Raw genomic sequence first — 141715 nt, forward strand, 5'->3', positions numbered from 1 at the left:
CGCCTGGTCCTCCGGTACCATCAGGGGCTGGAGCTCCTCCTGTCACGCCCGCTGTCTACAGGCGGCGTCTTGTCCCCCGCCCCGGAGACCGGCTGGTGAGTTGCCCCCGGATCCCTCGTCCATTCCTCCCGAGTACCACGACCTCATGGAGGTATTCAGTAAGACCAGGGCTCAGTCCCTTCCACCTCACCGCCCCTATGACTGCGCCATCGACCTCCGCCAAGGGGCTCCCCTTCCCGGCAGCCGCCTCTACAGTCTGACTGTCCCGGAGAAGAAGGCGATGGATCTCTACATCTCTGAGTCATTGGAAGCAGGACTCATTCGGCCTTCCTCCTCCCCGGTGGCGGCCGGGTTCTTCTTTGTTGGTAAGAAGGATGGGGACCTGCGACCCTGCATCGACTATCGTCAGCTCAACGAGATCACCATCAAGAACAAATACCCCCTACCTCTCATGAGCTCCACCTTCGAGCCACTGACCCAGGCCTCGTTCTTCACCAAGCTGGATCTCCGAAGTGCCTATCATCTTGTCCGTATCCGTGAGGGCGATGAATGGAAGACCGCCTTCAAGACCCCCAGGGGCCACTATGAGTACCTTGTGATGCCGTTCGGCCTCACCAACGCCCCGGCGGTATTCCAGGCACTCATGAACGATGTCCTCCGTGACATGCTGGAGGTGTTCGTGGTGGTGTACCTGGACGACATTCTTATCTTTTCCAGGACCCTCGAGGAACACATCCTGCATGTCCGCCGGGTGCTGGAGCGCCTCCTCCACAATCGGCTCTTCGTCAAGGCGGAGAAGTGCCGTTTCCACTCCAACTCCGTCGACTACCTGGGCTTCATCGTGGAGAAGGGCTTGACCCGAGCGGATCCTCGCAAGATCCAGGCTGTGGAGGATTGGCCGGAACCCACCACTCGGAAGGAGTTACAGAGTTTCCTCGGGTTCGCAAACTTCTACCGAAGGTTCATCCGGAACTACAGCCAAGTGGCGGAGCCTCTTACCAAGCTGACCTCCCCCGCTCTGCCGTTCGACTGGTCCCCAGCGGCATGCGCTGCGTTCCGCTCCCTCAAGAGAAGGTTCACTTCCGCTCCTATCCTGCTCCACCCTGACCCCAAGAGACAGTTCATCGTGGAGGTGGACGCCTCGGATTCTGGCCTGGGCGCTGTCCTATCCCAGCGTTCTCCTTCCGACCAGAAGGTACATCCTTGCGCCTTCTACTCGCGTCGCTTCCTCCCCGCCGAGAGGAACTACGACACCGGCAATCGGGAGCTACTGGCGGTCGTGGCTGCTCTGGAGGAGTGGCGTCATTGGCTAGAGGGTGCCGAGGAGCCTTTTACCATCTGGACGGACCACAAGAACCTAACGTTCATCCGCGCTTCCAGGCGCCTCAACGGTCGGCAGGCGAGATGGGCCAGTTTCCTCAGTCGGTTCGACTTCTCGCTGACCTTCCGCCCCGGTTCCCGCAACACGAAGGCCGACTCCCTGTCCCGGATGCACTCCAAGGGGGCTCCACCCTCTGAGGACCCATCTCCCATCATCCCGGAGGCCCGAGTGGTTGGAGCCATCACCTTGGGCATCGAGGGTGTGGTGAGGCGTGCCCTACGCTTCCAACGTGCTCCAAGCAACGTCCCTAGGAGCCGTCTCTTCGTCCCTGACTCTGTCCGGTCCCAGGTACTGCTGTGGGGCCATACCAGCCGGTTCGCCTGCCACCCAGGCGTCCATCGCACGTTCTCCTTCCTGGCTCGTCGTTTCTGGTGGCCCACCATGCGGAACGACGTCAAGGAGTTCGTATTGGCCTGCGCGGTCTGTCCCCGCAGCAAGGCCTCTCACCAGGCACCCTCCGGGCTCTTGCAGCCACTTCCCGTTCCAAGCCGTCCGTGGTCACATGTGGCGCTCGACTTCGTCACTGGTCTACCCTCCTCCCAGGGGAACACCTGCCTTCTGACCGTGGTGGATCGATTCAGCAAGGGGGTCCACCTCATGGCCCTCTCCAAGCTTCCCTCAGCAGCCGAGACGGCGGACCTCCTGACGCACCACGTGTTCCGCCTTCACGGTTTTCCCCAGGACATCGTCTCTGACCGGGGGCCCCAGTTCACCTCCCAGGTATGGCGGGCTTTCTGCAAGGGATTGGGGGCAACGGTCAGTCTCTCCTCTGGCTACCATCCCCAGACAAACGGGCAGACGGAAAGGATGAACCAGAGCGTGGAGTCTGCTCTTCGGTGTGTGGCAGCCGAGAGGCCGGCATCCTGGAGTCGTTTCCTTCCCTGGGTTGAATACTCGATCAACTCAATGGTCAGTTCCGCCACCGGCCTCTCCCCTTTTGAGGCCTCCCTGGGCTACCAGCCCCCTCTTTTTCCCGCACTGGAGACGGAAGTGGCAGTTCCCTCCGTGCAGGTCCACCTCGACCGCTGCCGTCGCGTTTGGGAGATCACCAGGACCGCGCTGCTCCGGACATCTGAGCGCGCCTGTCGTGGTGCCGACCGGCGCCGGGTTCCCGCGCCGACTTACCGCCCTGGGCAGAGGGTGTGGCTCTCCGCGAAGGACCTCCCGCTACGGTCCTCGGCCAAGAAGCTCAACCCTCGCTTCGTCGGTCCTTTCGAGGTCCTGAAGGTACTCAGTCCGGCGGCCCTGCGCCTGAAGCTTCCTGCATCCATGCATATCCACCCCGTGTTCCATGTCTCCCGGGTTAAGCCCGTCTCCCTCAGTCCCCTTATGCCTCCAGCTCCTGATCCACCGCCTCCTGTGCTAGTGGATGGTCACCCCCAGTGGCAGGTCCGCCGGTTGATGGGCGTTCGTCGGCGGGGCCGGGGGTTCCAATACCTGGTGGACTGGGAGGGTTACGGCCCTGAGGAGCGTAGCTGGGTCTCCCGGCAGCTCATCGTGGATCCCGGCTTGATCACCGACTTCCATCGGGCCCATCCTGACGAGCCGGGTCGGCCTGGTCGCCGGGTGGCTCCCGTGGAGGGGGGGGTACTGTGAGGTTTCTGTCCTTGCTTTCTCACTCGTTCTGTTCCTTTAACCACCCTCGCTTTGTTTTCATTCATTTTTTCTGTCAAGTATTTCAATTCCCTCGTTCACACGTTTCTCCCCGTTGACGTCATCTGAGACGTCGCTGATTGGTTCTCTCACTTCCCCACGCTTGTCAATCACATTCCCCAGCTGTCACTGCTTTTCAATCAATCGATCCCTCATTATTTATACCCCGTTTTCCCCACCCTAAGTTGTTGGATCGTCTTGATTTGTCGCTGGATGTTTTTCCCCGTTGCTGCTGTTTCACTGTGCTGTTCTCCAGGAATTCCTAGAAGCTTTCGCTTGGATACCTGCTCCGTGGCGCGCGCTCGCCTCCTCTGTTGTTCCTGTTCCTTTTACGCAGCTCGTCTGGGTGAGTTTTTCTAGATTGACTGTCTTGACCTATTTCCGATTTTCGTGTGTAACCTTTACACTGAAGTCTACCACCTTTTTGTCAAACAGTCACTCACCCAGCCATTATCGAGTTTGCTCTTTCCATTATGTAATAATATTTTTGGGATCTTCCACCTCCCTCTGTGTGTTTGCTCACGCCGAAGATATTATTTCACATTTGGACAGTGTTTGGATTTTTGCTCACTGTGTGTTTACACGAAGATATTATTTCACATTTGGACAGTGTTTGGATTTTTGCTCACTGTGTGTTTACATGAAGATATTCACTTGGGCTGTTTTTGGAATATTGCACATCACTGTGTTGTTAACACGAAGAATATAACACCCTGTCCTCCTGCTCGTTTCAAGTCTGCTCTGTCACTGACTCGTTCCCTCTCTCCCTCTCTCGGTCTTGCACAACATCTGAGAGATCCGCCGTGAGAATTCTGCAGAGCGGTACAGAGGTCTGCCCCTGCTTCCCAAGACTACCCCTCCGGGAGAAGCTGCAGAGCAGCAGAACTTTGCCCCTTGTTCATTGTACCTGTTCTTGTTGACCTGCTTTCCCTGTTTCACTTATTCTTATTACCAAATAAACAAGCCCTCGTATTTGGCAACTCTGAATCCTACTCTCTTGTGTCGTTAGCGTTTGGGGTCGGTGTCAAACCACAACATTTATAATACTATTCTGAGTAGATAATTCATCTGTATCGCAACAGAGTCATGGATCTGGTCGGGGCAGGTATCATTATGTCGGGAAAATCCTTATGAAATAAACAAAAGTGAATTAAAGAATTTAAAAACAAAGTTTAGCATATTAAATTGTTTTATAAGCTTTCTGAGTAGATAATTCATCTGTATCGCAACAGAGTCACGGATCTGGTCGGGGCAGGTATCATTATGTCGGGAAAATCTTTATGAAATAAACAAAAGTGAATTAAGGAATTTAAAACGAAGTTTAGCATATTAAATCGTTTTATAAGCTTATAGCTTCTTTCGTGCTGATTTGAGAGGGTCCAGCTGCAGAGCCGGAGAGCAACTCTCAGGGCCAAGATAGCACTTATACTATTTTGAGAGAGACAGCAGAGAGACAGACAGCAGAGAGACAGACAGACAGACAGACACTGTTCCACAGTGTGTGTGTGTGTGTGTGTGTGTGTGTGTGTGTGTGTGTGTGTGTGTGTGTGTGTGTGTGTGTGTGTGTGTGTGTGCGTGTGTGTGTGACTACTAGTCTAATAGTAGAGACTCAGCCCCCCCCCCCCTCTGGACCACCTCCTAGTAGAGACTTCTCTAGGAAGAAGACGAAGATGAGGATTAAGGCGAGACACTGCAGGTGAATAGGCAAATATACCTTTTTTGTTGATTTTGAGATTCTGTTATATTTTGCTTCCTAAACATGTCTTCTATGAAACTAGTGACAATAAAACGTCAATAACACACATTTAGTTGTTCATTTTACTTCATTTTGCCTTATTGCATCCATAAATGTCCACATATTTAATGGGGAAGTGCCTCATTTGCATATATCAACATACATTTCAGAAAACTTGTCTCTACTAGGAGGTGGTCCAGAGGGGGGGGGGGTCTCTACTGGGAGGTGGTCCAGAGGGGGGGGGGGTCTCTACTATACCAGTGGTATACTAGTGGTCACACACACACACTGTGGAACAGTGTCTATCTGTCTGTCTGTCTGTCTGTCTCTCTGCTGTCTGTCTCTCCGGCTCTGCAGCTGGACCTTGATCAAATAAGCACGGAAAAGCTTTTAAGCTCGTAGCTCCAATTTGGGTCCCAAATTGCGGTACAAATGAAGGAGGTGTCTCGGGTAGTGGACTCTAGTTAATATTATGTTCTCTCTGCAATTAGACTGCCCCTCATTCATCCCTATCTGATGCTATCTCTGAAAACAGTTCCTGCGAGCGCAGTCAGTGCACCCCATAACGCTATATATATAAACCTGCATTCATTCGGAGAGAAAGACCTATTCCACATGCTATTTAGGGTTTGACAATAATTACACTAATATCGCTATTTCACAATGAACTATAATGAATTACGGGGGTCATACAGAACACGGCCAGTGTCTTTATTTCCGCGTTGGAACGAATGCATGTACTGAGGAGCGATTGTGCGTAGTAACGATATTCTACCACTGGGCGTCAGCTAAGTGTGCTCAGAGCTGTGCGTAGACATAAGCACAAAGTCAAGTTCAAGTTGAAATTGATGAATCCCACTCTTTGCTTAGAAATGATCGTACGCACAGGTTAAGCACAAATCTGTGCGTAAGACACGTTGATGAATGAGGGCCCTGGCTTTTTGCATTATGGTTTTCTGATTATACACACATATTTGATTATGAAATTCAAAGTCAATATCACGACAAAGGCACACAGGTCTCTGGAGGGAAAAAAACTAAAACCTTACATATATTTTCGACAGTTTCAACGTCGACAACATAAACATTCTAAAATGGACCATTCGATTTTTTTCCATGTTGATATTGGCAAACACTGCAACAGGAAGTAAACATTGCTGTTCCATAGCAACACAATGCCACTGAAACAGTCTCATAGAATACATTATTGCACATGTGCTGATGTTCTTTATTGAGTCCATTGGTCTGTCTGTGTTTGCCAAGACATAGTACATTCAATTCAACATTCAATTATAATTATAGATATTGGTGTGCCAACGCATCACAATAAATATCACACCAATTGGCGAGATGTGTCCATACTGCTCTAATTATGACCAGTATGCCCCTTTACTAAACACAGATATTTTACATTAACCCTGGCCACTTTCCTGAGCACAACCTGCTTACGTATGGTGTAGCCTTGACTTCTTGTTTTACTGTGATGTAGTCAATATGGTGCAGTCTTGACTTCTTGTTTTAATGTGGTGTACTTCTTGTTTTAATGTGGTGTAGTCAATATGGTGCAGCCTTGACTTCTTGTTTTAATGTGGTGGAGTCAATATGGTGCAGCCTTGACTTCTTGGTGGAGTCAATATGGTGCAGCCTTGACTTCTTGTTTTAATGTGGTGTTTCTTGTTTTAATGTGGTGTATCAATATGGTGGAGCCTTGACTTCTTGTTTTAATGTGGTGGAGTCAATATGGTGCAGCCTTGACTTCTTGTTTTAATGTGGTGTTTCTTGTTTTAATGTGGTGTATCAATATGGTGGAGCCTTGACTTCTTGTTTTAATGTGGTGTAGTCAATATGGTGCAGCCTTGACTTCTTGTTTTAATGTGGTGTAGTCAATATGGTGCAGCCTTGACTTCTTGTTTTAATTTGGTGGAGTCAATATGGTGCAGCCTTGACTTCTTGTTTTAATGTGGTGTTTCTTGTTTTAATGTGGTGTATCAATATGGTGGAGCCTTGACTTCTTGTTTTAATGTGGTGGAGTCAATATGGTGCAGCCTTGACTTCTTCTTTTAATGTGGTGTATCAATATGGTGGAGCCTTGACTTCTTGTTTTAATGTGGTGTAGTCAATATGGTGCAGCCTTGACTTCTTCTTTTAATGTGGTGTATCAATATGGTGGAGCCTTGACTTCTTGTTTTAATTTGGTGGAGTCAATATGGTGCAGCCTTGACTTCTTGTTTTAATGTGGTGTTCTTGTTTTAATGTGGTGTATCAATATGGTGGAGCCTTGACTTCTTGTTTTAATGTGGTGTAGTCAATATGGTGCAGCCTTGACTTCTTGTTTTAATGTGGTGGAGTCAATATGGTGGAGCCTTGACTTCTTGTTTTAATGTGGTGTAGTCAATATGGTGCAGCCTTGACTTCTTGTTTTACTGTGGTGTATCAATATGGTGCAGCCTTGACTTCTTGTTTTAATTTGGTGGAGTCAATATGGTGCAGCCTTGACTTCTTGTTTTAATGTGGTGTTTCTTGTTTTAATGTGGTGTATCAATATGGTGGAGCCTTGACTTCTTGTTTTAATGTGGTGTAGTCAATATGGTGCAGCCTTGACTTCTTGTTTTAATGTGGTGTATCAATATGGTGGAGCCTTGACTTCTTGTTTTAATGTGGTGTAGTCAATATGTTGCAGCCTTGACTTCTTGTTTTACTGTGGTGTAGTCAATATGGTGCAGCCTTGAATCTTGTCCTCCGCTTATATTCTGAATGGAGAAAAACACAAATCATGAATTTTAACTTGGCATAAAAAAGTTTATCTATTACTTGCTTTAACCATTTAAAGATAGAGGTACACTACAGAGAGAGACTATAAAATCTGAAAGTTTAATTTATGTACATACCCTTTCCAATAGAGCTTCAATCAAAATGAGACGGTGGTCAATGTACATCTATTTGATTGCCTTGTTACAGTACTTTATGGGCCATGATATACAATGTATAACATAAGATAATATATATTCCTATTCCTTTATTGATCCCCTTGGGGAAATTCAGGCATCATGGCAGCATGGGGGGAGGGGAGGTACAGTAACTGTACTTTACTGACCATGTTGTACAAAGTATAACATATAATATAACTAGTGATGGGACTCGATTAAAAGATTTTATCGAATTAATTCGAGATTTTATAGTTAATTAATCTAAATTAATCACATTTTAATCGCATATCAATATTTGATGTGAAAAGCTAAATTGTTCAATTCAAATGAATTTAGGTATATGAGTGAATCAATGAATATACATTATACATACGTTTAAGCAGCAAAATCCTGTATTAGCTACTACACAGACCAACAGATCAATGCAATTTTTAACAAAGTGCAGCAATTTTAGGAATACTATATATAGCGCAAAGGACCTTTTGTAAACTCAAGCACTTTCGAGGTAAAAGTAAAACGCAGTACTTTCAAGTACATTCCAGAACAGTTGAACATTGAAAAAAAAACTCTTGATTGATCTCAATTTCTCTTATTAAATTTTTTTTATGAACAAACCAGACTAAGAAAAAAAGTAATTTGCGATTTATTATACTTTATACTTATAGCACATGCATGAGTCTGGTCTCCTTTGAAAGGTAACATTCTTACACAATAAAGAAAAATCATGCGATTAAATGCATCAATGGTTTTAACTTTTAATTCTTTCTGTAGTTAATTAATCGAAATGAATGCGATAAAGTCCCAGCCCTAAATATAACTGTATATGAAACTAAACTGGCCATGTTGTACAAAGTATAACATATAATATAACTGTACTTTACTGGCCATGTTGTACAAAGTATAACATATAATATAACTGTACTTTACTGGCCATGTTGTACAAAGTATAACATATAATATAACTGTACTTTACTGGCCATGTTGTATAAAGTATAACATATAATATAACTGTACTTTACTGGCTATGTTGTATAAAGTATATAATATAATATAACTGTACTTTACTGACCATGTTGTACAAAGTATAACATATACCATATATACCATATACCAAAATGCCAGCGCAGTCATGAGCAGTCGCATTACTGAGAGCTCTCGCCAAAGAACCAAAACAACAAGGTTTTGTGCACATTTTCTCCTCCTGCTAATATGGATTATGGACTCATACCTCAATTCATCAATGAATCAACATCAAACAGAAGTGGAGAGAAGTGAAAACGGATTAAACGAGACCCACAGTGACTTCTACCTTCTCAATGGCTCGGAAAATAAACACCTAGACGTTGGAACGGCGGCTATACACACGTTACTAACAGCGAGCCCGGTACGTAAAAACGTACCCCCGACTGGCAGATTGGACCGTAGGACCATGATCATCCTGGTTCTGCTACTTTCGGGAGACATTCAATTAAACCCAGGCCCGGTTTTGACCAGAACTCAGGCTAGAAGACTTGGTCAGCACAAGAAGCGATGGAGGTTCCCATCGCGTCCAACAACATCAACAACTCAACCTGTGGCTACATCCACAGCGCGGACGGCGACTCTCCCCCAATGACGCCGCAGCAGACGTGAGGCAGAGACGAGAGGAGGTGAACCGAGGGTCGCAACCATGACGACCAACTCGACGCGGGATTCAAACATCTCGACGCCCGATAGCCGGCTAGCCAGCAGAGCTAACAGGGAAATCATCCAGGAACAAAGGAACGAGTCCTTTGTTGTACCAGCACGGCGCGGGACCCGACCCCCCCCCCCCCTCCCCCCTTCCCACCCACGACAACAAAGCCCCCCCCCCCATCTCACAGACGAAGAAAGTTACCTGGAACTCGACGACATCAATACCACAGCAAATAAAAACGGACTACACATTTTTCACCTGAATGTAAACAGCATAAAACATAAGCTGGATGAAATAAGAAACCTGTTTATGAGCGGTAAGGTAGACATAATATGCTTTACTGAAACTAAACTTGACTCATCTGTAACAGACCCTGAAATAGAGTTGGAGAACTATACTATAGTCCGTAATGACAGAAACAAGTATGGAGGTGGTGTTTGTATGTACATTCATAAGGACACCAAATTCATTAACCGTACTGACCTTCATCATGAGACAATTGAAACCGTATGGGTGGAAATTCTATTTGAAAGGGCGAAATCTGTTCTAGTCGGCACAATCTACAGACCGCCAGATCAAACAGGCTTTTATGATACTCTGGATGTGTGCTTAGCTGGAGCTGAGGATGCTGAAAAGATTCTTATTGGGGATTGGAACATGGATATGCAACAAAAAGATGCACCTGTCTTCAAATCCTTCAATAGGTTTTGTGATCTGCACGGCCTCAGCCAGCTAATCACCCAACCCACAAGGGTATGTGAATCAACTCAGACTACCATTGACCTCATCCTGACCTCTGACAAGTGGTCAAAATGCAGCGGCCCGCCTGATCTCAAACCTACCGAAGTCGGCCCATGTCACCCCACTTCTTAGGGACCTGCACTGGCTCCCCATTGCTGCACGTATCCGCTTCAAGGCCCTCGACCTAGCATACCGTGCGGCAAAGGGAACCGCTCCCGCCTACCTCCGGTCAATGGTCTCTAACTACACACCCTCAAGACCCCTACGCTCTGCATCTTCTGGCCGCCTCAGATCTACTCCTATCCAAGCTCCCGGAGGGTCATCAAAGAGAAGCCGCCTATTCTCAGTCCTTGCCCCACAATGGTGGAATGAACTACCCATCCCAGTTAGGACAGCCGAATCCCGTCCAATCTTTCGCCGTCGACTAAAGACTCACTTCTTCAACCATTATCTGAAATGATATATAAAAAAAAAAAAAAAAAAAAAATCTAACCCAGACTAACCTTAATGTCATGCACTTGTCCTAATAAACTAACCTACACTGTAACACGCAACACTTTGATGAACATTGTTACTCAGCTGATAGAGTTATACCCTTCTTGCTGTCTTGTCGCACAGAACTTGTAAGTCGCTTTGGATAAAAGCGTCAGCTAAATGACTAAATGTAAATGTAAATGTAAGTCCAAGATCTCCAATAAAGGGGTTATAGCATGCGGGTTAAGTGATCATTATATGATATTCTGTACCCGCAAAAAGCTAAAGCAAAAGGTGGCTGTCACAAAACAGTCACATCTAGAGACCTCAAAACCTACTCTAGCGAGGCCTTTAACCTCGAACTGGAGAGTCTGGACTGGTCAGATGAACTCAATGGTACACCGGTTGAAGAAACCTGGCTTGGCTTCAAAACCAAATTTTCATCAATACTAAACAACATGGCCCCCCTAAGAACCACCAGGGTAAAAAATCGCGCTGAGCCATGGATGCACACTGAAATACTGACCGCTATGAAAGCCAGAGACAAAAAATGCTCTGAGTTTCGTAAAAGTCAGTCAAAGCTTACCAAAAGCACGAGCAGTGAACTCCAAGACCACGTGACTGAACTCAAACTAGAAAGAAACAGACTAAGAAATGACGTAAACTCCATGATCAAAACTGCAAAAAAAAATTTCATCAATGACAATGACCGAGGAAAACAAAAATAAACCATGTGAACTTTGGAAATTACTCAACAATCAACTAGGCTGCAGTAAAAAACTTAAAACCAGGTTCTCAAACATAAACATAAAGACGGACAACACGCTCATCACAGACAAGCTGGATGTAGCCAATTACTTAAACACTTTCTTCACAAACATAGCCACAACACTGGTAAACAAACTACCCTCCCACTCAGGGCAGTATGGGGTAGAACACATAGTAGCATACTACAAGAACCTAGGCGTCCACAAAGACGACTTCAAACTGGAAATGGTAACTACAGATGAGGTACTCAAAAAACTGAGCGCCCTCCAACCGAACAAGGCCACTGGCCATGACAACATCCCCTCCAAATTCCTCAGAGACTCAGCAGCAGCCATCACCCCAGTCATCACACACATAATAAACCTCTCCATAAAACAGGCACACGTCCCCAAGGACTTCAAAATTGCGAGAGTAACACCCCTGCACAAAAAGGGCAGCAAATTAGACCCGGGCAACTACCGCCCTGTTTCTATTCTTACATCCATCTCGAAAATCATGGAAAAAATAGTATACGAACAGATCGAAAAGTACCTTGCGGAAAAAAATCTAATCTACGAATTCCAATCTGGCTTCAGAACATCCCACTCCACTGACACATGCCTTCTCTATTTGAACGACCACATCAAACAAGAGGTGGACGCGGGCAAATACTGCGGCATGGTCATGCTGGACCTACAAAAGGCCTTCGACACTGTCAATCACACCATTCTGATTGACAAGCTAAAAGCAATTGGTTTTGATAGTCTATCAGTGAGCTGGATACAATCCTACCTGGAGGGGAGAGAACAGATGGTGGAGGTAAACGGTACCCTATCCCCCCCCCCTCACAGTGAGCTGTGGTGTTCCACAAGGAAGCATACTAGGACCGCTACTATTCCTAATTTATGCAAATGACATTAGGGATGGGAATCGAAAACCTAATTGGCCGATGCCTGGAACCTTGTGGCTCCCGTGACTTTCGATTCCCTTATCGCTGCCTACAGTTGCGCAATGTTAGCGTTAGCATGTAGCCATGGCAGACTATTTGATTCCTTAAGGGCTCGAAATTGCCTGGGTTTTGGTAATATGCTCCCGAAATGCTCCCGCTGTTTGGCTACTTCTATGTGCAGTGAAAACTACTTGAATGCTTTAGAACCTAGTCATTGATTTAGATCAGGGTGAGCTAAAATTTGCCGCGGAGCTAACGTGAGCTAACGCTATTTAATCAAGCTCACAAAGAGAGATAAACAGCTGACAGCGGATAGTACAGGTACAAATACAATAAAACAGCAGGTGGGGGCTGTTGTGTAAACCTTGTACTCTTTAGTTTACATATAATGAGAGACGGAATGTTTGTTTACAAGTCTGTAAGCCATGAAGTACAGTGGTGCAACATACAAATGTGTCCGTGTAGCAACACAAGCCAATACATTTTAGGACAGGGGCCCGGGGAGCTCTCTCTCTCTCTCTCTCTCTCTCTGTGTGTGTGTGTGTGTGTGTGTGTGTGTGTGTGTGTGTGTGTGTGTGTGTGTGTGTGTGTGTGTGTGTGTGTGTGTGTGTGTGTGTGTGTGTGTGTGTGTGAGAGAGAGTGTGAGTGAGAGACAGAAGTCAGAGGAATAACGACCTGTTATTCAATAGATTAAATTAGTTTAAGAATAAAAAAATAAATACATTTTAAGAGAATCTCAAATACATTATTTTATTTAAGTGTAGGCTATAGTTAATGTTTTATTTTTTACAGTTTTTGTATTTTTCTGACATGGGGGCTCAACAATAAATGACAATCAGAAATGTCAAGTTGCATGTTGTTATTCTAACCAGCTTAGACCCCTACGTTCTGCATCTTCTGGCCGCCTCAGACCTACTCCTATCCGAACTCCGGGAGGGTCATCAAAGAGAAGTCGCCTATTCTCAGTCCTTGCCCCACAATGGTGGAATGAACTACCCACCCCAGTTAGGACAGCCGAATCACGTCCAATCTTTCGCCGTCGACTAAAGACGCACTTCTTCAACCATTATCTGAATAAAAAAAAATATATCTAACCCTAACTAACCGTACTGTCATGCACTTGTCCTAATAAACTAACCTACACTGTAGCACTCAACACTTTGATGAACATTGTTGCTCAGCTGATAGAGTTGTGCCCTTCCTGATGGCTTGTCGTACAGAACTTGTAAGTTGCTTTGGATAAAAGCGTCAGCTAAATGACTAAATGTAGTTCTGTTGCATTTCCAATTTAATTATTTAAATTATAAATTGATCAGGTATCGATAAGGGAATCGATAAAGAATCGAATCGATAAGCAGAATCGATAATGGAATCGTATCGATAAAATCCTATCAATTCCCATCCCTAAATGACATGTCGTCAGCTTGTGACTGCAACTTGTTCCTGTTTGCGGACGACTCAGCCCTGCTGGTCTCTGACAAGAACAAGTTACAGGTTGAAAAATCCCTCAGCTCGGAACTAGGCAAAATCTGCATATGGCTCGCCGACAACAAACTATCATTACACATGGGCAAAACAGAGACCATTCTCTTCGGTTCAAATAACAAACTCAGCAAGACCGACGGCTTCTCGGTTACAGTGGGTGACAATATTGTCACAAGGAAAGATGAAATTACCTACCTGGGTTCCATCCTAGAGGCTAATCTTTCCTGTGACAAAATGGCATCCAATGTAATAAAAAAAAGTCAACCAACGAACTCGATTCTTGTACCGGATCTCCTCTCTGGTAAACAAGAATACCCTGAAGACTCTAGCAGGAGCACTCATTCAAGGGTACTACGACTATGCTTGCACCTCATGGTACCAAAGCACCTCAAAGGCACTAAAAAACAAATTACAAACATCTCAAAACAAGCTAGTCAGACTACTGCTTGACCTGACTCCTAGAACCCACCTCACCCCTGCCCACTTTGACAACCTAGGATGGCTTAGAGTAGACGACAGAGTACAGCAACTTGCAATGGGCCTGGTCTACAAGATACACTACGCGACCAAGGTACCCATGTACATGTCAAAATACTTCCCAAAGGTCAGTGAATACCACGATCACAACACCAGAGGGAGCTCCACAAATCATGTTAAACCCAGATTCGGCTCAAACAAGGGTCTAAACACGTTTTGCAATTATGCCACATCAATGTGGAACGCCCTACCCAAAGCTGTAAAGGAATGTGAATCACTACCCACTTTCAAAAACACTCTCAAAAAACACCTACGGGAGACTGCAATTCGAAACTGGCCCCTACAAATGTCCTAACCCAGTTGTACAGTAAATTACTTTGTCAGTATTCCAATGTACAGTGTACAGTGCCCCCCCCCTACCCAACCCCTCCCCCCCCCCCCCACCTCCAATGTACAGTGCCCACCCACCCACCCAACCCCACCCCACCCACCCAACCTCCTCCAATGTACAGTTTCTACGTCAAATGTATATACACTCTTTTTCTGGACACTTTTGTATCACAAACAGTACTGTATTTGCAAATCTGTCATAAATGTATAGATGTAGCAGTACTGTCTATCTGTATGTCATGTATGTCATATATGTTATGATGAATTGAAAATGGGGGACCCTGATGTAAACAAGACGAAAGTCTTTCTCTGGTCTGCATCCCCTTAACAATTGTATGTATTGAGCTGTACTGTACTGTACCCATTCTGCAATCTGTTAATAAACTTTTCAATCAATCAATCAATCAAACCTGTACTTTACTGGCCATGTTATACAAAGTATAACATATAACTGTACTTTACTGGTCATGTTATGTTACATTTTTCTCCCATCCCAATTTCGTATCATCCAATTCAACCCTCCCCTGTCTCGAACGCTGTTTCTTGCCTCCCACAAGTCGGCTGCAATGTGGACTAAGTCATACATAGCATGAGTCCCCTCCGATACTCGAGGTAACAGCAGTCGCATATTTACACCTGCGCGACGCGATCTTTCAGCGTCAGGGGTCTGCGCTTTGGAGGGGCACCGCCCCCATCGCTTCCTGATTCTACTGGGCAGGCGCACCAACCGACCTGTAGGAGTCGCTGTCCACAACGCCCGATCCCCACCCATCAGTTTCCCACCCCCCTAATACTGCCAATGTGTATTAGTACGGACGACCAGCTAAACTGAAAGCAATGTGGAGCGCTGGGCTCGAACAGGTGAACCCAGCGTCTCCAGTATTCATGGTGAGCGCATTGCCCACTGCACCACGTAGTCGCCCACTGGTCATGTTATACAAAGTATAACATAATATAAAGTTACTTTACTGGTCATGTTGTACAAAGTATAACGTATAATATAGCAGTACATTACAGGCCATGTTATACAAAGTATAACATAATATAACTACTTTACTGGCCATGTTGTACAAAGTATAACATATAATATAACAGTACTGTGTGGGGTGTTTTGGGGGGTGTTAAAGTTGGAGGTTCTATGTAGAATTGCAAGTAACTGTCTAACTGCATATATAACGGTTTCCACTAGAGGGCGCTCTAGGCGGAGCCACTCATGATACCACCAGGTGGCGAGTATTTAAAGAGATGTCTCCTCCCCCTCTACCTCTTTTCCAGAACTCTAGTACTGCTGCTGTTTAACATGTGAATGAATAAACCACGCCAAAGGCTAAAGATAGAAACCATGCCTCTTGACCACATTATTGTCGCCCCATAGCCAGATTCTGGCAACAGGGGGACTGACTGTTCCGGGGGGGGGGGGGGGGGGGGGGGGGGGGGAAGTAGACCAGGAGAGAAAGTAGACCAGGAACAGCAACGGGGAAAAAAGCAGGCAAATGCAGTTGTATTCCAGAACGACCCGACAACGATAGAAGGAAGGTCCAGGTATATAAAGCCCTCTGGGGCGCTAATCACAAACTATGACAGCTGCGTGATGAAAGTGGCAATCGCTCAAAAAGCGTGTGGCGGGGAATGCACCAATCAGCACCCTACCTCAGGAGAGCGTGTGGCGGGGAACGAACCAAACCTCACAGTACCCCCCCCTCCACGGGAGCCACCCGGCGACCAGCTGCAATTTATGCATTGTTTTTTTATTCTGTCAATCTGTGCTGTTTTCATGCCTATGTTCATTTTATACTAGTTATTAATATGTATTGTTATATTGTAGAAATGTGTGCATTGAAATGTCTGTAAAGTCTCGACGACATTGAAAATGAGGGTGACCTCAATTGTCTTTTCGAGTATAAATAAAGGTTGATGACTTTACTGGCCATGTTGTACAAAGTATAACATAACAGTACTTGACTGGCCAGTGCAGTGGCCCTGGAGCAGTTGGGGACACCATCATGCACGGGCAGGTTGGCAGACATGGAGGCTAAAAATGTAGACCGCTATTCCTCCCAGTATGCATCCGATGAAGATTCCCAGACAAATATAACCACCAAGACTGCATTCTCTTTCCTGGAGTGGAGGCTCATTTGGATCTGACAATGGAAAACAAAGATATAATCAACAACAACAACTTTCTGTTTCGTATTTTTATTGTTAAAAGAACACAACAACATTATGGAGTCGGACAAGAAGATTGATACCAATTTACTCTCTGTGTGTGTTCAGTAGAAAGCTATCCAGCTGCAAGCTAGCCTAGCTTAGCACAAATGAATGAGTATCAGGTCCAACACACAGTTAAAGTCACCACCAATTATATATTGACCTGGGTAAGGAGAGAAAGAGGTTTTGATAAAAAAAAATAAGTGGGATTGTCACTATTGGGCGCATAAATACTTACCAAGTTTATCTGGATAGATACTATGGTGCCACTAAGTATAATATACTGTACCTGCCTGTTGGATCTATATATTTGTTTCTCATTTGAAAGGGTATTGATTTGTGGATTAATACAGTGACTCCCCTGGCATGAGAAGCAACGAATGCAGAATAAACCTGACCTGGCCACCTTTTTTCAATTCTGTTGATGTCTTTTTGTAACATGTTTGTTTAATTCTACTCAGTACCTGTTTAGGTTTGACCAGTTTGTTCAATCTTATTATTTGTTTAATTTGTTGTGAATTAGTATAGCATGGCCAAAGAGACATTAAAGTAAAAACCAACCCCTCCTAAAAGAAACGAATGCACTTCCCCAAACGAAGCACATGTATTCCCCAAAGTATTATTATTTTTTTAATCCTCTTTTTCTCCGCCTGATTTTACAATTTTTTCTCCCCATCCCAATTTAGTCGTTATGCCAATTCCCCCCTCCCCTACCTGGTTGTTGTGCGCATGTTCCTCCTACTGGTCGGTACAAGGGAACCCTGAAGTCCACCACATGCTTCCTCCGACACATGTGGAGACAGCCAGTGGCTCTTTTTTCACCTGGCAGCGAGGACTCTCATTGGTGAAGCGTAACGCGTGGGAGATCACGCTGCCTTCACCATGTCCTGCCTTTCGCTGAGCAGGCGCCAAGACCTGACCTGTAGGCGTCGCTGTCCACAATGCCAGATTACCACCCACGACTTCCCTCCCCCTAACTCAGCCAAACGAGTTAGTATGACGACCGGCCCAAGCCGCAGGGCAATGCTGACTCTGGGAGTCGAGACCGCAGCCTCTTGCATTGGTGACGAGCGCAATCTCCGCTACGCCACCCGACCGCCGTGTATTCCCCAAACTAAGCACATGTTTCCCCCAACATAGTAAGTGACTTTGGCTGTAGAGTAGTCCATCCTCCTTCTGAGGAGCTACGTCAATTGGACACTGACTCATTGCATTATAGGCATCTAACTTATTGACTTATAGACCTTCTTCCTTTCCCCCCTCTTATACAGAGTAACACGGGTCTCTAAGGTTGCTACCTTACATACTCTGAGTATCTTATTTAGCACTTCACTTAGTCCTTGCATTTAAGCATCCTCTTCTCACCCAACAGGTCTGTTTCACAGATCTCCACCATCAGTGGTATTCATAATAGAAAAGAAAACAAGTGGCCCCCCTTCGGACGGGGTGTCCCCCAGGGCCCGGTCCTTGGACCCCTCCTCTTCTCCCTCTACACCAAATCTCTGGGTAACATTATCACGTCTCGTATCAGTGCTATGCTGATGATACCCAACTCTTCCTCTCCTCTCCTCCCTCAGATATCCACGTCTCTGAGTGAATCTCTGACTGTCTGGCCTACATCTCCACCTGGATGATGACCAACCACCTCAAACTGAACCTAAGCTAAACAGAATTGCTCCACCTGCTGGCCAAATCCTCCCTGCTGACCGACCTTTCCATCACAGTGGAAAATATAGTGGCCTCGTCCCCGACCGCCAAGAACGTTGGTGTTGTCCTTGAAGACCGGCTGAACTTCTACGCTCACATCGCCGCAACGACCAGAACCTGCAGATTCCTCCTGAGCAACGTCAGAAGGATCCGCCCCTTCCTGACAAACGAAGCCACCCAACTCCTCGTCCAATCAACAGTCATGTCTCGCCTCAAATACTGCAATGCACTGCTTTCTGGTCTACCGACCACCACCACCAAGCCTCTTCAACTCATTCAGAACGCCTGATCTCTAACCTACTGTACCAAAGTCAGCCCATGTTACCTCACTTCTTAGGGACCTGCACTGGCTCCCCATCGCCACACGAATCCGCTTCAAGTCGAAGGGAACGGCTCCCGCCTACCTCCGGTCAATGGTCTCTAACTGTACACACCCTCAAGACCCCTCCGCTCTACATCCTCTGGCCACCTCAGACCCACTCCTATCCAAGCTCCGGGAGGGTCATCAAAGAGAAGCCGCCTATTCTCGGTCCTTGCTCCACAATGGTCGAACAAACTTCCCACCACAGTTAGGACAGCCGAAACCCGACCAATATTTCGCTGTTGACTAAAGACACACTTCTTCAATCATTATCTGAAATGAAAAAAACTCTTCCTAATATACTAACATACACTCGACACTGTCGGACTCAAGTTTGAACACTTTGATGAACATTGTTACAGCTGATAGAGTTGTGCCCTTCCTTCTGACTTGTCGTACAAAACTTGTAAGTCGCTTCAGTGCAAGGGTTCGTAATGCGTGTCATGACGTTATACTGTATCCTATCATAAATAATGTCACATCATCACCACTTTTGCTTACCTGCTGTCTGCACTGTTTACATAACAATGCAACACCAACTATGACTGCTTTACGCTACCCAGCTGCCCATTGTCACTTTTACTTTGTCTTTTTTTCTTTTTTTGTAACTTTTATTAATAGCATTTTCAGCTTTTTTCTGGCCACACAGGACCGATAGAGGGAGAACGGGAGGATCAGGTAGGGAAGCATGCGGCAAATGGTCGCCGGGACTGGGAAACAAACCCTGGACGACCGCTTCGCGATTCAGCGCGCTATGTGGTGTGCTACTGGAGCACCCCGTCATTTTAACTTTTACACATAAAACACACTAATGCGTCTAGTGCTCCTCCTGCTAAGCCGAGCTGTTGTGTCATCCACCACATTTCATTGGACCTTGTGTTAAACATAAACACGTGTTACATATTGCTGCTGGCGGGACAAAACCTCATAACTCCAAAAACCCAACTTTTCAGCAGATGAAAAAAACGAACACAGATTTGAGGGAGAATAGAGTTACGAGGTTTAGACAGATGATTGGTTTAATGCTTTCCCATTGTGTAGACTTTGTAAAACCACACACACATGGAGGATGATCAACTGAGTTGATAAAAAAAGGAGGTTTTGTCCCGCCAGCAGCGATATGTATGTTACATGTTACACTGGCATCGGATAGCGGTCTAAAATAGAATATCGGTATCTGAGAATCTCCCTGAAACTAAAATCTAAAATAGAATATCGGTATCTGAGAATCTCCCTGAAACTAAAATCTAAAATAGAATATCAGCATCTGAGAATCTCCCTGAAACTAAAATCTAAAATAGAATATCAGCATCTGAGAATCTCCCTGAAACTAAAATCTAAAATAGAATATCAGCATCTGAGAATCTCCCTGAAACTAAAATCTAAAATAGAATATCAGTAGCTCAGAATTTCCCTGAAACAAAGATCTGATACCAAGAGAAACGTGTAACATACCAGAAATCAAAGCAAAGTGAGAAAATCCTATTATATGACAATAATCTTTGTCCCACGACTCCAAAATGATGGTCCGAGTCTATATTGTTCATTAAAAGTTATGGATCGGATCGATACCCAGAGCCTAGGTATTGGTACCGGGACTAAAACAGGTTGGATCAGTGTGTCCCTACACTGGGGTGACAGTGGCTCAGGAGGTAGAGCAGTCGTCCTGTAATCCGGAGGTTCCCGGTTCGATACCCGCTCCCCCCGGGCAGCTTGTCGAAGCTTGCACAATTGCTCCTGATGTGCAGGTTGGCAACTTGCATGGTTGCCTCTGCCATCGGTGTGTGAATGTGTGAGTGAATGGGTAAAGTGTGAGGAACAAATTGTAAAGCGCTTTAGGTAAAAGCGCTATATAAATACAGCCATTTACACAATGTCAGGCTCTCGTGGAAGCTTACCATTACAACTTGTTGTTACAGCACTTGAGACGCTCACTACCCCCTCGTGTCTGGCAGAGCAGGTGAAGTTGACCTCCCGGTCGGGACTGAAGGAGGTCAAGAGAAGCGATGTGTTGCTGTAGGGGCTGCTGGTATCGACTGTGTACAAAATGTGATGTGACGGCTGAGCCTGCCAGCTGAACTGAGCATCCTCCGTCGGAGAAGAGCACTTCAGGGCAACGACACAGCTGCCGTCTTTCACCATACTGAAGAATGTAAGGATGCTGATCTTCCCCAGGGGCCCTGGACAAGAGAATGTATATACTGTGGATTAGATGATGATCTCTGGACAAGAGAATGTATACTGTGGATTAGATGATGATCTCTGGACAAGAGAATATACTGTGGATTAGATGATGATCTCTGGACAAGAGAATATACTGTGGATTAGATGATGATCTCTGGACAAGAGAATATACTGTGGATTAGAATGATGATGATCTTGCAAAAAGATTGATCTGATACACATATCTTTAAAGTGGCAATCCTTAAAGGGGCCCTTCACCAAAAACAATGCTGATTTATTTTGCACATAATCTCACACACATCCAAAAACTCTACTATTGAGAGTACATTTCTTTTGAATATGGCCACCAATTATGTCATTGGAAACATGGAATCCTTGTTAATTACAGCTCCATGAAATGATATAGATGAATACCAATACCTTGTCTTACAGGGACTACTACCTTATTATTTCATTGAGCTGTAATTAACACAACACAAGGGGTCAATGTCCCAGATGGCATCACTGGTGGCCATATTCAAATTAATTGAATCGCAATAACTGTCAAACTAAATTGATGTGTGCAAAACTGTTTAGTTTTTGGATGAGTGTGAGATTATGTGCAAAATAAATCAGCATTATATTTTGGTGATATGCCCCTTTAAGATCCTAATTTTTGTTTATTTGGCAACATCTAGTGGTGATACGTGATGCCACCATCAAGTCATTGTTGGTGTAGTTTTGCACTACTGCTTTCTTTCCATCTTGAAAATGAATGCCAACTATTGAGTTAATCTTCTATTTGTTCCAAACAAACTGCTGTTGCTGCTGGTGACGTAAAACACATCACTTCCTGTGTGCCGGATGATTTAAGCGGGAATGACACCAGTGTTTAGAACAGGAATGTCCTACCAGACACCAGTGGGTCTCATTCACCAATGGACTTAGGACAAAAGATCTGAAAAATGTTGGTCTTAACGCCACATAAGAATTTTTCTGGACGATTTTGGGATCCACCAACGGTCCCTTCTCCTGGATGCGGTCCTAAATAAGAGCAGGATTTAGGAGCATCGCCTGGGCCATGGAGCCACGAGCACTGGGTGCACATGTGGCACCAGTGGCACCACTGGTGAACAGGGGGGCACCGCTGGGGTATGGGGGGGGGGGGGGGGGGGGGGGGTGAGCAGCATTGGGGAACGGGGGGGGGGGGGAAGCAGCACTGGGGAACGGGGGGGCAACACTGGGGAACGGGGGGCCGCACTGGTGGACGGTCGGGCTGAGGGGGACAGCTCTCCATCAGATAAAGTATCTGTGAATAAATTGGGGTGATTCATTTGTGGGGGTTGCGATCATGCAATGCTTGGCGCACTGCAATTGCACATGTTTCAATTGGATATTATACAGGTGCATCTCAATAAGTTAGAATGGCGAGGGAAAGGTCATTTATGTCAGTAATTCTATTCAAGAAGTGAAGATCAGGCGGCTGAGTGGCGCAGTGGGCAAGGCGCTCGCCACTAACGCAGAAGATGCTGGTATCGAGCCCAGCTCTCGCGTTGCTACCGGCTTGGCCGGCCGTCATACTAACACAATTGGCAGTGTTAGAGGGTGGGAAAGCTGGTGGGTGGGGATTGGACGTTGTGGACAGCGACTCCTACAGGTCGGTTTGGTGACGCCGGTACGGCGGAAACAGGAAGTATCGGGGGCAGCGTGAGCCTCCCACGCGTTACTCCTCGCCACTGAGAGTTCGAGCTGTTGCGGTGAAAAGATGCGACAGGCTGCCTCTTGTGTACCGGAGGGGACACGTGATGCAAGGCTTCTATCCTCACTACAGCCGACCAGTGGGAGGCATAGTCTAACAACATTCGAGACAGGGGAGGGGAGAATTGGAAATACGAAATTGGGATGGGAGAAAAAAATTGAAAATAAGGAGAAAAAGTGGATAAAAAAATAATAATAAGTGAAGATCATTATTATATAGATTCACAGAGTGAAATATTGCAAGCCTTTATTTCATTAAATTTTGATGATTATGGCTTCCATGAAAATTCAGTATCTGAGAAAGTTGGATTACATAAGACCAATACAAAATATGTAGAAATGTCGGCCTACTGACAACGATATGCACTCAATACTTGGTCGGGCTGATTTGCATGAACCAATGCGGCGTGGCATGGAGGCAACCAATATTTCCTCAATGTTCTAGTTTATTGAGATGCACCTGTACATTGTGGGAGAGACGCTTACCATCCGTTTCAGTATCGGCAACCAACAGGGGAGACATGCTGGGTGTTGGGACCGCAGCTGCTGAGAATAGTAGACGGTGCCCCAGGCCCGCCTCCAGGCCCGTGACCGCCGTGGTGCCCATGATGGCCTGGACACGCTGGTCCACCTCAGACAGCCCCGGGCCTGCTGTTCCTCCTCCAGTGGCCAGCATGCCTCTCCTGTGCCTCGCGATCAATTTTTTTGACTCTGATTTGAGGTCTACCAATTTTTTTTCTTTTATTTAACTGTGCGCCCCTCTCCTGACACCGCGTTAACCTCCCCGTTACCGCGTCCCATGCCTCCTTCTTCTGAGTAGCCCTGTACCCCGTGCTGACGCTACTAAATAGGATCGTTTTCCTCCTTTCCACTCCCAGCTGGAGTACCTTCAACTCCGCATTATGATAGTTCGTTCTGCGTTTTCCTACAGGTGCGCCTCTGACTCTCTTCGCTCTCATAATTTTTGGGATTTCATTTGCACACGGCTCTGTTGGCTGGCTTTATAAGGAGCTGCCGGGGCGTGTCTGTATGCAAATTAAGTAAACGGGAACGCGCGCTCAAGTTTGTCAATGAGTGATGTATCTCATTCTGGGCATCGCAGCTGGGATCGTTTTGGCGAGTTAAGACAGCTTCTCCACGGGGCTTCCGGTTCTGTTCCACAGTGCATGGCTGGCTGATTTTTCGGAGCTCGGCAACCAAGCCACATTAACCCTGAATACGTTTTATTTTTTATACCATTTTATTTTCTAGAAGTTAGAATTATGTCTAAACATACGCAGAGCAAGTTGGGAACCCTGAACGACGTGGATAAGGATCTCATCAGATCGATATTCCGTGAGGAAACGGACGCTATCTTGGCTAAGCTAGCTGGCAGGGTGGATGCACTACAGGAAGAGGTGACTGCAATAGACGCACGATTAACCATGGTGGAGGGAGGTATGTCCGCGGTCGTGGAGGTAGCTGAGACCAACATCGCGGGAATATTATACTTGGAGGACAGGCTACGTGACTGTGAGATGAAGTCGGCGGAACTGGAGGACCGTGGTAGGAGATGTAATGTGAGAATATACGGACTGCCTGATGAAATGGAGGAGGACGAACCGATAAAGTACCTTGAGGAAATGATTCCAAAATGGTTCCCAAAGCTAGCTCGCCCTGAGATCGAAAGAGCACATAGTATCTTCAGACCCGCTACCCAGTTGAAGGGTGAACGTGCAAACCCTCGCACATTCATTTTCTGCTGCCTGAGATTCCAGACGAGACAGCATATATTGAGAGAGGCCAGACTGAAACCTCCGGTAGTGAACGGCCGTACATTGAGATTCGCCGCTGACTTTAGCGACTACACAGCTAAACGTCGTAGAGCATTCGCAGGCGCCATGGATCTGGCAAGAGAGCGAGCGGTGGAGGTGTATCTGCTATTCCCAAACAACGCTGAAGGTGAAGACGGGACGGGGAGAGGTATCGTGCAACCGACTATTCATGTCACCAGCCGAGGCGGAGGACTTCATTCGAAAAAGCAACACAGTCACTCCGACTGAGAGGAACAGACCGGCCACGGTGGAGCATACGCCGAGCGACGGGCAAGGAGGGGCTGGAGCGGGTACCTGAGGCTGGCTTCACGCGTGGCCTGCTAGCATGCTGGCTATCCAAGCTAGCGGCCCTGTAGGAGTGGAGCTGGTTCCACACGTGGGCGGCTAGCATACAAGCTAACCAAGCTAACGACTCCACTGCACGTGTGCTATTACACCGGCTAGCTAGCCGGGCCAACACTATGGTAAACACGTTCGACCGTGGCTTTCTCAATCGTCAGGACGGTAATACTTGACTTCTCTATACGGTACTGTCCCAATCACGAACATGATTACTGACTAATTGAATGTAATTCAGATGCCCTATACTCTTATCAGTTTTTTCTTTATTATTTATCTCTTGCCTTTTTTTATCATCTAACACTTGAACTATCCATTGAACGGTGCAAGGTTTGTTACGTATGTTTATTGTCTTTACTCGGCTCTAACCGAGCGGGATCAAGATCACAATTTTCACTCAGACAGACTGAATGTGCTTATGATCCGTCCAACCGAGGGGGTTGATCCCCTTTGCAACAAACTGTATGTGGGTGGCAGGTCGAGGCTACCCTACCGCTGCCGACAATGTTGTGCATTTAACTCTCTTTCTTATCACAGCAGAATACAAGACTGTCACCGACGCTGCACCACCTCAACGTTGGCAGCACGGTAATGATCGGGGTTTGTTTCCACAATGGTATTATTTCGACATGTGTTAAGAGTACCTCACTTTAATCAAGTTCAGTTCGGACAAACTATGTTTCATTTGCCTTTATCGTATGCATAATGTTCTATGCACTGAGCTCTATATAGATATAGATTGATACTCTCTGTTGAGTATCACAGAACAAGACAACACTACTACTTTCATGGCTCTAGACCTAGTCACCTACTGGCTATGAAGATACGGGCCAGCGATCAATTTGCGGATATCCCTGCCATTAAGAACCAACAGGGGGAGATAACCACCAACCCCAACAAAATCAACGATACTCTGCGGGTCGAGGCACTAAAGAGGCGTGGTGCTTTGGTTCGCGGGGGGGGGCCGGACTGGGGGTGGAGGGGGCTCGGTAAGCACTTTTTATAGTATATATTTTATTTTATTTTATTATACTTTTACTTTGTGACAACTTTATTGTCTAATCATTGTTGTGTTGTTTATGTTCTTGGATGTCTTTTATGTACTATTGTTATTATTGTGTTGTGAGTTGTGTTGTTTCATGTTTGAAAATTGAAAATAAAAAAAGATTTGGTCAAAAAAAAAAGACAGCTTCTCCACGCATTGGTGTAATTGTCGTCGACTTTCTCTTATGACCTTCCAAGGTGGTTGTCGTAAGAGAAATCTTATGACAATGTTGGTGAATGAGGTCCATTGTTTAGAACAGCCAAGAACAGAGAATGTAAAAGTATCCATGAACTGGTTATAGGTATCAGTTGGCATATAGTATATAGTACAACATTTTGAGATTATTACTTTAAAGATACAACCCAGAATGTATTTGACCATGTAAAGCAGTGGTGCCCAACCAGTCGATCGCGATCAACAGGTAGATCACGGGCTGATTTCAAGTAGATCTCGATTAATAAAATTAGATTATAATTTTTTTTCTTTTTTTTTTTCTTTTTTGCTAAATCAACTCTGCCTCTCCTTGTTAACTACAACAAGCAACGCTGTTTGTTATTTAAGATGAGGTCCGACTCGGCACTGACAGATTTGTGTTCATTATGCTGCTTTTATAAAGCCTCAAATGACGGCTTACAATATACAATTTTGGCTGGTAGCTCTCGGCTAGGTGGTAAATTAAAAAGTAGATCTTGGTTCAAAAAAGGTTGGGCACCCCTGATGTAAAGCTTGGGTATATTTGCATAATGTCCTTAAATTTGCCATGTACATGGAAAACAAGGTTTTGTAACTCTTTTAGTCTCTCAACAAAAAATGTATACGGTTTTGTCACTTTTTTTGTCTATATTAACTCAAATGTATAAGGTTTTGTAACTCTTTAGTCTAAATTAACAAAAATGTATACGGTTTTGTAACTCTTTTAGTCTACCTTAACTAAAATGAATAAGGTTTTGTAACTCTTTTAGTCTACCTTAACGTACGGTTATGAATATAACCATAGTTATATGAGTATAGTGATGCTGTTACAACCCCTAACATCACAGGGTCAAGAGCAAAAGCCCAACCCTGTGGCAAGGCCGTAGCAGCGGAGCGCGAAGGAGGACCCAGACCCAGGAAGGGACTGGACCCCCCCGGAAAAGGGGGCCTGGAGAGGCCAACGACGCCACAGCATCGAGACCCCACCAGGCGGTCACTAGTGACACCACCCCCCACATCGCCAGCGTATTCGGACAGGGCCCATCCAAGAGCAGGCCCTTCCCCCCTACAGCACGCCGCCCCGAAGCACTCAATAGGCTACACCCACAGCGGGACCAGGCAGCACACCGGCGAGACAACCCCCAAAAGAGGTCGATCCCTCAATCCAGGCAACAGGCCACTCGACCTGAGCCTGGAGCACTGAGGACTAGACAGGCACCAAAGGGGTCTGCTGAAAATAGCACCCCGGCGGAAGGGGCGTATGCTGGCATGCTGTGCACCATGTCGCAGCCTCCACAAAAAAAACCTCGACTCTCTAGAGGGGCCGAGGCAGAGAAGGCTGACATGATTGGCAGACATCATGAAAGGTGCGGGGGCACACTCACAGGTAGACAGGGCCAAACCCGGCCTACCCCGAGAGTTGACTCCGCTACCAACACACCAGGGAACCAACCACCCCCTTGGTTCTAACATGAGGCGGTTGTTCCTATAACCCCCCAAGAAAAAACTCCAAAACACAACTGCGGGTATACACTGGCTATACCGCAGTACAAGTGTTTCAGTTTTCAAGAAGGGGTTAACCCAGGCCAACAGGTAGACGAAAACAATTTTGAACCCGGGCCCGGCGGACCGGGACGTACACAGGGATGCCAGAGGAGTTCTACAAGAACCACCTCAACAGCCCCCTCCCAGCCCCGCCTAAGCAGGAGAAGAGAGGGGCGAAAAAGAATGGAGAAGGACCAGGCTCCTTCAGCACGGCGCAAGGTACAACACAACATGGACCAAGCAACAGTGAGGGATAACACGTAGTAACATAACCACGAACATCTCCATAACGTCAAACCCGGCATTTTTTCCCCCAAAAAAAGCACAAGTCCCTCAGGGTACCAGAACAGCAGATCTGAGCCCCGGCGGACAACGGGTTAACTGACCTGGTCCGGCACGACCAGAATCAGTCCCGTGCCCTAATCACGCCGCCATCCCCAGTCCCAGGAGGGGGGTAGGTACTCTGAGGAGGCTCCCTCACTGAGAGGGAGGCTCTGAACTCACAGAGGAGGCTCTGAAACTCTCTGAGGAGGAGGCTCTGAAACTCCCTGAGGAGGAGGCTCTGACCCAATATACACACTACTAGTAGGGAGCAGAGCAGAAGAACAAATCGTCTCTACTGCATTGCATCACCCACCAAGCTCAATACACATACAACAGAGCAGAACTTCTTTTTAAGTTCTACTCACCTTGACAATCTGAGGAGGAGGCTCTGAAACTCTGAGGAGGCTCCCTCACTGAGAGGGAGGTTCTGAAACTCACCGAGGAGGCTCTGAAACTCCCTGAGGAGGAGGCTCTGAAACTCCCTGTAACAGAGGTCCACAACATGGAGCCTGAAAAGAACTCACGAAAGTCTCACAACCAATAGAAACGCGCCCAGTGACGTACTCTATGGCGGGGGGACTTCCGTGGCCCACCGCCCAATATGGCGTGGGACCAGGAAACTCCCCCCCCCCCCCCTACCCTGTGACGCGCTGATCCAGCAACGTGACAGGAAGCCCGAAGGACAGGAGGCCCAACCCCCTGACCAATCAGAAAAAGGGGAGGGAGGTTTTACCAGTTCACCCCCTCATGACCCCTCACCCCTGATACGATGCAATGACAAAGCAGAGCCATGACACCAGTCATAGCGTGCTACATGAAGCGTTAACAGCTTCACATAGACTCATGTGCGAACCTGCCACCTGAATTTTTACACCTTTTCCTAAAGGAAGAAAAACACAGACCAAGAGAGGGCCCCTTTAAGGGCCCTGGTACAAGAGCTTACACATGTAACTTCTGTAGGCCAACACCTAACCCAGTTGTGGATCTTAACGACACACACAACCCTCCATCACAACAAAAAAGGCAAAAGTACACTCTCAACGCCGTTTTTCATAACGAGAGAAGACACAAGTCCTCGATTAAGTACTGGCCACAGGCCTTGCTAAGTCCACATGACAGCGACCAAACAATTTTCAGAAAAAAATTGCCTCTCTAAGCAGGAGCACAACCCCAGCAGAAGCTGAGGGGTTACACCGTATCCCCACAAACATAGTGAAACAATATATTGTAAACAAAATCATGTTTGAGGGGAGGGGAGGCCCAGGGGAAAACCGGGGGAAAAAACCACCCCTCACCACCTTACCCCTGATACGACTTGTTTGAACAGGTACAGCCCTGTTTATATGTGAAATTCGCCACCTGTTTATTGTCATCACAAGCTGAGAGAGGGACTCACCCCTCGATCACACAATTCACACACAACACATGTCGCATCCCCAAATGTAGTGAAGCAACATACAACATACATACATCGTTATTACAAAACATTCAGAAGAGAAGGAAGGAAGGAAGAGGGGGGAAGTGTCCAATGGACCCTTACCTGCACCAATGAACGCAGGCTGAGAGGACCGCAACACTGGTCTCCACATTGACGAAGGTCCTCGCTGGCGGGGCAAAAGAAGCTAAGGCCGGAGCGAGGCTCCACGAGACGCCCCCCTCCAACAGCCGATCATGGTGCAGGGCCGACTACATCCTCTGTCAAAGATGACGTCGTAGTCAGAGTGTTATGGCCTGCTATTCTCACGGCTAATGTTCAACGGTGTAGCATACGCTAACAGCTAACTCCAGGCTAACTGGTAGCATCAGGCTAACGTTCCCAGCCGAGCGAGCGTACAGAGCTAGCGTCGTAGCTAACAGCTAACTGGCTAACAGGTAGCATAACCCAGCTAGGACGCAAGCTAAGCAGCTATCACCAAAACTGTACAACAAGAGAACACAATATAAGCCAACACTTCAGACAGCCGCCGTCTGTCCCTCTCCTCATCCGAAGAGAGAAGAGGAAAAGAAGTCAACACAGTCTTCAGAACGGTGATTAACAGACACAGCGGTGCCGGCACAATTCCCTCATGGGCTGCAGCCAACTTGAGCGTGGAGGAATTCTTATAACGAAACACCAAACCCACTTCCCTTGCGCTGGGTAACTTTCATCTTGAAAGGTGGGGCCTTGCACGGTGACAGAGAGTATCCGTTTGTCCAGAGATCCGGGGGTTTGAACCGCAGATTCGGATACGGTTCCAGGCAATAGAGCTCCCGATGAGGAGCTCATGTAGCGTGGGCGTCAAACCAGAACCCTCTCCACGCCGCTAAGAGGCAGCAAAAAAGGGTACCAGCCTGGAGCCGGCTTTCGTAAGTCGTGTAGCCATTCCCCCCATAGCAACACAACTGGCGCTCGCATATCAAAAACCATCACCCACCCGGAGAGGCAGCTAGCCCTCACAACTGCCGAGCGCCTCTCAAGCAAAGTCCAACTGCAGAGCGGAGGTAATACCTGTCCAACTGCAGAGCTAGAGGAATGCAGGTGGGGATTAGGCCAGCGACGCGAGCCCCTAATACGAAAATGCCGGTGGAGGTCAGAATGATCATCATCTTCTAGACACCCCGGTGGCGAAGACATTATCGCTGTATTTCCTCGAAAATAGTGAGAGAGAAAATAAAGATATAATGTCAACGCAGCTCCTTCATCGTAGCTCCTCTTCAACATTTCACTAGTCTCAAAGTGGTGTATACAGACACTTGCCGTGGTGAAAACAAGGAAGGGACTGTTAGTATGGCCACACCCCTGCTTATGTAGAGGAGCGGATGGGAAGATTTATTCAGTGCTAATACTGATATGGAAGAGTATTACAGTATGACGCAGAGCGGAGCTATACGATATATGACTAAAATGAATAAGGTTTTGTAACTCTTTTAGTCTACCTTAACTAAAATGAATAAGGTTTTGTAACTCTTTTAGTCTACCTTAACTAAAATGAATAAGGTTTTGTAACTCTTTTAGTCTACCTTAACTCAAATGAATAAGGTTTTGTAACTCTTTTAGTCTACCTTAACTAAAATTAATAAGGTTTTGTAACTCTTAACTAAAATGAACAAAGGCAGTAGTTGAGCAGTTGAGTAATAACAAGGTAATAATAAATGGGTCATAAACGAGGAGGTGGCTGATTCCGTGTTGGCCGAACTGAACGTTTCCACACTTGGCACCAATGTGCGTTCACACGCTACACAGTGACGTGGTGACCCTTCCTTCTTTCATAGTTTCCTTGGTTCAGAGCTCCTAAGGGTAGGGGGAAGTAGGAAAAGTAATGAGTATTAGAAATGCATTGTAGGTTGACAATGAGACAAAATTAAATGACACTGGCCTTATCATTTAACCCTTTCACTATAAAGGGTTAACACTTTCACTACCACACTACAAAGAGTTAACCTTTTCACTACCACACTACAGAGAGTGCTGAAGGAAATTGCTGGTTTCAATTACGTATGACAGGCATGTATGTAAAGTACATTGTAAAGAGACATTGCTATGGTGACGGGATGGTCACACGGCAAAGAGAGTTAGAGAGTATTGCGAGAGAGAGAGACATTTAAGCTGGGAGTTCTTCCGGTTTGAGTCAGACGAGAGTGTTGACAGCGAGACAGCAGAGATAGCTCCAGCCTCCTTTGAGGCTGGAGGGTGGGGGAGGGGAGCCACGAGGACATAGCTAGAGGCTAACGGAACAGGCGTCGGCTAACGGATAGGCCGCAGGACCAGGGAGGAAAGCCACGAGGACAGAGATAGCTTCGGCTAATAGAACAGGCTTCGGCTAGCGGATAGGCCGCATCACCATCACGCGGGTATCGAGAGATGAATCTATTAATCTAGGTTCATTAGATAATCAAAGACTTTTCATTTTGTACGAGATGCTATGTTTATGAAAATAAACATCCTGTTAAGAAAAGAGATCACATTTTCAGCCCTAATTCTTCTGTTACGGATGCATCAGACGGGGTGAGACAGTGTGACAGCCAGTAAGATTGCCATCAACAACAAATAACAAACACAGCACAGAGACATCACAGAATGGCAGATGGCGGGTAGATAAAGCTGATAACACTGATATCTATCAGTGCACATCATTCAACAGTAATGAGACAAAGTACCACCACTGTAAATATGCCAGGGTTAGCTGGGTTGCTGCTAGTTTTCAACTGCAGTCCCTAGGCAAGATGTTAAATGCCAGGTAAAAACGGAATAGAGAGAGACATTTTAGAAATGTTAAGAGCATAATTATAACTGTTCTGAAGGTCCAGATTAACACTGAAAGTCTGCGTTTATTATTTGTATAACTATATATTGTTTATATATATAAGATATATATCTTTACGTCATCTGTTTGCCTAACAGTATTCTCCATTCGCTTATGGTAGGTCCCATTCTTAACGCCGTAGGCGCCAGGGCACGCGCCCCCCTAGACATGTTTTCAGAACATGTTCAGACATGCCCGGACAAGCCCAGAGCGATTGATTCTGTACAGGTGAATAGGCGGAGTCCACAGGGAACTAATATAGAGTATGTTGTGTAGACGATGTGCAGCAGCAGCATAACAGGAAAACTAACAGAGCGAGAGTGAAGACGTCTGGTGCAGTTGTACACAGACCGATAGCAGTGTATCGTTATAGAGAGCTAATGGCTAATTAGATACCACTATAATATTGTCGAGCCATTATTGGCACAGTATAGTGACTTGTGTAAGCGAAGTAACGTGGAGAGACTTATAGTTAAACCCAGCGACGTTTGGATATAACTACTCATTGGAGACCGTCTGCGGGTTAGCTTCACGTACAAACGAAGCTAACTAGCTACCATCTATGCCAACAGGCTTTTGGATTAATAGCTATTAACCCTGCCATCGGGCGCTAGGAATACAAGGACCGGTTCCGTACGAGACCCCTTCTCCCAGCGACGACAGGATTATCCGACCAGTCTACAGTTTCTCTGGAGCAGGAGCTCTAGAGAGAACCAACCGTCTCCAGCCACCATCTTGCTTTTCCCTGTATCGCCTCGCTTCGTCTCACTCCCTTCAGAGCTCCACCGGTCGAGTATCCGTAGTCTAGGAACTATTCGTTACCGTTGACTTTGTTGCACTGACATTCTAGTATTAAAGGAGAACCGTAATAAATAATATGTATGTTTGCTATTGACATTAAATGATGCTTGTTCAACTTGTATCCCTGTCCCCGCGCAGATAATGGAGTGTCAGCCATTTTAAGTAACTGTACTGTCTGGCTCAATTTATATTCTTTTAGTAGTGGTTTAATCTAACATATCTCAATACAGTCAGGGTTGTGTAGCCCCTTAGCTACAATAACAGTATTTGAATATAACAGCATAGTTAAAAGGGGTTATGGCTATTCAATACACAATTTGCTATTGGCAAAGTGGGTAAATTACAGAATAGGATGGGAGAATACATTATGTAGGCATGCAAACAGGCAGACAGACATACATTAAGTAACACACACTACTAATTAACTACTAACACACACAAGGTAACACACAGACTAACAGCCACATAGAGATCAAGGCTTGAGAGGCTGGAGGTGGCAGGGCTAGTTGTTATGGCCACATGCCTGGTTATCTAATAAATGACCTGTATGTAGGGCGGCCGGGTAGCCTGTAGCTGTTCCGCAACCGTTGCTATTTCCGGCGTAGGCCTGATTGGCCCCGACAGGCACGTGACCCGCCGCGGCCACGCCCCGCGGCAGCCTCAGGACGCCCGCAGCATTAGGAAGGAGTTCGCGGCGCCTTTCACATCGCAGTCATCAGTCATAATAATCGCGCCGCAGTCGGCAGTCATGCAATCATTTATCATTTAACATTTGAAAGGCATACATTGTTGTATGAAATAAAATAGTATAGAGACATATGTACAGCGTCGCGCCGCAGTCGGCAGTCATGCAATCATTTATCATTTAACATTTGAAAGTTTCAAGTTTCAAGTTTCAAGTTTCTTTAATAGTTGTCATACAGAAGTACAGAATACTTTTGTACAAAATGCTTCTTACTGTTGCGCTCCAGAGACTGTGCATGACAAGATAAGTATGAAATAAAAACATAGTAAAAATTAGAAGTAAAAAAAGAGGTCACAGTGTTCAGTTTAGACATATGTACAATGTTCGTAGACGTAGTTACCATACAATATACAATACTGTGCAGTGTACTAATATACAATACTATATAGTGCAAGGCATAAATGGACGAGGTGCAGTTTAGGTACAATTCACAGTAGATGTACGAGTTGTAGTGCAAATCCTTTATCAATAATATAAAGTGTAAGTGTGTTTGTGTGATCTAAAGTGTGGAGAGTGGGTGCTGCAGTGTGTTGGTTTGAGTGAGTGTGTGCGTGTGGGTGTGTGTGCTGTGTGCATTTGATGGTTGTTGCATAGTGATACATTGTTGTATGAAATAAAATAGTATAGAGACATATGTACAGCGTCGCGCCGCAGTCGGCAGTCATGCAATCATTTAACATTTGAAAGGCATACATTGTTGTATGAAATAAAATAGCGGGGAGAATATGCTCACGTGAGCGGCATCGCTGAGCTCTGGTGACGGTCTTATTGGGGCTTATGCCGAGAACAGCAGTAACACAACATTGCAACTGTTGTGTTACTGCTTTCTGACCGAATTAGTCATTCATTTGTAGCTATAAAGACATATTCATAATCCAACATATGTGTAAAGAAACAACATATTCCGATTGGAAGGACTCCCAGCTCCTTCCTGCTCGCGTCTCACAGGGCTGAGCTGTGCACGGCTTTAGTCTCACTCGAGTGAGGAGGAGCGGAACTTCGGAAGACCGCTGGTTCTCCAACATACAGCGGTGTGCTCTTCAGAATGTACCGGGAAAAACGTTTACTGTACCCCGCAAACATAATAAGCATATAAGCAGTGCTTACTAACGTTATTAGTTACGTTATTTCTGACCGAATTAGTCATTCATTTGTCTACCACAGTCTCTAACAGTGTAACAGTAAGAAGCATTTTGGATAAAAGTATTCTGTACTTCTGTATGACAACAATGTATGCCTTTCAAATGTTAAATGATTAAATGATACACAGCGAAATCTACGCTCTCGCCTCTCATCCTGCTTTCGCCAACGGCAGCGATGTGAAAGGCGAAGCGAACTCCAGCAGTAGCACGCTTGCCGCTGGGGCTGCCGCGGGGCGTGGCCGCGGCGGGTCACGTGCCTGTCGGGGCCAATCAGGCCTACCCCGGAAATAGCAACGGTTGCGGAACAGCTACAGGCGGCCGGGTAGTGCAGCGGACTAAGCGTCTGTCTACCACCACAGAGACAGTGGGCTCGAATCCAGCTGTGGTGCTTCCGGGTTGGCCGACCGTCCATACTAACACAATTGGCAGTGTTAGAGGGTGGGAAACCCGGCGAGGGTGGATCGGGGTCGGGGCGCCTGCACAGCAAGGGAAGGATCTAAGAGAGGTAGTGTGACCTTCCACACGTTACACTCTCCCAGTGAGAGTCCGCGCTGCCAGGTGAAAAGAAGCGGTGGGCTGGGTACACATGTGTCGGAGGAAGCATGTGATAGTCTCCGCCCTCCCGGACCGACGGTAGGGGGTAGAGTGCGCAGCGACCAGGAAGGGGATCAGGAATTGGCATAACGACTAACATTGGGATGGGAGAAAAACGGAAAAAGGAGGAGGAGAAAGATGACCTGTATGTATGGATATTGAGGATGTGTGGTGGTCTGATATTGCGGATGTGTGGTGGTCTGGAGTTCCAAGATGTCACAGCTCTGATGGAGAGAAGGCCGACTCACTGAAGGAGCTTTTCCTCAGCTCTGATGGAGAAGGCCGACTCACTGAAGGAGCTTTTCCTCAGCTCTGATGGAGGAGGCCGACTCACTGAAGGAGCTTTTCCTCAGCTCTGATGGAGAAGGCCGACTCACTGAAGGAGCTTTTCCTCAGCTCTGATGGAGAAGGCCGACTCACTGAAGGAGCTTTTCCTCAGCTCTGATGGAGGAGGCCGACTCACTGAAGGAGCTTTTCCTCAGCTCTGATGGAGAAGGCCGACTCACTGAAGGAGCTTTTCCTCAGCTCTGATGGAGAAGGCCGACTCACTGAAGGAGCTTTTCCTCAGCTCTGATGGAGAAGGCCGACTCACTGAAGGAGCTTTTCCTCAGCTCTGATGGAGGAGGCCGACTCACTGAAGGAGCTTTTCCTCAGCTCTGATGGAGAAGGCCGACTCACTGAAGGAGCTTTTCCTCAGCTCTGATGGAGAAGGCCGACTCACTGAAGGAGCTTTTCCTCAGCTCTGATGGAGGAGGCCGACTCACTGAAGGAGCTTTTCCTCAGCTCTGATGGAGAAGGCCGACTCACTGAAGGAGCTTTTCCTCAGCTCTGATGGAGAAGGCCGACTCACTGAAGGAGCTTTTCCTCAGCTCTGATGGAGAAGGCCGACTCACTGAAGGAGCTTTTCCTCAGCTCTGATGGAGGAGGCCGACTCACTGAAGGAGCTTTTCCTCAGCTCTGATGGAGGAGGCCGACTCACTGAAGGAGCTTTTCCTCAGCTCTGATGGAGAAGGCCGACTCACTGAAGGAGCTTTTCCTCACCGGGACGATAAAGTCTCCCTCAACTACGGTTCTGGTGAATCTGTTGCTCTGTGTGGAAAATATCAGCGAGTGGTGGTGGGGCCAGACCATGGTTGGTTTTAAACACCAGGCTGTCATCATTAAGCTTTACAATGTTGCTCCAGCTTAAAAGGTTATGCTTATCTAGGCGGTTACAGTGGTGGTGGTTTAGAAGGTTATGTTTATCTAGGACGTTACAGTGGTGGTGTTTTAGAAGGTTATGTTTATCTAGGACGTTACAGTGGTGGTGGCGAATTGGCTTTCTTGTCCAGAACCTTCAGAGCCTGTTTGTAAACTGGGTGGATTGGTTTCAGGTTTGTATCATAGGTCTGAGTCCAGCTGGTGATGCAGTATGTAAGATGGGACATTATAATGACATTGAAGAATCATTTTGCAGCTTCGTTGTTCAAACAGTTTCTAATGTATTTGAAGTTTTCCAGGTTGTGTTTAACTGTTTGTGTGACCTAATTATAAGTATAGTTACTCTTACTTCTGACTGTAAGTTTGACCTTGTTGTATGTTGACACCGTGCCCTCTTCTTTCTTTCTGAGGTGCACAGTGTACTCCATGGTATCCTCTGCGGTCAAATGGCTGATCATTAGGTCACCTGAGAATACAGTATATATAAACATGTTAAAGGGGCAGTTTACCAAAAACTCACAAAAAAAAACAATATATGTCCCCCCCCTTACCCAGAGTGATATACAGTATATATATATATATATATCCATTCAGATTGTTTCAGGTTTGGAGATATCTACTGTAGAGGTGTCTGCCATGACAATGAACAGGCCTAGTTGTGGACAGTATATGTAAGGAAGGAGATTAATAATGGTAAACTTAACTATGACAGTTGTGAATCTACAGTATGTCTACCGAAGGATTTAGTAAAGACAATTCACGGCAAAGATGTCAAGACCCCATTTTACTTGTACTTCTCTCTCTGTACGTTCAATGATTTTAATTCGCCAAACGTTACACTATAAAAACAAACCGGACTAGTTGATGATGAATATTTCACTTCATTAGCTGAAATATTCAAAAACGTATTATAGTTTTTTTATCCACTTTTTCTCCCCATTTTCTATTTTTCTCCCATCCCAATTTCGTGTATCCAATTCTTCCCTCCCCTGTCTTGATCGTTGCTAGACTATGGCTCCCACAGGTCGGTTGTAGTGAGGACAGAAGCCTTGCATCACGTGTCCCCTCCGGTACACGAGGAGGCAGCCTGTCGCATCTTTTCGCCGCAGCAGCTCGAACTCTCAGTGGCGAGGAGTAACGCGTGGGAGGCTCACGCTGCCCCCGTCACTTCCTGTTTCCGTTGCACCGGCGTCACCAAACCGACCTGTAGGAGTCGCTGTCCACAACGTCAAATCCCCACCCACCAGCTTTCCCACCCTCTAACACTTGCCAATTGTGTTTAGTATGAACGACCGGCCAGCCGGTAGCAACGCCGAGAGCTGGGCTCGAACCCAGCGTCTCCTGCGTTAGAGGCGAGCGCCTTGCCCACTGCGCCAATCAGCCGCCCTTCAAAAAATTCTTTATCTCTCTCTCTGGATTAGGCTAATTATCTTTAACAATCCTGATGCAGAAAAACCCTACTTTATTCAAAAGGAAGATAATGATAATGATATATCACTATGTATATATATTATATATATATATATATATGTTACGTTCTGGACACCGACTGTGGTCGGTGACCACCCACATTCCTGGCATTTGTCACTGGGCTTGTCACCTGTCATTTCCCTGTCAATTAGTGCTGTCACTTAGGGGTGGTTCCTGATTGGCTGTCACGGGGGTGTGTGTGGAATGTTGGTATTTGGTGTCTATGTAACCTACCTGTCTTCTGCTTGTTCATTGTCAGGTCTTCACTAATTGCGTTCGGGGATAACGCGGACGGTTCTACTCTGGACCTCCAATAAGCTCCTATTTACCTTATTCCTACCTGTGCTATTTAGCACTTGTCTCTCTTAGAATTTACTCTGTGTTCTTACTATTAAAGTCGAACCTGTTCAAGAGTAAACACTCTCCGTCTCTGTGATTGCCTTCACCCATTGGAATTCACCTACCTCCATTCTGACAGAAGACCTGACCATCAGAATTCCATGGAGGCCATCATGGAGATGCTCCAGGCGCAGGGAGCAGCCCAGACACGGATGGAGGAACATCAACAGCTGGTCGGCGCCGAGTTAGTCCGACTCAACGGGATCGTCGGCTCATCCCAAGCGGTGGCGCAGTCGGCGTTGGCCACAGCCCGACAAGCCCAAGAAGGAGTGGCTGGTGTTCAGTCGGCGACGGGAGAAGCAACAATCCACGCAGAGGAGAGTCGGGGGGTGTTCGGGGTCCAGGAACGGTCCCACGAGCCACGACTGCAGGCGCCCGCTCGCTATGACGGATCACCGGATGGTTGTCGGGAGTTCATCACCCAGTGTCTACTCGTTTTCCGGCTGCAACCACGATCATTTCCATCGGAGAAAGCACAGGTAGCGTATATTATCACACTGCTCACCGGTCAAGCTCTCTCCTGGGCTACGGCGGAATTAGAGGCGGGGGCGATAATCTGCGACAGTCTGGCCGCCTTTACCCGGGAGTTGAGAAGAGTATTCGATACTTCCCGGGTACTCTCGATCTTCGAGGCTGGTGGTCGTCTTCTCGACTGCCGGCAGGGCCTCCGCACGGTCGCAGCTTACGCTATCAATTTTCGGATCTTGGCTCGGGAGACAGCTTGGGCGGAGAACGTCTGCGTGGTTCTGTTCGTCAGGGGACTCTCAGCGCGGATGCGAGATGCGCTCTCCGCGCGTGAGATCCCCGAGCAGCTGGAAGTGCTGATCAACACCACCATCAAGATGGACAATCGGCACCAGGAGAGGGAGAAGGAGCGTGTCAACAACACCCAGGTATGTTTTCCTTCTTCTCCTGGTGTTGATACTTCCATGCATTATACGAGTGGGCCACTGGGTGATGAATCCATGCAGCTTGGAGCGCTGTCGCTCTCGGACGACGAGAGGCAGCGCTTCATCAAAGAGCGACGCTGCTTCCGGTGCGGTCGCACCGGTCACCGCTTCGGCAGCTGTCGGGTCCAGGCTGTATCGGCTCGGCGCCAGTCGGGAATAGAAGGTGCGCCGTCAGGCTTCGAGAAAGCGCCAGCAGGTGGGCTCATTCCTGCCAAAACCACTGATTCTCGTACATTTTTTGAGGTGGCGATCAACTGTGGGGGTGACATTAGGGGAACTAAGGCTCTCATTGACTCAGGGGCGGCGGGCAATTTTATTCACGTGGGATTGGTGAAGGAGTGGGGAACCCCAGTGGAGGATTTAGGGGTTCCCTTACCAGTTTATGCCCTGGACGGTCGGCCTCTGGGCAGTGGGAGCGTCACCCAGCGCACGGTTCCTTTACACATCCGGGTGGCGGGTGGGGAGTGGGAATGGGTTACATTTTTTGTCATCTTTTCCCCCTATTCTGTCATGGTGTTGGGTCATCCCTGGTTGTCGTCATGTGTTCATATCATTAATTGGAGCACGGGCGAACTCTCAACGGCGGCCGACGTCAAGTCGATCGTCAGCGGGAGTTTGCCCAAACCCTTGTCTCCCCCCCCCTCTTCTCTTTTGTCTCCTCCCTCTCTCTCCAGGATAGTGGGGAGCGTGGCAGATTCTGATCTACCCTCTAATCCCGATTTGATAGGGGTGCCTGAGATCTATTGGGACCTGGCGGACGTTTTTAGCAAGACGCGTGCTAAAGCACTTCCGCCTCATAGATCATACGACTGTCCCATTAATCTTCTACCCGGTACCTCCCCGCCTCGCGGGCGAATGTTCTCTCTCTCACGCCCCGAAACCTTGGCCATGAACACCTACATAGAGGAGGCATTGCTTGCGGGGCACATACGCCCGTCCACTTCCCCTGCCGGCGCTGGCTTCTTCTTTGTTGATAAAAAAGATGGGGATCAGCGCCCATGCATTGATTATAGGGGATTGAATGACGTTTCCATCAAGAACCGATATCCTTTACCTCTCATGGACACGGCCTTTGAGTGCTTACAGGGGGCACAGGTCTTTTCTAAACTTGACTTACGTAATGCATACAATCTGGTCAGGATTAGAGAGGGAGACGAGTGGAAGACTGCATTTAACACACCCAATGGGCACTATGAGTATTTGGTCATGCCCTTTGGTTTGGCTAATGCTCCGGCAGTCTTCCAAGCCCTGGTTAACGACGTGCTGCGAGACTTGATTGGGGTGTCGGTGTTTGTCTACTTAGATGATATCCTGATTTTTTCTCGCGATATGGTGCAACACCAAATGCACGTTCGGGAGGTGCTAGACCGTCTCCTCAAGCATCAACTATTCGTTAAGGCTGAGAAGTGTGTGTTTCACACGGACACCGTGTCCTTCCTGGGCTTTGTGTTGACGAAGGGCGATCTGCGCATGGATCCAGCCAAGGTGAGTGCAGTTTTGGACTGGCCACGACCTTCGTCGCTCAAGGGGTTACAACGTTTTTTGGGCTTTGCAAATTTTTACAGGCGCTTTATTCGCAACTTTAGCGCCTTAGCCAATCCTTTAACAGCTCTCACTAAGGCCTCTCTCCCTGGCTTTGAATGGTCGCCTAGGGCTGAGTCGGCCTTCTGCGATCTTAAACGTCATTTTACATCCGCTCCTGTATTGATCCGCCATGACGCAGAGGTTCCGTTCATTGTGGAGGTGGATGCCTCTGACGTCGCGGTGGGGGGGGTGCTCTCTCAGAAATGCTTAAAGGATGGGAAAGTGCACCCGTGTGCTTTTTTTTCTCGCCGTCTGTCACCAGCCGAGCGTGGGTAATCGGGAGTTATTGGCGATCAAATTGGCACTGGAGGAGTGGAGACATTGGTTAGAGGGGGCGGCACATCCTTTCATTATTTGGACTGATCATAAGAACTTGGCTTACATCCAAGGGGCTAAACGCCTTAACGCTCGCCAGGCCAGGTGGACGTTGTTCTTCACACGATTTCGATATACCATCTCCTATAGACCCGGCTCCAAGAATATCAAACCTGACGCTTTGTCGCGCCAGTTTGATCTTCCTGGTCGGGAGGAGCAGCCCCATCCCATTATTCCACCGGCCTTGATTTTGGCACCCGTATCTTGGGGCATAGAGAGGGTGGTAAGGTCGGCGCTAACGCGGGAGCCCGATCCAGGTGGGGGTCCTCCGGGACGGTCGTATGTTCCCAAGGTGGCGCGCTCACGCTTGCTACAGTGGGCACATGCGTCATCCCTCACCAGCCACCCAGGGGCAACCAGGACCCTGGAATTTATCCGTAGGAGGTTCTGGTGGCCGACAGTGGAGGGGGATACGCGTTCCTTTGTGGCGGCCTGTCCGGTGTGCGCACGTAGTAAGACCTCTCGATGGGCACCGGCGGGTCTCCTCCGACCACTTCCTATTCCTAAACGACCCTGGTCACACATATCTCTGGACTTTATTTCTGGTCTTCCCCTTTCGGACGGGTTGACCACCATTTTGGTGGTGGTGGATCGGTTCTCTAAGGCGGCTCACTTTGTCCCTCTCCCCAAGCTTCCAATCGGCCCGGGAGACTGCTGATTTAGTTATACAGCATGTCTTTCGGGTCCACGGGCTTCCAGTGGATATCGTGTCGGACCGGGGTCCTCAGTTCGCCTCCAGGTTCTGGAAGGCGTTTGCCGCCGGCCTCGGCGCCTCTGTCAGTCTGTCGTCTGGGTTCCATCCGCAGTCGAACGGGCAGACGGAGCGGGTCAACCAGGATTTGGAGGGGGTCTTGAGATGTTACGTTGCCGGTAGAACCCTCCAGGTTCTGGAAGGCGTTTGCCGCCGGCCTCTGCGCCTCTGTCAGTCTGTCGTCTGGGTTCCATCCGCAGTCGAACGGGCAGACGGAGCGGGTCAACCAGGATTTGGAGGGGGTCTTGAGATGTTACGTTGCCGGTAGTCCGTAGTAGGAGGTTGGCTTGGGCTGAGTATGCGCATAATACCCTTCTCTCCTCTTCTACCGGTATGTCTCCCTATCAGTGCCAGTATGGTTTTCAACTTCCTCTGTTTCCCGAGCAGGAGCAGGAGGCGGAGGTGCCCTCGGCCCAGGCACATGTGGCTCGCTGTCGCAGGACGTGGAAACAGGTTCGGAAGGCGCTACAGAAGGTTTCGGTTAGTACCCAACGGCAGGCTAACCGTAAGCGTCGTCCGGCTCCAGTTTACCGTCCGGGGCAGCGGGTTTGGCTTTCCACCCGGGATCTCCCTCTCCGGGTGGAATCCAAGAAGCTGGCTCCTCGCTTTATAGGACCATTTAAAGTGATTCATCGGGTTAATCCAGTGGCTTACAAGCTACGACTTCCGAGCTCTATGAGGGTTCATCCGACGTTTCATGTGTCCCTGTTGAAGCCATTCCTCTCATCGCACTTGGCCCCGCCACTGCCTGTGGTTCCTCCGCCCCGGTTTATTGGCGGTCAACCCATTTACACGGTGCGGAGGATACTGGGTTGTAGGCGGAGGGGTAGGGGGTTTCAGTTCTTGGTGGATTGGGAGGGGTACGGGATAGAAGAGCGTTCTTGGGTGCCTCAAAGGGATATTTTAGATCCCAGCCTGATCGTTGATTTCCGGCGGCTGAATCCCGAGGCTCCTAGGTGAACGTCTGGTGCCGTTCGTCGGGGGAGGGTACTGTTACGTTCTGGACACCGACTGTGGTCGGTGACCACCCACATTCCTGGCATTTGTCACTGGGCTTGTCACCTGTCATTTCCCTGTCAATTAGTGCTGTCACTTAGGGGTGGTTCCTGATTGGCTGTCACGGGGGTGTGTGTGGAATGTTGGTATTTGGTGTCTATGTAACCTACCTGTCTTCTGCTTGTTCATTGTCAGGTCTTCACTAATTGCGTTCGGGGATAACGCGGACGGTTCTACTCTGGACCTCCAATAAGCTCCTATTTACCTTATTCCTACCTGTGCTATTTAGCACTTGTCTCTCTTAGAATTTACTCTGTGTTCTTACTATTAAAGTCGAACCTGTTCAAGAGTAAACACTCTCCGTCTCTGTGATTGCCTTCACCCATTGGAATTCACCTACCTCCATTCTGACATATATATATATAATAATAATAATAATAATAATACATGTTCTGAATTTAGCTTGAGACATTCTCAGTGACACAAGAGTATTAGCAGAGTTTATAAGAAAGGGGAAGGTTTTTTTTAAGTCATGGGTTAAATAGAAAGTTCTGGGATGAGAGGAGATGGGGAAGTTGGTGACTACTGCAATTTTTTTGTCCGGAACAATGTTAACTTGTCTTCTCTAGTGATTGGTTGATTGATTTAAAACTTTATTAACAGATTACAGAATGGGTACAATTACAGTACAGCTCAATACAAACAATTGCTAAGAGGATGAAGACCAGAAAAAGACTTTCGTCTTGTTTACATAAGGGTCCTCCATTTTCAATTTTCAAACATTTATGACATACAAATATACGGTACTGTGTAAGAAAGAGAACATCATAAAAATAATTTAAATCCGAAGGGGAAGAAACTGTACATTAGAGGGGGTTGGGTATGGTGGGGGAGTGGGGGGGGATTTTGACATTTACAGGGGCCAGTTTCTAATAGCAGACATGTTGTCCAATTGTGTCTTTTCGCTATTGTGCAGCAGCTGTATCTTCGCTTCAAGTATACAAATTGATTTGGCGCCGGAAACAGTCGAGAGCGAGTCCGTGCGCCGGCGCCACGCTGATTCTATTGCAATTGGTGGATTATGATAATTGGTGTTATGAATAATTAACAAACTTTTATAATGATGGCAAAACACAAACTGGTACAAACCACAATTACATTTATTTAATCATAATTTTGTTAATTAGTCTCGTAAAAATGTAAATAAATACTCATAATCTTTTCTTTTTTTTTATCAGAGCTGATAGCAGAGCTGGGCTGGCCAATCAAGGAAAAAACCTGCCCCCCTCTAAAATCGCCTATGGACCCAGTGGTGGGGCAGTAAGGAGGAATTGAGTTTAAATAAAGTAAAATGTTTTATTTTTTTACATGAACATCTTTGCCGTGCATTGCCATTACTAAATCCTTTGGTAGACATAGATTCATAACTGTCATAGCTATAGTTTACCATTGTTAATCTCCTTCCTTACATACTGTAAAAATGGCAAACTCCAAACACCTAGCTTCCCATTCAAAAGTTACGTTTTCACTCTTCATTTTTCAGAATCTGAATCGTGGTCAACTTACTGAAAGGCAAATTTGATGCATTATTCATGATTGACTGGATTTCTTGGATTTGGCCCACTAGAAAAAAGAGTCTGGGTTTTTTAGGAGGGGTGTGGGGTAAATATTTTAATCATCAAAACACGTCAGCCAGAGAATGATCACGGAATTGAGGATCTGGACCCAACTAATTATGGCTATGCGTTACTTCAGTTACAAAATACAGTGACACTACTGTTCACAACAAGGTCTATGGGTTATTGTGTCATGAAGAGATGTTTTTGTTTAGTTGTTTTTCTGCACTTTGAGTACCACAGAAGGTCCGTTGACCTCCACTGTATTGGGCTGAAGGTAGTCTCGCATTGGGCAGACCTATCTCCACACTACGTTTTAGCGCTGGCGAGTGACGAGTCTATAACCGATACCTCCAAACCTGTGCAAATCACACCAAAACTCTCTGGGTGGATAGATACCACTCTGGGTAATAAGGGGGAAACATTATTTGTGTGTGTTATGGGTGCGTGCACTGCTCCTCCAGCAGTATTTGCATTGATAAAAAACAGAAGACGAATAAATCAATCTGATAACTTTCTTTCCCTGTAGATTACAGCATGATGAAATAATCAGACTTTTGTCATATATTGTAAAATAAAATCTGATTACAGGTGGAAATTGAGCAGCAGATTATTTTTAATTATTATTTATTGTATTATTAAAATTATTTTTTATATATTTTTTTTACATTACCTGAGGTGGTGTTGAGACTCAGTCTCCCTGTGTACCTCCAAAAGTGATCAGTGTTTTTTCTCCCGTTAAAGTAGGTGGCGATCCAGGTGGTGTTGGTTAATATGGACCACTCAATCCAGGAGATGTTCCAGGAGGAGTCTGCTCCTAAGGTGACTGACTCCCCGAGGTAACCAGACACCTGCTTGACGGGCTCAGCTGCCACGGCTGTAAGATACCAAGACAATGAGGACAACAACAACAACAAGGAAACATTCAAGAACTGACACTTTGATAGAGAGGGGGGTTATAATCTGAGGGGAGAACTTAATTTAAAAGTCCTTAGTGTACGCACTACCAAGAGAAGACACTGCATTTCCAAATGTTGAGTGAAACTGTGGAACAGTCTGAATGTGGTGCTAAAGCAATGTCCAAACATGAGACAATTCAAACTGATGTATAAGGAAATGATTTTCACGAGGTAGAGGGATGAGGAAGGGATTTGACATTCACGGGTGTTTACATTTTTATTTTATTTCTTTCATGTTTTACTTATATAATTGTTTTGCATATATATTATATATATTTGTTTTGTAATGTTTTAAATTAGTACACTCATTTGAGTAGTGGAAAAGGGGTAGGATTAAATAAGTGTATACGTCTTCTTCCTACTCCTTTTCGAACATGTAAATTGAGTTATGTTTTGTTTTAGTTTACTATAAAAATAAATCCATTTCATAGAGATCAATGATTTGTTTAGATTTTTTTCTTCTTTTTTTATCCACTTTTTCTCCTTATTTTCTATTTTTCTCCCATCCCAATTTCGCCTCGCCAATTCTCCCTTCAATTCTCCCCTCCCCTGTCTCAAACGTTGCTAGACTATGCCTCCCACTGGTCGACTGCAGTGAGGACCAAGCCTTGCATCACGTGTCCCCTCCGGTACATGAGGAGGCAGCTGTCGCATTTTTTCACTTGAACAGCGCGATCTCTCAGTGGCGAGGAGTAACGCGTGGGAGGCTCACGCTGCCCCCAATACTTCCTGATTCTGCTGTACAGGCGCACCAACCGACCTGTAGGAGTCGCTGTCCACAACGTCCAATCCCCACCCACCGGCTTTCCCACCCCTAACACTGCCAATTGTGTTAGTATGACGACCGGCCAAGCCGGTAGCAACGCAGAGAGCTGGGCTCAATACCAGCATCTCCTGCGTTAGTGGCGAGCGCCTTGCCCACTGCGCCACTCAGCCACCCTTGTTTTGATTTTATATTGTTTGTATTTACATGTTCGAAATAAAGATTTCAAATAAAATAAAAAGTATTAAAAAAACAACAACACTTATTATATTGTGTATTTCAGTTAGCCTATATTACAATTAGCCTATATTCGGTTAACAGTTCTAGTTTAGACAATACCAAGCTTCAAAATCCTGAGACATGATGTCCAAATGTCTCAGGTTTGTGACTATGACACTATGAGACATGATTTCTATCACATGGTGTCTGTCCACTGCCACTTCCCATATATCTTTTTCTTGAGACATGAAGTTGTTTTTTCCAGTTCTCTCCGTGCAGTGAAGGTATTTGTGGCCATCAGCATCAGAGAGGTGCTCCATGGGGGGCCCCTGTCTTGTCTGCCGCTGTGTGTACCAGCTACCCAACCCAGCATCATCAACCACCACCACAATGGTCTACCTCTGACGGGATGCAGATGGTATTTTCACGTTTGTGTATAAATGAAGGAAAGGAAAGGAGCTAAACGTTGCAACAATTACCATACAGTACAATCATACATTTTAAGGCGGCAATCAATCTATTTTCTTTATTTTTGTATTAAATATATTATATACTTTCAATCACTACAAACACTTTATTTCAACCACTACAAACGCTTTAATCACTTTATTTCAACCACTACAAACACTTTAATCACTTTATTTGAACAGTAAGAAGCATTTTGTATGAAAGTATTCTGTACTTCTGTATGACAACTATTAAAGAACTTGAACTTGAACTTATTTCTATAACTAATTTAATACCTTCCCTCCTGGGTTAATCACAACCAGGAAATCCTTTTGGCTCTTCAGTTTTGCCATGTGAATCTCACTGAGCTATTTCAAGGAACCTCAACCCTTTGACAAAGTTAAAACTAGCTTTAAAACAGTAACTTAAATTGAACTTGAAGAGAAATCCTACCTTGGAGGATGAAAATAACAAGAATTGGACGTATCATTGTTGCTGGCTGCCGGTCTCTAGCGATATGGCTCGAACTAAATTATATACAGCACACATCTTAACCACTTCCCCTCTCGCTGACAGTTCTGATGTATTTTATGTGTCATCCTTAGTCCTTACCAGGTAAACAAAGTACTTGAGTAATTGTACTTCGTTACAATACTTAAGTACTGTTTTGGGGGATTTGTACTTTACTCGAGTATTATTAGGTTTGTATACTTGTACTTTTACTCAATTACATTTCAGAGAACATACTTACTCCTTACATTTCAAATACATTTAAATGTCCAACTATTTTAATTCGTATAATTATTTGTTTCTCTGGTCGAACTAACGTTAACGGTATTAATCCTGCGGCCGCACTTTATTTAAAAACAGCCAATCAAATCCTCATCAATGGAAAATTAACCCGCCCATACCCATGCTGATTGGTCCTTGTGCAAGACTAGAAAGCGGGGATCTTTGATTAAACACCTGCTATCAGAAAAATAGACAGTCAGAGTGACAAGCTACAGAAGATGGCCACAAACGATAGTACGAGTGATGAAGAGGACGAAACGGAACATCTCATTGACCCGGAATAAAAAAAGGTTTTTACTTTAACTTTTTAGTTTAAGTACATTTAAAAGTAGAAACTTTTTGACTTTTACTCAAGTGTGTTTTTAGCCAGATACTGACTTTTACTTGAGTACGATTTTGAGACGGTACCCATACTTTCAATTTCTGGGTACTTTTTACACCCATGATCCTTACTGACGGCCAGAGGTCATACCTATAATAATAATAATAATAATAATAATAATAATAATAATACATTTTATTTGGTCAGGCTTACAGGGCATAAAAACTAAACAAGAGAGTCAAAGTTTAAAAATAGTGATCTTGGCAAGTCAAAGTTAAAAACAAAACAAAAACAGGAAGCATAAAACTATCATCATAAAAAAGACGCACGATTTTTTATTTTTTTTTATTGGTCACATAGTCAAATATATATAATTCAAGCAGTAGTCATTGACTGCTATTCATTGGACGATCCAGTTTTGGGGCGACAGTGACTCGGGAGGTAGAGCAGTCGCCTGGTAATCCAGAGGTTCCCGGTTCGATTCCCCCTCCTCCCGGGCAGCGTATCGAAGTGTCCTTGAGCAAGACACTTAACCCCTAATTGCTCCCGATGAGCAGGTTGACACCTTGCATGCATGGTTGCCTCCGCCGTCAGTGAGTGAATGTGTGAGTGAATGGGTAAAGTGTGAGGAACAAATTGTAAAGCGCTTTCGATAAAATAGATATATAAATGCAGCCATTTACCATTTTGACTCCACATATGAATAAAAACGAGGCCTTCTGATTGGTCGGAGTGCCACCTTGGCCCAATACTGCCACCCCACTGGTCATCACAGTAAGATATTTCAGTGAATGGATGATTCATACAGTATTTAGTTAGAAAATACCATTGTATTATTATAATTTCTAATAATTGATCCATTGATGCAGTAGAAGGATCAGTATGCGTGTGAGGGGGGGGGTTATTCTTTTCATTCTGTGTACATTTTCCCAAAAACAATTGTTTATTTCCAATGAGGGGTAAACTTTATTCTAATGTATATAAGGAGGAGTGGGGTAAGGTGAGCCAGTGGGTTCGTGTATCAAGGGAAATGTACACAATTTCTGTCATTTGATTTAGGACAGATTTAAAACCCATCCTTTACTCAGGCGTTGATGGAGGGAAGCACATAGAGAAAGTGTTGCACATTGTTGTTAAATAAAAAGAAAATGTATTATATATTCATTATAAAATTGTCAAAAGCCCTGGGGTAAGTTGAACCAGTGGTTCAACGTAGGAGGACAAGAGGATCTTTAAATATGAGTTAAAGAAGAAGCGTGCTGATCATATTAAACAGCTGGTGTAGTGTGTGATGAAGAAGCTTGCTGATCATATTAAACAGCTGGTGTAGTGTGTAGTGAAGAAGCTTGCTGATCATGTTAAACAGCTGGTGTAGTGTGTGATGAAGAAGCTTGCTGATCATATTAAACAGCTGGTGTAGTGTGTAGTGAAGAAGCTTGCTGATCATGTTAAACAGCTGGTGTAGTGTGTAGTGAAGAAGCGTGCTGATCACATTAAACAGCTGGTGTAGTGTGTAGTGAAGAAGCTTGCTGATCACATTAAACAGCTGGTGTAGTGAAGAAGCTTGCTGATCATATTAAACAGCTGGTGTAGTGAAGAAGCTTGCTGATCATATTAAACAGCTGGTGTAGTGTGTAGTGAAGAAGCTTGCTGATCACATTAAACAGCTGTGTAGTGTGTAGTGAAGAAGCTTGCTGATCATATTAAACAGCTGGTGTAGTGAAGAAGCTTGCTGATCATATTAAACAGCTGGTGTAGTGAAGAAGCTTGCTGATCATATTAAACAGCTGGTGTAGTGAAGAAGCGTGCTGATCACATTAAACAGCTGGTGTAGTGTGTAGTGAAGAAGCTTGCTGATCATGTTAAACAGCTGGTGTAGTGTGTAGTGAAGAAGCTTGCTGATCATATTAAACAGCTGGTGTAGTGTGTAGTGAAGGAGCTTGCTGATCATATTAAACAGCTGGTGTAGTGTGTGATGAAGAAGCTTGCTGATCATATTAAACAGCTGGTGTAGTGTGTAGTGAAGAAGCTTGCTGATCATATTAAACAGCTGGTGTAGTGTGTAGTGAAGAAGCTTGCTGATCATATTAAACAGCTGGTGGAGTGTGTAGTGAAGAAGCTTGCTGATCATATTAAACAGCTGGTGTAGTGTGTAGTGAAGAAGCTTGCTGATCATATTAAACAGCTGGTGTAGTGTGTAGTGAAGGAGCTTGCTGATCATATTAAACAGCTGGTGTAGTGTGTAGTGAAGGAGCTTGCTGATCATATTAAACAGCTGGTGGAGTGTGTAGTGAAGAAGCTTGCTGATCATATTAAACAGCTGGTGTAGTGTGTAGTGAAGAAGCTTGCTGATCATATTAAACAGCTGGTGTAGTGTGTAGTGAAGAAGCTTGCTGATCATATTAAACAGCTGGTGTAGTGAAGAAGCTTGCTGATCATATTAAACAGCTGGTGGAGTGTGTAGTGAAGAAGCTTGCTGATCACATTAAACAGCTGGTGTAGTGTGTAGTGAAGAAGCTTGCTGATCATATTAAACAGCTGGTGGAGTGTGTAGTGAAGAAGCTTGCTGATCATATTAAACAGCTGGTGTAGTGTGTAGTGAAGAAGCTTGCTGATCATATTAAACAGCTGGTGTAGTGTGTAGTGAAGAAGCTTGCTGATCATATTAAACAGCTGGTGGAGTGTGTAGTGAAGGAGCTTGCTGATCATATTAAACAGCTGGTGGAGTGTGTAGTGTGTAGTGAAGACGGCACGGCAGCGCCTCTACTTCCTTAGGCATCTAAGGAAGTTCAAAGTGAGTCAGAATATCTTAAAGAACTTCTACTTGTGCACAATAAGAGAGCATGCCGACTGGTAACATCACCTCCTGGTTTGGGAATAGCACATATTGTTAAAAGTAAATTTAATGACAATTTAAATGCCAATAAGACTGTAAGAGAACGTGCTGCTCAGTTGTATTTGATAAAAGAATAGACCCATCTTTTATTATGTCCAGATTTAATAAAGGTCAGTTTACACACGTGTTGCTCAACTGACTAAAACCAACTGACCCCTAGCCTGGATCAACTGACCCCTAGCCTGAATCAACTGACCCCTAGCGTGGGGCAACTGACCCCTAGCCTGAAGCAACTGACCCCTACCCTGGATCAACTGACCCCTACCCTGGATCAACTGACCCCTAGCCTGAATCAACTGACCCCTAGCCTGAAGCAACTGACCCCTAGCCTGAATCAACTGACCCCTAGCCTGAAGCAACTGACCCCTAGCCTGAAGCAACTGACCCCTAGCCTGAAGCAACTGACCCCTAGCCTGGGGCAACTGACCCCTACCCTGGATCAACTGACCCCTACCCTGGGGCAACTGACCCCTACCCTGGGGCAACTGACCTTTAGCCCCTTTAATGCAGATACATTCTTATCATTTTAATTTGTAGTAAACACAGGGATTAAAGCAAAAAAATATCATATCATCAAAAGTCATATTCTTATTTTAACCTCCACTATATATTTTTTATTTAATAGCGTTAGCGTTTTAAGGGAACTAGATCATTTTGAACACCTTTTCTATTGCCAGTTTGTTTTTACGTAATATCAATGCTGTTTTCAATTCATTAAATGAAACTGATTGCAAGGGTTGACTGACTTTGTCATACAAATAAACAAATCTACACTGTAACTTTTCAGTATTGTGTATAGTTCAAATTCAGTATAGTCTATAGTTCAAATTCAGTATTATTGTATAGTTCAAATGATGTATTGTCTATAGTTCAAATGATGTATTGTGTATAGTTCAAATTTCAGGCTCCAGACTAACTCTTTCATTTAGGTACTCCAGCACATAATTTAGGTGCACCCAAAAAATGTCACTGCACATTTTGCCACTGCAATAATACATTTTAAGCGTTACCTTTACCATTACCTTTTTTGTCAGTTCCCATACACATTAGTAATTTCTTAACATGTTATGTAAATGATTGTAAAAAATAACATTGTATTACAGTTAGCTCACAAAGTCCAATCCTTCACTTTTTTATGTCTATTTTAACACATTCAGCTCAGCTCCAGTTAGAGCTGTCCCCAAGCCTGTTTTTGGGATTCGAACATTCACCAGGGTTTTTCGAACGGACGTTTGAACCATCGTTTTTAATCATGCAAACAATTTGCTCCTAAATAGGGAGGTGTAGTCTGACGTCACTTTGTGTACAGTCTCCTAATGTACAGTCTCCTCCCCATCATATGTATATATTCTCTGTTAGGATCTATGGGTAACAGTACTGTACATTTGCTAGGGCTGACCCCTATTAGTGGAATAGTCGACTAATCGATCAAAAGGAGCTGTAGTCGACTGCCAACCTCTTAGCCAAATGCAAAAAATAAAATATTAAATTTTTTATTTATTTTTTTTATCATTCTTTCCAAAAGAAAAGAGGCATAGAAGCGTGGCTAATGCTAATGCCACGCATACCAGAGGCTAACTGCCTAAGAAAACAGGCACAGAGGCACTGAAAGAGGATTTCACCCATCTAATGAACACACTAGACTAGACAAATATCAAGATGTATCCATCAGTGGACCAATTGCATGCTTTTGCAGAGGACAAGAAGCCTTCAGTCGACTCCTTCAGACATTAAGCACCCCCACAGCCCAAATGGAATGATACAAAATATATATATAAAAAAAAAGTTCCATTTCTTTCTATATATATTTTTTTTCATAGTCGACTCAAATTGACGGAAATCAGTCTCAAGACGGAACGCTTTAATGCCTAAACATCCTGAAATATGGGTAGATGTAACCTCCGTCTCATTGTTCCTTGCCTTGTGTCATCTTTTTTTAAAACTTTGACCAGTCAGCTGGTTCTTTTTGCGTTTATCGCTTTTTCTCTGGTCAAGTGTGACCGACAGAAACAGGTTGAATGGGGGTACAGGTGGGGGGAAAGACACTCTGAGAAAGTACGGCTTGTCCGGGAGTCGAACTCGCTACCCCAGATCCGTGACGCGCACGGTTGTCCCCGACGCCGAAATAGCGTTCGAGGTACGCGGTGAGCTACTGGAGCTCCCCGCCTTGTGTCATCTTACCCCACTCTCCCCTATATATATATATTTATTGACACCTAAGTTTTGGTTGTTTAGTTGGCAAATTTCACTCAAATTCAGTAGAGCTTCTGTCTTGACTGCAACAAGTCTTTAAATAATAAGAAACATTTGATCACAAGAAAAGAAAAGGAAAGAAAGATTGAATCAGAATAACTTCATCGTGAGACTTGTGGTAATGACTCGTGGTAGAGCGGGCATAACAAGGTGTTTTACATTAATTTGAAGTGTTGGAATGCGGTTCTGAGTAACGATGTCTTCACACACACGGGTCTGTGGGGGTGTCTCACTTCCTCTTTCAGTCTTATATCCTTCCACCCGCAGACCCGTTTCCATGGCAACTAAACCGCAATATACTGAACTAATTGTGACTGAGAAGAGACTCATCGTAGCTGCAGATAAGTTGATTTATTAAAAAAAACTTTTTTTTTCTTTTTTTAAACCAAGTCAGTTCTGAAATGAACAAATATAAAAACATTGTGACAGCGATCTATTTTAGTTTACAGGACAATTTAGTTTAGTACAAGAAAACATGGTAGAAAATGCAGTTGTAATCAATCCAAATGCCGTAAAAATCAATAATTAAAAAGAAAACTATACATGCATGCATGCAGTGGGATTTACATTGAATTGATTTTAATGAACATCTTACATGAAGATCACTTCAAATATGTTGTAGAAAAGATGCAAACATACGGTACGGTAGGTACAAGTGAACACACTCTCTCACACACACACACACACACACACACACACACACACACACGTTACACTTGCTTGCAAAAGCATACAAAATATTTTGAAAAAAACATATATTTACATACAACAAGGCTACAGTAGTTCTTAAGCTGCCATCAAGAAGCACATTGGCTGTACAACTGAGAATTGATCCAAAGATGCCAGCAAGTCCTATTGACATCCGAGATTTGGACAAGTGAAGATATCCAACGCCAGTGTTTAAATAGTTTAAAGAGCCGACATACCCGTCGTCTTCTCTTGTGCCACATTCAGATAAAGACGCGGGCTAACAGGCTTCCAGCGGTGTTGCTTTGTGTTTCTTGGTGAAGTCGTGTTTAGTACAGTAGTGTTTTCCAGGATCCGCAATTTATCGATCCCAAGCTCCGCCCCCACGCTGTTGCTACCTTCAGTCAAACCAGACTGGAAGAATGAAATCAAAAAGTGACCACATTGATTTTCCAGGCTAAACCACACATCTGGACAACTAGATCGACGTGGCTATATTGTACAGCACCATCTCTCCCCACTGTATATAGTTAGGGACTCGCCAGCCATATAAAGTTGGGGAAGTCAACTGCGCCCCTTTGGTTAGCACCGTTGCCCCACAGCAAAAAGGTCCTGGGTTCAACCCCCAGCATGTTCTACGTGTGTTTGCGCAGGTTTCTTCCAGGTACTCTGGTTTCCTGCCGTTGCCCTTGACCAAGGTAATGGCATTACAACCAGAGTTGGTCCCTTGACCAAGGTACTGGCATTACAACTGGAGTTGGTCCCTTGACCAAGGTACTGGCATTACAACCGGAGTTGGTCCCTTGACCAAGGTAATGGCATTACAACCAGAGTTGGTCCCTTGACCAAGGTACTGGCATTACAACCAGAGTTGGTCCCTTGACCAAGGTACTGGCATTACAACTGGAGTTGGTCCCTTGACCAAGGTACTGACATTACAACCAGAGTTGGTCCCTTGACCAAGGTAATGGCATTACAACTGGAGTTGGTCCCTTGACCAAGGTACTGGCATTACAACCAGAGTTGGTCCCTTGACCAAGGTAATGGCATTACAACTGGAGTTGGTCCCTTGACCAAGGTAATGGCATTACAACTGGAGTTGGTCCCTTGACCAAGGTAATGGCATTACAACTGGAGTTGGTCCCTTGACCAAGGTAATGGCATTACAACCAGAGTTGGTCCCTTGACCAAGGTACTGACATTACAACTGGAGTTGGTCCCTTGACCAAGGTACTGGCATTACAACCAGAGTTGGTCCCTTGACCAAGGTACTGGCATTACAACTGGAGTTGGTCCCTTGACCAAGGTAATGGCATTACAACCAGAGTTGGTCCCTTGACCAAGGTACTGGCATTACAACCAGAGTTGGTCCCTTGACCAAGGTACTGGCATTACAACTGGAGTTGGTCCCTTGACCAAGGTACTGACATTACAACCAGAGTTGGTCCCTTGACCAAGGTAATGGCATTACAACTGGAGTTGGTCCCTTGACCAAGGTAATGGCATTACAACTGGAGTTGGTCCCTTGACCAAGGTAATGGCATTACAACTGGAGTTGGTCCCTTGACCAAGGTAATGGCATTACAACCAGAGTTGGTCCCTTGACCAAGGTACTGACATTACAACTGGAGTTGGTCCCTTGACCAAGGTACTGGCATTACAACCAGAGTTGGTCCCTTGACCAAGGTACTGGCATTACAACTGGAGTTGGTCCCCTGACCATGGTAATGGCATTACAACTGGAGTTGGTCCCTTGACCAAGGTAATGGCATTACAACCAGAGTTGGTCCCTTGACCAAGGTACTGGCATTACAACTGGAGTTGGTCCCCTGACCAAGGTACTGGCATTACAACTGGAGTTGGTCCCCTGACCAATAGTTAGGATGGGAAATTACTTCCTCTTCCTTTTCTGTTGCCTTTTATGAGGATATTTTGTATTTTATGGACTAACCTTTCACATATACTGTATGTGATACAAGGGCCAAAATATACTCACCAGTGTTTACATAAAAAATTCAAAGGCCATGACCACCTCTACTCTGAGCACTGCAACGGCACCCAGGGATTGGATGCCGCGACTCCACTCAAGGTCGTAGCCAATGGCGGCATTTTTCAAACGGTGATCTCTACAGTACCATCAGGGCGACGGTGGCTCGGGAGGTAGATCAGTTGTCTGGTAATCCGGAGGTTCCCGGTTCGATTAAAGCAATGTATAAAATGCGCCGTTTACAAACGATGAGAAGAACAGAAAACACAGCATTTTTAGGCCAACTTCGGTCATTGGTCATGTGACTTGCGACGCTCATTCATGCTAGGTGTCGGGGCGCGTGTCCACTGACTAGCTGGCCGTATAGCCCTGGTAGAATAACAGTGGGCTCTTTAGTGATAGTGTTTGTATTCATCTGATGGTGAGTTTTAGGGAAAGGATAAGCAGCATGGTCAGGGTTATCTGGCGTTTGATTTTGCACATTCCTCAGGCGCATCTCTTAACCACCTGCTCCACAACAGGACGTTGCTGATGGGATTGATGTTCATGTTTGGTAACAATGGTAACGGCACAATGGTAATGGTTGCCAGGGTGCGATTGTCTGGAACACAGGCTGGAGCTTGGGATCAGACTTGTAGGTCATCCTATAGAAGTTATGATGTCAATTGTCCATATTTTTGTGTGCATTATGTGCAGTCCACCATACAGTGTTGGAAATGGAATGTCTATCTTTATACTCCAAAACTATCCATTGTCCAAATAATTGACGACGATTGAAATCACACCTCAAAATAAGCCAGTAAGCGTGTTCATCATTCTTCCAACCGCCCGTGCTGTGAAACACCAGGGATTCCATCGTAGCAAGCGGTTGGCTGCAAGAAATCCGATATCCACCCCCACTCACTTGATGGATTCCTTGTGAATAGCTTTTTTACAGCAAACAGAAAGTTAGCTCATACAGGGCAGTGATGTCAAATTAACCTAGCAAGAAAGAAGGGAACCAAAACCGTAAGTCTCTCAAGCTCTTGGGTATCAGGCGCCATATCTCTTGGCATATCGTTGTTTGTTTTTGTACGGTTGGCGTTTTGCACGGTTATATTGAACATTGCTTCTGCACACTCAGGTGTCTTGAGCAAAAGGCCACTTAAAACGACAGCACGCGTGCACAACATGTCATTTGGAGGTAGGCTATAATTCTGTTTGAATGAGCCACGTTTCTATCGTGGCTAAATTCCTCTTTCAGTAACACTTGGAAAACGGTAGCCGAGACCTTTTTTGCGATAGGCCACTCCCATTGCCACACCCCCTTTTAGCCAATTGGCATGAACAAACACACACAAACACACTTGACCTTCATGCCAAATCTCAGCCTCCTAGGGCAAAACCTGTGGCCGCCTTTTGTGGACCAACCGACAACAGTGACCTATAGTGCTGCTGGTCAGAGCAAAAAAAGAATAAAAAAAAGACATTTGAATGATGAATGAATTAGCAAAAAGGACAACTAATGTGTTTCAGTGTAACATAGCCACTTATCAATCTCCACATTTAACAGTGTTACGCTACACGGGCAAAGTCACGATTAGTCTGTCGCCGTGACAACTGGGACTAGCCAGCGGTGCTGGAGGAGAGTCGGAACCAGATAACTGACCCGTCTCAAACCCTGCCCCTCTTTTCTCCATCCTTTAAATCGCAACCACCGCCGCCTCCCTGTTCCCGAAAAGCGCGGGCGGGGTTTGAGATGGGTCGAACCGGCGGCAGGCTACTACCTCCTGTTCCCCCCCGAAACCAAATAAGAAGAGGAACGGGAGCCATTTTGTTCAACTTTGACAAAAGCTGACCCGCTATAAACCTAGTCTCCGCCGGTCGTTGTCACTCCTCTTGTTCCCTGCACCATTCCGTCCACCGTTAGTTGGTTTTCTTTCCCGCTCCTTTCTCCTGTTCCCCTCCATAACCTCAATCTCTCCTCCCGTCCTACGTCCGTCTCCGTCTACACGGAGGTCTCGGACTGGAGCCTCATGACGAACTTGTGGCTCTTGGGGTCGACGTACTCCTCCCCCAGGCGCAGGAAGGGGAGGGGCATCACCGTGACGACCAGGGAGAAGTCGGTGCGCCGCAGGGAGAAGACGAGGCCCTGGCGCAGCGCTGAGGTCACTGGCTCCTCGCTCACCAGCGTCCACTGGCGCCCCCTGCTGTTGTCCTTCTGGTACTGCAGGGTGGGGCCCGGGCTGAGATAGCGCTCAAGGAAAGCCTAGGAGATGCGCAGACACACACACACACACACGAACAGAGAGAGAGAGAGAGAGGGTGGTTAGTCTCATATAGCACTAAGTAAACATGCTGTCTTGATGGGACTCAAATTAAATCCCTTTACATATTATACTATATCTGTACATATCCCGTACCTACTCCACATTATATGCGAAAATTTTATACGCTACGTAATATGTGTAAATGTGCGCTCGCCGCCATGTGCCTAAAGTCAAGACTCGACAGTACTGAACCGGAAAAAAATGTCATATGATTTAAAGCGATGGTTCGAAGGTCCGTTCGAAAAACCCTGCCGAAGTTCGAATCCTAAAAACAGGCTTCGTGGGACAGCTCTACTGGCCAGTATGACCACGACCAGGCATGAAGTGCTCATGAGACGGGGTTGCACGGCATACAAAACTTCTTTGAGCAGGAGCACGTGCACGCGCGTGCACACAAGAATGCGTTCCACTCGACTCTGCGCCAAGTACCCACCTGGCTACTTTGCATAACAATAGCTCAGGTCGTCAGGTGTGTTCAAATACTACAGTTGGACCATTCAACACAAAACCTGTGAATGAAACGTGTTACATTCCATTCCTAGAGGCAATTAGGCATAGTCTTTATTCGCGAGGGAACATTTATGCGCACGTGTGGGAGCACGTGCACGCGTGTGCCGTCATTAGAACACAGTGCAACCAGCTATGAAATCACCACTGCACCACGACTACGACCATACTGTCTTTATACTGTACAGTCTGTAATACAATACATCTGAATATATTTTATACCTGGTTTAATCACATGTACATTGTATATTACTATTGCACTTCACTGCTACATTTGCACACTGGTTGGAGGCCAAACCTCTTTTCGTTGTACTGTACTTGTGCTGTATGATGACAATACATTTTAATCTAATCTAATCATTACTTTTCATCATTCCTGCAGTTCCATTGCAAGATGTATATATTTTTAAGTTGAATCAATTTAAATTTAAGAAAAAGAAATGGACTGCATTAATATAGCGTTTTAATCCAAAGCATTTTTACAAATTATGCCTCACATTCACTCAACACACTGTTGGCGATGGAATGGAACCGGGTCCCAGGAAGTCTATTATAAGCTAGACTAGACTCGATAGTCCTGACTAACTATAAAGCCGTCATAGAGAGCGGGAAGAAGTCTCTGACCTAAAACATCACCCACTCTTTACTGGAACATTTCCTTTTCTTCTCGTTTTTCTATTCCGTCTTTCTTCCTCCCCTCTCCACCGGAGAACCTCACCATTCCTCCTGCTAGTTACGCCTACACCTTACGCCTACACCTATACCTACACCTTACTCCTACACCTTAAGGCCTCTACATGCTACAGCAACTGCAACACAACATCGACAACGCAACAGTGTTGCAGACACTCTGCCTTTATGCTTCTGCAACATCGACGTGCAGCCTATGGAACATTGTACCCCGGATGTAGCTAGGTTCCCTAGATAGATGAAACTTCCCTTCTCAACCAACCCATTGATAGCAAGCAGAAAAAGAAGCATCATTTATACTTCCAGTCGGGGGGTTTCAAAATAAAAGAGCGACGTCTAAAAGCACCGGAAATACGTTTATTTTGTACATTATCTAACGTTAAAACGAACCTAAACTAATCTAAAGTTAGTTTAGGTTCGTGTTAACGTTAACGTTCTGTGTTTGTTGGTTTTAACGTTAGCTGTTGTATTAAATTAATTGATTGCTGTTTAACTTGTCCGTGTCCAGTCCTTTCGATTAGCCCCACCATTCATTGTAAACAATGATGCATGTAATTATATTAACACTTTGATCGCCATGGTTAAATTCATAATTTACCATCCCTCGCCATCTCTATTTGTCTATGGAGAAGTTCCCCTTCTTTGCAGGGCTATAACTTTTTAAATTGTATTGCTAAATTGACATTATTATGGCCCATTCAATGTCCTATTTCTATTGTTCAGGGTGTATCAACGTTATACTTTTTCATTCACATATTCATACTAAAATACGGTCTAAAGTATAAGTATGTTTTTATCGTTTTCTGCAGCTTTCTCCAGAACTTGATTTATAGCCCCAAATGCACTATATTGATGATGAAATACAGTTTGATAGCGATCGGTGCCAGATAAAAAATTTCAACTGGAGGTGGTTCTATAAGTTACTACTTATCATCTGATGTTGACCGGATGGGCGGGGGGTCGTTTATAATTCCGTGGGCAACGTTAGATGATTCATCTAGTGTGGGTCATATGATCATCAGAGCAGTTTATATCTAACGCGGTAATAATAAACGCTAAAACTTACCCCAGTCTCCTCGGGCCGTTGGGCGATCAGCTTGGAGTAGACAGTTTTCCATTATGGGATGTTGATCTAGATCAGGGGTGGCCAACCTTTTTTGAACCAAGATCTACTTTTTTATTTACCACCTAGCCCGAGAGCTACCAGCCAAAATTGTATATTGTAAGCCGTCATTTGAGGCTTTATAAAAGCAGCATAATGAACACAAATCTGTCAGTGCCGAGTCCGACCTCATCTTAAATAACAAACAGCATTGCTTGTTGTAGTTAACAAGGAGAGGAAGAGTTGATTTAGCAAAAAAAAAAATATATATATATTTTTTTATAATCAAATTTTATTAATCAAGATCTACTTAAAATCAGCCCGCGATCTACCTGTCGATCGCGATCGACTGGTTGGGCACCACTGATCTAGATGAACCATTTCCAGGTTGTATAATACTATATACGTCCAAATAACGTTGTTTATTGAGTTAGGGCGAGCGATTGATTATCCAGTGTGTTGAGATGGAGTCCTGCTAACGATCGCAAGTGCCCGGACGAAATATGGATGAGCACTTCCTGTTTGGCGAGTCACTTCCTGTTGGGCGATCTGCCGATCGGCCACCAGATGGCGCTCTTGAACCGTTAGAGAGTTGAGTGGAACTCAGCAGTATATCTCAGGTCCCCGGAGGAGAAATATGATTTCGATCACAGATTTTTGAAATATTGATATCAAAGACGAGTTACGGCGTCTTCGGCAGAATGAGCATGGCGAGGAAAGACGTCCTACGGCGTTTTTGGCGACCATAGTGTTAACGTTACTGTGTTGTTGTAGCTATGTTAACACATTGAGTGCCAGCGACGACATATCTCGTTTTATCAGCCCCCCCGGCGAGTGCTGACGACGATTTCTTGTTTTATTTTTTTATTAGCGATCTGAATTCATATTTCATCAACGAGTCTCCCGTTGGTACAGCAGCTCCTCCAGGAGCTCAGATTGGAAAAAAGCGCCCCCTATCGTCTATCCCTGTGTAACTGCAGGTCAGTCGATTAGACTGACCTGGGATCTGTAAATTTTTAGAGGTGGAGCCTTCTGCTGGAAAGGCCGTCTGATGAACATGGAAGTGATCGCGGGACGCAAAGCAGCCTCGAATATATATTTACAGCAGCCAATACTCAATCAATCAACGCGATTGATATTTGGAATGGCGATCAGGAATTGGAATAATCTTTTGGGAGCACATCTGATCTAAGGTAAGGAGTCTATGTTACCAGTCTTAGGATAATCAGAGCTGTTTTCACGGAGATATGAGAGTTTGCCCTATGTGTGATGTGGCTGTGTGGCTGTGATCGCTGATGAGGAAATAAGAGAATCGATTTTTCAGATCGCCTATATAGCGTGCATACGTACACATATACTATCGATAATCTAGCGTTTATTTGAAAACTATTCATAAATAGGCCGAAAAATTACAACGTTTTTGTGTATTCTAGAATATTCCAGTTTATCATGGAATCTTTTATATTTTCCTTGAAAACGAGGGCTTTTCAAAATGCTATAAAACGAAAATGAACTGATAAAAAAACAATCCGCTTCGACAATGTTGACTGCCATAATTTAAAACATAGATTAGGCGTTTTTAACGCTAACATTGAAGTGGGTCGCGGCATTCAAGCAGGTTCTAGGGCACCAAGCTCCGGCACGGAAAGTGTTAATGTACTAGGGCTATAGGATAACCACCGGTTAATTCACGATTTCTTATTGGTTTGTCATGACAAACCAATTACATAATCCAACATATGTGTAAGAAACTAACATATTCCAGTTAACGGTATATTTTTGTAATGATTCGTTACGGCGAAATCAATACTTCCATTTGTATAAATTACGTCACACAATGTAAACACACTCTACAACACTCTCTGCAACATGTTGCGTTGAAGTCGCGCTGATGTTGTGTTGCAGTTGCATGTAGAGCTGCCGCGATTACCGCATTACCGCGGTATCGCTGTTACATCACGGCCACCGCAGAGTAGGCTGAATACCGCGTCACCGCTGTTTTTTATAATAATAATAATAAATTACCCTCCTCTCGTTGGGCTTGCGGCTCTGCAGATATACCCTACTCCTCGATCGAGGTTCCAAGCGACCCTATTGGGTACCAGAAAAGTCACGTGAAACATTGCAGACCACTGATTGGTCAGAAGAGAGACGCGTCACACGTTTTTTACGTCCTGAATGTCAGCTCATCACAACACGGCTAATAACGTTAGCTTTAACTCTCCGCCGGAGTGGACTACCATCGCTCTTCAGGAGTACTAAACGAGACATAATGATTTTACTGTCTGCAACGAATGTTATAATAAAAGCCCTTCGTTCTATACACTTGTCTGATTGAAAACTTTATTAACAGACCGCAGAATGGGACAACTCAGCACGCTCTGAGCAAAGAAAGGAACTGAGATATGAATAGAGTATTGCTTGCATTGCTATGGTCCGGTAAATACACTGATGTTATTGAACGTATAACTATATAATGTTAATGCCACAAAACGAATGCCTTTATTATAAAGTAGTAACTTTATAGTAATAATAATAAGAAAGGGTCGGGGGGGTTAGGGGTAACCACCCCTGCCCGCGACACCGAGTGAACTGCGCACGACCAGAGGGGAAACTTCGAATCCGTGTTTCACTTTCAATAACTAATGCGTGCTTGCCGAATCCCAAACAATATTCATGCTGCAAAGTCATCCTCTAAAGATAGACATTTAGACTAGAGACAGGCTATATGCTATAAAGAGTAGACTACTACTAAAAAAAAAAATGCATTCAAACTTTTTTTTTTTTTTTTTTTTTGTGCGTGCGGTAATAACCGCGGCGGTAGGAAATATTTTGCAAATGTGTGCGGTAAGGAAAACATCAATACCGCGGCAGCTCTAGTTGCATGTAGAGCCCTTTAGTCCTAAGCTTACACCTATACCTTACACATACACCATACGCCTACACCTTACGCCTACATCTTACACCTACATCTTACGCCTACACCTTACGCCTACATCTTACGCCTATACCTTACGCCTATACCTTACACCTACACCTTACACCTACACCTTACGCCTACATCTTACGCCTATACCTTACACCTACACCTTACGCCTACACCTTACACCTACATCTTACATCTACACCTTACACCTACATCTTACGCCTATACCTTACACCTAAACCTTACACCTACATCTTACGCCTATACCTTACGCCTACACCTTACATCTACACCTTACACATACACCGTACACCTACGCCTTACACAAGTTTCTCAAGTTTCTTTATTAGTTGACATGCAAAGATACAGAATACCTTCACATGGAATGCTTTTTTCTGTTATGCTCCTATGAGGATCATAGGACGCTTGGATCATACACATACAGCTCATTACAGTAATATTCCACAATTATTACATTTTAGATAGTAATAATGGTACAGAGCCTTGAGACAAACATATGCATATTCACCACCGCAAACAGACTGGCAGCAGTCATAGGCAGCGCCATGTACGGAAGGAGGGGGGAGTGGGTTGGGGTTGTTACAGGGCTGTAGGGGGGGGGGGGGGGGAGTGATCCCTCACACGAGGCAGCCGACAGTGCAGCGCCAATGCAGAGGAGGGGGGGGGGGGGGGGGGGGGGGGGGAGAGTGCACAAGCCAAGTCCTGGGTGGGGGAGGTAGGGATTGGGGGTAGGGGAAGCCGCTCGCCACTCTTATCTCCCAGAGGGCCTTCGACTCCACAGCTCCACCTACATCTTTTTTTTTTTATCCACTTTTTCTCCCATTTTCTATATTTTTCTCCCATCCAAATTTTCGTATCATCCAATTCAACCCTCCCCTGTCACGAACGCTGTTTCTTGCCTCCCACAAGCCGGCTGCAATGTGGACTAAGTCATACATAGCACCTCCGGTACTTGAGGTAACAGCAGTCGCATCTTTTCACCTGCGCAGCTCGATCTCTGTGGCGAGGAGTAACGCGTGGGAGGCTCACGCTGCCCCCGACACTTCCTGATTCTACTGCGCAGGCGCACCAACCGACCTGTAGGAGTCGCTGTCCACAACGCCCGATCCCCACCCATCAGTTTCCCACCCCCTAATACGGCCAATGTGTATTAGTACGGACGACCAGCTAAACTGAAAGCAAATGTGGAGCGCTGGGCTCGAACAGGCAAGCCCAGCGTCTCCAGATTTCGTGGCGAGCGCCTTGCCCACTACGCCACGTAGCCGCCCACAGCTCCACCTACATCTTACGCCTATACCTTACGCCTATACCTTACGCCTACACCTTACGCCTACACCTCCCACCTACACCTATCCCCCTCAACAATGTGCTTCCTACCTTGTCAATCAGCTGACAGGAAAGCAGACTTCATTACTGCCTGCTCCCATAATCAAAACCTCTTCCAGCTTCTGGCTCTTCCCGAGACCTGGATGATAACTCAACGCCGCCTGCAGCTTTATCTACAGCAGACACCTTCACTCACACACCACGACCCTCAGGACGCCTGCAGCTTCACCTCGACCCTCAGGACGCAGGCTGCAGCTTCATCTACATTTTACATTTACATTTAGCTGAACGCTTTTATCCAAAGCGACTTACAAGTTCTGTACAACAAGTCATCAGGAAGGGCACAACTCTATCAGCTGAGTAACAATGTTCATCAAAGTGTTGAGTGCTGCAGTGTAGGTTAGTTTATTAGGACAAGTGCATGACAGTACAGTTAGTTAGGGTTAGATATATATATATTTTTTAGATAATAATCTACATAATAATCTACAGCAGACACCAGACACCTTCACTCACACACCACGACCCTCAGGACGCCTGCAGCTTTATCTACAGCCTATCCCTTCACTCAAAGCTGACCTCTGACCTCTCCCTCATGGACCACAAGCTTAATATCACAGTTATCACCTGCTCAGCTCTCACCTTCTCCTCTTTGGAATATCTGTCTCTAGTCCATTGACCTGTGACCCCCCCCCCTACCCGGCTCACCACCGCAGTCTCCCCTCTGGGAGGTGCTGCAGGTTCATATTAACCACCCGATTCAAACAGCTTCTTTCCTACAGCAGTCGGAACAGTTAAAGGTGCTGTAAGTGGTATTTTCTGTGGTCTACATGTTCAAATAATAGCTCTACATTCTGACAGCTATCACCGATATAGAGTGTTCGTCTGGTATGCCGTTCCCACTTTATCCGATGAGGAGAGAGCTCCACACAGCAAAAATGGTCAGACAAAACTAAGAAACAAAAACTAGTTTTAAGCAAATGTGTCCTTCAAACAAGTAAAATAATCTACCAGTGCAGTAAGCTAATTTGGCTCGGCAAGATTGCTTGATATAGTCAAAATATCTAGGGTTCTCTCTCCTGGTTGGATAAAGTGGGATACCAGAGAATGTATTTTCCGTTTACTGCAGAGTGGAGGGACTGAGAGACCCATGTTACTGACCAGACACTCTATATCAGTGATGGCTGTTTACTGCTGAGTGGAGGGAGTGGGAGACCCATGTTACTGACCAGACACTCTATATCAGTGATGACTGTTTACTGCAGAGCAGAGGGACTGGGAGACCCATGTTACTGACCAGACACTCTATATCAGTGATGGCTGTTTACTGCAGAGTGGAGGGACTGGGAGACCCATGTTACTGACCAGACACTCTATATCAGTGATGGCTGTTTACTGCAGAGTGGAGGGACTGGGAGACCCATGTTACTGACCAGACACTCTATATCAGTGATGGCTGTTTACTGCAGAGTGGAGGGACTGGGAGACCCATGTTACTGACCAGACACTCTATATCAGTGATGGCCGTTTACTGCAGAGTGGAGGGACTGGGAGACCCATGTTACTGACCAGATACTCTATATCAGTGATGGCTGTTTACTGCAGAGTGGAGGGACTGGGAGACCCATGTTACTGACCAGACACTCTATATCAGTGATGGCTGTTTACTGCAGAGTGGAGGGACTGGGAGACCCATGTTACTGACCAGACACTATATCAGTGATGGCTGTTTACTGCAGAGTGGAGGGACTGGGAGACCCATGTTACTGACCAGACACTCTATATCAGTGATGGCTGTTTACTGCAGAGTGGAGGGACTGGGAGACCCATGTTACTGACCAGACACTCTATATTAGTGATGGCTGTTTACTGCAGAGTGGAGGGACTGGGAGACCCATGTTACTGACCAGACACTATATCAGTGATGGCTGTTTACTGCAGAGTGGAGGGACTGGGAGACCCATGTTACTGACCAGACACTCTATATCAGTGATGGCTGTTTACTGCAGAGTGGAGGGACTGGGAGACCCATGTTACTGACCAGACACTATATCAGTGATGGCTGTTTACTGCAGAGTGGAGGGACTGGGAGACCCATGTTACTGACCAGACACTCTATATCAGTGATGGCTGTTGGAATTTAGAGCTATTTAACATTAACAGCACCCTTAAAAAGAAATGCTACGAAAAACACGATTTTCATTGCATCTTCTGAATCTATAGTTCACCTTTGGTTGGGGAACCTCCCTCAGGGGAGTCAATGGTGTCCTGTCTCCATACCTACGCACCAAAGCTATGGAACACACTACCTATGGACATTAGGGAAGCTAGATCTCTAAATAAAAAAAAATAAAAAAAGCTAAAAACGTACCTCTTCACCATAGCCTTTTAATACACTCCGCTGCTGATTGTACTGTAGATTGCACTATTTTACGTTTATTACTTTTTATTACAGGTTCTAAACTGTCGGGTATCGAACTGTGCGGGTATCAAGCAGGAACAATTGTATTGCACTGCTGCATAATTTTACTCTATTCTACGATTTTATTACACTGCACTATTGCACTATTTTACTCGTCTATTCTGTTTTACTCTTTTTATTATTGTCTATTTTTTTAAACTGAATCAAACCATAAACAAGGTGGCCTATTGGGATGTTAGATCCTAATGTGAAAAACTGTGATTGTATATGTCTGCACTTTATGTGCTCGTTTTATGCCCGTCTTTTTTCTGCCGTGAAGCACTTTGAGCTGCAATTCTTGTATGAGAGGTGCTATACAAATAAAGTTTATTATTATCATTATTACCTTGGGGGTCATGTTGTGCGTGATGCAGAACTGCAGGTGTGTGATGATGCTCTCCATGCTGTGGTAGGGCTGCTGGCGGGTGGTCCTCAGGTACTTCTGCATGGCCCGCGCCATGGGGGCGAAGATGGCCTGCGCCGCCTCCCGCGGGTCCATCACCTCGCGGGGGTTCTTGGGAGACGAGGCGGCCGGCTCGTCCTCCTGGAGCCGCTTGATGTGGGTGAAGGCCTCCTCTACCGCCACCACCAGTCTGGGAGGGCGAGAAGCGGCGTTTACGTTCATATTATTTAGATTTCTATTCAAGCGTTGATTTGCGCTGTGATAAAATAGAATTATAACATTGCTACGTGATAATAATATGGTAATTGTAACTACATGAAATATAATGTGTGTGCGTGCGCGTGTGTGTTTGTGTGTGTGTGTCCCCACCTGGCCTTGCGTTTGCGGACTCTGCGGTCCATCTCTGCCTCCTCGTAGTAATATTCGTTGTGTGAATTGTCTCGCCTGCGAGCGGCTGCAGCGATCATGGCTCTCGACTGCCCGGTAGAGTTATTGGTGCTGTTGTCTGTAGACAGAAATAAGCAGAGACATTACAACCCTGGGTGTGAAACCACGCCACATTCGAAGAAAGTGCACACGCAAATTCAGCCTGGTTTCATTTACCGTCTTGTAGGGCTGACCTCGACTAATCGATCGAAAGGAGCCGTAGTTGACTGCCAACCTCTTAGTCAAATGCAAAAGAAAAAAAATATATATAATATTTTATTTAAAAAAAAAAATGGGGGCATTCTTTCCAAAAGCAAAGAGGCGTCGAAGCGTGGCTAATGCTAATGGCGCGCATACCAGCGAGGCTAACTGCCTAATAAAACGGGCACAGAAAGAGGATTTCACCCGTCTAATGAACACACTAGACCAGCGGTTCCCAAACTTTTTTGGCCGTGCACCCCCTGTCACCTCCCGACCTAGCTGACGCACCCCCTATGGACAGGGAATTTCTTTATTTAATTAAAATGTTCACAACAACATGGATGCATGTACTCTGCCAGCATGTTTAATATCCATAATACTAAAGGTTTGACTAAGATTTTTATGAAATTTTATTGTAAAAAAAAAAAAAGACCACCATTAGCCTTTTCATGTCACGCACCACCACCACAAGGGGTGCGCGCACCACAGTTTGGGAACCACTGCACTAGACAAATATCAAGATGTATCCATCAATGGACCAATTGCATGCTTTTGCAGAGAACAGTCGACTCCTTCAGACATTCAGACACCCCCCACAGCCCAAATGGAATGATACAAAAAAATTAAAAAGCTAATTTTGGCCAATCAAAGTCGACTATACTTAGTCGGGGACAGGCCTACCGTCTTGTGATGGCCTCTAAATGTAAAAGTCACGTGACTAGTGACTTATTCCAGTTGGGGGTTATGCACGTGGGATAGAGGCAAAGAGGCCGGCGAGTAACCGAAAGGTCGCTGGTTTGATCCCCGCCACTGACAGGAGGGTGTATTCCAGCTGTGAGCTGCTGACTGAAGGGTGGCTGGTATTACATCTATGGTGCCCTCCATCCTGCCTAAGTGCCCCTGAGCAAGGCACTGAACCCCAAAACTGCCCCAGGGACTGCAGACGACCCTGCACTCTGACCTCTGATGAAATGCATGTGTCGCGGACTGTGTGTATGTGTAACTAGGAGGGATATGAGGACTGTGTGTATGTGTAACTAGGAGAGATATGAGGACTGTGTGTATGTGTAACTAGGAGGGATATGAGGACTGTGTGTATGTGTAACTAGGAGGGATATGAGGACTGTGTGTATGTGTAACTAGGAGGGATATGAGGACTGTGTGTATGTGTAACTAGGAGGGATATGAGGACTGTGTGTACGTGTAACTAGGAGGGATATGAGGACTGTGTGTATGTGTAACTAGGAGGGATATGAGGACTGTGTGTACGTGTAACTAGGAGGGATATGAGGGCTGTGTGTATGTGTAACTAGGAGGGATATGAGGACGGTGTGTATGTGTAACTAGGAGGGATGAGGACTGTGTGTATGTGTAACTAGGAGGGATGAGGACTGTGTGTATGTGTAACTAGGAGGGATATGACGACTGTGTGTACGTGTAACTAGGAGGGATATGAGGACTGTGTGTATGTGTAACTAGGAGGGATATGAGGACTGTGTGTATGTGTAACTAGGAGGGATATGAGGGCTGTGTGTATGTGTAACTAGGAGGGATATGAGGGCTGTGTGTATGTGTAACTAGGAGGGATGAGGACTGTGTGTATGTGTAACTAGGAGGGATATGAGGACTGTGTGTATGTGTAACTAGGAGGGATATGAGGACTGTGTGTACGTGTAACTAGGAGGGATATGAGGGCTGTGTGTATGTGTAACTAGGAGGGATATGAGGACGGTGTGTATGTGTAACTAGGAGGGATGAGGACTGTGTGTATGTGTAACTAGGAGGGATGAGGACTGTGTGTATGTGTAACTAGGAGGGATGAGGACTGTGTGTATGTGTAACTAGGAGGGATGAGGACTGTGTGTATGTGTAACTAGGAGGGATATGACGACTGTGTGTATGTGTAACTAGGAGGGATGAGGACTGTGTGTATGTGTAACTAGGAGGGATATGAGGGCTGTGTGTATGTGTAACTAGGAGGGATATGAGGGCTGTGTGTATGTGTAACTAGGAGGGATATGAGGGCTGTGTGTATGTGTAACTAGGAGGGATGAGGACTGTGTGTATGTGTAACTAGGAGGGATATGAGGGCTGTGTGTATGTGTAACTAGGAGGGATATGAGGACTGTGTGTGTGTGTGTGTAACTAGGAGGGATATGAGGACTGTGTGTGTGTGTAACTAGGAGGGATATGAGGACTGTGTGTGTATGTGTAACTAGGAGGGATATGAGGGCTGTGTGTGTATGTGTAACTAGGAGGGATATGAGGACTGTGTGTATGTGTAACTAGGAGGGATATGAGGACTGTGTGTGTATGTGTAACTAGGAGGGATATGTGAAAACAAAAATGGCCTTGTGTACATTGACAATAAAATAATCTTCTAGGGGGGGGGGGGGGGGGGGGCATGCAACAGTAATATATATAATATATATATTTAAAAAAAGGATGACGACAGATGGATGAGATGTGAGGAAAGAGGTGGTCTTACCTTCCCCCAGGTTGTACACCTTGAAGCCAGATATCTTCTTGGAGAGGATGGACTTGGGCAGGTTGAGCAGGGCGGGGTTGTAGATGGGGAAGTCACTGTAGTACTGATCCAGCACCCACACCGCTGCCCGCTGAATGCTGCGAACAGAACCAGAGAGAGGCGGGTTAGATCCAGCACCTACACTGCTGCCTGCTGAATGCTGCGAACAGAACCAGAGAGAGGCGGGTTAGATCCAGCACCCACACTGCTGCCTGCTGAATGCTGCGAACAGAACCAGAGAGAGGCGGGTTAGATCCAGCACCTACACTGCTGGAGAACACCTTGCTCCCCCGCAATCCTGCATAACCCCTCCCACCCCGCTATCCTGGAGAACACCTCGCTCCCCCGCAATCCTGCATAACCCCTCCCACCCCGCTATCCTGGAGAACACCTCGCTCCCCCGCAATCCTGCATAACCCCTCCCACCCCGCTATCCTGGAGAACCCCTCCCCACCCCTGCTATCCGTTGTTAGATCCACGTCCCGTGATGATGACCGGGAGGATGCGACCCTCTCTGCACCGCCCCTTTGCCTCAAATAGATCCGCCATCAGCTCTATCTTTAAATGTTACTTGTCCTATTCGGACAAGTTATGTTTTTGGTAGGTTTTTATTGTTTTTACTACCGGGCTTACCAACTTTTATTGCAACACAACTATCACCTAGGGATGGGTACCTTTCACATTTGAACCGATACGGTACCTGTGAATCGATACCGGTACCCAGCGGTACCTTTTTTCTGTACTTTAGTCTCTAAAAATGAAATCTACCTACCTCAGTCGTAAAAAAAAATAAAATCCAAACTTCAAATAACTACACTTTCGACCGTTTTCGGCTCGCCATTGCCCCGAATGCTTTGTTGTTGAATCAAGTCAAATCCTAGGTAAGCGTATATTGTGCGTGTGAACGTTGACATGAAAGAAAAGATTAAAAATAAGTAAGTAAAAAAAAAAAAAAAGTGGGCCTCAGGTTTTGAGATGGGTGGATAGGAGACCATTGAAAGAGCTCCCGGTCAAATAATATCGAGAAAGGGAAGTAAACCCGTCTAAAACAAAATAAAAGGTGACAATTCAAAGATATAAGAGAAAAGGAAAGGAAAAGTGAGAGAAATAAGACCCCAGAAGACGTACAAACACCGGAGGAAAGATCTAGACACGAGGAAATGACGGAAGAAATAGCTCAGGCGAGCGTGACGCAGGTAGGCAGGGACGGAGACCCCGTGGAGCTCGCCTGGTTAGCGAGGTTCCAAGCGATCATACTGGCCAGATACATGCCGCCAAGGCTAGCCAGGAGCTACATGGCTAACCGGGCGAGCACACAGAATATTCAAGACAGCATTGATGGAAAAAGGGCCGGCATCCAAGCTGAAATGCAGAGCGCGTTGACTAGCCAACAGGCTAACGCAGTAGCTAACCAGGAGCTACAAGCTGGCAAACAGGCTAACGCAATGGATATCCAAGCTAACGTGCGGAACATCCAGGGCAACAGCGATGGACTCGGGGAGGAGTTGGAGAAGGGTCTGGGAATACAAGCTAACGTGGCGTTGGACCGCAGCGAGGCCTGGCCGGAGAAGTAGCTGCAAGCTAACATGGAAGTTATCACGTGAAAATGAAGCAGCAAGGGATACAAGCTAACGGGACGTGGGGCCGCAGCAAGGCCTGGTGGGCGAGGGAGCTACAAGCTAACATGGCCAACACGCGGACTGGACTCGATGCAAGGTGGGGTGTTCGGAGGAGCATGGAGGCTGGTTCGGGAGAGGTGAAACAGACGGCCCCCGGGGGAGGGACAGGGAGACGCTGGATACAAACGGACCAACCGGGACTCGGGCACCGAGGTCGGCCGGACCATCCGCACACTAGATGCAGGCGCGGGGGTCGCCCGGGCCAGCCAAGATGCGAACACGGAGGCCACACACACCAACCGGGACCCGAGCACCGAGATCAACCGGACCAGCCAGAACTCGAATAACGAAGTCTCACACACCAAGCAGGACTCGAGCACTGAGGTCATACACACCGACCAAGATTCAATACCACATATGCATAGAATTAGATAGAGAATGGAGGCAATGATTCAAGACATACTGCAGACAACACACAGACCACTGGGAATACAGACAAGGTGAACACATTAGTTGGGGAAATGGAGACTTGACTCGGGACATATAATACAAATAATACTAGACTAAACTATAGACACCAACACACAGAACACACAGCTAAGAGGACGGGGAACATGGGGAAAAACATTCAGAGACCTGATCGGGCGCTCTGGGAATGTACTATCATATGAAAGATAAAAATTCAAATAAAATGTTGGACAATAATAGGGACATTGGAGAACCCCCACAGGGGACAACTCCGTCGTTATAGGATGGGCCCTCTCCAGGAGAGCCTTACCCCTCCAACCCGCCAACAGGGGTCAAACAGGGTTAAAAGGAATTACCTGGGAAGTGCCAATTGTCTTTAGTCTTCTTTTATATTATTTCTTCAGAGTTATGGTAGAATAGCAGTTGCTTTAAATGTGCACATGGACAAATATGAAGGACAAGAATTCAAAATGTTGGACATGAAGAGAGGCTTGGAGAGCCTCCTTCGGGGGGTATCTTCGTCTCTGGGGGGGGGGCTTCTCCAGTGGGAGGGCTGATCCCCCTCTAAACCGCCAACCGGGGAAAGAGTGCGAACCATATAACCATTTATATCCATGTCATTTTTTCTTATTGTGTGGTTAGTTTTAATTTCATAAATGTATGCGGTGATGTCGGTGACATGGGAGGTACAGTGGGGTCGGGGGGAGGGGCCATCGTTCCGGCGGTTCGACCCGGGGGAGGGGGGGCCTTGCGTGTTGTGGGATTGGTGTGGGGGGGGGGCGGGGTTTCCTGGGGTCCTCGGCCGTCGTGGCCGGGCGGTCTGGTCTCCGGGACGGGGGGGCACCGGGCTTGGGGTCGCGGGGGCCATTGAGGCGTGGTGCTTAGGCCTTCTGCGGACCTGGGCTTGGGGCTCTCGTGGGCCGGGGGCCTGGCGGTCGGGCGGGGGCTCGGCTCCGTGCATGGTGGACCAGGATATGGGGGTGTTCTATCTCTCGGGGAGGAGGGCGGGGTTTCTCTCAGGGGGATCCGGGAGAGTGGGATCTCGTGGGTTGTGGGTTCGTTGTGCGTGGGGTGGGGGGCTTGGTGACATGGGAGGTAGCGGACTTGGCTCGGTGAAGGGGGGGGGGGGGGGGGGGAGAGTATCACCCCTTGCCCCTCTACTGGGTCTGGCCCAATCAAATTCAAGGTACCCGTGTCGCTGAGTGCTGGGCCCCGCGTGGGACGGACCTGGGATGCGGGGGAGCCCGGTTTCTAGGGGGGGAGGGCGGGGTTCCTCTGACAGGGGTCTGGACGGCTGAACGAGGCCATATTCAAGGGACCCATATATGTATGTTGTTATGTTATGGATGTCAATGTAAATGTTGTGTTGTACGTCTATAAATGTTATAAAAAAAAGTGTAAAAAAAAAAAAAAAAAAAAAAGTGTGTAAAAAAAAAAATATATATATATAGCCTATATATTTTTTTTTGGTATCTCACGTCAATCGATACTCTGTAGTACCGACATGTTTCGGTAAGTACCTTTAAAAGTACCGAATTCGGTACCCATCCCTACCCATCAGCGACATCTAAGAAGGGAGATCCCCCCTTGAATGGCCCTTCTAAGGTTTCTCTCCTCCACATTGCCTGTGGTGCATTTTTTTCTATTGCTAGGTTTTAGTGAGTTTTCCTTACCTTCGCGTGGGGTATGTCTGGGAGTGTTGCATTTATTTTAAATGTTTTGGACTTTATGGTGTTTTTGTTTTGTTCTTGATTTATTGTGATGTTTCTTCTTGACTTGGTTAAAGAAGACGTGTCCGGCCCATGGGGACATTAACGTGTGTTGTCGGGCCTTACAAATAGATTTGATTTGATCCTGGAGAACCCCTCCCACCCCTTCTATGAAGAGCTAGCCAAGAGGAGAACCCCTTTCCTTCCCCGCTATGAGGAGCTATCCTGGAGAACCCCTCCCACCCCCTCTATGACAAGCAGAAAGACTGGGAGACTCATGTTACTGACCAAAACACTCTATAATCAGTGATGGCTGTCGGAATGTATGGTTATTATATTATGTAGCCCACTTATTTTAACAAATATATATATATATATATATTTTAACCACCACCCAAAGCCATGCTGACTTGGCTAAATGACATCCAGACGTTTCTTCCTGAAACAACAGGGGAGTACCATGGTTTCAGCCCCCACCACTACATCACTGTCTAAATCAATCATTATATATATATATATACACACACAGTATATATATATATATATACACACACACAGTATATATATATATATATACACATACCGGTACATACATGATATGATATACCTCACAACGTCTGTTTCAATAAAGGCTAAACAGGGTAAACAGCACCCTCTAGTGACCAGGAGGTGTTAAAGGGATATTTCACTTTAGAAGTATGATATTTAGACTTGGCCCTCAAAATGAACGTAAGAGAACGAGATACCTGGGAGGAACGGTGGCGTCGACAGCGGATGACAGGGACAGCGGTGGCCGCTAACTTTCTTGTAGATGACTTCAGCAGAGGTAAGACTGCAGATATTTGACTACTAAAGTTCTACCAAAGTGAAATATCACTTTAAATAGGTTGCAATATCCCATATTCATTGGAGTGCGAGGTGTGTTCACGACAGCACCCCATGAAGCGCACGCATGGCTGCTATTCAAACTAGTGTGCCGTGGCATGACATCACAGAGTGCAGATAGTAGAGTGCAGAGACAGAGTGCGCGTCTCAGACGGCCATTGCATATGAACAATAGGCTCACGTTTCGTTATCACAATGACAATAGACAGAAAAAGGCCACCTAACTGGCAGAATGCCAAAGACACGCACACCCCAGTTACACACAGGAGTATACAGCAAAATACAGGAAAATACACGCAGGGACTTATTTTTGTTGTACTGTACAGTACACCGACATTTGAATCTAATCGAATGCAGACTTTGACCACCAACTCCTACGTACACAAAGGCACACTTGCATTGCACAAATGTATACACACTCGGGTTGCACGATACACCAATGCTAGAAAAGTATTGTAATACCCAGCCGGTCCAATACTCCACTTATTCCATCCCCTCAGTCCGTACGGAGCGTGGTAAGAAGGCGTTCTCCTACTCTGCCCCCTCCACCTGGAACACGCTACAGCAGAGTCTGAAGCTGGCCAGCTCAGTCCCCCTAGCGAGCTTTAACTTGATGTTGGGTGTCTTGGAGAGGAGCTTCTATGCTCTGCTCTTGTTTTTAAGGATGAATTTTTTCTCCACCCCCTCTTTGGCACATTATGTTTTGTGTTGTTGTAATTTATTGTGTGTCGACTGGTGAGTGTACTGTTGCTGTTTACATGTGTAACTGTCACATGGGCTGCTGTCGGAACAGGTCGCACTTAGGCTACGTTTAGACGGAGAGAGTCTGAACAGAAACCGCAAAAGTCGTCTTGCGGTCTCACTTTTAATTTTGCGTTTAGACTAGCGTTTTGGGATGGAATTCTGTGTGCAGACGACGCTGTAACGACTCGAGACCCACTGTCACACGATTGGCGCATATGTCACATGACGTGCTGTGAAGACCCGCCCTACTCTGCCTCTGATTCGCAGACTGTGGGTGGGGAATGTGATTGACCAAAGCAGAGTCACTCACAGACAGTGAGTTGTGATAGCCGCGGGACAGATTCTTGTGTATTTAAAAGTACTGCCAATGTAGCCTTCAGGTGATCGCCATGGATAGAATCAGACATGCTTTGTTTTTACGCTTCTAGGCTACTGGCGCATGCCTGTGATGTAAGCAGTACGCGCGACGAGAGCCTTGACAACCCTTTCGTCATCGTTTTATGCGGTTTGACAGTTTAGATGATAGCGCAAAGGTTTATCGTTTCTAGGAATTCCACCCTGGAAGGTGGTCTCACTTTTTTACGGTTTTACCCCGTAAAAATGCCGTTTCCGTATAAACGAAAGGCACATCCGAAAAAATATTTTTGCGGATTCACCTGCTAGCGTTTCCGTCTAAACAGGGCCTTAGTAAATGAGACCGAGGTCTCAAGGTGATTTTACTATTTAAATAAAGACAAAAAAAAGTATAAAAAAAATATTAGTATCGATACCTTTAGAATAATAGCCTGATGCCGTATTTTCAATGAGTTGAGTGGATGCATGACCGGAGTAGTGTGTGTGTGTGTGTGTGTGTGTGTGTGTGTGTGTGTGTGTGTGTGTGTGTGTGTGTGTGTGTGTGTGTGTGTGTGTGTGTGTGTGAGAGAACGTGCGCTTTGCGTAGTGGGCGTGTCAACACACCAAGGTATTTTCCACATTGTCTGTTGGTGATTCTGTCTAAAGCCAGTGTGTTGGTGATTCTGTCTAAAGCCAGGACTCCAGTGTTGGTGATTCTGTCTAAAGCCAGGACTCCAGTGTTGGTGATTCTGCCTAAAGTAGGGCCCTATGAAATCCGTTTTTATCTTTTCCCTCTTTCGGATTTGAATGTTCCTGTTTTTGGATTTCTCAGTTTTATTTTTATTTTTTTTATAATTATTTCCTTTGGATTTAAGTTTAACAAAAAATTATGTTTTTAACTAACTTTAATAACAGTACATCTGCCGTATAACAGTGCCAGTGCAGTTTTTTATTCAGTTCATTTCAATGCGGTTCAACTGCCAGTGCAGTGCAATAACTAAATAATAATTAAATAGTTAAATAATAAAAAATTATAATTTGTTTAAAATAAATCAGAAAAAAACTAAAATGTAATTTCTTTCAATGATGTCCTTTAAAGAAACGAATAACCAATAAATATGAAGTTATGTTTAAACTTCTGTTGTCAAGCGGCGTCAATATAACCCACCCCCTTTCCTCACGAATGGAACTAGTGTTGTGGAGTCCGCTTTGAGCGTTTTCCAGGGTTAGCATCTAACGCTAGTTAGCTTAGCCTAGTCATCATGGATAACTTGGTTAGCAGCTAACGTTAGCCCATTGCTTGCGTCAATTAAATTGCATGTCATTAAAGGTCCGCGCTGGTCTGTCTAATGAAATTACAATTGCATGTAATTTAAGGTCCGCGCTGGTCATGTGTCTATAATGAAATGAGAGGACAGCTCTGCGCAAAAGCAAGTCTCATCTCAGCCGCAACGTGACAACATATACTCGATGTTCACGATATAGTAATTTACTACATCTCATGTAGAACAAGCCGCGATACACCGAGTATACTCGATATATCGCCCAGCCCTACGCCATTCCGTGTTAATATCTCAATTCCGTGAAATCCTCCGCGATTCCGCAATCGCAGATTCCATAGGGCCCTACCTAAAGCCAGGACTCCAGTGTGTTGTTGCTTCCGTCTAAAGCCAGGACTCCAGTGTCGAGCGTTTCACCCCATTAGCGACTAAAATAAGATGAGTGTGGAAAATTACCGCAGTATCGTTTTAAAACCGGTATCATGATACTTGGCATCGGTATCAAAGTCAACATTTTGGTATTGTGACAACACTAGTACACACACAAACTAACCTCAGATGGCCCACGTTGTAGAAGCGGCTGGTCCCGTCCGTGGTCCTCACCACCTTGAGGCAGAAGGTGGGCTGCAGGTGCCGGACCTCCAGCAGCACCAGGGCCAGGTACTGGATGAACAGCAGGGCGTCCACCAGCGACGCCGCGTAGCCCACGATTCCCCGGTAGTCGCGCTCCCGCGGCTCCAGCACGCGCACGCCATAGAACAGCCAGTAGGACGCCACGAACAGGAACACCAGCGCCAGCAGGAGGCAGCGGAACACGAAGAAGCGCGGCAGCGTGGCCCGCGGCGGCCGGAGGAACAGCGCCCAGGTGGAGATGAGGAGCACCAGGAGCTTGAAGGCCAGGGAGACGTAGAGGCCCTCGCAGGGCGTCCCGCACGGGTCCAGGGTGTCCCGCCACAGGAGCTGGGGGAGAGCCAGGAAGGCCAAGGGGGTGGCCAGAGCGAAGAGGCCCAGGACGGCGCCCAGCGCCGGGCCGAGGAAGCGGCGACACTCCAGGGGGGAGGTCTCCTCCAGGTCCTTGGAGACGCGCGTCAGGTCCTCGTTGGAGATGCTGTCCACGGAGGTGCCGGTGACCACGGTGGTGGTCTCGCCCCAGTTGTCATCCTGGAGACGGGGGTTAGGGTTAGGATTGTAATAGAATTATGCTCTTGATTGTATCTCTTGTTGTGATATTGTGAGTGAACACTAAGGCAAATTCCTAGCAACGGAAACGTTAGTGAAGCAGTAATCCATCTGTGAAGATGGGGGTAAACTCTGACCCTGTCGTCTCCTCTGGTGGACTCCGTGTCCAGGAGGGGCTCTCCGGGGGTCTGGATGGTGACCGACTTGTCCCCGCGGCTGCTGCTGTCCCGGCTCTTGGAGCGATGCCGGTCCCTCTTGTCCCTGGAGACGAGAGACAAGTTCCAACAACTTAGTTACACTGTGACATGAGAGATATGTCTGTGAGATACCTGGATGCAACAAGTTTCAAGTTTCTTTAATAGTTGTCATACAGAAGTACAGAATACTTTTGTACAAAATGCTTCTTACTGTTGCGCTCCAGAGACTGTGCATGACAAGATAAGTATGAAATAAAAACATAGTAAAAATTAGAAGAAAAAAAAGAGGTCACAGTGTTCAGTTTAGACATATGTACAATGTTCGTAGACGTAGTTACCATACAATATACAATACTGTGCAGTGTACTAATATACAATACTATATAGTGCAAGGCATAAATGGACGAGGTGCAGTTTAGGTACAATTCACAGTAGGTGTACGAGTTGTTGGTGTTCAAATTATTAGATAGTGTGTGTGTGTGTGTGTGTGTGTGTGTGTGTGTGTGTGTGTGTGTGTGTGTGTGTGTGTGTGTGTGTGTGTGTGTGTGTGTGTGTGTGTGTGTGTGTGTGTAATAAATCGTGTGTGTATCAAATGCAGTGTGTGTATATATCAAAATTTGCAGTGTGTGTGTATTTAATATAAAATACAGTGTGTGTATATATATCAAATGCAGTGTGTGTGTATATATATGAAATGGAGTGTGTGTAATGCATGCCGTGTGTGTATCTAATAATGCATTGTGTGTGTGTGTATCAAATGCAGTGTGTGTGTGCAGTGGCGTTGCGCAATATGTCGGGGCTCCCCCGCAGATCAGACCATGGGGCCCCGCCCACTCCCCTAAATCAATAATAAAGTGAGATGGGATAGACATCGCGGCCACTTAAAGCTTTTTTTTTCTTCTTAATTTTTTCAGGCATCATTCATTGACAAAAACAAGTGGCTTTGTATTTGTTGTAACATGAAGGTATTGTAGAACGTTATAGCCATATCATAATTTGAGTTCACACAACGGAACAGTTCACATATCATAATTCTGTATAAAAGAAAAGTATAGCCTACAAAAAAGAAAAAAAAACACATCCTATAGGCCAGTGGTTCTCAAACTTTTTACACCAAGTACCACCTGAGAACGTAGCTGGCTCTCCAAGTACCACCATATGACCGGCGTTAAAATACAGTCTATTCAGCTATGCACAGTTCACGCAGGAGGCAAATGTATTCCTAATAACATTATTTATTGTTAACTTTTGTCAGACACAGCCACAATGTACAAAGGGATAGCACTAGAACTAGCAAACGCTTCCACACAACTCATACAATGCAAGGGGCATTGAGAACATAATAACTAACATAGCAAGTGAGAAAATTAAGAACAACTGTATTTCAGCAAATGTACTTAATTCTCTCTATCTCTATCTCTCTCTCTCTCTCTCTCTCTCTCACACAGCAAGCAATTGTCCGTCATTCTCTCACACACACACACACACACACACACACACACACACACACACACACACACACACACACACACACACACACACACACACACACACACACACACACACACACACACACACACACACACACACACACACACACACACACACACACACACACACACACACACACACACACACACACACACACACACACACACAATTATTTTGTTACAAAAACTTGATTTCCTGCATTCTGGTGCAGGAATTTTTGAATTTTTATATGCCAGTGTTTGTGATGGGCATCACAAATTATTGTAAAAAAGAAAAGAAAACACATATTCAATACATTTTTGAATGTTTACCCTTTAAATGCCAGTTTGTGTGATGGCATCACAAATTATTGTTAAAAAAAACACAAAAAAGTATAAAAAAAAAAAAAAAAAAAAAGGCTTTTTTGGAAATGTTTTCAAGTACCACCAGCAGTACCACCAAGTACCACTAGTGGTACGCGTACCACAGTTTGAGAACCACTGCTATAGGCTACATAGTAGAGGATGCAGTCAGGAGCTGCTTTCTATTGTATAGGCCTATTATTTTATACGAGCACGTCTCCTGGCATTCTTCTGCGCAAAGTCCTGTAGAACACTCTTTAAATAATAGACTGCGCGCACGTCGGCTCTCAATACTAGAAACGTTAATAATAATAGCTTCAAATTCTCTCGCTCTCATTTGGCAGCATGTGTCGTTTATGATACGAGGAAATAATCTGACCATTGACGCACAAATAGCATCCGATAGTTTTACGAGAGAGTTGGGGTTTTGGACCGAGGTCCTAACCAGAATAACTACACTAACACTGGCCTCTCGCAACTCTGCTTTCCGGAGTCAGTGAGAGAAAATAGGTGATATAGATAATGGTAATTTCTTATCTACCATATAACTTATGGCGCGTTATGCGCACAATTTAAACCATGTACTAAAAAATTAACGGATTAGATTCCAGTTCCAATGTAACCTGTAGGCTACTTGTACTGGTTATGGCGGTTATGTAGTGTGGCTGGGGGCCTGGCTGGGCTGTCTGTCTGCCTGGACTCGGAGCTGACCGGGGGGTTGAGGTGGGGAGCTTACTGCCGATGCATCTTCAGTAACGTTAGAGTCAGTCTACCTTTGCTGCCTGCTGGAACAATGATGTTCTTTTTCGTAGCTTTGCCGTCTCCTGTTCGGCTTTCACTCTCATCTTGTTTTTCTGAGCACCGCTTAGGTATTTGCGCTTCATTTTTACCGGCGCTTCCCGCTGTGTTTTGAACGCTGCCCAGCCTGCCAATGAACATTAGTTATCAGCCGGCTAGCCCTATCGCAGGTGAGCAAATAATTACAACATAGCAGGGAGGGGGGGGCCCCGCCCTCTGCGCGAGATGCATCCAGCTGCAGCCCCGCAGAACCATACTGGGCTCCTCCCACTGCCACACTGCGCCCTGTTCCCGCGCGTTACAAAATCTAAGAGGATAGCCTACAGTGGGGGCGGGGCCCCCTAAGCTCGGGGGCTCCCCCGCACTGCGGGGGGTGCGGGGGCCTCCGCTACGCCACTGTGTGTGTGTGTATATATATCAAATGCAATGTGTGTAATGCATGCCGTGTGGGTGTGTGTATCAAATGCAGTGTGTGTGTTTAAAAAAAGATTTTTTTTATAATCTTTCCCCCCCTCCTTTTTCCGTTTTTCTCCCATCCCAATGTTAGTCGTTATGCCAATTCCCAATCCCCTTCCTGGTCGTTGCGCACTTACCCTCCCCCCCCCCCCCCCATACCGTCGGTCTGGGAGGGTGGAGACTATCACATGCTTCCTCCAACACATGTGTAGCCAGCCCACCGCTCCTTTTCATCCTGGCAGCGCGGACTCTCACTGGGGGAGTGTAACAAGTTCAAGTTCAAGTTCTTTAATAGTTGTCATACAGAAGTACAGAATACTTTCATACAAAATGCTTCTTACTGTTACGCTCCAGAGACTGTGCTAGACAAGATAGTATCAAATAACATAGTAACATAATATAGCATGAATTTAGAAGAAGAAAATGAGGTCACAGTGTTCGGTATAGACATATGTACAATGTTCTGAGTTACTATATAATATACAATACACAATACTATGCAGTGTACTAATGTACAGTACTATCTAGTGCAAAGCAGAAATGGGATGAGGTACAATTTTAGGTACAATTTACAGTAAGGTGTACGAGTTGTAGTGCAATCCTTCATCCATAAATATAAAGTGTGGGGAGTGGGTGCTACAGTGTGTTTGTTTAAAGTGGGTGTGTGCTATAAGTGTGTGGAGTGGGTGCTACAGTGTGTTTGTTTAAAGTGAGTGTGTGCGTGTGGATGTGTGTGCTATGTGCGTTTGGTGGTTGTTGTTGTGTAGTGTTCATTCATTGTTCGTTTAGCAGCCTGATGGCCTGGGGATAGAAGCTTCTTCTGAGTCTTTCTGTGCTCGCCTTGAGACTCCTGTATCGCTTGCCTGACCGCAGCAGTTCAAAGAGGCAGTTGTTCGGGTGACTGGAGTCTTTAATGATTCTCTTAGCCTTGCCCTTGCAACGCTTGTAGTAAATGTTCTGGAGGGTGGGGAGCCCCCCTCCAATTGTGCGTTCGGCTGAACGTGTCACTCTTTGTAGTGTGCTTTGGTCTTGTGCAGTGCTATTCCCAAACCAGGAGGTGATGTTGCCGGTCAAGATGCTCTCTATTGTACATGAGTAGAAGTTCTTAAGGATCTTCTGGCTGACTTGGAACTTCCTTAGGCGCCTGAGGAAGTAGAGGCGTTGTCGTGCCTTCTTCACAACACTGTTAATGTGTGTGGTCCATGTCAAGTCCTCGGATATGTAGGCTCCGAGGTACTTAAAGCTGTTGACTCTCTCAACCGGTGCCCCGTCGATGCTGAGGGGGCTGTAGTCCTTGACCCCCGACCTCCTGAAGTCCACAATCATCTCCTTTGTTTTGCTGACGTTCAGGGAGAGGCTGTTTTCCTGGCACCATCCCGCCAGGACCTTGACCTCTTCCAGGTAGGCCCTCTCGTCGTTGGCAGAGATCAGGCCCACCACCACTGTGTCGTCAGCAAATTTGACGATTGTATTGCTACTCCGCTGAGCCACACAGTCGTGTGTGTACAGGGAGTAGAGGAGGGGACTCAGAACACAGCCCTGGGGGGCCCCTATGTTGAGGGTGATGGATGAGGAGGTGCAGTTGCCTGCTCTCACCACCTGGGGTCTGCCAGTCAGGAAGTCCAAGACCCACTGGCAGAGGTCATAGCCCAAGCCCAGGTCCCTGAGCTTGGCTATGAGTATGGAGGGGACTATGGTATTGAATGCCGAGCTGTAGTCGATGAATAGCATTCTCACATAGTTCCCCTGCCTTTTGTCCAGGTGTGATGCTGCTGTGTGCAGCACATGGGATATGGCGTCCTCCGTGGACCTGTTGGGGCGGTATGCAAATTGCAGGGGGTCCATGTTGATGGGGAGGGAGGAGCAGATGTAGCCCTTGGTCGGCACAGACTTTTAGGACGCGGCCGGGGATGCCGTCTGGACCTGCTGCCTTCCTGATATTCACTTTTTTAAAGGTCCGCCTCACCTCATGCTCTGTTACCCTGAACACTGCGCCTCCATCAGCAGCCGACCCCCCCCCCCCCATTGCCGAGGCTTGTGAGCTGGTGTTGTTATTACCAGCATCAAACCTCGCATAGAAGGTATTGAGGTCATTTGCTAAGGAGATGTCACTGTTCAGTTTGAGGGAGGCGCCTTTGTAGTCTGTCATCGTTTTGAGCCCCTGCCACATAGCTCTAGAGTCAGCTTGTTCAAACTGGAGTTCAATTTTATCCCTGTAGCGTCGTTTGGCCTCTGACACTGTCCTCCTTACGTTGTATCGCGCCACCTTGTGGTCATTCATGTTGCCTGCCTCTAGGCCGTCGTTGTATGCTTTGGTGCGCTCTCTCAGAGCTTCACGGACGGATTTGTCTACCCAGGGTTTTTGATTTGGGTAAACTTTCATTTTGGTAGTGGGGATTGTTTCTTTCACCCTAGTACAAACATAGTCCAGCACTGTCTCCGTGTAGGCATTAATGTTATCTGTGTCGCGGAACACATTCCAGTCTGTGTTGTGAAACACTGACCGGATCGTATCCTCTGACGTCACATCCCGTTTCTGCACCTCTCGCGAGACTACGGGAGTACTTTTAATTCTCTGTCTGTACTTTGGTGAAAGAAAAATGGATGCGTGATCTGACTTACCGAAGCCACTATCAGAATGAGCCTTGTAGCCACCTTTAAATTGCGTGTAACAGTGATCTAGGATGTTACCGCCTCTGGTGTTGCAAGTCACATGCTGATAGAAGTCAGGCAATACCTTTCTCAGATTGGCGCTATTGAAATCTCCCAGAACTAAAATGGCGGCGTTAACATTCGCCACTTGGATTCTATTTACCTCGTCGTGTAGTCTGGAGAGCGCAACCTTGTTGCTGGCTTGCGGTGGAATATACACTCCGACCAGGACGATCGCCGTTAACTCCCTCGGGAGGAAGAAAGGACGACACTTGATGGTTATATATTCCAGTTCTGGGGAGCAGTGGTTGGATAATTCCTTCACATTAGTTGGGTCGCTCCAATTTTTGTTAAACATGAAGGCAATACCTCCTCCACGTTGTTTACCGGACTCTGCTGATCTGTCCTTGCGGTGTGGAAGGGTCACACTACCTCTCCTAGATCCTTCCCTCGCTGTGCAGAGGCACCCCGACCGAACTGTAGGAGTCGCCGTTTACAACGACCAGGACCCACTCACCGGCTTTCCCACCCGCTGACACTGCCAATTGTGTCAGTATGGACGGCCGACCAAGCCGGAGGCACCGCGGCAGCTGGATTCGATCCCACTGTCTCTGCGGTGGTAGACAGACGCTTAGTCCACTGCGCTACCCGGCCGCCGTGTGTGTGTTTAATGCATCCCATCCCTCCATGTGTGGTTGTTGACAGTAAAGATGTCACCATTTTAGAAGTAGGATGTACCTCTGATTAGTCTGGAAGAGGTGTTTCTTACCAAGGTTTAAAGCACCAACTGCTCCAGGATCAGGGCTCTACAGTGCGACCATATTGCTCGCATATGCCCCTAAAAATATGTGCGTGCGAACATGCAAAATCAAGTACTCGCACGGCGTGCGAGTGGGGCCAGCGAGTGCAGAGTACAGCCTCTCATTCGTCCTTTTTTTTCTCCGCTGCGAGAATCGTTAAAAAACTACAAGTCCCACAGTTCACAGCCGCATAAACGTTCCAATCACAGTAGTTTCCTGTGGTCACGCGACTGGAAACCGAAAGTAATGATCAGCGGCTGCGTCACTGTCTGAGTCAAACAATAATACAGCCATGTCGAAGCCCATTCATTTTTATTTTGCGCGAAAGATACCGGAGAATGAGAAGTCAGGCGAGGCAGCTCATGTTACAGAGGTGATGGTTAACGTTAACGTTAACCAAGATACTGACGCTAGCCAGCATGCTAGCGAAGTTGGCCAAGCTAGCGAGGCTACACCCACTGTAGCACCCAATGTAGCCACTGTAGCTAGCGAAGCTACACCCACTGGAGCCGGAGGGAAGACATACACATTTAACGTGAATTGGCTAAACATTTCCCCATGGCTAGAGTTAACACTTTCAGCGCCACGCCTGGTTTTCCGTTTTACCGCTTGAATGCCACCATCGGCGCCAATGTTAACGTTAATATCGCCTAATCTATGTTTTAAATTATGTGTCTAATCTGCCCATCGCATTATCAAAGACTATTTTCCAGTCAGTGCTGTGAAGGCAGATTGTTTTTTTTATCGCGTCGTTGCCGTTTCAGAGCAGTTAGAAAAGCCCCCGTTTTGATATAAAAAACAGCTCATTCTGGAGCATTCTATGAAAATCGTCTTTTAGTGGAATATTCCACAACGTTGATATTCGTCAGCCTTTTTATGAATCGTTTTCAAATAAACGCTAGATGATCAATATTATACGTGCACGCACGCACATTACGGCCGCGCACTGATAATCGCTCCGTTGATTTCCTCACGGACTTTTACAGTGAAACCGAAAGAAGACATTTCACAAAACAGCTTATAACTTCATCAAACTTACTCTGATTATCCTATCACTGATAACATAGAGTCCTTACCTGACATCAGATGGTATCCAACTGGTATATTCCAATTCCTGATCACCATTCGAAAAAATCGATACGTGTATGGATCCAACGCGATACAGTAGAACTCCATGATCCGCGGGGATCTGAGGCTCCAGAATGAACTCTAGTAACCCCGGCTGGATCAGTGAACTGGAAAATGAGTACCGGATTTTTTTCCCCATTCATTTTCATTGAGTCCATTCCAAAATCACTTATGTCATCTAGGAGACGACAGGGGGCGCTTTTTTCAACAGTGATCGCCGGCGCCCCTCGGCTATACTCGGGTAGGCTCGGGTGATGCAATAATTTTTCAGATCGCAAAAAATAAAAAATTATAATAATTCCGAGAAATCTCGTGAGTGGCATGCAACCACCTATAAAAAAAAACGAGAAATCTCGTGAGTGGCACTCAAAGTGTTAAAAAACAATGTCATGTTTTGTAAATATTGCAAAGTAGGATCGATGCATTGCGATGCATTGTTACACCCCTAACTGGCCCACTGTGTATGTGTGTACAGCTAACTTGGCTAGCGTTATCAACCGCAGAGGTGGGCAATCCAGCTGTAGCGCCGGACGGCCAGAGTGCAAGCGGTGTGGCAATAGGGTCCAGCTGCAGCGCCGGACGGCCAGAGTGCAACGGTGTGACGTCGTAATGGACCCGTCTCAAAACCCTGCCCTCTTTTCTTGATCCTCCAATCACAGCTGTCGCTTACCTCTGACTTCCTCGTACAAACAAAGTTTTGAAGTCTGAGGTAAGCGACAGCTGTGATTGGAGGATCAAGAAAAGGGGCAGGGTTTGAGATAGGTCCATTGGCAGAATCGACTGTCAATCAATGGTCTACCTGACACGCAAACTACTGTACTGGAGGTGTACAGTATTTCAATAGGCAACCCTGAAAGGATTATTTTTCTAAAAGAGCAACACTAGCTCCCCCCTCTACTGATGGCCCTGGTTGTAAAGCCAGTGTCTCCTTTTTGTTCAATATCACTGCCTTTCTTATTAGGCCTAGTTGTTGGCTACAACTTTGCCATAGTAGGCATTAATCACTTAATTAATAGTTCAAATGTCTGTCCCATTCCCGTTTGCACACGCAGATGATACACACACACGCACACAGTGGGCCAGTGACTTTGGTGGTATGTGCTATTGCACAGATGTGTCCCGTTTGCACATGCACGCACAGTACAAATATACATTTATTTTTGAAAAAAAAAAAAAACTCTGTTACTTGACATATTTTCACTGTGCTCCTAAATATTTTTGAGTGCTCCTAAATTTCTTTGTGTGCTCCTAAATTTTTTCATTTAGGAGCACCTGTGCCCCTAGTGAAAAAGGTTAGCGTAGAGCCCTGAGGATGCCGTTACACTCAGCTTGGGGTAATAATGTCACATGAAGTGTAAGGTCGCTTTCACACAGGGGCTGTTTGGTCCGGACTATCGGACCAGAATTCGATAGTCCGGTTTTTCGGGTTTGTGTGAATGCGCGTCGAACTCGGTCCGTGGACCAAACACGCAAACTCTGGTCCGCCTGAAAACGTAGGTCTCGGTTCGCTTCATCGGACCAAACGTAGGAAGTCACCTGATAAACCATCTATTATTACCGCAGCGCGCATTCACTGCAAAACAAGCACACTGCATCAATCCATCTATCTATCTACTGTGCATCTTGGGGTAGAAGGAAGAAAAAAAAGACAGCTGTTATTATTATTAATATTACCGCGGCTCGCATTCACTGCAAAACAAGCACACTGCATCTATCTATCTACTGTGCATCTTGGGGTAGAAGGGAAAAAAAACACAGCTGTTATTATTATTAATATTACTGCGGTGCGCATTCACTGCAAAACAAGCACACTGCATCTATCTATCTATCTACTGTGCATCTTGGGGTAGAAGGGGAAAAAAACACAGCTGTTATTATTATTAATATTACCGCGGCGCGCATTCACTGCAAAACAAGCACACTGTGTAAACATGTCTCGTGGACAGACTTGGGGGGCAGAAGACCAAATAAAACAGCTGCTTGTGGGGAATGTGGGCACTCACAAAAACAACGAGGTGTACAAGTTGTTTAGCGAGAGGATGGCGGTAATGGGAATTATAATCGAATGATGGATCAATGCCACGTCTCTGCTACTACGCTTCACGCAGTTTGTGTTGACGCGCATTTCACTTCCTGAAAGGGAGGGATCTTCACTCTCCATTGTGTCCAATAGACGAGCGCCCTTTTCGACCGCATGACATTGTTCAGAAAGTTCGGTGCGCCTGACAATTGCTATGTGAGCGCAGGCGAACCAAATGAAGAATACAACAATGTTGCAACTTCACCACCAGAACCGCACAGAGTCCACCAAAACTATATGTGAAAGCGACCTAAATCTCTGGTGTTCATACTTGGAAGCCTGGGTAACGTCCAGACTGGTTGTGAGGGGGCTGCAGATGGCAGGAGTGTACAAGCCAAGAGAGAAGACACTGCTCTCAATCTGTGATCACTGCACTGCTCTCTATCTGTGAACACTGCACTGCTCAGGGAGCGAAATTAACTTTTTGACTCACCGGCCAGTGGCGGGTAGATGGGAAGAATCTACCCGCCAAGCAGATTTCTTACCTGCCAACTTTTTTTTGATAAAAAAAAAATTATTATTTTATATAAAAAATTTTTTTTTAATAAAATATATATATTATATAATCATACTTGTAGTTGTATTATCTGCGAGACATCGCCACCTCGCTGTCTGCAAACAGCTCCACTGTCTGTGTGTATACTCTAGTGGCCTCCAGCTCCAGCAAGGATTCTCCGGCGCTACAGCTGGACCCTAAACTCTTACATTCAGCATGAATGGATTCTCCTACCCTGCACCTGGACCCTAGTCAGCAGCGCTGCAGCCCTCATGCGATGTAACTGGACACTTGCAGTTGTTTATGTCGGGAGCTATCAGAAGCTAGCCAGCTGGATAACGTTACACAATGCCTCATGTATTAAACTAAAAGTGAATAGTTGACTGGGTCATTTTGTAACAGTAGCTAACATCAGCTCACGGAGGTCTCTCTGACTAGAGTAGACTAACATCAGTCACGGTGACTGTGTGTTTACATGCAGCATACAGAACAGGTAGGGGAGGTTTAGGAGCAGCAATGCGCTCAGACAGCGAGTGAGAACTCCGCTCAGAATTGGATCATGATTTTCGGTTTTCACATGACCATTTGATTGGCCGCCACACGGCGGTCAGTCCTCTCAGTCTCATCATGGCGCGACCCCGGTCAGTCGCCTTTGGTTTAGCTCCGCGACGATTGTGCACATTTTTAGCTATTATGTTTGTTTTTTCGACTTTTTTTATTAAATCATCACTGGCGGGTATGTCATACGACCGCCAGACACTTATGGACCTAAACTCCGGACTCAAATTGGAGTTGGGAGACACTTTATGCCCAGAAGGGCTAACAGAAATCAAGCGGGAGAACGGCAACAAAGGAAACGGCAGAAAGAAACATAGAGGTAGACGAGGCGGTATCAGACTTAGATTAAAAAGATCTGCTTACCGTCCAGCAATTCCATCCATCTTTCTGGCGAATGCACGTTCGTTGGAGGGAAGGATGGACGACTTGAGAGCGAGGGTCCGATTCCAACGGGAGATGAGAGACGTTAATATCATGTGTTTCACTGAGACATGGCTCAAGCCAGCAACGCCGGACAACAGCGTCTCTCCATCGGACAATTTCACCGTCCTGAGAGCAGATCGCACGGCAGCCTCTGGGAAGAGCGTCGGAGGTGGGGTCTGCATCCTCACGAACAATCTCTGGGTTAATCCCAAGGAAGTACATGTCCTCTCAAGTTCATGCTCCCCAGATATGGAACATCTCCAGATCCTGTGTCGCCCGTATCACCTACCCTGTGAGTTTACCGCGGTCATTTTATCCGTCGTGTATATTCACCCACAGGCAAATACCGGCAAAGCGCTGGGGGAATTACACGACCACATCAACAAACAGCAGATCAAGCACCCGGAAGCCGCGACGATAGTGACTGGTGATTTCAACCAGGCAAACCTGAAAAAAGTGATGCCGACTTTTTTTCAGCACATCGCCTGCTCCACAAGAGGGGGAAACACACTCGACCACTGCTACACCCCGTTCAGAGCTGCCTACAAGGCTGTAGCGGCTCCGCCACTGATGGGCTCTGTAAGCGCGAGCGATCACGACTCCATCTTTTTAATCCCAGCATACAAACAGCGATCACGCGAAGCCGTCGTGTCACGTGAGACAAAAAAGTGGGCTGACGAATCAGAGGCCGAGCTCCGTGACGCGTTCAAGGATACAGACTGGGACATGTTTGAAGGAAGCGCCAGTGACGTCAGCGAGTATGCTGATACCGTTGTAAGCTACATAACAACAGTGGCAGACGGCATTGTCCCCACAAAGACGGCGCGGGTTTTCCCAAACCAGAAACCTTGGGTGGACAGCACTATAAGAACAGCCCTAAACTCACGCACCACGGCTTATAACCTGGGCAGAGAGTCAGGAAATATGGAAGAATACAAGGCTTCAGTCTACACTCTGCGCAAGGCTGTTAAACTTGCTAAGAGGACATATGCTGAGAAACTGGAGACACAAATGGCACAAAACGACACAAGAGGCTTGTGGAGGGGACTGAAGACAATAACTGACTACAAAGTCAGCGCCCCCGCAATGGGGAGCGACGACGCCTCTCTAGCGGACAAACTCAACTCCTTCTACGCTCGGTTCGGTGTAGACAGTGTCGCCGCTAGCCCTCTGGCTAGTGACGTCACTGGCGCACCGGCTGTTGTGGAGGGGGGGGGGCAACCGCGGGGGGGCGGGGGCGCTCTCTCGTTGTCGGAACACAGTGTGAGAAGAGCATTTATGCGGGTGAACACCAGGAAGGCTGCAGGCCCAGATGGTATAACAGGACGCATACTTAAGTCCTGTGCAAACCAGCTTGCCCCGGTGTTCACCGCCATATTTAATCAATCCCTGGCGGAGTCAGTAGTCCCTGCCTGCTTCAAGATGTCTACCATCATCCCTGTACCGAAGAAACCCTCCCCAACATGTCCAAATGATTACAGACCGGTGGCACTCACCTCTGTGGTCATGAAATGTTTCGAGAGGCTGGTCAAGGACCACATTTGTGCCTCTCTCCCCAGTGATATGGACCCTATGCAATTTGCATACAGGACAAACAGGTCCACTGATGACGCGGTCTCCCAGGTACTGCACAGCACTCTCTCCCACCTTGACCGTCAGAAGGGGGGCTATGTGAGACTGTTGTTCATTGACTACAGCTCAGCGTTCAACACCATAGTCCCCACCAGACTGGTGGACAAGCTGATCGAGCTAGGCCTGAGCTCCGCCCTGAGCGCCTGGGTACTGGACTTTCTGAGTGAAAGACCCCAGGCGGTCAGGGTGGGGGGTCAGACCTCCAACACCATCACCCTGAGCATCGGGTCCCCCCAGGGCTGTGTTCTAAGCCCCCTGCTGTACTCACTCTACACACACGACTGTGTGGCCAAGTTCAGCTCCAACTCCATTGTGAAGTTCGCCGACGACACGGTGGTGGTGGGGCTGATCTCGGACAACGACGAGAAGGCCTACCGGGAGGAGGTTGAGGTACTGGAACGTTGGTGCCAGGACAACAGCCTGCTCCTGAACATTGGTAAAACCAAGGAGCTGATCGTGGATTATAGGAGAGGACAGCGGGAGACACACACACCACTGAGGATTAACGGGGCTACCGTGGACAGGGTGAGCAGCTTCAAGTACCTGGGGGTCCACATCTCAGAGGACCTGACATGGTCAACACACATAGGCACAGTAGTAAAGAAAGCGAAGCAGCGCCTCTACCACCTGAGACAGTTAAGGAAGTTCAGAGTATCGGGGAAGATACTTCAGTCCTTCTACTCAGGAGCTGTAGAGAGCATCTTGACCGGAAACATCACTGCCTGGTATGGGAACAGCACGGCACAGGACAAGAAGGCCCTACAGAGTGTGGTGCGCTCAGCCGAGCGTACCACGGGTATTGCGCTACCTCCCCTGCAGGCTCTATACAACAAGAGGTGCAAATCCAGAGCCTGCAGGATAATGAAAGACCCCCACCACCCCAATAACAGCCTGTTCCAGCTGCTGAGGTCAGGCAGACGCCTGCGAATTCTAGAGACTAAGACGGAGAGGCTTAGGCTAAGCTTCTTCCCCCAGGCCATCAGAGCCTTGAACAATGAACATCGAGAGACACAGAAACTGAACTATCCACACACAAGTACATACACGACACGCACGCTGAGCACGCTCACACACTAGCAGCCACTTTAACACTCATGCCGCACACACGCACACTTATGGCCAGAGGAAAGGCCACTTAAAATAGTATAACATCAGGAACAGTGTATTGCACTACTAAAGCTAACTAGCATGTCCTATATGCTCTGTAAATACTAATGTACAGATACCGAGATGGCACACCATGTACCTGTTTATTGCACTGTTTTATTGGATTCTATTAATATGTTGTACCACTGTATTTTATTGGATTCTATTATATGTTGTACCACTGTATTGCACATCGTCGCGGGCAAGACCAGCCGCATTTCATTGTATACCTGTATGCCGTGACAATTAAAACTCTTGAATCTTGAATCTTGATCTAAGTGGGAGGCGCCAAACGTAAAAACTGCCCGCAAATGGCGGGCGGCGCTCTCTAGTTTCGGTCCCTGACTGCTCTATATCCGTGATCATTGCATTGCTCTATATCCGTGAACATTGCATTTCTCTATATCCGTGATCATTGCATTGCTCTATATCTGTGATCATTGCACTGCTCTATATCTGTGATCATTGTGTTGCTCTATATCTGTGATCATTGCATTGCTCTATACCCGTGATCATTGCATTGCTCTATATGTGATCATTGCATTGCTCTATATCTGTGATCACTGCATCTGTGATCATTGTACTGCTCTATATCTGTGATCATTGCTCTATATCTGTGATCAATGTACTGCTCTATATCTGTGATCAATGTACTGCTCTATATCTGTGATCATTGCACTGCTCTATATCTGTGATCATTGCACTGCTCTATATCTGTAATCACTGCATTGCTCTATATCTGTGATCAATGTTGCTCTATATCTGTAATCACTGCATTGCTCTATATCTGTGATCGTTGCTCTATATCTGTAATCACTGCATTGCTCTATAATCACTGCATTGCTCTATATCTGTGATCATTGTACTGCTCTATATCTGTGATCACTATATATCTGATCACTGCACTGCTCTATATCTGTGATCATTGCGTTGCTCTATGTCTGTGATCATTGTGTTGCTCTATATCCGTGATCATTGTGTTGCTCTATATCTGTAATCACTGCATTGCTCTATATCTGATCATTGCATTGCTCTATATCTGTCATCATTGCATTGCTCTATATCTGACCATTACATTGCTCTATATCTGTCATCATTGCATTGCTCTATATCTGTGATCATTGTACTGCTCTATATCTGATCACTGCACTGCTCTATATCTGTGATCATTGTACTGCTCTATATCTGATCATTGCACTGCTCTATATCTGTGATCATTGCACTGCTCTATATCTGATCATTGCACTGCTCTATATCTGTGATCATTGCACTGCTCTATATCTGTAATCACTGCATTGCTCTATATCTGTCATCATTGCATTGCTCTATACCTGTAATCACTGCATTGCTCTATATCTGATCATTGCATTGCTCTATATCTGACCATTGCGTTGCTCTATATCTGTGATCATTGCATTGCTCTATATCTGTCATCATTGCATTGCTCTATATCTGTGATCACTGCATTGCTCTATATCTGTCATCATTGCATTGCTCTATATCTGTCATCATTGCATTGCTCTATATCTGTCATCATTGCACTGCTCTATATCTGACCATTGCATTGCTCTATATCTGACCATTGCACTGCTCTATATCTGTGATCATTGCACTGCTCTATATCTGTAATCACTGCATTGCTCTATATATGTGATCATTGCACTGCTCTATATCTGACCATTGCATTGCTCTATATCTGTGATCATTGCATTGCTTTATATATGTGATCATTGCATTGCTCTATATCTGATCATTGCACTGCTCTATATCTGTAATCACTGCATTGCTCTATATCTGTGATCATTGTATTGCTCTATATCTGTGATCATTGCATTGCTCTATATCTGTAATCACTGCATTGCTCTATATCTGATCATTGCATTGCTCTATATCTGATCATTGCACTGCTCTATATCTGATCATTGCATTGCTCTATATCTGTGATCGTTGCTCTATATCTGTGATCATTGCATTTCTCTATATCTGTGATCATTGTACTGCTCTATATCTGATCATTGCACTGCTCTATCTGTGATCATTGCATTGCTCTATATCTGTGATCATTGCACTGCTCTATATCTGTCATCATTGCATTGCTCTATATCTGTGATCATTGCATTTCTCTATATCTGTGATCATTGCACTGCTCTATATCCAGGGATTAAAGCAAAAAAAAATCTCCTGACTGAAATTTTTCTCAGGCCAAGTCATATTCTTATTTTAACCTCCACTGTATTTCTTTTTAATAGCGTTGGCGTTTTAAGGGAGCCTACTTGTTTCGGTTTCGTCGATAATCCAATGTACAGTTACCCCCCCACCCCGCCTACCCAACCCTTCCCTCCCCAACCACCTCCAATGTACAGTCCCCCCCCCCTCCACCCAACCTCCTCCAATGTACAGTTTCTTCGTCAAATGTATATGCTCTCTTTTTTAGACTCTTATTGTATCACAAACAATACTGTGTAAATCTGGTACGTCATAAATGTATAGATGTAGCAGTATTATCTATCTGTATGTCATGTATGTCATATATGTTATGATGAATTGAAAATGGGGGACCCTGATGTAAAGAGGAAAGTCTTTCTCTGGTCTGCAACCCCTTGACAATTGTGTGTATTGAGCTGTACTGTATTGTACCCATTCTGTAATCCGTTATAACAATCAATCAATATTTAACCGATTGCAGAATGGGTACAATACAGTATGGCTCAATACACACAATTGTTAAGGGGATGCAGACCAGAGAAAGACGTTTGTCTTGTTTACATCATCAGGGTCCCCCATTTTCAATTCAGTGACATTTATGACATGCATGACATTGACATCATGACATTTATGGCATAGGGACATACTACAGGTATATAGTACTGTTACATTTGTGACATATACGATATGCAAATATACAGTAATGTTACCCATAGATCCTGACAGAGAGAATATATACGGTGGGGAGGAGACTGTCTACAGATACACCTGTGTGATGTTGCTACGGAGTTAAGCTAATAAACGTATACTCACAACCACAGCAGGGGACTCACATATTGTACTGTGAAGTAACACGACAATGACAAACGTGTTGTTTCCGTTTTTCTTTTTGACATCGTTGCGGCACACGGAACAAGTTAACTCACCACTACAGCCCCCAGTAGCGCTGCCTAGCCAGTCTCTTCAAACGTCCTCTCCTCTCGAAACTTTTTGTTACGTGGGCCCGCTGATCCTTTTCATCCGAGAACCCCGCGGTGGGTTCTCTTTTTAGTGGCCGGCTTACTCCTTCCATTTAACAGACGCTATTAAGCTAACGTTAGCTAATCGGTATATAGCAGCGAGTGCAAGCAGCGTGGTGGCTGTGACGTTGGTAAACAAGCAGTTGACGCGTGAGGCTGCAAAAAAGGCGACCTGTCTCTCGAGTCGCTGAGTGATGATGACTGCTTGGCGCGATAGGAAAAAAAAGCCCTTTTCCATATTTGGCGCCTCTGATTGGCTCAATTTTGTTTCAATCTGTATGCATCTACAAATCATGCAAATACTTCCGTCAGACTGCGAATCAAATGGACGGATCTCCCCAATCAAATTGACGGAAATCCGTCTGGAGACGGAATGCTTTAATGCATGTATATCTGTGATCATTGCATTGCTCTATATCTGTGATCATTGCACTGCTCTATATCTGTAATCACTGCATTGCTCTATATCTGTCATCATTGCATTGCTCTATATCTGTAATCACTGCATTGCTCTATATCTGATCATTGCACTGCTCTATATCTGACCATTGCATTGCTCTATATCTGTGATCATTGCATTGCTCTATATCTGTCATCATTGCATTGCTCTATATCTGTGATCACTGCATTGCTCTATATCTGTCATCGTTGCATTGCTCTATATCTGTCATCATTGCATTGCTCTATATCTGTCATCATTGCATTGCTCTATATCTGTGATCATTGCACTGCTCTATATCTGACCATTGCATTGCTCTATATCTGACCATTGCACTGCTCTATATCTGTGATCATTGCACTGCTCTATATCTGTAATCACTGCATTGCTCTATATATGTGATCATTGCACTGCTCTATATCTGACCATTGCATTGCTCTATATCTGTGATCATTGCATTGCTTTATATATGTGATCATTGCATTGCTCTATATCTGATCATTGCACTGCTCTATATCTGTAATCACTGCATTGCTCTATATCTGTGATCATTGCATTGCTCTATATCTGTGATCATTGCATTGCTCTATATCTGTGATCATTGCATTGCTCTATATCTGATCATTGCATTGCTCTATATCTGATCATTGCACTGCTCTATACCTGATCATTACATTGCTCTATATCTGTGATCGTTGCTCTATATCTGTGATCATTGCATTGCTCTATATCTGTAATCACTGCACTGCTCTATATCTGTGATCATTGCATTGCTCTATATCTGTAATCACTGCATTGCTCTATATCTGTGATCATTGCATTGCTCTATATCTGTGATCATTGCATTGCTCTATATCTGTGATCATTGCATTGCTCTATATCTGTGATCATTGCACTGCTCTATATCTGTGATCATTGCATTGCTCTATATCTGTGATCATTGCTCTATATCTGTGATTATTGCACTGCTCTATATCTGTAATCACTGCATTGCTCTATATCTGTGATCGTTGCATTGCTCTATATCTGTAATCACTGCATTGTTCTATATCTGTGATCGTTGCATTGCTCTATATCTGTAATCATTGCACTGCTCTATATCTGTGATCATTGCACTGCTCTATATCTGTAATCATTGCACTGCTCTATATCTGTCATCATTGCATTGCTCTATATCTGTGATCATTGCATTGCTCTGTATCTGTGATCATTGCATTGCTCTATATCTGTGATCATTGCATTGCTCTATATATGTGATCATTGCGCTATATCTGTGATCATTGCATTTCTCTATATCTGTGATCATTGCACTGCTCTATATCTGTAATCACTGCATTGCTCTATATCTGATCATTGCACTGCTCTATATCTGATCATTGCATTGCTCTATATCTGTGATCATTGCTCTATATCTGTGATCATTGCATTGCTCTATATCTGTGATCGTTGCTCTATATCTGTGATCATTGCATTGCTCTATATCTGATCATTGCACTGCTCTATATCTGATCATTGCACTGCTCTATATCTGTAATCACTGCATTGCTCTATATCTGTGATCATTGTACTGCTCTATATCTGATCATTGCACTGCTCTATATCTGTAATCACTGCATTGCTCTATATCTGTGATCATTGTACTGCTCTATATCTGATCATTGCATTGCTCTATATCTGTGATCATTGTACTGCTCTATATCTGTAATCACTGCATTGCTCTATATCTGTAATCACGGCACTGCTCTATATCTGTAAAAAAAAACTGCATTGCTCTATATCTGTGATCATTGCATTGCTCTATATCTGTAATCACTGCATTGCTCTATATCTGTAATCACTGCATTGCTCTATATCTGTAATCACTGCACTGCTCTATATCTGTAATCACTATATATGTAATCATTGTACTGCTCTATATCTGTGATCGTTGCACTGCTCTATATCTGTGATAATTGCATTGCTCTATATCAGTGATCAAAATAAGAGTATCGATATGAACTACACGTCAGGTGGCGGGCAGACCTCTCATTGTTAGTCGCCAAAACTTAAATCTGCCCCGCCATCGGCGGGTACTTATTTTGTTCCCCGATATCTGTGATCATTGTACTGCTCTATATCTGTAATCACTAGGGATGGGAATCGAAAACCGGTTCCCGTTGGGAGCCGGTTCCTAATTGTCCGATTCCTGGAATCGCATGCCTCCGTGACTATCGATTCCTCCTTTATCGCTGCCAGGTTTTTCTGACAGTTGCGCATTTCAAAACAATAATGTTAGTGCCACGCATGTAGCCATGGCAGACTATTTGATTCGGCTCGAAATTGCCTTGGTTTTGGTCATATGCTCCCGAAATGCTCCCGCTGTTTGACTGTTTCTAAGTGCAGTGATTGAAAACTACTCTAATGCTTTAGAACCGAATCATTCATTTAATTCAGGGCCGCGGAGCTAACGCTAGCTAACCAATCCCATACAGACACACAGAGAGAGATAACAGCTGACAGCAGGTAGTACAGGTACAAATAAAAAAAAAAGGGGTGGGGGCCATTGTGTAAACCTTGTACTCTTTAGTTCACATATAATAAGAGACGGAGGGTTGTCTGTTTACTAGTAGGTAAGTCAGGAAGTACCGTGCAACATACAAACATGTCCGTGTAGCAACACGAGCCAATACCTTGGGGCGAGCGGGGACCGGGGAGGGAGCTCTGTGTGTGTGTGAGCTCTGTGTGTGTGAGCGTGAGCTCTGTGTGTGTGTGTGTGTGTTTTTTAAACAACTTTTTAATACCACTTCGAGCCAAATGTAATATCAATTTCACGACCATACTAGCAAAAGAAGCTCTCACCAGATGCACCAAGCTCCTGGTAGCACCGCAAAAAACAATGACTTGAATAAAAAAACATTTAACATATTTAATATTTCATCTCCATTCTATGAAATTGAAGACTTTTTTTATATCTTTTAAGGCATACACATTTTGAATTATGAATATAATACTTTAAGACTATTTAAGATCCCACAGATACCCAGCAAACTATGTGGAAATGTGGTTGTTATGAGATGTTATGTTATGAGACCTCTTATGAGAGTGCAAATGAAAGTGACCCTCGCCTGTTGCACCCGCCCACTAGAAGTGGTGTGTATAATATACTCATAGTCCTGACTGAATCTCGTCGTTAAAGAACCTATCGTAAAGAGTAGGGGGTTCCCCGACGTTCCTGGCCAAATTCCCAATCAGGTCTCGACATCTAACCTCGTTCGAGGTTAGACGAGGAAATATTGTGCACTTCACACATTTCTATAATTGTTTTGTCGAAACCGGAAAACCTGTAGCCTGTACTTCCGTTTAGACATTTTAGGAGGCATATCTTTACCAGCCTACTAGACATCAAGGCCACCTAATCATCCCTTCCCCTTATTGGCTGGTATCAATCCCTGTCTCCTGAGCCGTTCAGCCATTGTGTAGTGTGATGTGTGCCTACATTGTGGGGAGCGCTTTGAGTGTCTAGAAAAGCGCTATATAAATGTAATGTATTATTATTATAGTATGCATGTGTATATGTGTGTGTGTATGTGTGAATATATATGTGTGTATGTGTGCGTGTGTATGTACAGTATGTGTGCATTTGTGTGTGTGTGTATTGTATATGTATATGTGTGTGTATGTATGTACAGTATGTGTGTATATGTGTGTGTCCGGGCCACTCTACCTGTGCTTGCGCGAGCTGCGCGAATGGGACGACTTGTAGGAGTAGCCCGAGTACGTCGACTCGTTGTCCATGTCGGAGGCCGGCGGTTTGCGGAGCTTGTGGGCACCTCCTCCTCCTCCTACCCCCCCGCCCTTCTCCCCGGCCACGCCCAGCTGGCTCTTGCGGTGGACGATGGACTTGGAGGTGAGAGCCAGAGGGAGGCGCAGCAAGTCAACCTTGCTCCTGAGGGAATCTATCTTGGAGGCTAGACGGAGAGGAGGAGGAGGAGGAGGTGGTTTAGGAGCTGGAGAGACACACACACACACACACACACACACCAAGGGTGGTGTTGATGGAGGTGAAAACAAACAGGTTGGCGGAGTGGAGAAGTGAGTGTGCGTGGAGAGAAATGAACGTTGGGTGTTCAAAGAAACAGAAAGAAAGAATAAAGACACAGACAGGAGAGATGAATGGAGAGAGAGAACAGAGCACGAGGAGGAAGGAGAGTTAATTAGTCACATCAGAAAGGCAGGCTGCTGCAAGTAAAAGAGACCCAGAGGGACATTCAGAGTGGTATAAGACTCAACACAAAAGAAGACAAAAGACACTGTTGAAACACTTGGTTTGTGTGGTCTGGTGTAGTGTATGTGTGTGCGTGTGTGTGCGCGCTCTCGCTCACATGCGCAGAAGCATAACCCGTTCATCCTCTTTGTCTGGAACTTTTTTTTAAATTTCCTACAAGGAGTTAAAGCCACGTGAGTTTCTCACACAACCGTAAATGTAATTTTCTCTGATTCTCTGTTCCGGGCAGCTGCTCCAGAGTGCATGACGCGCACGATCAGAGGCTAGCAGCCATTACCCAGGAGTACACAGGGTATTTCCTGTGCTGTTATTACATTACCCAGGAGTACACAGGGTATTTCCTGTGCTGTTATTACATTACCCAGGGGTACACATGCAGTTTCCTGTGCTGTTATTTAGGGCTGTCTTAAATACTTCGAAGCTTCGAAACTTCGTTCGATGGCACAAGCTTCGAACATTTAAAAAAAAAAAAAGTTTAAAAAAAAAGAAAAAAACGTTTTATTTTTTTTAACTTCGATTTTTTTTTTCTGTTCGAAGCTTGTGCCATCGAAATAACGTGTATCCATTCAACTAGCTGCTGTACTGCTATGGTAGCTAGCCTAGCCGCAATGCTATGGCCGATCCCATTCACGTTAGCATGTAAGCTAACAAGAGCTTTAGGTTTAGTCTCTCGCTTTTTGAGAGACATAAACTCTCCGCTCTTGGTGGTACATTGTGTTGATGACTCTGCACCCCCCCCCCTTAACAACTGTTTGTATTGAGCCGTATTGTATTGTACCCATTCTGCAATGTTAAATAACGTTTATCCATTCAACTAGCTGCTGTACTGCTATGGTAGCTAGCCTAGCCGCAATGCTATGGTCGATCCCATTCACGTTAGCATGTAAGCTAACAACAACAGGTTTAGTCTCTCGCTTTTCGATTTAAATTTTTAATTTTTTACTTCGATTTGTGTTTGTGAACAATCCACTTTATTTATAGAGCACATTTAAAAACAACAAAGTTTACCAAAGTGCTGTACAAGTCCCACAACATAAGATAAAAAAAAAAAAAAAAAAAATTTAATCAAAGCTTCGAATTAAAATCGAAGCTCGGCCCCGAAGCTTCGATTGCCAAAAAAAGCTTCGAAGGTCAGCCCTGTTATTACATTACCCAGGGGTACAGTTTCCTGTGCCTTTATTACTAGGGATGCACCGATATGAACATTTGCGGCCGATACCGATAGTTCAACTAACACAATCGGCCGATACCAATTTTTTTTTATACTACTGTATATTTGTATGTCTCTAAATGTTTTGATGAATTGAAAATGGAGGACCCTTATGTAAAAAAGCCGAAAGCCTTTTTCTGGTCTTCATCCTCCAGTCTTAGCACTGTTGTTGTATTGAGCTGTAGTGTATTGTACCCAAGCTGCATTCTGTTAATAAAGTTTTCAATCAATCAATCAGACAAATGTATAGAAAAGCTTTTATTATAACCATATAACAAAAAATTATATTATTGTTTATGAAAATGTTTTAGCCCTATGCTTGACTATTATTTTAGGCATGGCAACAAATAAAATAATAATAATCAAATTAATAAATAAAATATTAAATAAATAAATAGGCTGCACGTCTCTGTTTGTGTTACAAATTGTGCTCACCGATATGAACATAGGCCTCTTTACTTACTTAAAAAAGGAAACATCAAGAAATATGTTTATGGTATTCCATAGGGGTGGGAATCACCAGTTTCATCACGATACGATATGGATTCTTTGGACAACGATACGATATTTTCCGATATCACAAAGTCTGCCACGATAGTATGAAAGTATGAGACGATATTATATGCCCATTTAACACAATCAGTAACATTTAAATGAACAAAAAAAGGCAATGGAAATATCATTTGACATTTTTATTTTTGATCTCTTCCAGACATTTAAATGAAAAACAATATATTGTTTTTAGTACAAATAGACCTCCTGTTCACTGTTTTTGGTTCGTTTTTCTTTTTTTTCCGATATTAATATCCTATCGCAGCGCTGTATTTTGGCTGGAAAAGGCATATTGGGAGTCAGAAGGTGCAGTACCGGCCAGATCCTGTTAGTGGGGCTATCTCGAGAATGCAGTAACCCCCCCTCCTTCCCAGTCCCTAGTGGACCTCTGCTGTTCTCTATCTTGCTCTATCAGCTTAGCTTAGTTAGCTCACGCTAACGCAACGTTAACATCAGTATTTAACGCGACGTGGGCATAAAGGAATGGCGAGGTTGGAAAGCATGTTAGATGCATTTAACCCCTTGTGGGAAAAAAAACAGGCACTTATTTCGGGCAAAATAGGCGCACTCTGAAGCAATGCTGTCTAACGTCTACACACGCTGAGCTGCGCTGAGCTACTGTTGTTGCAGCCGGGCGGATATGCTCACGAGGGGATTTTCAAAATAAGATCGCAATATGAATCGATCTTTTTACGTTGCATCGATCCTATTTGATCATTGATAATAGATCGATATATCGATCTGGATCGATGTATCGTCCCACCCCTAGTATTCCATCATGCCATGTGTGTTTTTTATATATTTTATAATGCTCATGATTATTGCTGAAGTCTGAGTCATACAATACCAGACTAACTTGACTAAAAAGTTTATGAGTTTTAAGAGTTTAAGAGACAGCACTCACTGTATCTCTCTCAAACAAAGCTCCATGTTCTCCAGTAATATCTCCATAATCTGAGTTTGCAATGCATGTGTCGTGTCAGGTACAACAGAACAATTTTGATTGACAGTCGATTCTGCCAATTACGTCACACCACTTGCACCCACCTCCTGCTCTTCTTACCACCAATCGGCAAGCGATTATTCGTTTTTTACTTCCGGGAAGTTTGCCATTGATCTGAACCACAACAAACCTACCGGCGCTAATAACATTAGCTCCCCGCAGCCCACGAGTAGACTACCAGCGCTCCGCAGGAGTACTAAACGAGGCATAATGATTTTACTGCAACAAATGTTATAATAAAAGCTTTTCTATACATTTGTCTGATTGAAAACTTTATTAACAGATTGCAGAATGGGTACAATTCAGTACGGGCTCTCTGAGCAAAGGAAGGAAGTGAGAGATATGAATGAGTAATGCTCGCTATGGTCGGGTAAATACGCTGATGTTATTGAACGTATAACTATGTAAGGGATAATGTATAGCTACGAGGTCATTGTTGCAAAATAATTGACCGACACGGAGTTTAGAATACCGAGGTGTTTTAAACGTAGTGAAGGTCAATTATTTTGCGACAATGACCGAGTATAGCTATACATTATCCCGCTTATTACATGGCTAACTTACTAACAATATACCCAATTCATTTTACACAATCGACAAGACGAGATCAAATGCAGACGCAGTTGTTCTGTGGCTCCATCCGCTGTCAGCCCAAATAAAGTTATTATTATCGCAGACAGGTGTGTGGACTGATTGCACTGCTGCAGTGTGTGTCAGTGGGCTTGATTGCGAACAGCGGTCATTATTGCTCGGCAGAACCGTTATGGAGTAATAACGGACCTCTGACGAGCGCTATTGACCAATCACAATCAAGCATTTCGGCGAATGTTAAAACGCCATGTAATAAATAACGTTAATGCCACAAACTGTATATGATCGGTATACGTTATGCTTCATCATGCGTGGAGGAAAGGGGGGGGGGGGGGGTTGTTTATAATTCCCTGATCATCAGTAAATGCTTTATGTAGTATGGGTGGATATATTGATCAGATGGTTTGCAAACAAGGAAACTCAATTGGGTTGAAAATAACGTTAGTGTCCCCTTACCGTGCGCCAATGATACTGGAGGAGAAAGATCCCAATTATTCAACGTTGATCGCCTAGGTCCATTTCCGGTTTGTATTTCGCAATAAACGCCGAAATCATATAGATTATTAATCATAAGTAACTTTGATGCAGTAGCTTGTGTGCAGGTCGCTTGACTGAAACTTTTTTCAAAGTTTGAACGTGTGGACCAGATTGACGCGACACAAATTGACGGATATTTATCGGCCACTGCCATCGGCAAATTTGAGCTTATCGGCCGATACCCGACCAATATATCGGTGCACCCCTATTTATTACATTACCCAGGAGTACACATGCCGTTATTTGTGCTCTGTTGTTACATTACCTAGGAGTACACAGGGTATTTCCTGTGCTCTGTTGTTACATTACCCAGGAGTACACATGTCGTTTCCTGCGCTGTTGTTAAATTACCCAGGAGTACACAGGGTATTTCCTGTGCTCTGTTATTACATTACCCAGGGGTACACATGCCGTTTACTGTGCCGTTATTACATTACCTCAGAGTACACATGTCGTCATGTCGTTTCCTGAGCGGTTGTTACATTACCCGGGGGTACACAGGGTATTTCATGTCCCTGTTACTAATGTGGTTCAGGTGGAATTCTCACACAAATTTTTACATTTAGTCATTTAGCTGACACTTTTATCCAAAGTGACAAGTTTGTACAACAAGTCAGCAGGAAGGGTACAACTCTGGCAGGTATTGTAAGAATCTTGAGTGCATAGTAGTACAGACATATTACCATAGTAGGTACTGGTAGCAATATAGGCAAGGTAGATTCCTTAGTAGCAGAGTGCAAACTAGTAAAGGACAGTACGAAGGTTAGTAGTGTTTTTGGTCAACGGCGGAAAATTAGGCGGGTTTCGTCTATCCTGACTGTGGTGGGAAGTTCGTTCCACCATTGTGGAGCGAGGACTGAGAATAGCCTGCTTTGCATTGGTGACCCTCCGAGGAGCTCGGATAGGAGTGGGTCTGAGGCGGCCAGAAAATGTAGAGCGGAGGGGTCTTGAGGGTGTGTTAAACAGACTTTGCGGTGTGCGCTTGCATTTCAGAGTTTCCCAAATGTAAATTTTGGCCCTTGTCTCATGCATACTCACACAAGTACACAAACACACACACAACACCACATTCCTCCACCATCTCCTGTGGTCTCTCGGGGCAACAGAGCCCAGCTATTATTACTATGGGGATGAATGGGAGGCTATGGGTGACAAGAGATGGGGGTGTCGTTGCCATGGGAACCTCAACATCAACTCTCCACCCTCTCCCCTGTCCCGGCCTACACACCACCCCCACAATACAAACACGTGCGTGTGAGCACACAAAAACACACACTTGCACGCACTCTCTCTCTCTCTCTCCCCTTTCATCTACAAGCCAAGTCATCTCTTTATACCCTGTGTATATTGGTGTATTTTTGTCCTGTTTTTTTAACCAGAGCAGACAGAGACAGACAGAGACAAAGAGAAAGAGACCAGAGAGAAAGAGAGGGAAAGAGACAGAGAAAGAGAGCGCACTGTATTTGTTCCCAGTTCTTCTCATGAATGGCCGTCTCTGCTGGAGAAACTCTTAAATCGAATAATGTCTAAATGACCAAACCACCTCTCTGCCTCCCATTTCTCTCTTTCTTCCATTGCTGTACAGAGTCTGCACTCTGCATTGTACCCCAGTCTTGACCTTTCAACTTTTTCAAATAGGTTTCATGCGAGAGGGACATGAGCTCTTTAGTTCTAACCCTTTTCACTAACACACTACCGAAAGGGTTAACCCTTTCACTGTGACAAATACAGAAGGTTAACCCTTCCACTGCCACACAACAAAGCCCTTTCACTACCACACTACAAACAGTTAACAGTCTGTAGTGTGGTAGTGAAAGGGTTAACCTTCTGTAGTGTGGTAGTGAAAGGGTTAAGGCCATGAAAATGTACATAAACAGACACAGACCGTCTCGTGACCGACAGCAGTCGATGGTACGCATATCAAGGCGCGGCTGGGTGGCGTCTATTCGAATACCAACCGGTTTGTGCGTTTTGCGAATCTGATTGGCCACTGACGTTTCTGGTCATGTGACATGTGCGCCCAATCGCGTGACGCGCCCATTTCCGCCCCGACCAGCAGCAAACTACCTAACGCCTAGTTTATCTCTGGTTAAGCTTAGGCGACTCTTTCGAAGTTGGTTAAGGTTGGAGTTTGGAATCAGGGCTGGCGTTCTATCGCCATGCTCTAAGACAAACTCTAACCTTAACCAACTTCGAAAGAGTGCCTAAGCTTAACCGGCGAAATAACTCGCCGTCACACGATTGGTGCACATGTCACATGACCAGAAACGTCAGTGGCCAATCAGATTCGCAAAACGCACAAACTGGTTGGTATTCGAATAGACGTGGCCGGTTGGGTTAGAACACGTTTCCCCACAGAAGGCCTCACATGAAGCCTGTTGTGGCTCACACACACCAAGATACTCCAAAGAAGATAGTAGTTTTTAAATAGATCGGAATGACACGTTTGGGGGGAGGGTTGTTTCGCATGACTGTATAAACGAGATTATTTCATTTTTGTAAAAAGGAAAAAGAAGGCCTTGTTGATAATCCAGTGTTAGGCGCTAGTACGTCTCAAGAGGAGGGATGAATAGGAGAGGGGACAGCTGTTCTGGAGTCAGGGGTGACGCCTCACTCGTCCATAAGGGTGCCATTTATCCTGAAAGCTAAAACTGAACAGAGACCAGAAGAGCTGAACACGCTGGGCTTCTACACACCAGCTGGTGGACACGATGTTTATCACATTTAGCTTATTCTGAACTCAGACACGTCAACTATTCAGGAGGATAATGGAGAGAAAGAGAACACTTTTCTGTGGGAGGAACCAACGTCAAATTCAAACGAAGCTGGGGGGTCTTAGGGAACACGCCGACATTATGGGAAATGCGCTCCCCTTGTCTTCAGACAAGAAGATAGATACCAATTTCCTCTCTGTGCGTTCAGTAGAAAGCTATCCAACTGCAAGCTGGCCTAGCTTAGCACAAATTAATGGAAGCAGATACGGATCTACTAGCCTAGCTTAAAACTCGGGGAGAGGTTAGCTGGTCCGTATCCGCCTCCATTCATTTGTGCTAAGTTAGGCTATCTTGCAGCCGGATAGCTTCCTACTAGTCTCACATAGACTGTGCCAGCGCCGGAGAGAGGTCTGCCTGAACCTATTATCATCCCGGTATAGCGGGGAAAATGCTCTGGCTTGTTTGCATTTCTTTAAACCAATCACAATCACTAAGCAACACTAAGCCCAGGATGCAGCCTGATCGCAAAATAGTGTCGCAGACAGCAGGGGGGGGGGGGGGGGGGGGGGGGGGGGAATTCCGACTGAGATAGTCGACCAATGGCGTGCTGCTTAGTCTCATGGCGCCGATCCAGACTAGCTTTCTACTGAAAACACAGGAAATCAGTATCTATCCAATGCAGAGCCACATGCAATGGGTCAGAATTTTGACGGAGAGATATTAGATCTATCCAAAGGTGAACAAAATGTATTAGATCTTGACCATTTTTGTCCAATGGCCTCAAACTAACTAATCTACCTTTTACTACTGTGCCCGATACATAAACACTGGCTCTCAGGACCGGTACGGACGGTGAACAAGTCACATTAGTGGATCCTCGGGAATCCATGTCAGCATCCGCTGTGGCTATCATTAGAGCTGCCGCGATAACCGCATTACCGCGGTATCGCTGTTGCATCACGCTCACCGCAGAGTTAGGCTGAATACCGCGTCACCGCTGTTTATCATAATAATAAAGTTGGCTTGCGGCTCTGCAGATATACCCTACTCGGTTCCAAGCGACCCTATTGGGTAGAAGTGGTACCAGAAAAGTCATGTGAAACATTGCAGACCACTGACTGGTCAGAAGAGAGACGCGTCACACTTTGTAGCCTCGCTCTGAACAATAACAGAACGCCGGCGCCGCCATCTTTACTGCCTCGCTAAGGATGCATTTCATTCAGGATTTGTTTGCGTCTTTGCGACAGAACCAAGTGCAATAAACAAAAAAGAATGGATTCACTGTGTATTCTGCCTTATTTATTGATGAAACAAAACCGACATCAACCCAATTTACCACCGAGCGGAGAGTTTAGTGTCACAACAAGATCGCTGATGTGTTAAGTTTGTTGTTGTTATTAGCCTAATATACTACCGTCAGCCGATATACACGAGAGGTAACGTTAAACCCGGGTTTGCTTGGTAGAATACACAATGAGAGGTAACGTTAGCTTTGGCAGAATAGACCAGCGTTTCCGTTAGCCGGTAATTACCGGTATTTGACCGGCAAAATCTGTTGAAGTCCGACATATGTAATCTCTCCGGTCTTAATGTCCGGTGAAAATAATTCCCTGAGTCTAAGCACAATTTGATTATTTGAATTGTATTAAAATAGGCTAAAATTAAATAGCCTATGCGATGAACGAAACGATCATTACATTTGTTTCCTCGTTGCTTCTAATAATGACAACGACGTTGTCAGCGAGAGCTTACTGCTGGGTGTGCGAACTTTTGTGAAGCTGCAGAGCCAGAGCAACAACAGCACAATGCAGTATTCCAGCAGTACTCCAATTCAGCCATTTTCAGCCAATGTTGGGTGGGGGGCGCTGCTGTGCGGTTCCCAGAAAAGAGCCAATAACAGCTAAATGAGCTGCTCTGCAGCGCCATACTCTTTGCAAATAAGTCGTTGCGAGGTGGAGAGAGTCGTCACGCAAACCACGATAATGTTGCCGTCTCTCTGCTTTCTCAGTTCTTCGCTTGATATAATTAATACAAATGTCCAATATAACGGAATTCGTTAGCTCATAAAAATTTGATTATAACAGACTGCTGTTTAGTGTCGGACCGACTGCCCACATACGCGGTCTATTTTATTTCAAGTCAGCAGCAGCACGGAGTATCGAGGGACTTATTTTATTTGGAATATATTAATGACTGTATACGCAAAAGTAGCCTAGTTTTAAGTAATAATATTATAAATCTACATGCCTTGAGGATGACATTCTTTATATAGCCTGCCTATCAATTGTTTTAAAGCTCAATAAACTATGACCGGAATTAATCTCATTTGTCCGGTAGATTGAAATCTTGCAGGTCACGGAGACCGGCAACAATTTTGCAGGTCACGGAGACCGGCAACAATTTTTTCTAACGGAAACCCTGGAATAGACGCAACGAGAGTCTGGTTAATGTTGTTATTGATTGATTGATTGATTGAAACTGTGTTAAACTCTGGCTTGCTGCAAGCCCTCGGACATCTATGCCCACGGAGCTTTCAGTGTACACAAGCGAGCGGCCCCGCCTGCATTCCCCACACGGAGACAAACGGAGTAGTACCTGGCTGCAGTGGAAAAGGAACGAAGTACCAGGTGCCTAAAGCGGGTCGAGTCGAGTAGGTACTATGCAGTGGAAAAGCGCCATTAGACTAGAGGCAGGCTATAAGAGTAGACTACTACTAAAAAAAAAAATGCATTCAAACTTTTTTTTTTTTTGTGCGCACTGTGCGGTAACAACCGCGGCGGTAGGAAATATTTCGCAAATTCGTGCGGTAAGGAAAATATCAATACCGCGGCAGCTCTAGCTATCATTAACAAATGGACGTTGCCTCAAACTCAGGGCCTATCTCAAGCCCCGCCCTCAATCCCTGATCCTCCAATCTCAACCGCTGTGTTCCTTGTCCAGACGAGAAAAGAGGGCAGGGTTTGAGATGGACTCGTGGGTCGTGGACTGTCTTGCCTTATACCTGTAAAAGGGACTCTTCACTCATCAGCGCTGGGCTTTAGTCAAGAGTATCGCTTTTCGTCTCTTTTCCCATATCAACGTCTCAGATCACTAATAACTATGTTATGGTCGGAGCGCTGCGTTGAAACCATAACCTTTATCCAACCTTCTCTCTTTCAAACAACTGAGGCACACAGGCCCAGACCACCAGGTAGAAGTCCCTTCCCCTACTCCTTTAGTGGTGTGGGCGGGGTGACCCAGACGACCAGGTAGAAGTCCCTTCCCCTACTCCTTTAGTGGTGTGGGCGGGGTGACCCAGACCACCAGGTAGAAGTCCCTTCCCCTACTCCTTTAGAGGTGTGGGCGGGGTGGCCCAGACCACCAGGTAGAAGTCCCTTCCCCTACTCCTTAGTGGTGTGGGCGGGGTGACCCAGACCACCAGGTAGAAGTCCCTTCCCCTACTCCTTTAGTGATGTGGGCGGGGTGACCCAGACCACCAGGTAAAAGTCCCTTCCCCTTTAGTGGTGTGGGCGGGGTGACCCAGACGACCAGGTAGAAGTCCCTTCCCCTACTCCTTTAGAGGTGTGGGCGGGGTGGCCCAGACCACCAGGTAGAAGTCCCTTCCCCTACTCCTTTAGTGGTGTGGGCGGGGTGACCCAGACGACCAGGTAGAAGTCCCTTCCCCTACTCCTTTAGAGGTGTGGGCGGGGTGACCCAGACCACCAGGTAGAAGTCCCTTCCCCTTTAGTGGTGTGGGCGGGGTGACCCAGACGACCAGGTAGAAGTCCCTTCCCCTACTCCTTTAGAGGTGTGGGCGGGGTGGCCCAGACCACCAGGTAGAAGTCCCTTCCCCTACTCCTTTAGTGGTGTGGGCGGGGTGACCCAGACGACCAGGTAGAAGTCCCTTCCCCTACTCCTTTAGAGGTGTGGGCGGGGTGACCCAGACCACCAGGTAGAAGTCCCTTCCCCTACTCCTTTAGAGGTGTGGGCGGGGTGGCCCAGACCACCAGGTAGAAGTCCCTTCCCCTACTCCTTTAGTGGTGTGGGCGGGGTGACCCAGACGACCAGGTAGAAGTCCCTTCCCCTACTCCTTTAGAGGTGTGGGCGGGGTGACCCAGACCACCAGGTAGAAGTCCCTTCCCCTACTCCTTTAGAGGTGTGGGCGGGGTGACCCAGACCACCAGGTAGAAGTCCCTTCCCCTACTCCTTAGTGGTGTGGGCGGGGTGACCCAGACCGCCTGTTACTGTTCCGCAACTATAAGTTACTTCCGGGGTAGGCCTGATTGGCCCCGACAGGCACGTGACAGGCGCGGCCACGCTCCCGCGGCAGCCTCAGGACGCGCAACTTTCTCTGCCGCGCGGCACGCTCCGCGGCAGCATTATGTAGTAATACGCCCTTTTTCACTATCCAGAAATAGCTCAATTGGCAGTGTTGCATTGGTGTGGATCCTACCGTCCGTTGCTGGCGAGTTCGATTCCCTTCAAATTTTTTTTTTTTTTTAACGTGCATTCGTTCGCCGTTAAGTTTAGGCATGTTAACTTTAAGCATTGTTTCGGAGTTGCTTAAGGTTAGGCATTGTTTCGGAGTTGGTTATGGTTAGAAAGGTTAAGTTTAGGCGCTGTTAAGGAGCTGGTTAAGGTTAGAGTTTGTCTTAGAGAATGGCAATATTCTTTCGGAGTTGGTTATGCCTTATGGTTAAGGTTAGGCATGGTTAAGGTTAAGGTTAGGCATAGTTTCGGAGTTGCTTAAGGTTAAAGGGTTACGTTTAGGCGCTGTTAAGGAGCTGGTTAAGGTTAGAGTTTGTCTTAGAGAATGGCAATAGACAGCCTATTTCCGCGCGACAGCTCTCAGCAGCCTCGTTGCGCGTCCTGAGGCTGCCGTGGGGCCTGGCCGCGCCTGTCACGTGCCTGTCGGGGCCAATCAGGCCTACCCCGGAAGTAACTTATAGTTGCGGAACCGGTACAGGCACCCAGACCACCAGGTAGAAGTCCCTTCCCCTACTCCTTTAGTGGTGTGGGCGGGGTGACCCAGACCACCAGGTAGAAGTCCCTTCCCCTATTCCTGTAGGGGTGTGGGGCGGGGGGCTTAAGTCAACATAGCCCTGGTTTGATGGATAATAAATGTGTCAGCAGAAACAATGATCAGATGCATAACAATGCACTGCTTAACACTTTAATCGCCAAGGACGCCTTAACACGTCATTCCCCGCCATGCTAATTCTGCCAATGACGCCGTAACACGTCATTGAGATCAATATTTCAAAAATCTGTGATCGCAATCATATTTCTCCCGCGGAGACTTGAGGTCTACTGTTGATCCCCTCTCAATTCTCCAACGGTTCAAGAGCGCCATCTGGTGGCCGATCGGCGGATCGTCCAAACCGGAAACTGGTGCTCATCCAAATTCGGTCCGATCACTCGCTATAGGTCCCGGGACTCGAGCGTGACACAATGGATAGCGATCCGTTACCAATAACTCTATAAACAACATGATTTGGACGTATATACTATTATACAACCTGGAGATGGATCGCATATTTCAACATCCCATAATAGGAATCTGTTTGCTCCACCCTCATCGCCCAACGGCCCGAGGAGACTGGGGTAAGTTTCAGCGTTTATTTTTACCGTGTTCGATACAAACGGCTCTGATGATCACATCACCGACACTACATGAATCATCCAACGTTGGCCACGGAATTATAAACAACCGCCCCCCCCCCCCCCCCCATCCGGTCAACATCAGATGATAAGTAGTAACTTCTAGAAGCACGTCCATTTGAAATTTTTTATCTGGCGCAGATCGCTATCAAACTGTATTTGATCATCAATATAATGCATTTAGGGCTATAAATCACGTTCTGCAGAATGCTGCAGAAAACGATAAAAACATATTTATACTTTAGACCGTATTTTAGTATGAATATGTGAATGAAAAAGTATAACGTTCCTACATCCTGAACGATAGATAATTGACGTTGAATGGGCCATAGTAATGTCAATTTAGCAATACAATTTAAAAAGTTATAGCCCTGCAAAGAAGGGGAACTTCTCCATAGACAAATAGAGCTGGCAGAGGATGGTATAAGGATGTACATAAGCGTGGCAAAGAAAGTGTTAATTCACATGTCTGGAAGTCTTGGATAGTCCTGCTGCCTACCGTCTCCCTTCTTTACCATTCTGATGAATGTAGGGTTCCATTGTTATTTGTTTATTATTGTCCTCAGTGTACGTTTCCCTCTGTGCTAAATAATAATAATATAATATTAAGGACAAAAAAACCGCAGTCAGAAAACAAACCAGTAACTCCAGTAGCCTGTATTGTTTTTCAAGCAGCAGGGGGAAGATGTATTGGAGAAACTGGGTTCATGGGTGTGTCGTGTGTGTGGTTGGGATTTGATTACATTGCCTATTATTCTCCATTTCCTCTTACCACACATATCCCTGGGCAACACTCCATCCATATGGGCCCACACAATTCCCGATTTGATATTCCACATGCTTACAGCAGCCTATGCAAATACCCCCCACCCCCCTTTCCACCCTCAGAGATCAATTCAATTGATTGTAGCTACAACAAGCATTTCAAACGCAAACCATTCGCCACTGATTTGATTACACTTGGGTGTGCATTTGTTGCCATATCACTCTCCTGGGAAGTTCCGTGCGTCATTTGAATGCCAGTAAACGAAATAGTTAGCACTAGCAGCAGTCTCAGGTAGCCGCTGTCGCTCTCTACATGGTTGAATAGTTCCAGAGGGGCCTCTCATACGGGCCTCGGGGTAGCAGTTGCGTGTGTGAGGCGTGGCGACCTCCTCAAACGTGACTGCCGCAACTAATCGAAGCTCAGGCTTCGAGGCCTTTTTCCATTTACGCACCAGCTGTCACTGTCAATATTGTTCCTATTTAGCTAACTACGAACACGACCAAAGCCTTAACGTGTTGGTTTCAAGTAGTGTGTAACAGCTGGGGAGGTCGGGGTGCTTTTCTTCCCACCACATTCTGACTTCGTAAAGCTATCTTGAGACAAAGTAGCCTCGGCTGCACACACGCCCAGCCCAGCCCGTGCGTGGTGTTGTGCCGGTAGATGCGCGGAGGCGTAGAGACTGGGGCAACGTGCACAACGCTAAATGCGCATTTCCCCCAAAATGTAGCAGATAGCGCGATATTTGTACGCACAGTGTGTAAAAAGACAGTTTGGATATAAGGTGTTAAAGAAAAGGCGACGCGACTACATAATTGTAAGAGCTGTGGACAATGTCCACGGGAGGAAACTTGAAACGGTCTCGGGGATGGATTCGCGTTCCGTACGTCTGTTGTTGAGTGAGAAATGACCCAAAAAAAAACAGATGAAGACATTAATTAAAGTCTAACGACCGAGATAATGCTAGCATAGTTTTTTTTTGTCATTAGAAACACCCGATCTTCTCAACAAAATAACATACAATTATACGAATTGTCAGGAGGGCTTTATAAGTGGGGTTACGACTTACCCTTTCTTTCCAACAAGCGACCCAAACTGAGGAAAGTGTGATGGGGAAGAAGAAAAAAGCAGCGCAACACAAAGAACCCACGGAAAGCAATTCAAATCCGAGGGATTTCAGTTACAGAATTCACTTTCTCGCTTTTCCTCGGTTTCAGTTTCCCCTCACGGAGGGGGGGGAAAACAGGCACACGTAACTTGATTCCTCTTCGTAGACAAAAATCCTTGTTTTCAACTGAAAATCATCAAGGACCTAAAGCCATACAAAGGCAACGAGACGCGACGTCCCACTCTCGCTCGCATCTGTTCTGTAACGGCGCCCCGCTGCGCGTCTGAATGGACACTCATCACCGGGACCTCGCGTTTAATAAACGCTCGACTTGAGAGCAATTCCGAGTTTTTTTTTTTTTTTTTTACGTGTTTGCGTTTGGAATCAAACTCTAGTCTCCGCCAAACTGAATGCACGGCGAAAGTGGATTGGTTTCAAGTTCTTACAAGTCCAGGGAAAATGTGTCCCCTTGTTGTCCCAGATACTATCTGGTGACAACGCGACACCATGTCTGTCGCCGGCGCAGGATTTGACCACCCTTTTTTTTGGCCAAAGTAAAAATCCAATTGTGCGCCTCTCGCTTTTACAATGTAAACGGAGGGCGCTTTCTAAACTGTCAATTTTTCTGGATGTAGACGGCTACTATTCTATGCTTTCTGTCCTGAACCCTCCGAATTCGTATTCTCTCCCATTCAAAAAAAATCCCGAATCTTCACTGTCCAGCCCCAAATCAATGGCCTCCCTGCTCCCCCCCCCCCATCGGTGCTCCGCCTCCTCTAAGGTACACCCCCCTCCCCTCTCTCTCTCTCTCTCTCTCTCTCTTTTCGTCCCCCACTCCTCCTCTCTGGTCCCAACCCTGTTCACTTCACACCTTCTATGTTGCCTCCCCCTAGAACAAGTGCGCATTGTCAAGTAGTAGCAACTCTAGTCTAGATCACTTTGTTCAATGGAATGGGGCATGGGCCCATCATTCAGGACTGGACTGTGCGCAACCAAATAAGATGCGTGGCGCACCCCCCTCTAACTGGGATGCTTTCTCTCTAATTGGATAAACTTAACATATAAACGTTAAGTTGTCATTTAATATGTTGCTGCAATTCCTTTGCAATTAATTACATGAAATCTGTGAAATTATTTTGTCTTTCCTGCTAACAAAGCAGAGAGGGTGGACAACCAGTCAGAGACTAAGAGCCACAAAAATGTACATTGGAGGTGGTTGGGGGGGTTGGGTAGGAGGGGTGGGTGGGGGACACTGTACAAGCAAAACTGTACATTGGAATATTGACAAAACCATACTTGGTCATTTACTGTACATTGGAGGGGGTTGGGTTAGGACATTTACAGGGGCCAGTTTCGAATAGCAGTCTCCCATGCCCCACGGTTAAATAATGTCATGCAAAAGTGCCCTTTTGAGTGGAAATAATTAGAGGATGTGCCCTATTGGTGTGAATGAATGAATGAAAACTTTATTTAACAGATTGCAGAATGGGTACAATACAGTACGGCTCAATACATACAATTGTTAAGGGGATGCAGACCTGAAAAAGACGTTTGTCTTGTTTCCATCAGGGTCCCCCATTTTCAATTCATATAGACATTTATGACATACACAACATACATGACATTTATGGCATAGGGACATATAGGTATTTAGTACTGATACATTTGTGACATTTATCAGCTGAGTTAAATATGGTGTTTGATTGGATAAAACGGAATAAGTTGGTACTAAACATCTCAAAAACCAAATCCATTATCTTGGGTTCGAGTCATAAATTGTCATCAATACCAAAAATTAGTTTGAACATGTCTGACGAACCCATAGAACAGGTAAATAAAGTAAAATTACTGGGCATAATAATTGATAGCCAGCTGTCATGGGCAGAACACATTGATACCATAGTGAAGAAGATGGGGAGTGGTATCTCCATGGTGAGGAAATGTCTTTCTTATGTCCCTACATATATTGTGGGACAGGTGGCGAAATCTTTAATTTTATGTCACCTAGATTATTGTGCACCAGTATGGTCCTCTGCATCCAAAGGTCAACTAAAGAAATTGCAAACTGCCCAGAACAGAGCTGCAAGGTTTGTTTTACATTGTTCCATGAGAACAAACACCATCACTATGCACCGGCAACTCTCATGGTTAACGGTAGAGAATAGGCTGGTTTTCAACACAGTTAAATTTTTCAGGAACACTGTCTTTTCGTCTCAACCTGTTTTCTTATACAAACAAATTGTCAAATGCAGTCAGGTTCATTCTTATTTTACTAGGTCAGCTGATGATGGACAGATTATGTTACCACGTCCAAAATCAAATGCTTTAAAGAGGACTGTTGTTTATCGTGCCATCAATCATTGGAATAACTGCCCACTGAACATAAGTAAATTGAATAGTAAAGTGTCTTTCAAATACCACCTGAGAATGCACTACTTAAATATGTGAGCAAAATATTCTGATGTTGATAATGATGTCTACAATGTTTTACTGTTTTTAGACAATGTTACAATGTTTTTAGATGGTGATGTCTACAGTGTTTTGCTGTTTTTAGATTATCATTGTTAATTGTGATTGTCATATCTCATGTTGTTATGTTTTGTGGTTTCTGTTGTCTTTCTGTGTGGACCCCAGGAAGACTAGCTCGCCACTTAGGTGACAGCTAATGGGGATCCTTTTAAACAATAAACAATAAACAACAACAACAATAAACGGTATTAAAATATACAGTACTGTTACCCCTAGATCCTGACAGAGTATATACATATGTTGGGGAGGGGACTGTACGTTAGGAGGGGGTGGGTGGGTGGGAGAGAAATATCCATACGGCGGGGAGGGAATATGTACATGCGGTGGGGAGGAGACTGTCTATTAGGAGGTGGTGGGGGTTTTGGGCATTTACGGTGGCCAGTTTCGAATTGCAGCCTCCCGTAGGTGCTCTAGCGGTTTTGAATGTGGGTAGAGATTCACATTCCTTTACAGCTTTGGGTAGGGCGTTCCACATTGATGTGGCATAATTGCGAAACGTGTTGCCTCTCTAATGGTTAAACGTGACCATGTGCCCCCACCCACAGTTGAAAACATTGCGCTAAAGTGCCCTTTTGAGTGGCGAAAACTAGAGGACGTGCCCATTGGTGCCCTTCCAATGGTCTAAACTTGACCATGTGCCCCCACAGTTGAAAACATTGCGCTAAAGTGCCCTTTTGAGTGGCAAAAGCAAGAGGACGTGCCCTATTGGTGCCCCTTCAATGGTTAAACTTGACCATGTGCCCCCACAGTTGAAAATATTGGGCTAAAATGCCATTTTGAGTGTCAAAAATGAGAGGACATGCCCATTGGTGCCCTTCCAATGGTCTAAACTTGACCCAGACGGTTAAATAATGTCCACAGTTGAAAAACATCACGCAAAAGTGCCCTTTTGAGTGAAAAAACTAGAGGATGTGCCCCTCCAATGGTCTAAACTTGATCATGTGCCCCCACAGTTGAAAACATTGCGCTAAACCTAAAGTGCCCTTTTGAGTAGCAAAAGCGAGAGGACGTGCCCTTCCAATGGTTAAACTTGACTATGTGCCCCCCACAGCTGAAAACATCACGCTAAAATGGCATTTTGAGTGGCGAAAATGAGAGGACGTGCCCATTGGTGCCCTTCCAATGGTCTAAACTTGACCCAGACGGTTAAATAATGTCACACAAAAGTGTTAGCTACAACTCTGAGCAGCCCCGTCACTACAATATTCCATCCATTTAAATGTTCAGTTTTAGACACATCCCCTCTTGAATGTGAATGTTCTTGAATGTTGAATGTTCAGATGCCAGAGGGCTTAACCTCTTAACCCTGAGCTGTAACCCTGCATCCTACTGCTGTGTGTGAGGTAATACAGCAAGCTTTCTTTGAAGTTGCAAAGATTGATTTTGTTTTACCAATTATGCATTACTAAATAATACTAATGTATGTACACTGCAAGTGCTTTTATTGATGGCAGTATGTTTTAGCCTAGGCTAGCTGTATTACTACTGTAGCTAGCTAACTAAACAGGTACCTTGCTTAGCTGATTATATGCTAACCTGTGTTCTCAATTTAGAAATAAAGTGTACAAATTATTTTAGAATTATTTGCACAAAATATAACCATAGCACTTTAAAGTTCAGTGTGAATTGCTTTTTAAAGCTGATTTAAGAGTGGTAGTAAACTCCAAAATTGGCCATTTCAGTTTTCGTTTTTGAGGACTGCATACTCTTTTTGCAAACCAAAATACTATACTTTATACTTATACCACATACATGAGCCTGGTCTCTTTTGAAAGATGAGATTCTGGAGTTTCTGATAAAATAAGGACAACTCACCTTAAGTTCTAATGAAATAGAGTAACATAGGTCTGAACTTGAGTTGTAGAAGTAGTTTTCCCCAGAATGGCTGGAGGCTTAAAAAACACCTGAGATCCATAGCCTGAAGTCTTATGTAGATCATAAAGATCCGTTCAGAAATGAGTGATTAGGAGGAGTGATTTTGGTAAACTGTGTACAAAAGAAAAGCTCAGTTTTCTCATAGACTTCAACTAATTCTGCAGTTTTTCTCTTCCTGTTTTTGCTCGTGAGTTTTCACCTAGATCCCTGATTTGTACATCCCCAGGTGGGGTATCATTGGAAAGCCACACTCATTGGCTACAACCCTGTCCAATAATTTTCGAGATCGCCAAATGATTGACGGAACTAGAGCCCCAAGAGTCAGGAATAGTATTTGCGCAATACCGTGTACTTTGCGCAAGCCTCACATATCGGCATGTAACTCGAGAACCGCTGAACGGATATATATATTGTATTAAAAAATATGCACAACCGAGCCACTAGAGGTTGCCAAAGTGCAGGTGGGCCCCCACCTGATAAGAAGTGGGTTTAGCATTGGCCTATATTTTATGATTACAGAATGCCAAGGAGAGAAAGAAATCGGAAGAATATTAACCCTTTATTCGCCAATGACGTGTTACCACGTCATTCTCCGCCATGCGTAATCTGCCAATGGCGTCTTTGAGATCAATATTTCTAAAATCTGTCATGTCAATCATATTTTACCCACGGAGACTTGAGACTTGCTGTTGATCTCCTCTCAACTCTCCAACGGTTCAAGACCGCCATCTGGTGGCCGATCGGCGAATCGCCCAAACCGGAAGTGACGCAGCAGGAAGTGGTGCTCAACCATATTTCGTCCGGCCACTCGCTATTGCTCCCGGGACTCGAGCTTGATACACTGGATAGCGATCCGTTGCCAATAACTCGATAAACAACATGATTTGGACGTATATACTATTATACAACCTGGAAATGGATCGCATATATCAACATCCCATAATCGCGAACTTTCTGCTCCACGCTGACCACCCAACGGTCAGAGGAAGCTGCGGTAAGTTTCAGCGTGTTTGATAATTATGATCCATATAAACTTATAAACTGCTGTGATCTATGTATCGCCCATGCTACATGAATGATTTAACGTCGGCCACGGACTTATAACCCCCCCCCCCCCCCCCCCCCCCCCTCCGGTCACCAGCAGATGATGAGGCATGACGTTTAGGACCTTGTACAATTGAAAATTTTAATCTGACGTCAATCGGTATCAAACTACATTTGATGATGTAATATATGTATTTATAGCTATAACTCGCATTCTGCGGAATGCTGCAGAAAACGATAAAAACATATTTATACTTTAGACCGTATTTTAGTATGAATATGTGAATGAAAAAGTAGAACGTTGCTACATCCTAAACGATAGATACTTGACGTTGAATGGGCCATAGTAATGTCAATTTAGCAATACAATTTAAAAAGTTATAGACCTGCAAAGAAGGGGAACATCTCCATAGATTTACAGTACTGGCAGACAGTGGATTAAGATCAGAATAATCCATGGCAGATAAAGGGTTAAAAAGCAGCTGAAAAATGCTCTTTAAAAAATTGGTTCTAAAAGCAACAATAGTAATGGAGGAGATAAGGATACAGTTATGTATTTGTAAGTCCTCACTACTAGATACATGTACAAGCTTGTCTCACAGAGCCATAGTTTGGATTATAACTGAGAATCTGGTGCTAACATGGTCAATAATGCTTATTTTGGACAGACAATTGTGTCTTAAACATTTAAATTGACCAACCATAGACCCTTTTTATTCCAATCAAGGCAAGAGGGCTAGTGGTGGTAGTGCTATATGACATATTATTTTATAATACAATTATAACATTGTATGTAGGCTACAGTACGAATATTATATACAGTACAATTATATTACTATTATAAAACAAATATTATTTGCTCCACCTTAGATAAAGACAGTACAGACAATGAAGATGGAGATAGTGAAGAGGGAAATAATGATATCAGGAAGAGAGATGGTGAAGAAGTGGAGGAAATGCAGATGATTCTATGGAGAGAAATTATGAAGAAGTGGAGGAAAGATAAATGCAGATTATTCTATGGAGAGAAATTATGAAGAAGTTGAGGAAACACCATGACAATGAGGTGAAATAAACATTTGAAAGGTGTATTGTTCCCTGTGTGTTTTTATCATAGAGGTGTGGTTATAAGTTATAAGTATTTTGACATGTACATGGGTACCTTGGTCGTGTAGTGTATCTTGTAGACCAGGCCCATTGCAAGTTGCTGTACTCTGTTGTCTACTCTAAGCCATCCTAGGTTGTCAAAGTGGGCAGGGGTGAGGTGGGTTCTAGGAGTAAGGTCAAGCAGTAGTTTGACCAGTTTGTTTTGAGATGTTTGTAATTTTGTTTTTAGCACCTTTGAGGTGCTTTGGTACCATGAGGTGCAAGCATAGTCATAGTACCCTTGAATGAGTGCTCCTGCCAGAGTCTTCAGGGTATTCTTGTTTACCAGAGAGGAGATCCGGTACAAGAATCGAGTTTGTTGGTTGACTTTTTTTTATTACATTGGATGCCATTTTGTCACAGGAAAGATTAGCCTCTAGGATGGAACCCAGGTAGGTAATTGCATCTTTCCTTGTGACAATATTGTCACCCACTGTAACTGAGAATCCGTCGGTCTTGCTGAGTTTGTTATTTGAACCGAAGAGAATGGACTCTGTTTTGCCCATGTGAATGATAGTTTGTTATCAGCGAGCCATATGCAGATTTTGCCTAGTTCCGAGCTGAGGGTTTTTTCAACCTGTAACTTGTTCTTGTCAGAGACCAGCAGGGCTGAGTTGTCCGCAAACAGAGTCTATTCCGCAAACCATGTAGTTCAGGTGATGCGCCAGGTCCCCCTAGGTGACGGTTTCCGCCCTCTCATGCCAGAGGAGTCTTGGAGTTAACTGAGCAACACCTGTCTTCATTCCTCTTGATCATATTCTGTGCTTTCAGGTCAGTACACGGTGAAAAGTACCGAAAACACTATCGTTTAGAACTTATAACGTTAGGTGAAATGAGTAACAAGAATTGTGAAATGAGTTGAATGTTTAACCACATCAGGAAGAATATAAAATATGTTATAGATCGTATAGCTACCGCTCTGCGTCCTTCTGAAACACATCCTTACGCCAGTATAATACTGAATAAAATCTCCACATGCACCTTTATACACCTATTCGCCTGGCCACACCCCCATCCGCTCCTCTACATAAGCAGGGGTGTGGCCATACTATCAGCTCCTTCCTTACTTTCACCACGACGAGTGTCTGTGTACACCACTCGAGTTTAGTGTAAAGTGTTTGAAGATTGGAGCTGTTAGACATTATTTCTTTATTTTTCTCTCTCTCAAGTTTAGAGAAAAGGCTAAGCTATAATGTCTTCAGCCTGGCTTTGGGGAGTTGCTGGAGCCAGACGAGGGTGTTCCTGCTCGGTCTCCTTGTCCGATGGAAACGGAGGATTTTATGGAGGGAGCGGGAGCGCTATTGTTTGACGCCCCGGTGGAGACGTATCACTCTCCCCCTCAGGGTGTGGCAGGGTGTGATATGTCTCCTTGGGGTCCCTCGTCATCCGGTGTTGGGTTAAAACCTCCGACTCGGAGACGGGATGCCCTGCTATCAACCTCGTCGGATGGTGGCGCCACACAGAGTGGCTGCCTCCCGTACGTGAGGGACGCGGGCTGCGCGGAGGGAGGTACGCATGGGGAATTACGTGCCTTGTTCCCGGAGCTCATGGCGGCCGCCGCAGCCGCTAATGGCGTGGCGTTGCCGCAGCCACTGCCTGCACCTGTCCCTGATGACTTGATAGGTAATCTCTGGCAACGTCGTCCTGTGAGGGAGACGGACGTTGTCTGCCCATTTTTTCCCTCAATGGAGGCCTACGTGCGTCAGGGACAGGTAATCTCCCGCATCACTGGCCTTACCCCGGCCTACGTGCCAGTCACGCGGGTTTGGTCCAGGGATTGAAGGAAGGGGTGCCTCGGCTTGATAGCCCGATGGCGTCTATCCTTTGTCCCGAGGTGGTGTGGGAGCCGTTGCGGAAGCTGGTTCCCCATGGGAAATCGGCTAGGCAGTTGGCCAACTGGAGTGACCAGTCATTCATCGCGCAGCTGGCGCGCTTCATGTCGGGGATGATGGCGGGCGGGTCGGTGTTGGACGAGCACCATCAAGTCCTATACACCCAGGCGGCTGGAGCCATCCTGCACCTGATACAGCTGCAGGGAATCGCCGCCGGGAAGATACGCGCCCTGGCCACTCTGTCCCAGCGCCACCTTTGGCTGGAGCAAGCGAGGGTGCCGGAGCAGAAGAGGCTTCCCCTGCTCACTGCCCCCCTCTCTGAAGCTGGGCTGTTCGGGTCTGCCATGCAGCAAATGACGGCTGCATGCAGGGACATGGAGGAGGAGCGAGCAGTGCTCCAGCCCCTTTTTCCCCCACCCGACGCTGCCGGTGCTGTTCGACGGAGGCCACGTCGTCGGGGATCCGCGACCGTCGCCACCGCCGCCGCTGCTGGGCCCTCGGCCAAGAAGGCCAGGAGCGAGGAGGGTGCCTCGTCCGCCGCAGCCAGCCGACCCACGCCCGGCGGTGACGGTAGGGGTCGTCATGTCCAGGCACCCCAGAACCGTCCCTCCGGGACCGCTCCCCGTGGGGGCAAGCACCGGGCTGCACGCGGCAGGCGCCGCTAGTGATTTTCCCTGTTACCCCTGTTCCCTTCCCCGCCCCAACCATATGATTTGTTCACATTAAATAAAGGGTCCCTCCTGGTGAGGGACATTTTTTTGTTACAAACTGTGTGTTTATTCACTGTATATGTTGGGGATACGATGTGTGAACCCTCGCCTAGTTGTGGGGTTGTTAGGAGAGCAGGACTTTTAGTCATTCTGGTCGCTACATATATATGTGCTTAGCAAGGCCTGTAGCTAGCACTCGGTCGAAAGGCTTTTTCTTTCCTCATCCTGAAGAAATATGTTTCTTCTTATAGTGGTACATTTTTACCGTTGTCTGAGGGGGTTGTGTGTCTTCTGTTACATTGGTAAACAATGGCATTGAGTCCACAGCTTTGGAGTGTTAGCCTACGGAAGTGCTCGTGTGTATAGCTTGTACCGAGGTCTTTTAGACCCTCTCTCAACCTTCTGTGTTTTTTTCTTGAAACATGAAACACGGGTGTCGTGTTCACACATAAGCCTTTGGCCTTGTTTATAAACCCTGTTCGCAGACGAGTTGTCGTCTGTGACTAGCGTGCGTTGGGTTAGCTTATCCTGGTAGGATATACGCTTCCCCATTAGCATGCTGGCTACATAGGTATCGCCGCTAAATGGCTTGTTTTCTATCGTATCCGGGGTGTGGGGTCATGAGGGGGTGAACTGATAAACCCCTCCTTCCCTCTTTTCTGATTGGTCAGGGGGTTGGGCCTTCTATCCTTCAGGTTCCCTGCCGCACTGATTGGTCAGGGGGGGTAGGGAGTTCCCTGACTCCTCGCCTGTTGGTCGGTTGAGTCATGGGATTCCCCCCGTCATAAAGTACGTCACTGGGCGCGTTTCTATTGGTTGCCGACTTCCGTGAGTTCTTTACAGGCTCCATATGTGGACCTCTGTTGTTGTCAAGTTGGTGTTGCGGTGCATAGGAACTCAAGAGTTCTGCTGCGCTCTGTATGTGTGTCTTGAGCTCTTTTGGTCACGTGGCTCAATGTTACATAAACATTTCAATTTATTGCTCACGTGGGAAGTCTCTGGGGGTTCCCCGTCCCCTCTATTATGGAGCAGGTTGACGGGGTGTTGTTTTCCCTCAGCCGCGTCGTTCGGCTTGGAGGAACGATGTTTGGGTTCTTGTTAGAATTACCATTGATATGTTTTGGGTCTCGACGTGTACATAGTGCTGGCCCTGGGTGCTTCTGATAGGAACCACGCATGGGCTTGCGCGCCTTGGTTGCTCATCATTTGAAACAGCGGTTTTTATGGGGCAACTGGGATGGAGTTTGTCTCTTCCGAGCGCCAGTGTACTAGGCTTCTCTCGATGAATTCTCGTTAATCTCTGGGGGATGATAACGGAATAGATCAAAGCATTGGTAAAGGGGTCTCACGCCCCTGGGGTGGGCCACCGGGCGCGGTGCTTTGTGTTCTGACCGTCTGGGTGGCGCCCTCTGTGATGTTTTGGATCGGCACGTGTACCTACCCCCCTCCTGGGACTGGGGATAGCGGCGTGATTAGGGCACGGACCAGGTCAGTTAACCCGTTGTCCGCCGGGGCGCAGCTGTTCTGGTACCCTGAGGGACTTGTGCTTTTTCGGGGGGAAAATGGCGGGTCGGCCCGGGCGTTGCAGGGTTTGATGTTATGGAGGTGTTCGTGGTTATGTTACTGCGTGTTATCCCTCACTGTTGCTTGGTCCATATTGTGTTGTACCTTGCGCTGTGCTAAAGGAGCCTGGTCCTTCTCCATTCTTTTTCGCCCCTCTCTTCTCCTGCTTGGCAGGGCTGGGAGGGGGCTGTCGAGGTGGTTCTTGTAGAACCCCTCTGGCATCCCTGTGTACGTCCCGGTCCGCCGGGCCCAGGTCCGAATTTGTTTTCGTCAACCTGTTGGCCTGGGTTAACCCCTTCTTGAAAACTGAAACACTTGTACTGCTGTATAGCCAGTGTATACCCGCAGTTGTGTTTTTGGAGTTTTTTCTTGGGGGGTTATAGGAACAACCGCCTCATGTTAGAACCAAGGTGGTGGTTGGTTTCCTGGTGTGTTGGTAGTCGAGTCAACTCTCGGGGTAGGCCGGGCTTGGCCCTGTCTGCCTGTGAGTGTGCCCCCGCACCTTTCATGACATCTGCCAATCATGTCAGCCTTCTCTGCCTCGGCCCCTCTAGAGGGTCAGGGTTTTTTTTTTTGGAGGCTGCAACATGGTGTATATGATGTTAGGGGTTGTAACAGGGTTTTTATTTCTTCCTGTTCGTTCCCTAGTGGCATGTGGGTTGCGCGTTTGTGTAGTCGTGGGTTCTTCTGTGGGAAGGTAAGTCCCACGGTCTGCTCACCCTGTGCGTTTGAGTTGCTAAACCCCTCTTCGCACAGTCGGATCCGATTCCCTCCTGTCCTCCACTAGGGGGGTCCGGGGGCTCGGGTCCTCCCCGGTTCTGATGGTTGTGGGGGGCCTCAGCGGGTACATTTGTTGAGTTTCCGAATACTACTGAAACCATGTTTGTGTCCTTGCACATGGTATTTTCTGTTTGACATTATAGTATTACAACACTGTCCTTGTTTCGTGCTGTGCTTCGTGTCGCGCTCCAGGTGATGCTGAGTCGTGGTTCCTCTGGCTCGGACAACACGAGAAGGTCGTATCACTGGTCCTTCTTTTTTGGTGTCACTCCTTCAGAGGGCTTTGACAGAATGTGGCAGTTTGCAGTTGGCGGCTTCATGCAGAGTCCTATTGCTGGACCTTTAAGCTGCAGGCCTGTTGGCCTCATTGTTATTTTAGCACTTTTATTAGTTAGCTTTTTCATGCGATTACATCATACCAAGTTAGTCAGCTTAGGTTAGATTCACTGTATACCTGTGAAAAACATGTGGTTAATAGGATTTCGTCCATCCTCGTCACAGCCTATTAGGGGAAAACACTGATTTGGAAAATTATCGGATAACTTTTTAAACATTCATGGCGCCCAGTCACACACTCACTCATGTCTGTTCTCCGTCAGTCAATTCTTGTCACTATTCGCTTGTCATCACTTTTCACAAGTCGTGTTGTTCTTCTCTATTTATTCTCTATTTATTCCTCCCTTTGACCGAATGACAAATCATTTGTTCATTACCTTAAACCACTTCCACCCGTGGAATACTTTCTGAAAAAACCGCCTAAAATATATATACAATATATATTTGGTAAATGGAATATTGCTCCACTTCCTACGAGGTCCATTCGCATCTTCTTGGTATCTAGGGACATCTATGACCTCAGGGAATGTATTCACAGTGTCAGAATATACTGTGTCTATTACTACGCCTCTTAAATTGTGATGAAACAAAAGAGAATATGAACTACAATTTTTCTTTGCATCTTTGACAGTGACCAACACCATGCCAATAATGACCAAACATTACAAACTGCCACTGATCTCGTTCAGCACCTTCTTGAGATCATGCGTACACAAAATATAAGGACATTAATTATTATTCATTTGATGAAAGAACCTAGCAAGATGTAATGCTCCAAAACAACCACCTGCTGTCACCCTCAGCTGCTCTCTCTCCTCTCAACTCAGCACACAGCTTTCCTGGCAAGCATCCTGGCGACCTCCCAAACCTTGCATACTTGCCAAGTCCCTTTCAGAGAGAGAGAGAGACAGAGAGTGAAAGAGGGAAACAGCACTAGTCACAGTTTATAAGACCTTACTCATTTATTATAGTAACTATACTATACTAATACTAAATATAAATAAGTAAAATAATAATAAATATACTAAACTTTTTCCAGAAGTTATATTCTACTATTGTAGTCAGAAAACATGACTATCTATGGGTTTTGACATTGAGCCCACAAAGTCGGCACCAATTCTCCTGCGCCACCCAGTGGCGGCCGCCACTGGGGGGGCGCTAGGGCGCCGCCCCCCCTGTTAAATCAGAGAAGAAGAAAAAAAAACTTTTTTGTTTTATAGCCCTATAAATAATATAAACATGTTTAAAATGAATAATATTTACTCATTTTAAGTATGTTTGTGTTTCCAATGCACAATATAACGTTAATATATAAAATAAAAAATACTCGTTTTCCTGAACAGGAAGTGACTCACTTTTTTAAAATTTTTTAAAATTTTTTGTATTTCTCGGCCCGGGCTAGACGCAATAGCGCTCTGAGTGCGCGTCACCGTTTGATTGCTGTATCCGTCGCAGCCAATCAGTGCGTAACGCGTTGTGCGTTGAAATATGACTATTATGTTGGAATCCGGGCGCGATTTGAAGCGGTCTAGGCAGCAGCGTCAAGAATTTCCGTAGCCGCATTTCGCGGAGACGCTCTCTGATTGGCCGACGTCAGTTTTTTTTTCCGTAGCAGCATTTCGCGGAGACGATCTCTGATTGGCCAAATCCAATTTCTATGTTCCAATTCTAGCTTGGTGTTGTGTTGTTGTGACTGAGATGCGAGCTATTTGTCTTAGAGCGTGACTGCAAGTTCTTTCGACGGTTAAGCTTAGGCACTCTTTCAAAGTTGGTTAAGGTTAGAGTTTGTCTTAGAGCATGGCGATAGAACGCCAGGTAGTTTGCAGTCTGTTCGACGCGGAAATGGACAAAGAAATCAAGTACTGTCTTGTTGTGGTGCTAACAAGCTATATGGCGGATCGGATGCAGTCTGGACAGTGGACAGTGGTCTGGATATACATCATCAACAGCGGATTATACACTTTATGCACAATGGACAATGCCATGGAGTGGATATATACTTTATCAAGCCCTGCTGCCTGCTCTGCTGTCAATTTAACAACAACAAGGTAGATTTGCAATACTCTGTCTTAGCTGGTGAGTCGCGATCTTTTTCTCTCTCTCTCTCTCTCTCTCTCTCGCTCTCTCTCTCTCAGCCACTCAGCTAACGCTTCTCTCTCTCTCTCTCTCTCTCTCTCTCTCTCTCTCTCTCTCTCTGCGTGTGTTTGGAGACGGAGCGAGTTTTGTTTCTAACTTTTCTATTTATATATTTGTGTTTCAAGTTGTGAATTAGACTGTACTTTATTTGACTGGTTGTTGTGTGTTGTTGTAGTAACAGCTGAGCGACTCGTTCATAAGAGCCGATTCATTGCCGTGAGCGTGAGTCGAATCGCTCACGTCTTGCCATGAGTCGGTTGCGTGGTACATGTTTGCAAAATGTTTTGGTATAGCGCCCCTAGTGGAGAAAAATCCAGCAGCCGCCACTGGCGCCACCACACCCCATCCAGAGCCCTAAGGTCTGCTGACCAGCTGCTGCTGGAGGTGCCCAGGACCAGGCTCAAAATCAGGGGGGACAGAGCCTGCACTGCTACAGACCCTCGGCTCTGGAACAGCCTCCCCACATTAGATCTGCCCAGAGGCCTTTAAACCGCTGCTCAAAACGCACCTTTTCTCCCTGGCCTTTGCTCAGAGTTAGCCTGCCACCTGTCAAGTATGTTTGCTGTTACTCTGGACTTTTTGTATCTATTTTATTACTTTTTATATTGCACCTTGTTTCTTAGTGTACTATACGTATTTACTGTAATTTTAGTGTATTTTATTTGTTACTGTACTGTACGTTCTTTTATTGTGTTCTACCTGTAAAGCACTTTGGGTGGCTTTTAGTCATTGTAAACGTGCTATATAAATAAAGCTTATACTTGACCAATTCAGTGTCAACGGTTGACATCATGAATCCAAGTCTTGCGGTGCATTCTATTTAAGTGGGAACTAGGAAAAGTCTGACCTGCTCCTAGTAGGAATAATGCAATGGAACGCATTGAGGTCGTTATTCCGATATTCCATCTGGGAAGTTCGACCTTGAATAGAATACCGCATTGACCATATTCACACGGTGGCCATTTTGCTCTCATTGTCTGCTCACCCTGTTCCCAGGTGTGAATATAGCCAACTGATGCTCTGATTTTCTGCTTAGATAGACATTTATAGATATTGACTTAACTGGCCAAGATCATTGGAATAGCTCCATGTAAAGTATGTTTTAGGGTGAATTCTTCCTTGGCCTATGTACGTAGTTTTGGAAAGGAAAATATTCAAAATAATGGCTCGTCGTTCTTTTTTCTATAATCACTAGGATAATGATAGGATAGGATTTGAATCAGATTCAAACTTCGATAAACCTGTTCCACCCCATGGGGTCGGTACCGACCTAAAAAATGACATCTTGTCATAAATCAATTTTTTTTAATATTGCATATAAGTTGCGATTTCTTTTTCAAACGTTTTCAAAAGTATTTGTGGTATCATTGACTTGATAAGACGGTTCATTTCTGCAAGGAGGACTGTGTAACCTTGGGTTACTGCTGAAATGCCAGATAACTGGTTGAAAACAACATACAACAGGAAACTGTGAGCCAAAATAAGACTGCAGATCGCTTACTGGACGTCGTAAAACCCCCACCACCAGCAGCAATGGCTCATCTGTGTAAACAGTACCACATTCTGGGGTCTGAGTGTGGCCCTGAGTGTCAGAATATCCTTGTCAACTTAAGAAAAGGGTATATTGGAAGGTCATTTGTTAGTTTGGGAGGAGCAGATCACCATAGGTGATTCTATCTTCAATATATATTACATATCTGGTGTAGACAACAGGACATTAATGGGTAGAACTGTACAATCAAAGGAGACAACTGAGAAAAGATAATCTGTGTTAAACAGGTATTCTCTAGTCATAAAGCTCAGTACTTTACAGGGTTTAAAGCATACTGTGAATATTGGACAAGGGCTATTCTTAAAACATAATTGAATATAGGTGTGATCTCGCTCTGTCTATCTCTCTCTGAGAAAATACATGTAGAGTTCTGGGGTATTAACTGTTTCAACTGTTTATCATGTATTTCATAAATCCAAATATAGACTGTTTAGTATTGAACTATGGCTAATTACATACACTGGTTGGATATTACATTGGAAGTTATGAAAATAGAACCGTTTTCATTGAGGTCAACTGCCAATACAAGAAATGACTCTTAAGGAATTAGCCCCTCTGCCACAGGCAGCAGGACGCCAGGTGTGAAAATGACACAACCATATTTTAAAAGGCAGGCTCAGGAGGAAAAGTACAACTCTTGTTTTGTTTGCAAGACACCTCATTGGTAGAGACCATATTTTGGATGTAACTCTGATTGGCTGAAAATAGTCAAACCCGTGATGTCATATTGAGTATAAAAAACAGATCTAAAGTATTAAATCGAGAGACCAGACACCCAGTCTGGTCTCCCACCGCCCATCTGAGAGTGTATTGTGAAATACGTGAGTAAACCATGATTAACCACTGTTTTGTGTTGTCTAGTTTAATGTGAGGTCATTACACTTGGACCAGGTTGACCATGTATTGCACAGTATATTCCTTTCATTTACAAAACATGACTAATATGTGAGTACTATTCTGCTTGGAATGTTTAAAGTCTGTTAGAGGTCATGTTACGACCCTGGCTCATGGGTACGCAACCTATGTGCAAACCAACACCAAAACCCCGTGCTCTAACTCAAAGTGCTACTATCTCAAGGAACTATTAAGGTAAATGTAAACTAAGGTACTAATGGAAACCCAACGGACAAGGACTGGAAGAACCTGACAGCTCTTCCTCTCAGCACAGACACTGCATGTGTGTTACTAGGTCTGCCTTTAAAGCTCCCAGCAGGTAACCAATCAGCACTAATTGGCTAATTGGCAGCCCTCACCTGCATGCACAGTGACACAGAAGTGATCAGCTCCTGGTACATAACAGGTCACCAGCGAATTGATAACCATGTATTAGTTTTTTTTATTTATTTATTGCAAAACAAAAATTATTAAAAGTCAGTACTCAACACACAATGCATAATGAAACTAACAATTAAGGTGGCTAAAATGACATGCAAGTACAGAAACAGAAAACAAAAAAAAGTCTATAATAATATTTTACCGTATACAGTGTATATCCAACGAAATTACCAATTATACCAATGCCTTATACAGGATATACCCCTAATACCTATTATCTAAAACCCTACACACATATGCTCCAGCTCGAACCCCCCCCTCCCGGACCCCTCCTTGGATAGTACCTCCATTATACCTCACTCCTAACCAGACACTACCTTTATAAGCTAGCTTTTATTCTCTCCACCACTTCTAACCACATTGACATTTTGGATTCGTTGAGACCCAGAATTCTTGCTGTAGATATTTCTTGATAAATCACATCGAGATATGTAAGAAACCAAACCTTCCGGCACATTTTTTCCGGTTGAAACCAGCGTGATGCGATCAGTTTTTTAGCTACTGTGATACCCGATAAAACCAATCTCTTTAGCTGTGGATTTACTGCAAACTCAAAAACATCATTCAATAGTAATACAGCGGGGTGTACTGGTATATTCCAAGATACGAGTTTTGATAATTGATGGGTCACATCTTTCCAGAATGCCTTAACTGGTGGGCAGTCCCAATACATGTGCATAAATGTCCCTTTGTCTCCATTTGTACATTGGGAGCATTTTGAGTCTTGTTTAAGACCCATTCTGTTCAGTCTTATAGGAGTCAAGTATGTCCTGTGAATATAGTTAAGATTGATTTGTTGATGGTCCGGGTTCCTTGATGTAAGACGGACATTTGCCCATGCTCCTTGCCAATCAAAGTCACTTTCCAGGTCTGGTATATCCCTCCTCCAGACAGAGTCTAGTTGGAGGGTTTCATACGAGGACGTTAGTAATTGATAATAAAAACCTGATACAAAACCTCTCGATGTCTCTCTTTCATAGAAGAATTTGTGGTATCTGTGGTGTTCAACTGGTATGTCTAATGGAACACCGTGAGACTTCAAACATAGCTGTAACTGTATGTAAAAAAGCCATGTGGACCCGGTGAGGTTAAACTTTGTGCATATTTCTCCATAACTACAAAAACCCTGGTTGTTAAAAATATCCCCTAATGAGTGTATGCCTTGCTCTTCCCATATAGGGAATCTTATAGGACGTTTTTCAATTAAGAGTGTGTAGTAATTTCCTGCGCTATTTGTTCTGATGTAAATCAGAACCTAATATCTAATCTGCTCTGCGTTGTGATTCAAAACCTTTAAAGCCCTGGAAATTACTTTAAACAAAGACTGGGGGTCTTTGTTATGACGACCAGCGGTCCAGCAGGAGAAATGGAGGAGGAGAGGGTAGTTATTTCAAACGGAGTGGTTTATTAAATCCACAAAGTTATACAAAAATGATCTGTTTCAATTAAAAGTAAAGAATGCTATAGTTGTGATCACGACACTATGCCGTCTGTGATCCCAAACTAGACTAATATTACAGTAGAGTTGATAAGTTGTTGATGGCTTTGTTCTCTGGCTGATGAACAAAGAGAAGTTCTGTTTCTCCCTCCAAAATGTTCTCTGTGCTGCCCCTCTGCTTCCGCCGTCGTCGTCGCTGTGTGAAGAGATGGGTGTGGTTCCTCCGGGCGTTTGGTTTTCAGAGAGTTCTCTTCCTCGTCCCCACACCCCAGCTCTTATAGCAAAGGCCTGGAGTCTCTGTGTGATGACATCAGCAGCTGTGTTCCTCCAATCACAGGCCTGCTACGTTTGAATGCAAATTGGGGGTTGACTTACAGCCAACTGAACTTTCCTTTGTTCTCCAGTCAGAGACCCAAACCATCTAACAACCCAATACTTGAGTTATTCATTTCATAATATATATTTGAATTATCCTTGATTACATAAACACAGAGATATCATACTTGACCACTTTAGCTTGATGTTTCATGAGTATCACAGTCTGTTCCCATTAATCCTAGTTTCAACCTGACTCAAACTAGTTTTAATATGCAGGGGATCAAGTCTCAAACACAGTCTTTTTTGGCTTCCATTGAATAGCTACATGAGGCCTAATCATTCTTCTACCTTACATCAATATCTCTTTTATACAGTTTAGTATGCAACACATTTAAGTATTTTCCCATGTAGTTTCAAACGTGGCCTCATTTCAAACTCTGTGATTCCCAGCCATAAACCTGGCATATTTCATATTATTTAATTCAGAATTATTTCCACAATATAAACAGGCCTAATTGTAGTTCATATCAAACTAATCTAAGTGTGTTACTAGACATTTGAAGAGGTACTTAGTGTTAATCAAGGCAGGAGCAAGCCAGGTGGTCACATGTGTTTATTACTTATTACTTACTAGGAGACCAAATGGTGGTCACATGTGTTTAACTAAGGCTTATCTGAACTCCTTCCTGTCCCCCACCCTGACGAACCCAGGTGGCTCTTTGTTCTAAAAACCCCCGAAGGGGAAGAAGGTTTAGCTTGTTCAAACAGTTTCTTTTAACTTTTACAGCAGGCTATTTTGAGTGGCCATTGACACAACCTGTTGAGATGAGTCTTGTTGACTTACTCAGGCAGCTGTTTTCCTAATAAAACTTAATCTTATGACCTTTTCTATGGGACAATGAAGTTTAGGATCTATGTTTATTAAAATAAAAACTACTACAAGTGCATTGTTATTGAATAAGGGAGTGTGATTATGCCATTTTTGTGGGTTAGGATATTTTTTTTGTGTTTCACGCCATATCCGGATTGCATGGGTAATTATGGGGCCAAATTTCCGCTCACAGTGCTTGATTGGTAGTTTAGTGTGTGCTATGTCCTTCAGTCTATGTGGGGCTACTATGTTTTCTTCCAATTTTCTCCAGGATACCAATGCCTGGGGATCAAACCATATTGTCAATGGTCTTAATGTGTATGCCTTAAAATATTGGAAAAAATCTGGAACTGCCATGCCACCGTCTGCTTTATTTCTCTGTGCGGTGGATCTTTTTATGCGAGGTGATTTGTTATTCCAAATAAATTTATATGTGGAGGAGTATAATCTTTTCCAGTAACCCTCTGGAAGGGGTAACGGTAGCATTGAACTGATGAAGTTGATTCTAGGTAGTACATCCATCTTAACGTTAGGTTATGGCTATAACCAAGTTCTGTTAGTTAGGGGTGACGCTTGGCATCACCTACTGCACTCCCTCGCGTACGTGCACGCGTACTGAATAACATTCCACAAATATACCTTTAATACTAGTATTAGTCTGACCACACCCCTCATCAGCTTACCTTCATAAGCAGGTGTGTGGTCACCTGCTCTCCTCCTTCCCAAGCTTTCACCACAAGGTGAGGTCAAGGGCTGCAGCGGCCGTCTGATGCCAAGCGTCACCCCTAACTAACAGAACTTGGTTATAGCCATAACCTAACGTTCTGTTTCGTTAAGGGGCTCTGCTTGGCATCACCTACTGCACAAGGGAGGCCAAGCGGAGCCGCTGGCTGACAAATACACCCCGCTGACAACCCCCCACAACCATCAGAACAGGGAGGGCCGAGCCCCCCCGACCCCCCCTAATGGAGGGCATCCCCCCTATTAGGGGCTTCACGGGAGGGCGACGGACCCGACCGTGCGAAGAGGCACTCAAGCAACCCAACGCACAGGGTGAGCAGACCGTGGCTTGACCCCACGACTACACCCACGCACAACCCGCATGCCACCCGGGAACGAACGTAGGAACAACCTCGTCACTGCCCCCAGAATCACGGGGTCAAGGGCAAACCCAACCCCGTGGCAAGGCCGTAGCAGCGGAGCGCGAAGGAAGACCCAGACCCACCAAAAGGACTGGACTCCCTGGAATGGGGGCCTGGAGAAGTCCATGATGCCAGCATCAAGACCCCACCAGGGGGGCACCTAGTGACCCCGCCCCCCACATCGCCAGCGTATTCGGACAAAGGCCCCTCAGCCGAGCGGGCCCTGTCCTCCCCAACAGCACACCGCCTGGAACACAGGCCCTGCAACAGGCAGACAGCATGGTCATAACACACAAGAGTTAACCAACGGAAGCAGGCAGTGCACCGGGGAAAAAGACCAGGCAACAGGCTGTCAACCCAAGCCTGGAAACTGCGGACGAGGCAGGCGCCAGAAAGGACAGCTGAAAACAGCCGCCCCGGCGGAAGGGGCGTATGCTGGCGTTGTCGCATAACCAAGCTTTCAAACAGCACGTCAGAAGTGGGATCCGTAGACCACTCTGCCCCTGACAGCTGCCCACAGAAAAAGCCCATACGATCGGCAGACGTCATGAACGTGCAGGGGCACCCTCAACCGGAGAACCGGGAGTTGACACTGCAGCAACACACCAGAGAACCAACCACCCAGGCATCACCCCATGCAACGGTTGGTCCCATAACCCCTCAGGAAAGAAACCCCAAAACACATCTGCGGCACCGCCGCAGCCCGCGTCCCGGTTCCCAACAGGGCTATCCCGGGCCTACGGGTCAACGAGCATCACCCCGGACCGGGCCCGGTGATACGGGGAGCACAGGGTCCCCCGAGGAGGTTAAAACCACCCAACAGGCTCCTCAGCGCCAAAACGCAAGAGAAGAGCGTAAAAATGGAAGACCAGCCCCAGCACCCCGCACTCGGTATTCCCAGGAGGTCACCCAACCAAGTACCAACCAAGACCAACCCGTACAGCGGCCGAGATCCGACGCGTACAGGTCGGCACGGCCGTAAGCCATTACGACAGTGCAGAATACAACGCACCCAACAAGGGTCCCATAACGCTCAACCCTGTGACACCCGGATCGACCTAGCATTTTTCCCCCTGAAAAAAAACCCAAGTCCCTCAGGGTACCAGAACAGCAGATCTGCATCCCCAGCGGACAACGGGTGCAACTGATCTGGACCAGCGCGACCAGAACCAGTCCCGTGCCCCAATCACGCCGACCTGCCAACCCCAGGAGAAGGGGCAGATATGCGCGTTTGATCCCAACACAAAAAAGAAGGCGCCACCCAGATGTGTCGGTATGAACCGCGTCCGGTGGCCCACCCCTAGGGCGTGAGACCCTTCCCCATATGTCCAGACCCATTCCGTCATCATCCCCTGACATGAACGGGAACCCATCGACAACACACAGGATGTCGGAAGAGGAAAAACCCCCATCCCAATTGCTCCATAAAAACGCTGTTTCACCCAAGCAAACAAGGCGCGCCAGTCAGCCAATGGCCCAAAAGCACATCCTGAGCCAGCACTATGTGTGCGTTTGGACATACCCACATCAACAATAGGCCGTTTAGACCACCATATTGAATCCCCAAGACGCCCAGGGAAACGACAAGAGGGGCGAGATGCAATCAACTCCATGAATGAATGAATGAAAAAATTTACCCAACAGACTGCAGTACAGGAATACACACAAAAAGATAAGGGGAGGCAGACCTGAGAAAGACGTTAGTCTTGTTTCCATCAGGGACCCTCATTTCCAATCCATCAAGACACATTCAACTCTTTATAAAAATAAAGAAAAGGCATCACCCGTATGACCCAACTGCACAGCTGGGAGTAAAAACCCTGTTTTTCACATGATTTTAATCCAGTCACTCCTTTTAATCAGAGTGTAAGACCAGACCCTCCCAGAAACACCTTCCCACATGAGACTACGGTCAAGAAAAAAGATATGTAAACTGTGAGACACGTGACCAATAGACTCAAGTTTGACACATAAACCGGGCGCAGCAGGCCTGTAAGCCCTGCGCCCAACCTCGACATCTTTAAGACACCAGCTCATGGAAGGCGTCGCCATAGCAACAACGCTACAACGGGCGGGGAAAACCCACCGGATCCTGTCATAACAGGAGTCGGTAGAATACCCCCCCCCCCCCCGTCAAGCACTGGCTTGGCCCTGACTGGCTCAGCAGAAAAGATCAAAAATCCCCTAAACCAATCAAGTGGGAAAAAGGAGGGGTTTATTCGACACCCCCTCCCGAAAACACACCCTTTATCCCTACACACAGAAACACAACCGTAGCCATCTTGAAAAACCTCCGGTAGAAAACAATGCATAGCATAAGCTAATACAATGCCTGCTACCCACAAAAAGTGTAAAAGGTTTTACAACAAAAACACAAGTCGCCTGTGCGTGAATCCCATACCCGTTGCCTATGTCATACATAGGAAAGAACGCCGAACGAGAGTAACGGCTAGGCCGTGAAAAGTGTGCGTACGAGCATTACTGCAACTAACAACACAGCATTGTGAAAACACATATACTTAGTTAAAGCAATGGAATAACACCAGTTCTAATTGCATGTGGAGCATCAAGCTAAATAGAACCTATTACCGAGTGTAAGTTGCAGACCTTGCTTAACCTCGTAACACAACACAACTCACCCCCCAACGTAAACAGGGTAGATTCATATATACACAACCCCACCATATGATTTGTATGAAGAAACACACAGTTTGTTCGGCCAAAACACAGTCCCCCTTATGTCGGGGAACTTTTTTTATTAAAAACTAATAAAGTGTAAGGCACAATATCATAGAGGGGCCGGGAAGGGTGTAGGAGAGGGGATACAGAGGGGAAAAAGTCACTCCTAACGGCGTCTGCCACCTCGCGCCGCTCGAGTCTTGCCACCCCGGGGAGCCCCGGAGGGACGGTAGGTTACAGTCTGCTGGACACGACGTTCCCTACCGTCTCCTCTGGTCTGGGATGGGCCGGCGGTGGCCGAAGCGCCGTTTCGTCCCCTGGCCCTCTTGGCAGGGCCAGCAGCGGCGGCGGAGGCAGTGGTAGCGGCGACGGAGACAGCTCGACGTCGCAGAAGCCTTCTGCCCCCACCGGCAAGGACGGGAGGCGGAAAATGGGGTTGGAGGATGGATCTCTCCTCTGCCATTTCTCTGCATGTTGAGGTCATCAATTGCAGGGCATTCCCGAACAGGCCAGCGTCGGAGAGGGCGGCCGTCAGAAGAGGGGCTCTCTTCTTCTCTGGCACACGGGCCTGCTCCAGCCAAAGGTGACGCTGGCCCAGGGTGGCCAGGGCGCGCACTTTCCCCATGGCTATGGCCAGCACCTGGGAAAGGTGCAGGACAGCTCCCGCAGCCTGGGTGATCTGATCGCATTTTACCTCGTTCAGATCCATGCCGCCCGTCATTATCCCCGATACAAATCTAGCCAGGTGGGCGATGTTAGACGCTGCAGCCAGCGATTGTGTACCAGCGATGAATGACTGGTCACCCCAATAAGCCAATCGCCTAGCCGACTTCCCCTGGAGGACCGGCTTGCATAGGGGTTCCCACACCATATCCGGACAGAGGAGCGCGGCCATCGGATTGTCAAGCCGAGGCACGCCCTCCCCCATACCTTTGACTAACCCCGACACCCGCGTAACTGGTACGTAGGCGGGAGTTAGTCCCATGATGTTGGACACCGCCTGACCCCGACGAACATAGGCCCCCATCGATGGGAAAAATGGGTAGACAACGTCCACCCCTCTCACTGGGGGACGCTGCCAGGGATGGCCTATGAGGTCATCAGGGACAGGTGCAGGCAATGGCAGCGGCAGCGGCACACCGTTTGCGGTGGCGGCTACCGCCATGAGCTCGGGAAACAAGGCCCGCAGTTCCCCCTGCGAACCTTCCTCCACCGACCCCGCATCCCTCGCATACAGCAGGCTGCGACTGGTCAAGGAGCCACAATCCGATGCGGCCGACAGTAGGGCATCCTGCTGATGAGGCCAAGGTGGTTCCTCGACATCCTCGAACAAGGCGCCCCATGGAGCCATTTCTCCCCCCTCCGGGGTCTCCGGAGGAGGGATACTCTCCTCCACGGGACCATCATACAAGAATCCGTCCGCCTCTTCCATGAAGTCCTCAGTTTCCATCAGAAATCCAGAGTCGGACGCATCCTCGCTGGTCTCCAGCAACTCCCCAAACCCAGGCCGTTCGCGTCTGCACGCCACCATCTTGCGACGCGAGCGAGCAGACGCGAAAAGTTTGCGTCGCAAATCCTCCGGCTCCAAAACAATCCCCCGTTCATCAACGGGCGATTCCCCAGAACCAGAGGAACCAGAGTCGAGATCAGGCCATCGCCGGAGCGACGGCACCGAACCCTCGGCTCGTCGGTGAGGAAAACTATCCACCGGCAGTCTCCCGGGCTGGGTCGGCAACCACGAGAGTGGCAACAGCCCAGCACCGAAGCGCACGACGGAGGCGGGAATGGAGAACCGGTGGTGAAGAGTAGGTCTAGCGGGTCTACTCTCCGCGGAATACATTATGACCCAAACCTTTTCTTATACAACAAAGTGAGAGAAGAAAAGATTAAGCACAATGTAAACCAGTCACAACTCTTTTCAACTAACAACACGTCAAGTGGGGTACTACCGAAGGCACTTCCTTGTGGTGAAAGCGAGAAGGAGGAGAGCAGGTGACCACACACCTGCTTATGAAGGTAAGCTGATGAGGGGTGTGGTCAGACTAATACTGGTATTAAAGGTATATTTGTGGAATGTTATTCAGTACGCGTGCACGTACGCGAGGGAGTGCAGTAGGTGATGCCAAGCAGAGCCCCTTAACGAAACAGAACTATTGATACCCTTGCCTGTACTGAGTTTTTAAGTTTTGCCCACCTGTCCAGGTCGTCTTTGATTTTGTTCTGTATTTTTGTGTAATTGTGCTTCACCGTTTGTCTTATGGTGGGTGTTGTGAAGGGCCAGATTAAACCGAATATATATATTTATTTATATATATATATTTAATTGTATTTGTATATTCTCTAATATTCCCTGATATCCCTTGTATATTCCTTGTACAATATGCATTGAATATCCATTCTAGCCTACTGAACATCCCATAATAGTCTCCATTCTACTATTGGTCGAGACCTTGGTGCCAGGCTGCCATACCCCTCAGACCCAGTTCAAACGTACCGCTCGACATGTACGAACAAGTCCTAGTTCCGCGTAGGAATTTGGCTACCGCACCACTAATGGGACTATTTGTTCATAGTGCGTATATATACTGCGCTACTAAAGTAGGACTTCCTTTTCAGTCCAGTTTCTTACCCTCCAATAGAGTCACAGACGTAAAGCCTCCCCGCGATGCCACGTGTGGGAGTAAGGCCAAGTTCGCCTACCATCGGTATTGAGACATCGTGTATATTAATATTTGAATAGTCATATTTG

The 141715-nt window shown here is 45.8% G+C and overlaps 1 protein-coding gene across 1 annotated transcript; it reads right to left on the reverse strand.

The window, feature by feature from the left end:
- Nucleotides 1-53978: 53978 nt before the first annotated feature.
- Nucleotides 53979-116384, reverse strand: LOC311227680 (vang-like protein 2). The gene is made up of 8 exons (XM_084313426.1): nucleotides 115642-116384; nucleotides 101002-101245; nucleotides 79575-79698; nucleotides 78812-79419; nucleotides 71182-71318; nucleotides 68436-68571; nucleotides 68010-68256; nucleotides 53979-58569 (listed from the first exon to the last, which is right to left on the reverse strand). The coding sequence occupies exons 2-8, from the start codon at nucleotides 101070-101072 to the stop codon at nucleotides 58309-58311; spliced, it is 1584 nt and encodes a 527-aa protein (XP_084169552.1). The 5' UTR covers nucleotides 101073-101245; nucleotides 115642-116384; the 3' UTR covers nucleotides 53979-58308.
- Between the last annotated feature and the right edge of the window lie 25331 nt (nucleotides 116385-141715).

Source organism: Notolepis coatsorum (genome assembly GCF_963971535.1).
Source record: "Notolepis coatsorum genome assembly, chromosome: 4".
Taxonomy (NCBI): domain Eukaryota; kingdom Metazoa; phylum Chordata; class Actinopteri; order Aulopiformes; family Paralepididae; genus Notolepis; species Notolepis coatsorum.

Bases quoted from the DNA above. Each gene is read 5' to 3' on its own strand.
- LOC311227680 (XM_084313426.1), bottom strand. From the start codon at position 101,072: ATGGACAACGAGTCGACGTACTCGGGCTACTCCTACAAGTCGTCCCAT. The intron at 79,699-101,001 runs GTAGAGTGGCCC...TCTCGTCTCCAG, and splicing joins CGCAGCTCGCGCAAGCACAG to GGACAAGAGGGACCGGCATC. The intron at 58,570-68,009 runs GTAATAATGATA...CGCATCTCCTAG, and splicing joins CGCACAACATGACCCCCAAG to GCTTTCCTTGAGCGCTATCT.